Source organism: Rhyacophila brunnea, unplaced genomic scaffold (genome assembly GCF_057557595.1).
Source record: "Rhyacophila brunnea isolate RB1 unplaced genomic scaffold, BYU_Rbru_1.0 scaffold_6, whole genome shotgun sequence".
NCBI lineage: Eukaryota > Metazoa > Arthropoda > Insecta > Trichoptera > Rhyacophilidae > Rhyacophila > Rhyacophila brunnea.
The window spans coordinates 16,195,784-16,305,913 of record NW_028233276.1 but is presented as its reverse complement, the minus strand read 5'-3'; the positions used below and the strand labels follow the sequence as shown (position 1 = coordinate 16,305,913).

At 33.3% G+C, this 110,130-nt stretch overlaps 1 protein-coding gene across 1 annotated transcript; it reads right to left on the bottom strand.

Moving 5' to 3' along the window:
• Positions 1-11,818: 11,818 nt before the first annotated feature.
• Positions 11,819-73,750, bottom strand: LOC147065282 (putative fatty acyl-CoA reductase CG5065). The gene is made up of 12 exons (XM_085956410.1): positions 73,580-73,750; positions 71,298-71,434; positions 31,758-31,875; positions 29,991-30,107; positions 28,764-29,012; positions 28,169-28,314; positions 26,981-27,090; positions 25,035-25,230; positions 23,199-23,348; positions 21,230-21,319; positions 19,781-20,044; positions 11,819-13,314 (listed from the first exon to the last, which is right to left on the bottom strand). The coding sequence occupies exons 3-12, from the start codon at positions 31,866-31,868 to the stop codon at positions 13,167-13,169; spliced, it is 1,581 nt and encodes a 526-aa protein (XP_085812536.1). The 5' UTR covers positions 31,869-31,875; positions 71,298-71,434; positions 73,580-73,750; the 3' UTR covers positions 11,819-13,166.
• Between the last annotated feature and the right edge of the window lie 36,380 nt (positions 73,751-110,130).

The following is a 110,130-nucleotide window of genomic DNA, read 5'->3' as shown; positions in this document are numbered from 1 at the left end:
CTCATACGAAAATTTGTATTTAACATTTACAAAATGCTTTTATTTTAGTTTCGATTCACAGTAGAGACAGGAGCATCATATCGGCGTGCTAGGACAGTTTAACTCATTCCTTGACTGCGATCTCAGGTGAGCGGCAAGTGATGACAATATGTAATCCCCTAATTTATTGACGGCTTCCTCGCTATCTGAAGTCATCGTTGGCTGTCATCCGTGTGAGCTTTCTCAGAAATGGCTCACAAGAGACGACATTCAACTAAAAATATGTTAAAAATTTACACCTAATACGATTTGGACAGACACATAAAACACCTACTAATTAAATCTTAATGTTGTTACATAATTTAAGCAAGTGTTATTTATAAGATCACCGGAAGTGAAGAAAATCAATACAGACAATATAATATGTCACTAGGTACCCTTTTATATTTTGACTGCAACAGAATAGCTAGTTATCTACAATTAAATTGTGAGATCGGAAATGTTGTACTTATAGAAATCGTCAAATAATTGGTCATAATATGTGTTATATTATAACACAATGGATCGTTTTTCAACTGCAAAACGCATTAAAATCGTATAACCACACAAGGAAAATTGCAAATCTTCGACTGTCGTACTACGACTATTATGGTCATCACCTAACTATTCGCAAGCTGATTAACATTTTTGAAGAGACTCGTAGTGATGTGGATCGCCTGATATCCGTGTTCGTTCAGCCTATTTTCCCTGTGAAAACATTACCTCTGGACGCGAAAGAATGGCCGAAGAGCTAGAAAAGTCGATTCTATGAACATCGCAGCAACTTGGCCTCTCATACGGCTATTTACCTATCGCGAGTTTGCATAAAGACCTTTCCCTACGCCCGTATAAGATCCAGCTTCCTCAAGCACTGAAGCCAATAAGCCACGGACAACATCGCAGATCCGCTGATTGGGCCTTGGAAGAGCATGGAACCGATGATGATTTTTCAAAGAAAATCACCTTCAGTGATGAGATATATTTTCACATCAATGGCTACGTTATTAAGTTAAACTGTCATATTTGGAAAACCCACAAGTGATTCAAGTGAAGCTGTTACATGATATGAAAGTTACCGTTTGGTCCGGTTTTTTAGACTGGATGTGTCATCCGTATTTTTTGTTGGAATGAGTCACAGTATAATCACTTAAAGCCCTCTGGAGTGCGTGGCGACCTTAGTCTTGGGTATTTGCTCCTGAGATATTAGGCATAAATAAAACTGCGGATGCTTCACATCTAAACGTAGGATCTCATAATATGCTTGATTAAGACCGATTATGGTGCGGGGCTGAGATGGTTTGGAGTGGTCTATGTTTGTATTGTTTAAAATTAAAATATTCAAAAGCGATTTCTCTAATCGGTAAGTACTTAACCAATGTGTTCTTCCAGTTTCTCGAAGAACAGATCATTACTGGAAAATTCAATGGTACCCAGGAGTTATTAAAGACCTGAAAGCTTGCTGAATCGATAAGATAATCAAGTTTAGCGGAAGTACCCACACGGTAATCAAAGTCCTATGATGACTGAGCAGAGAGACGAGAGTAAGGAAAGGCCTTCGTCCACCATTCAGCAGTGGATCGAGATGATATTTGTGTGTCATTGTGTAAAGTAACTGTAGTTTATAATAAATGTACATACTATTTACATATCTTTTGATTATTTCGGAAAGTCTATTAGTTAGAACGTTGCATTTTTAAGATCTTTCGCCACGTTTTTGGCAAATAAAGACAACCTCGCGAGTTCGCTATTCCTTTAGAGCACTAAATTCAATTCTGAAAAGTGCAATGGGACAAGAAGGAAAGCCAAGTACATTTATTCAGTTCAATCCCGCAATATATCACGAAAAGTGCCACGCCATCTTGGGAACATGTCAAATGTCATTGTGCCTTGGCGGGAAATTATTTTCCCATAGACAAAGGAAGTGTCGACAAAATGAAGAGAGTTTATTTAACATTTTAACACATAAGCATTGTTCGCTGTGCTTTTGTGTCATTGACTTTGTGAGATGAAAATAAACTTCAAAGTCTTTAACTTATAAACGAGAGAATATTTGCAAATCCACCTGAATATTAGGTTGGTATATTAATGCGGAAACTCTTTTAGTGTCAAGATGTTGTTATGCAAAATGCGGTGAAATTTGTTAATGCTTAATATACGTACATAATATTAGTATGTTAAGTACATAACCTAACTAGGTAGGTAATTAATTTATCTTAGGAATTGTTCGTGATTTATTAGTATTATCCAGAATGGTGTCACCAAATAATAAGTTTAATGTACTTATTTGACTTATTAACGAGTTTCGAATTGCCACACTTATATAATTGTTTATTTAATTGCCATTCTGAAGAAATATTCAAATTCAACAACATGTTATTATTTTCTATATTAAATAACAGAATGCCACCAGTTCGACATTTTCATAATAAATATTGTCAAGGATTCTTAAATCCAAGAAGAAGTTTTATATATTTGTTTTGACTTATTTTTTTGGGATTAAGTTTCAATTATTGAATTCAGTCAAAATTCTATAAGTACCTGTCTAATAAGTTTCCAAAATATCGTAAGGAGAAACATGGGTCCTAAGTGAAAATATGCTCGAATATATTATACACATACGTACTGAATAAAAAATATCATCCAGTAAGTACATTGGTAGAATAATTGTTGATTAAAATTAAATTAAAATCGTTATATTGTATTAGTCATTCTAACCCACAGTGGAGGATTGGTCAAGTGTCCGACTTTGAAGCCGTATGTGCGGATTAGGTAAGAATCGCAAATCAAAAAAATACGTAGTATGTTGTTGGTAGATCCAGGTTAGAGACACTATAGGCTGGGTTAATATAATGATTAACTATAATTTCTCCTAAAAAGTCTGTCAACATAACCTAGTCAGCGTTGCCAACTTAGTGCCAGATCTAACATTTTTCAATAGGCATCTATCTAGCTTGCAAAAAATGCATCTAGCTTATGGCGTTTTTATTAGCACTTTTTGATGCTTTAAACAGCTTTAAATGTGCTGAAAATTCGTTAGATATTTAGTTTATTTATTCAGATATTTAATGAAAGGTCGATACTTGAGAAACAAAGTAACACAATGAAACAATATGTTGGCGTTATAGTGATACATGGTATCAGATATTTATTATACTTAATTTAATATGTGTTTAGGCATATTGTTTTTATTTTATTTTATTTATTAAGGAAAACAAACAGTTATATATTGATTACAGAAATTTAAAATATAATAATAAAAAAGTTATTGCAACCAGCAAAGTTTCCATGAAATATAATGGCATCATATTGACGATTATCGAAGATTCCAATCTCTGGTTTTACCTATGTAATACTTATGGTGTTTTATTAATTAATTATTTTTTGTCTATTTTGAAATGAGTTTCTGGGAAAATAAGATATTATGATTTTTTACCCATATACCCATTTTTTGTATTTTTTCACTTTTTTGGATACGCAAAAAAAGGTATTAAAATTTTATTTTCACAAAATCCAACATTTTTTCCAGCCATATAGCTTGTTTTGTTTTCGTACCCCGTATGGAATGTTTTTGTCAACGACAGTTGGCAACACTGAACCTAGTCCACTTAGGAGAGAAAATCGTAATTTACTTTTGTATTTTGTCTTGGAAAGTAACAATATTTAGATCCAGAACGTTTTATTGGTGGAATTTTCCAGTTATTGATTTTTTAAACTTCGCAGTAAGTTTTTATGATTATTTTAAAATATACATACATGCGAATCAAATTATAGGTCAATTGAATTATTTTTAAATCATTAAAGTATTATAAAAAAAACCAATCAACTCACGAAAAATACTACGAATCTATAATCCATTGACATGATTCAAGTAAATTTATTATTTTAGCATTTAATTATTCATTTTAGTAGTGCGATGGAACTAAAGGAAAGATATTTCTATCAAATGTTATCATAGAGATTGTAAGGTTTTTTTTTTGCCAAAAAGAGTTAACAAAACTTCTGACTTTAAAAAAATTAAATTGACTAAAAAATTCTGTCATAATGTCATAAATAAAAGTCTTCAATCGTATCGAAAATCTCGACAAATCATACGCTCAAGTTATCGCTTAAGTGATATTTGAAACCTCTGAAACGATACAATATCATCATCATCATCAGCCGGGGTCAATCCAGTGACGTCCCGAGGGGGTAGGCAGATTGAGCGTCGCTTGGGGCGGCAGTTTTCCAAAGGGCGGCAAATCGAAGAGAATCACTAGGTATATATAGAAATAGCTACCTAAACTTAGTAATGACGGAAATATATTTCCATTAAAAAAATCAGCTCACTGGTTGGAAACAAAATGTATTAATTAGGTACTATAAAAGTTTTAACAGGATTTTTTGTCGGGTTCGCGATGTCTAGTTTACTTCCGTTATTCTTAGACGTTACGTTTTTGGTGAAAAGCAATGACACGTGCATAGGTACATAATTTAAAATTTATTCAAAAATATGTTTGACAGTTTGACAGTTCGCGAGTTTTGGAAGTTGTGAAGAGTATTTTTAAATGTACTTATCAGAACCTTTATACGCGCAATATTGCCTATTGAAGCAGAGATGGCATTTAAATTAGATTTAGTGGTATATCTTGTTAGTAATGTATCCATACAACACATTACTTAGATATTGGATTCATGAAAGGATGATAAAAAGTACTGTATAAAAAAAATGTGGCGGCATTTTGGCACTGCCCTGGGGCGACATTTTGTCTAGGGGCGTTACTGGGTCGATCCGCTGCTGGATGAAGGCCTCCCTTAGCTCTGTCCACTGTTATTGGTCCCTAGTATAATGCATCCCAAAGAACTATTATGTATACAAATGACATGATTAAGTATTGTATGAACCCACACTCGACAATAATTATTCGAGATTTCGATGCTCTCCCGTTCTCATATTATGAAATTATATTTTTGATGTGAAATGTTAGTTATGTGTGATGACTGGTGATACATTAAAATTTACGCGTAGAGATGCAACATCATTCAATTTAGTCTTAGTGTCCGGGAATTTTTGATAATAGGCGAGTGAGCAGGGCATGAAATGATAACTCAAATCAGTTTATTTCTCCTACCCGTACTATAATATATCTTAACACAATCTCTACACGAGTTTTGTGCACTGCGTATCTTTAGCTACATTCTTCTTTTGCTCCAACGATTTTCACTGTTTTTTTTTATATTGACAGTATGTTGAGTGCAATTGTTTCATTTTGATGTCTAAATGTTAACCGAATATTTCTATACATAGCCTAGGTCAAATTTAAATATAGAACAAAAACGTGGTCGATTATTTGCGACGCACCGTTTTTTTTTTATTTCCAATGAAAACAAGCTGGTGCTTTCTTATTCTGTTTACATAAAATACGTCTGATGATTTGGACATTATGCGCGGCAACGAACTTGCGGACACGTTGTACCTATTTGAAAAAAGAAGAAAATTCGAAAAACAAAAACATGTCGCAACTGTAATATGGAGAATAAATCAATGCATTAAATTATACGCATATGAAAAAATAACTAGGTCTTGTAAACAAACCATAGAGTCACGACGCCAGAATGGCATGTTTCAAAAAGGTAGGTAGGTAAACAGTGTTTTGAACGTAGAATATTTTTTTTAGAAATATTCTTTGAATCGTAATTAGCTAGATTTTAGGTAGGTATGCATTTGAAAACAAATTATTATGTTAACTGTTTCCTGGTATATTATGTGAATATGCGCATCTATTCTATATAAAAGATTGCTATCGGCCGCTATCAAGAGTAGTTTTTCATATTTTTGTATCGAAGTATTAGCACTTATTGCAATAATTACAATAAGATAGTTGTAATTGTTACAATACGTGCTATGTTTTAACAGCATCTCTCTTAGATGTGCTAAATTTAAGAGAGACTTAAGATAGACAGTTTTGACTATTTAGACGGCTAACTTATTGTAATAATTATAATACTTTGATAAAAATATTTGAAAAACTACCCTCGATAGCTGCTGATAGCAGTATTACGTATATAATAGGTGCGATGGTATCATTACGATATCACTTTCTCAATCTACATTTTGATTTGATTTGAAGCGAATTTATCATATTGATTAATCGGTTTTGTTTTTAAAAGCCTACATGTTACGGTTACCATTCCAATGTGTTGTTTGTTTGTACAAAGAAAAATGTCTATGTTTAGCCGGTTTAGTATATGCAGGTACCTACTTTACACAATATTACTTACGTAGGTTCACTTTAGATTCACTTCCTAGTTCATAAATAGATTAACAGCATCGGATTCGATTTTCGATGGATTAAAATGATTATAAGAATTAAAAACAAACGTAAGTATTTATTTTATAAATATACCCCCACCCTCTATGTTTCTTTACTTGTGATGTAATTTTATTTACCCCTCGGGGTGTTATTGAAACATGTCCTTACCACAAACACGTTATTATCCAAGAAATTTGATCGGAAAAGTTATAATCACTTCATTCTTTCTGGTTCTGTTTCATGTCATACGCGGGCACCTAGAGGGCTGGGCCTGGAAGTTGTGATCATTAATAACGAGAAATAATGAGAGAAAAAAAAATTCTCGTTACTCCAGAAATTATTAAGGATAGTATTTTTTATTATTCGAAACGCAATCTCTCCGAAAAAAAACCCTAAGGAAATGGACCGTATCTCTTAAGAAATCAATAAACCAATCTAGAATTATCGATGATCAAAATATTCTTGAATTCGAAAATTCTCGTTGTTCGGGAAACGAAAATTGTCGAGAAATCACAAGCTTTAGCTGAGCCGAATCAATCCAATCGGCAAGTGAAAATGAAACATTAAAATACTAATGATTTGAAAATGGAATATAATAATATTATTATATCCCACTGATATAATATGTATTAGTTGCAGCATTTAGATATTCCAAATAAAAAAAGTAGATTCCTGCGTATTAAATACGATAATTCACATATTATAATTTCTTCCATTATTATATTTTATAATAATATGGAAATATTATAAAGAATGTGTGGGTGCGGCAGCGTCCCTATTTATACAAAATTCAGGAACGGTTTAGTATGTTTGCTTGCAAAATCTGATTATCCATCAAACTGCGAAATCTATTTATGTGCGTGCCAGAACACTTTCGGCCAAATCAGCTGACTTTTATTAATGACGCCATGTTTAAAATACATTTTATGAAATTTGTGTGGCTTATACGTAATTTAATAATGTGAAATTAACTATTTCGATAAATTGTATGTTGTCCACAAATTTGTGGTTTTTTCTACGTACTATATCAATAAAACTGTTGATACCATTACCTATGATTTAAGTACATATTATTATAATAATGTTTTTCGCACGAGATATTTAGTAAGAGATTAATAGGTATATGTACTAAAAAACTCAGACTCAGTGTTCTATCTAAAGCAGCAATTTCCAAACTGGGAGTCGCGGAGTTATTGCAAAGGGAAAAGTTTAATACAATTAATGTAGACACAGGTTTGCAGTTTGCAAATGCATAGTTTATAAAACGGCCGCTAGTTATAAATTACATAAAAAAACAGTCCTATAAAAGGTTGTTGGCAAACCTGTCTGAAAATATGGAGACTAATTTTATAAAAACTCACTTCAATACTATTGTGATGCGCGCTGGACATCTCGTGAAAAAGATGACATAAAAGGGTCAAATCATAATGTTGAAATTTGAGTCAAATTTGTCTAAACAAATAAATACGATAATTTTGTTGTTAAACTTGTCTATTTGGTTAAAATTTAAAAAAAATTGAGTAAATAAATCAATAGTCCATTCACTGATTTAAAAAGACAAAGTGAAGACATTCATAAAAAAATTGGAGCTTTGGAAATCAAAATTACAAAAAAATTAAGTTCGAAATGTTTCCACTTTTAAATGATTTCTGCGCCAGATATATTGAAGCAAACTAAAATCTATTTACTTCTTCCATGTTCTTGCTTAATTTGCTAATGCACTTTTCACATTCTTTTGTTAATAGTAAAAAAAAGTCGCCTGCGTCGCTTGTTTGTTACAGAACTTTTAAATATTTTAAATATGTGGTTGTACGTTACACTACATTAGAGCACCACACTGGCCTTAACCTCGGCGATAGGTAGGTGGGTCCGCCAAAGATCCTGGCCTGGGGGACCACTTCAGGATGTGGGTCCCATGAATCCATTTGTCAATGAACGATGATGAATTTGGATTGACTACTATTGAAATTGATTGTGCTAATAAACAAGCACATTCATCGCATGAAAAACAAATTAAATTAAAAATGAATATAATAATATAAGTAATATTATTATAAGTAATATAATATAAGATAAGATAATAATATAAGATAATAAGATAATAATAATATTATAAGTAAAACCTTGTTTATTTTTATATATTTTTTCATTCTTGTGTTAGTACTTACATTGTTAATTATTTAAAAAGGTGTCAGTATTATTTAATGAAATAAAGTGGGGAGAGGCGCCAATATTATTTTTTTAAAGTGAGGCGTAGTAACATAAAGGTTGGAAAGCACTGATCTAAAGTATCATAGTATTTTCTAGAGTCGTGTCATCTTTTGAGTCTATTCATAACAAAGACAAAAAATTTCCAACATAATAAGTCCTTATATTGCGTTTTCTTGTTCCGACACTATTAACATCTTTATCTAAAATTTTTGACACGTCAAGATACACTGCATCTCTGGTAGAGATGTAAGGGTACCTACACATAGATTAATTAATTTTATTTATAGGTATCATTAAAGTCGTATGCAAAAATTATTTAAGGACTCATTATTTCTAAAAGAATCTGCCTAAAATCAAAGTCGAGAGAATTTTTTAGGTTTTCTTTCCATTATCCCTTCCGTTCCAATTGACTTTTCCGCGCATTTTTCCCACCCAAAATCAATGGCGTAAGGTTTTTTTCAGTTACTTTCCAAAACTAATTTTAGATTTCCTTGAGATTAATATCTACATTTTTTGTGAACGAAATAATACTATAATATAATATAAATTTCACTAACATATTATATCTTACTGAGATATGGGATCCCTATTTATGCTGGGCTTAGGTGGCTTTGCCATGAGACCAGGGAACCAGGGAACACAACATTAATTGGAATTGGTTTACTCTACCGTGTGTGTGTTGTAACAGGCTTCGGATCTCGAGTGCAGAGAAATATGCGATAAACCGCACATCAGGGCTCGAAATGAATCGTAGCGCCGTTCCGGTTCATGAATTCTTATTATCGCTCCGTCCTATTGAAAAGTTAATTTAACCACCTGAGCTAGATAGGCCATAATATAACAAAAAATCGAACACACTTTTATAAAATACACATAATATTGGATAACTATGTATTTGTATATTTATCTAAATAAATATTTTTGTAAAATTATTCAGCGCTCCGGTTCGTAAAATTTTCCATTTCGAGCGCTGCAGCACATGTGAAATAATATGTTAATTTCAATTGTAACGTCTGTATTATAATATGCATTAAATCTTGTCACGTAGACAAAACGCTCATTCAATATTTGAGGAGATTCAGCGCGCTTTGTATTCTTCGGGAAAAATCATAAAATAATAAAAATAGTCAAAACCCAATCTTTGTCAAAACCATTATCTTATTAAGTACTTATTCTATTCTGTGTATGCCACTAAGTAAATTTGATGAAGCGGTGTGAAGTTACTTTTACATCTAAAATTTTTTTTTTTCTTTCTCAATGCTAACGAAGATGGAAGGTAGACACAGTTAAAAATAAAACTAGAAACATTTTAATATTTGTGTTTATTCGTATAAAAACATTTACTTACTTATATAAATTTAAAAAAATCTTAGAAATGAATAATAATTATCACTAACAATATTATTGAGCATATTATTATTTTATTTAAAATGAAATACCTATCTAGAGAATACACCAATAATTTTATTTTAATATTTTATTACGGAAATTTTCGTGGGATGAGTGGTTAATTATTATGAAAAATTACATTTTTTTTTTAAATTTTACAGTGGGACAAAATATATATCAAAACAACAATAATTTTATTTTACGTAATTTGAGAATATCTTTGAAACAATACAATTTATTTTATAAAACACCAATAAAATAAAAGATTAATTTTGTTTACTCAAATACTACATTAAAAACTGTTTTAGTAATATCCAAATTTGCTGTTAGAACAATTTTGGTATTAAATTTATCAGCAAATTCTCCACTCCACCAATAAAATGTATTCTAATAAGCCAATATATTATTTTCCAATACTTAAATTATTTTTTTTATTTTAAATAAATATTTCACATATTTCACAAATGAAAAATCATCAAAACTGTAGAAAAAACATTAATAATTGTAATAATACCTAACCCTAAAAATAGGCAAGTATGTACCTACTAACATTGACACTTGCAAGGTGGTGCTTAACTCATCCGGTGTACTTCCTTGTACCTATCTAATTCATCTACTGATATATCTCTTTTTTTTATGTAATACTGTTATATTTATATATCTTTGTTTCTAGATGTCATGTTGTGAACGTCTTAAACTTATATTTTGTAATGTCCACAATATGTTAAAAAAAAAAAAAAATTGAAATTGAAACCAGCTTATACCTACTTTTTCTGGTGATGTGTACGTACGTGAATAATAAAGTTCTGAGATAATAATAACAATCAGAGTAGGTACAAAGCTGTTATTATTATAATACCAGAAATCTCTCACTTGTGATTGGTTACTCTGCTGATAGTAAATAGCTACCTATCTACTGAATATGTATATATTTTTAATTTTTACAGTACTACAGTTGTGTAGTTAGTAATTGAGACTGAAACAAAACTACACATAACGTCACATACCTTTGAACGACGCCATAGAACATTGTTTTTTTATTTAATACTGAATACACCTAAGTTACTATGATTTAAGAATGTTAGATTCTTTATTATAGAAAATACATTTTTTTTTCTAAATAATTTTTAATCAAATAATGGTAAAATAGAAAATTTCAATTTGGTGAAAAAATGTTGTTCCAATAATAATTAAGTACTCATCTCCCGATTCGTATTGCCAATGATAACAATTAATAATTATGTCTGTATTTTATATCTATGGTCTCAAAGAATCAATTGACAAATCTTTCATATTACATTTTAAATAAATAATCAAGAGATTTATCAGCAAAGTATTCAAGATATATTATTATATTATGAAAGTTGAACAATACCTACTGCATAATATTCACATTATTCCCGTTTCCTTGACACCAGATTAAAATTATTGGGTTTATACAAAACATTTAATGAGATTATCATAAATTATTAACAAACCTTTTATACCAAAATAAAATAAGACAAGTTTGGTGATTTTTCATTTTTCTACTAAATCTTTAGTATACCTAAATGAAATCGTAATAATATTAAGTATAATTAGTTTCTATTCACCTTTTATATTTTATATTATACTTAACTAGTAGTATATTATAAAATAATAACCTTCCCATTTAATAATTTATTACTTATAACTACGGCATCTTTGTTGTTTGTTGGAAATTTAACATTACATATTGTCACTTCAGATGCACTTTTATAAATAAGGCAATTGAGAGATAAATCATAAGTCATAACTACATGCAAATCGTTTATATTATAGACTTTGAAAAGAGTAAAGGTCTTCACAACCCTTTTTTCTTTCAGTCGAGTTATCTACAGTTACCTATTGACAACAAACATAATTTGAGATAGGCATCTACTTTTTTTTTTAATAAACATATTTTAGTATTGCCATGATCAAGTAACGCGAGAACCAATTCTCTATTCAGTCCGGTTATTATAAATATGAACTTTAGGTAGGTATGAAATCCCAATAATATAAAAATCGAAAGTATAATACGTTTATAATATAGTATTGAAGTGACGAAACGAGAATTTATGATCCCGGCAGAAATACTTTGCAGTACATCAGTGTAAAGGTTAATGGCAATGAAGGTGGTAAAAATAATTAATTATAATTATTGAAGAATAATACACGACAAAAAACCATACTTATCCATTATTTTTTACCCCTGGAATGAACAGTCTTTTGATAATGACCTTAATAACTATAATATAACATTATATCTAAATGATAAAACATACGATACCTATATATTCTTATAGATATATATAGGTATCATTTGTTTTTGTCACATAAATCACAATAATTGTTCTTAATATAAATAACTGTTATTTTTATTTATAGACGAAGGTACTAATTTGAAAAGTCAGTTTAAGTATAGTTTGTAAATAATTTAAATCTTTAATTGCGTTTTAATTATATTTTATTTCATTAATTATTATCAAATCAAATGCCCATTGCAAATTCGATAACAGCCATCGCTCATTAGCCGATAATAATAACACAACATGCTTTTACATCTATTTGAATTTTAATGCTTCAGAAGGAAAAATGAGTGCGAGAAAATATGTTACGAAAAACATCGCCTGCGGCGCAATATTTTCAGTTAGATTAAATATTCTTTTATAGATTGTGCTTCTGTGCACCATCGATACATATCTATCGATTTAAGTCACTTTTCATTATAATTCAGAATTATTTAACGACAATACAATATTTGTTTTTTCAACTTTCGTCATATTTTCACTAAAATAATGTTTTTTGATGGGGGAGGGGGGGACCTTGCAAGCTTTACAAGTGGTTGATTGGAGAAGGAAAGTGGAGATAACTGACTTTGCAAAAAGCACCCTGATATTATTTTATTTTAGTCACCTTTTTGTTGTAACAACAGGAAATATGTATTTAACATTTTAAAGCAGTCAAAATTGTCCAAAAGTATCTGCTCTTAACAATATTGCAATATTTTCACTATTTTTCATGATATATAATATATGATTTTCATATACACATTCGTCATAATATTATAATGCTGTCTAGATACGACTAAAAAAACATTAATTAATTTGCAATGCATTTACAACAACAATTTTGTTTATTCCTATTCTGCAATCTGCTGATTGCATATATGACTGAAAGTATTCCAAATCGTATCTAGACTTTATAATAATACACGATAACTACAATACAGTAAGATATTTGCAGTGAATCTATGATCTACAAGTGAGTCAGTTTCTTAATTGCTAATAATGTGTTGCTGATAAGACTAAAGCTGAACCTCCTGGCCAGCTCGGAGTTGGCTGTGACGATCTTCCACATGGTGAAGGCGATCAAGACTTTCGAAAAGCAGTGGAGAATATACATCCTGAAACGAAAAATAGGACTTATTTTACTAGAGGCGATTTATTTTTTCAAAAGCGGTTGATGTCGGTAATATAATAGAATAAAGTTTACTTAAAAATCATTATACCATCGAATTGACTACTAATAATAACTAATTATTTTATTTTAATACAATATGTAATATTAAAATTATATTGCATATCGAAGAACTGTGGTAGTCGCTGATAACGTAACAGGTGGAAAGGTAAAGTAAAAGAGTAGCGGGTGTGTTTACCATTATATATTATAGTATTAGGTATATACTAATAATAGTGAGAAAAATAATCTCCTATATATTATCTCCTATATATTATTATCCTACAGCTTTGCCCGTTTTTGCGAGCGATTGTGTGCCTTATTCGTCATGTCCAATAGGTTTAAATGAAAAATCGGCTCTCGGATCGTGAAATATCGGTAAACCATAGTTGACAGCCGTTTGACGAAATTCGACCCAAAATCGGTGATTTTTATTCATTTCCCGATACATTTTCCAGCGACACGCCACTTTATTGACAACTGATTATGTCGGGAATTTATTTTTTCACAATGTTTGCAACACTCAAACCGACTAACCAAAGATGGCCGCTTTAAATTTAAAATGCGTTTTAACCGATACATACAATCGATTTTCACAAACTAATCATAATAAGATTAACAGATAAACATATTAGAACTGATTTATTTAAATTTTTATGAATTAAGTTCTTTGTTTAAGTTAAGTTTCTACACCTCTGACGGAAAGGAAGTCTTTTGACACTGCGCGTATTTATCACGCCATGTATACTAAATTACGGTATTTCAATTGACCCACAACATATTTACTTATCAGATGCATTCGAGTAACTATAATTTGAAGTGAGCACAATTTTGAAATACTTAACACAGTCACAAAAAAATCACTTTTAAAAACTAGGTACCACCCGTCATTTGTTGTTTCACAGGTCACAGGTGATATTATTTACGTCTCACAATGATTTAAAAATGCACAGCACTATATAATAACTCACATTTATAACAAGTACCCGTAGATAACTATAATTATTCAAATAAACAATAACATTTATACGAATTCACATTAAAAATGTTTATTTCATTTCACTGCGGGCGCGCACGTAATGTCATTTCAACGCAAAGAGTAAAATTTTAAAATTTTATGTCACTTTTGTTTTTTTTTCGTAAGGCTGTTGAATGATTTTTTTTTTTAAACCAATGAAACATAATATATACATTTAATTAGCTCATTATAACCCAAACATATATTTAAAAGGAATCAACCAGCGTTGCCAACTAAAATTTTTAAAGTTCAGTAGATTTTTTGATTTTTTCTTCAAAATATCAGCAGATTGACAAAAATGTATGAAATTCAACGATTGTGTTTGGTGAAAGCGTGCATATTGACATAATCTCACAAGTGTCTTCTCATAATCATAATTTCTTCTTTTCCTGACAAAAATTTCAGTAGATCGAAATTTCAGTAGACATGGCAACATTGACTATGCGATCAACCCAGTGTTGCAAGTCAAAATTCAAAAATTCAGTAGATAGACATGGCAACACTGACTATGCGATCAACCCAGTGCTGCCAAGTCAAAATTTATTTTTTCAGTAGATTTTGACAAAAAATTCAGTAGATTTTGAAAAATGTGGTTTATTAGATATGATTTAAAACTAATAAGAATAACAATAACTAATAATATTAATTTATTGTAAACAATGATGAAATTAATGGGTGAAATGGCGCTCTTGGGTAGAGTTACAATGCTTTTTATGTCATTTTAGAAGTGTATAACATCAAAAAAGGTCATGCGTAAATCATTTCAAGTTTTTTATTAAAAGAATCATCAGTTAATTTACAATCATGGAGAAACACAAATATCAGTAGATTTCTTGAATTTCGAAAAAAAATAAAAAATTCAGTAGGTATAATGGCAAAAAATATCAGTTGATCTACTGAAATTTCAGTAGACATGGCAACACTGACTATGCGATCAACCCAGTGTTGCCAAGTCAAAATTTAAAAATTCAGTAGATAGACATGGCAACACTGACTATGTGATCAATCCAGTGTTGCCAAGTCAAAAATTTTTTTTTTGTAGATTTTGACAAATAATTTAGTAGATTTCATAAAATGTCAGTAGATTTTCAAAAATGTGTTTTATTAGATATCGACTGTGGAAAGGAAAAGGGGCGTAAGCCTCAGTTTTTGCAAAGTGGGTTTTATTTGTTATTAGCAAAGTATTCAACTCAATACATGGTATGCCCAAAGGATTTAAGCTGCAAATGACGAATTATTATGAAAATTTAGCTTTTAGTTTTTAGAAATGAAGGGCGTGTGAATTTTACGTCCAGGAAAAGGGGCTCAAACCACGTCAATGACATTATAAGTCGTTTAAGCAATCTTTTGTGGTAAGGAAAAGGGCGGTAAGAAACTTAATCCGTAAATGTATGAGGATAATGGCAGTTTTACTAAACGCTGACCGCCGGCTGGCTCAGGTATGAACCATAATGAAGATTAAGCCACCTAATAGTTTTGCTCGCTCGTTTGACAGTCCAACACGTTTTTCGACACTCTCTCCATTAAAATTCATTTAAAGTATACTAATCCAGTGAAATTGGCAATAGAAAGAAGTTAAAATATTCTTAAAATGTGAGGTGTTAACATGGATGGAATAAACAACACAAAGAAAAATGGTAAGACCTTAAAATTACGCCTTGAAATTTTTATGCCGCACAAGTGAAGCGTCATCGTTAATTCTCTGTAAATTGTTATAAAACATTATGTTACAACTTATATTGTGTCTTAATCATTGGTTAATGATCTCTTGTTCATATTAGATGATAAAATTAATAAAATATTTGCTATATTTACTTCAAACACCGCCGTGCGGTTTATAGGTTATGTGACATGTCAAACACAATTTTAAACTGAACTTGGTCCTATGTACGCTTATATTTACGATTAAAATCATTTTAATGGACAAAAATTATAATTATGCACCGTATTATTTATAGTAATAACATAAATCTCGAGTAAAATGCGTTTTGTTTTAATTTGTTGTCAATAGCCACTGATCAAAGTGACAAGTGATTGTCAAGAACCAAATACATCCGCAAATATTGGTTATTTGTTATAATTATTGTAAATAACTAAGATTAGCTTGAATCAATATACTATGTCTATCTATATATAATAAAATATTTGCTATATTTACTATTATCATTATTACTATTATGTAATGATTATGTGTCATTTATGGTTTAATAAAATACTTTTTTTCTGAAAATAATAAATTATGATTGTTCTAATTTTAAACTTAATATAATTAAACCATAGGAAATGAAAAAATATTAAATAAACACCTAGTGAAACACTATAAAGAAATACATTCCCAAGAATTTAATTAAAAATAAGTGTGAAAAAAGGCTATTTGCTGCGTAAGTCCACTGTATTTTATGAATACGACATTTGAAATTGGTAAGGAAAAAGGATGTTACCATCATTTTTATCGGTTTTTCTCTAATAACTTACGTAATTAATGTCAGATTGGGAAAATAATACACCAAATTATTAATCATTATGCACTTTAAGTCTGTGTATATTTTTTATTTTGATTTTGACAGAAAATCATTGAAAAAACGTTTTTTGCTCCTCCTGTAAAATTTGCTTTGTGTGGATTACGCCCTTTTTCCTTTTTACAGTCGATATGATTCAAAATTAATAAGAATAACAATAACTAATAATATTAATTTATTCTAAACAATAATGATATAAATGGGTAAAATGGCGCTCTTGGGTAGAGTTACAATGCTTTTTATGTCAATTTAAAAGTGTATAACATCAAAAAAGGTCATGCGTAAATCATTTCAAGTTTATTATTAAAAGAACCATCAGTTAATTTACAATTATGGAGAAACACAAATTTCAATAAATTTCTTGGAATTCGAAAAAAAATCAAAAATTCAGTATATTGGCAAAAAATATCAGTTGATCTACATAAAATTTCAGTAGACATGGCAACACTGGATCAACCATAGAATATTATTTCAAAATTTGATAACGTAAAATTTTTTTTATGGCTGTTAAATGATAATTTTTTAAACCAATGAAACTTATATACATTCAATTAGCTCATATAACCCAAAAATATTTAAAAGGTATTCAACAATAATTGGTGTTATACATATTATTTAAATCATTATCAACCAGGATCAATCCACTGCTGGATAAAGGCCTCCCTAGCCTGATTCTATTCCTTTCTGTCATTTGAATTCCTGTATTTATCAAAATCGGTGATATTATATTTATCCTCATATTCATATCGTCATCATAATCATCGACCTGAACCAATTTACTGCTGGATAAAGGCCTCTCTACCCTGATTCTACTCCTTTCTGTCATTTGAATTGCTGTATTTATCCAAATCGGAGATATTATATTTATCTACATATTCGTATCGTTATCATCATCATCATCAACTAGGATCAATCCATTGCTGGATGAAGGGTTCCGCAACCTGATTTTACTACTAGCAGTTAAACGAATTTGTGATACTATACCTATTTATATCATCCTAATCGACATCAACTTGAACCAATCCACTGCTGGATTAAGGCCTCCCTAGCCTGATTCTATTCCTTTCTGCATTTTAATTGCTGTATTTATCAAAATCGATGATATTATATTTATCTACATATTCATATTGTCATTATCGTCATCGACCTGAACCAATCCACTGCTGGATAAAGGCCTCCCTAGCCTGATTCTACTCCTTTCTGTCTTTTGAATTACTGTATTTATCAAAATCGGTGAAATTATATTTATCTACATATTCATATCGTTATCATCATCATCATCAACTAGGATCAATTCACTGCTGGATGAAGAGTTCCCTAGCCTGATTCTATTCCTTTCTGTCATTTGAATTGCTGTATTTATCAAAATCGGTGATATTATATTTATCTACATATTATTAATATCATTATCGTCACCATTGACCTGATCCAATCCACTGCTGGATAAAGGCCTCCCTACCCATATTCTACTCCTATCTGTCATTTGAATTGCTGTATTTATCAAAATTGGTGATATTATATTTGTCTACATACTCATATCTTTATCATCATTATCATCAACTAGGATCAATCCACTGCTGGATGAAGGATACCGCAACTTTATTCTACTACTATCAGCGAAATGTCAAACTGTCTGACTTGAATAAAAAACCCATCCCGAAGAGAAAACTATGGCGCCATCTATGCATACTTCACAATTATATTAAAATCCAATACCGCCAAGCCATCTGCAAGACCTAGCGAGACAGACTGGCGAGAGCCAGCTGGCTCAGCTAGTGTATACATAAATATTCTTTCTAGCACTATAGTTTACAATATTTTATTAGGCCCAAAGTCAATAGTGTAGTGAAACAATCACAAACATCCAGGCTGAGAGAAAAAAATAAGTACCTATCAATAATTATAGCAATTAAAATCTATTTGAAACACTATTTTATAGCAACCTAAAGTACATACCTAACAGTTGACAGCACTTGAAATGTAGAATTTTACGAACCGAAGCGCTTGATAATTTTACGAAAATATCTAAATACTTATCTAATTTTATATGCATTTTATAAAAATAAGTGTTAGATTATTTTCTTATATGGCTTATCTAGCTCAGACGGATAAATTATTTATTTACCAGACGGAGCGATAATTTTGGGGAGTCTATGAACCGGAACGGCGCTCCGGTCCATTTCGAGCCCTGTATGTTGATTATTAAATGCATAGATCATAATATTTTATAACTTCTAATTTTGAACTGCTAACTCAAATTCAACATTTTTTGTTGAATGTACTATCGGCGTTGGAGTTGTAGAATATGTTTTCTTTTTCGAAATATTTTAATTCTATAAGTATACTTATATATTTGAGGGATTTTGTTTTATTATATTATTAAACTTTTGTTAGTTTCAGTCAATATATTTACGTTTTGGCAGCATTAATCTTATACACTAAATTAAATACTTATACAATATTATAGTAGTAGTAATGAAAAATAACATTAAATTCATTTTTGAAAAACATTTATAAACGTATGCTTTTTTAATACTGAAACTATCGGTATTTAAGATTTTTGAAACCGGTATTTCGGTATCGATAAATAATTGAATACCGATATTGCAAACCCTAATCAAGCACACATCTCGTGTACTCGTATACTCGAGATTGGAAAGAATTTTGAGGTTTTAATCCCATAAAATAAATTACGTCTAAATTAAACTTGAGAGCTTTGCAAGATGTTGTTCCTTTCACGAGACCCTTTCTTTGTTAGTCTTTCAACAACTTTTTATAATTATTTAGCGTATCCTGTTCCTATAATCCCACTTACCTCTGCAAGACATGTTAAAGAAACTTGCAAGAATCAAGAAACAAAAACAAAAACTACTTACTTTCTGATATGCTGTTTGGCTTTAGGAATATTTTTATCATCTTCTTTTAGAATATATTTCCTAATTCCTTTGACATACTGCTCTATGTAAGGCAACCATTTGATATTCCTGGCGTCAAAGTCGAAGAGTTTCTTATCTGCGTCAGTTAACTTTGAGAGGAGGTGCTGGACGTTATTGTTGGCGAATGACCACTCGTTATTCGTGAAATATTCCAAAGCTTGGACAGCTTTCTGAAGCTTCGCGTGAACTTTTACCATGCTGGGTCTGTAAAATATCAGATAATATTATATCAGAGTATACATATGTAACACGATGGTCGAGTGGCTTACGCGTCTGCTTATAATGTCGTGCAGTGTCGAAGGGTGGAGGTAGGCTGTTAAGATGCGATACATGGGGTGGCAGGTTATATGAAAGTATGGTGAAGCAGGCTAGTATGGTGAAAAAGTATGGTGAGGCGGGCTGATAATCAAGTTGCGGCAAAATTTCCACGTTAACATAATATTATATGGGTACGTTATAATGACCAAAGTAAATCCTCCGTGATGCCCTGATTTTTTTTTTATCGCGCCGCTATTTATTAGTTGTATGAGAAAGCCGATTCTTTGCCCCTCTTTTATGTAATATCTCTATGATGCGATATAAATAGTGCATATTAAACTTTGTCAGTCGTTCATATTTGTTTTTATTGAACTCAGACTACAATTTATAGATGGTGCTGGTTAGTTTTTAACAATCAATTAAACCTTGCCTAAACCAAAGCATTAATAGTTTTGGTATGTTATGGGCGTTTCGATGATATATTGTACACTTTTTCATTTATACTTATTTGTTTTCGTTGAATTAAGAATACATATTGCACAGGTTGTTGGCTAGTTTTTTTAATATTCATTAAGCCCTGCAGAACCAAACCACAGGAGATAAAAAAAATATTCTATCTATAAAATATCCAAAATTATGTAGGTATAGTTTAATGGCATAATTTTAGATATTTTATAGATAGACGATTATTTTTTGACTAGTATCTATTATAACTTGGTTTTCGTAGTGTTTAGCAGTTGACACTATGTATTTTCAATGAGAATTTTATCTATCTATGGTCTGCAGGCTGTGTTCTATTATCTATGAATGTCGTGCCGCATGTATTTTAACGTACGCACACGTAGAAACTGTTAAAATTAATTGAAATTAGCATGAATAATTAATAATACTTCAAATTACCAATAAGTACATTATAGTCGGCACTCTTCATCAGTGTCATTATTCAGTGAATTTGCGAGATGGTGCACGTTCAAAATATTCTGCAAAATGACGAAACCATAAGACATTTTCATCGCCGTCAGTTCACGTGATAGTCCGCGACATGCACCTCAATGTGGGTGGGCCTTTAGAGTTTAACTATTTAAAAACAAATTAAATTAATAACACTGATATTGGTTATTGATGCCTTACCTAGGTTTTTTACTAAAGATTTTTGTTGAAAAATCTATGATGTAAGCCGGTAACATGTGGAAAATCGATATGCATACAGAGTTCCACAATCTGAAAAAGGATAAAAGAATATTTTAATAATTATAATCAAATATCAACCTACAATATAATGAGTGATCACTCAATGGTCAGTAAAGATATAGTGCATGATGTTAACGCGCGTGTTTGAACATGTACCTAACCGTTTTTTTTTTTTTTAAATGAGTATCTTTAGAATTATCTTCAAATGTGTTAATCCTGCACATTTTTTGAATAATAAAATGCCTAATTCTTGTCAAATTTGGGATTACAGAGATTATCAATATAATTTTATATCGTAAATATATTTCACTATAATAATGTCAATATAAATTATACTGATGGTTTTATAAATGCGTTTAAAAATTAATAAATGTAAAAAATCTTAATACCACTGCACATTTATGTACTGAAATATGACTATATTCTAAAACATTAGAGCGAGAGGTTTAAAAGAATACTATTTTATATAATAAAAATACTTTATGCAGTCATCAAATGTTTAAAATAAATATAAAGGATAATAAGGCTTCAAAATTATATAAATAGATTATCTACAACGTATAAGGTATGTCCAGGATCATGCTTTTAAAATAGAAAAAAGCTCAATTTTGACCCACGCTGAGCACGTCCGCCCTTTTGAAAACAAAAAACGTACAATTTTATACAGTTAAATAAAGTTTCAAAAACCAGATGCAACGTACATCATTGAAAATGTTTATGTCTTTAGGGAGCGTATTTACTAATCTAGCACCCCTCGCTAATGGCGCCTGATAGGCTTGAAACGCGGAAACGGTTTCGATCCAGAATAAATCATGGCTGCGACCAATTAAAATTCATTGCGACACCAGGATTGGAAACCATCCCTCGCGCTAACAAGCAAAAGTGTTTCAAATTTTTAAATAAAATTTCATTCACACAAAAAAAAGAATAATGCTGGCTGTTGCTAAAAGGCAATACTATACAATTAAGGGTTAATATTTTTCGAGATGGAGCTTTCGATTTTTCTGTGCAAAGAAGATAGGAGTAGGTACTTCTCCATTTCGGAGTTTATGGTATATATGAAAAATAAAACAGTATTTCAGGTTATACAAGTCCCTTTGGCCTCATAGAAAACTGTTCAGGCTCCATCTAATACAACGCGGTTTCAATGTTTTTGGGTTAAACATATCATTCCGTATATTTCAATAAATTATAGTTCATACTCAGTAAGAAGGTATAAGAGATTGGGTATTAGAATATTTATGGTCATATCCAGCTGTGTTTATTTGCCATGTACCTAGATACAAATGAAGACCACAAGCAAATATCATTATATGTCACATCTGTATCATTTTGAGTAAATCGATTTTTAAAGTTTCAAACTCTCAATAGTTGTTACAATTAATCTTTCACTATAATTTTTAAACGATTTTTATAAATATTTAACATAACAATATGATTAAAAAACACTACCATTTATTTGAAAATGTACTCAATTGACAAAACTACAGTACATATTACCCAGTATTCATGCACATGGAATGATCTATCCCTGACCACCTTTATTAGAAACACGTTTTTATAGGACACAGATTTATTTTTCCGAAAATGTTTTGACACATAAAAATGCGTTAAGAAATATCCCACAAGATGGCATTAACAATGTTCATTTTATACAAAAAATGGACATGGAAAGATATTTGCTTGTGGTCTTTAATATAATGTTGTAACCTTTACTAAAAAATATTTTAATGGTAAAAATATGCATAAAAGAATATTACGATTATAAGGTAGATATTTAAAAAATAAAATGACAAGTTTTTTGAAAATATTCTTTTGAACACAAGACAGCTAACATAGCGAGCCTAATCGTTCGGAGCGCCAAGAGTAATTGCAATATTTTTCATAGGAATGAGTTCACCAAACCTACCTGTTAGATTTGAAGGATCCTCCGGGATACCATAGAATGTCATCGAAAGGATTGTGCACAAGGTAATGGTGCCCCCAAATTTCCATGTCTCCCCATAAGATTGGGTTTACAGCTCCAGTAGTCGCGTTGTAGACTTTCAAACCAGCGTGTCTATAAAATAATATTAAGACATGCATATTGACAAATCGTTCATTCACTAATATCAGTGACGTCCCGTGGGGGTAGGCAGACTGAGCGTCGCTTGGGGGCGGCAGTTACTCGAAGGGTGGCAAATCGAGAAGAAACTTTAGGAATATTATATAGAAATATGTACCTAAACTTAGTACCTAATAAAGAAAATATCATTCCATAGCTCACTGGTTGGAAAAAAAATGTATTAATGAACATAAAAGGTATAACATGACATTTTTTGTCGGGTTCGCGATGTCTAATTTACTTCCGTTGTCCTTGGACGCCACGTCCTTAATGACCAGCAATGACACGTGAAGATTTGCGTATTATAGGTAGGTAAATAGGTACACACCTAATCGATAATTGATCCAAATATTTTTGCCAGTCACTCGCGAATTTTGAAAGTTGTCAGGTGTATTTTTAAATGTATCTGAAACGGTGTGGACTCGCAATATTGTTTATTGAAGTAGAGATGGCATTTGAATTTGATTTAGTGGTATATAAATTTTGTTAGTAATGTATCCATAAAACACATTTCTTAAATATTGGGCTCATGAAAGGATGATAAAAATACTGTATTAAAAATGGGGCGACATTTTGTCTAGGGACGTCACTGATTCATATCCAGGGTTCCTAGACGTCCTCTTTTACCAGGACAAGTCCTCTTTTTGAAGTCAATGTCTGTGTTCAGTATCTACTGTTATTTTATCGAATAATGAATTGAATGAATGAATTATTTTATAAAATCGATTGACAAAATGATTTTTTCATTCATGTATTAGAAAGAATTGTGATAGATACTAGGTACCTACTATATTTCTTAATTGCAATATTTATTCGATACTAATTCTTATTTGTTAATAAATATGATTATTAGAATGCATAATTGTAAAATTATTACATTTCGGGGTAAATTATTGAATTGGCATAACACGGGTTCAATTAGGTACAGTAGCAAAATACATCACAGAAACACTCAGAATTGATAAAAACATACGTATGTATTGATAGATCAATGGGATCGAACACGGAGCCCCCGTACGGCATTATAATAGCATTGCAAATGTAAATATAATATTACTTAGATAAGTTATGTAATAATTTTGTACACAATATGCCAAATAGACTATAATTTTGAAGGATATAAAATGAAAAACGTTCTGTGTAGGTACCTACTATAGTTTTTTTTAATTCTATAAATTTTACACCTTCATGATATAATTAGTCTATAGAATTATGGAACCCCCCCCCCACCCATTTTGTGACCAAACATAAGTAGGTACTACATAATATAAAAATATTTAATATTATTACTTATATTTAAATTATTATATTATGATTTAATAGTGGGTGAGAATTTACATATGCACACGTAAATAATGATTTAATCGTGCATATTATGTTTAAGTTCCAAAAGAGTTTTTTTATTTTATATAAAGCCTTAAGCATGGTAATTCTCAATCCGCAATAAAAAAGTTAAGAGTAAAATGAATTAAAGCTACTAAGTAGTAGATAGAAACTGATTTAAATTACTCTTCTACGTTCTGTATACGTGTTTACGACAGTGCGGCCTCCAATTGTCCTGGCGTCCAGTTGTCCCATTCCCGTTTACGTGATATTAACCTAAGAAATATTGTCGTATAAATTTCATCGTTTTATTTTTACCTTCCTTCCTTTGCAGTATTCCAGGCAGCAGTAATGATGGTGTTAATGCAAAGGTCAACCGGTATAAGGTCAGCCTTCATGTCTCTTCTGCAGAGCAATGTCCTGAGGACTCCCTTTCCAGCCCCTGTCAGCATTCCAGTAGGTCCGTTAAGATTATCCACCCATCCTGGCAGAGGCATCTTCAGAGCTGCAGTCACTATAAAAAGAATGATAAATCTTTGTTTAGTTCATTAATTCATTCACTGGTATCGCGGTAGGTTATAAATTATAAAATAAAAGGGATACACAGTGACGTCCCGTGGGGATAACCAGATTGAGCGTCGCTAGGGGGCGGCAGTTACCCAAAGGGCGGCAAATCGAGGAGAATCATTAGGTGTATACATATAAATAGCTACCTAAACTTAGTAGTAATAATGGAAATGTCTTTCCATCAAAAAATTCAGCTTACTGGTTGGAAACAATATGTATTAATTGGGTACTATAAAAGTTTTAACAGGACAGACCGAGTTCGCGATGACTAGTTTACTTCCGTTGTCCTTGGACGCCACGATCTTGGTGAACAGCAATGACACGTGCATGCCTAATTTAAAATTTATCCAAATACGTTTTTATAAATTTTCTATAAATTTAGCCAGTCACTCGCGAGTTTAGGAAGTTGTCAGGTGTATTTTTAACTGTACCTATCTGAAACCGTAGACTCGCAATATTGTCTATTGAAGCAGAGATTTATATTATCTTGTTAGTAATGTATCCATACAATATATTGCTTAGATATCACAGTCATGAAATAATGATAAAAAGTACTGTATACAAAAAATGTGGCGGCATTTTGGCACTGCCTAGGGGCGGCATTTTGACTAAACGTCACTGGGGATACATAAAAAAAAAACTATCGCCAATTCACTTCATAGGGATACTGGCAGTGTCAATCCATGTCGAGGCATTCAAATCAGCTCGATGGGTGCCAGAAATGGTCAACATATTCAGTGGCTCAGTTTTCTCCGCTCTCACACAAAAACGGATTTAATACGGTTGGTGTCCATTATCAATTTGAGGAGGATTATCACATCTTGATTTTGCTTAATAGAACTGTCAACTTTACTTACCAATGGTAAGAATAGTAAAATTACCTTCGTAAACGATCTTGCTCATAAACATTTGAGTGTGGTCATATATTTTTGTTGTAAACAGATGAATACAGACAAATGTGGTTGAAAAATATCACTCTACATCCATTGAGATACGGATGCATATGTGAAAATTCGTGTTTATGTTTTACACAATTGCTGTCCTATTCTGTTAACATGTCCGCTTATTGCCACATTTCATGCGGTTGAAAATGGAATTCTACCTACGCTGCTATAAGCCGCAAAGCTCATACGAGTGTAGTCACGGCGTGTAATGGAAAATATTCGCGGCATGCGAAAAGGGAGTGACAGTCAAAGGTACGCGCCAGGGGTGGCTGCCGTCTGGGTGCCAGCCAAAATTGAATGATTGAAACTATAAATTAGTGTGTCATAAAAAAATTATGACATAATTATTCTACATATTTATTAAATAATATAACATTATAAATTACAGTGTAAAGTGTCTTAAATCGATAGATATATTATATATTGTATCGATGAAACACAAAAGCAAAATTTATAAAAGAATAATTTTTAATGATATGGAAGAAAATTGCGTCGCATGTGATTTTTTTCATCATAAATTCATTTTAATACTATTTTTTTCAGAGTTCTGCCGCCTTTTAAATCCTGCCGCCCAGTTGTCACGCACCCCTAAGACTCCCGCTTGGCGCGCCCCCGGACAGTCACCTATTCACTTTATTTTTTTCAATCCTCAGGACGTCAATTTATTATTGTTGAACATTTGGCTTAATTAATGTTGCCCATAGCATGGGTATTACTTTGTTCTTAAACACTTACGCAATTTATTATGCTCACCTATACTAGGCCTGACAATAGTCAAAGGTATAGTTCCAGCCTCCTTTACTAGAATATGTTCCGCCATTGCTTTGGTAAATGTGTAGGTATTCGGTCGATTTCCTATTAACCTGTAGATCAAAACAACAAAACAATATTATAATAATTAAACTTATCAATTCCAGTCCTAGAAAGAGCTTACAGTTTAAATCGAACCGTGTTAAGCGGATAACCGCACGGTTCGAAACTAACCGAAAACCGGGTAATTTTACGCAGTTAACCGGCTAAATTGTTAGAAGGAATTTGTACGAACAAAAAAATATAATTATAATTAGTTAGGATATGGTTAACGCCCGAGTGACTTCTAACAATCTGAAAATAAACAAAGTAGTCAAGCACCACAAACTGCAAATACAAGTAGGTACCTCGGAATCTGGAGAGGATGGGTTTTTATGGTAAAATAAGAAATCACGCCGAGGCTTTAGCTTCAGATGTAGGTAAATCAGTTTACAGTCGCACATAGGCGATTCGTAGTTGCATCACTAATACTTACTAGCATTGTGGCAAATGATACCAATGCAACTTTAAAAAAATAATTTACTTCCTTCGGATATATGCATACTGAAACAGTCAACGGATAAAATTTTTAATTTTAAATTGTTGAAACTGGATAAAATTCAAACTGTTCAGTGGTAGCACACTATTGGCTTCATCTGGTCATAGGTACCATATATTTGTTTAACATGCTTGTAAGGTAATTTATGAAGTCGCCATAACTTAGATGATATAGCAAATAAGCATGTAGGTATATATATAATAATACAAATATAATATAGATTACCAGCCTCGCACACGTTGGATATGGGAATGTAGCCGGAAAAATGCGGCAGTTTGCGATTGATTGACGAAAAGCTATACGTTGCAGGCGGGGTAAATACGGAAGTCAGTAGACCCTCGTAGATTTTATTAAAACCCACCCACCCCCTCTCGTCGCATTAAAAATCAATAATTTATTATGGACATTAATTTTAAAATGTACCCTCCAATACTATTTTTCTTGATGCGTACCTGTACATTATTACAAAACCTCTGCTTTCTCGAAGATTGAAACCAACTATCAAATCGCCGACTATATATTAGGAAAACAATGAAGAATACGATTAATTATTATTCTGCCATTTTATTCCGTGATAAAAAATGTGATCATACCTTGGCGTCATGGCATCCAGCATATCATCATCCATACACTCCAGACATTGAAGAATTCTGTCAATGTCTCCTGGTGGTGGATACACAATTTCTTCTATGAACGATTTGTCACAGTTGCAGTACGCGGTGCTGACGTGGACGAACGCCTAAAAGTAGAAATCATTGTCCAAAATACAATAATTGAGACGCTGAGGGTTCAAATAAAGCAACTGAATATGTAACCAAGTTGAGTAAATCGACTTTAAAGTTAAAAATTATGTGATTGTGAATTCTACATAATTCTTATCAACATGTGAACGACATTTTTTTAGGAAAAATATTGGTAAGCATTTATTTATATTTGTTAGTCTATGAAAGTGTCAAATAAAAACATTCGAAATATATAGGTACATACATAATTTGAAAACACTTCTGACAAAGACATAACCTATAGAAAAATCTTTTTTGAAAAAAATACGACACCCAGCAGGTTCGAACTACGTCTCTCGGGATTCGCGCCCACGTGCATTGACCATTATCCTATAGGAATCTAATCTTATTGCGACGAATTTTAACTAACGCATTCCTATTGATGGTCAAAAGTATGGGTACCTACCTCTAATTTTTGCATCTTCCTGCTGATATGCAGCAGTCTCCTGGCGCCAAGAATGTTCATGGTTACACTTAGTCGCAGCGCTTCGTCGAACTTAACGGTGGCTGCAGAGTGGAAGACCACAGATACTGACGAACATATTGTCTTCTGGTCCTCTTGAGAGATTCCAAGTTCCTGCTGGAGAATATCTCCTGAAATCGCCACCAGCTTTTCAAGGCGCTGGGGAAAATACTGGCGAAGGTTGTCGAATATCTATAATAATCAAAATTATTAATAACATTAATTATAGATACAATGCACTGATATTTGGCCACTGTGCGGTAGTCTCAGAGTGCATCTTGGGTGCGTGTTTACTGTTTGAATACAGCGTTAGAAAAAAAATCATAATGATTTTTTACAATTTTTGTTTTATCATAAACAAGGAATTGGCTTTCCCTACCGGGTGTGGATTTTGAGTGTGGAAAAATATGGGATAAGCTTAAACACATGTTATTTTCAATAGTCACGTCTGTCTTATCATTTGCATTAAAGTTTGTAACGCAAAGGAAACGCGTATTGAATATTGATAATTATTGCGGACATTTTTGAAGCTTTATTTTTCTTGGGTTTTATGCCCTAGCTGTCATTCAGTCAAAAACCAAATCTCGCTTAAAATGCTTGGTATGGCGACTGGCTTACTTTTAATAATTTATTATTCCGTTCTGTATAAGCGATGAATGTTCCTAGACAACTTTACAAATAAGCAATAATATGTACGTGGAAGAAAAAATGGTCAATAACGAGGTTTTATTTTTAACAGATATTTGCTTTTATTTTATATTTTTCCGCTATAAACGTTATGAATAATATTAAAAATAAAAGGAATTTATTTTTTTTGGCGTGCGATCGAAAACTTTTAGCGTGCCAAGTTGGGCACGCGTGCCACGTATTTGCCATCGCTGCTATATACCATAGAGCTGTTAATAATAACAATAACACGCATCGAATGTAATTATCATTTAATAAATACAATTGGTATCAAGTAACCACAATATAATATTATTTGTCAGCCAAGTAGGGATAATATTTATGCAATATTTCAAGAGTTTAAAAAATGTTGATAACCAGTGCTATAAACTGTAATTGCTATTGAACATCGCTCGTACATGGGTCAAGATCAATAACGTCATCAAACGTTCAATATATACCATTCAACAAATGAATTCTAAGAAAAAAAACTCTCATACTTACCGGTGTCTGTTTCAGTTGCTCCAATCTTGCTTCTGGCGAAATGTCTTTTTTTCGTCTAAGTAAGACAAACACCTGATTGATACCTGGACAGGAACTCAAGAGTTTCTCCACCAATACCTGAAAAGAAAAACTTACCTTTAATTTAAGAATAGGTATCACTTTGTAATCAATATCCTGGCGGATTTGATTTGATTTGAAACAAAGATGATTTATAAAAATTAAACCAAATTTAAAATAAATATTGTCTATTTGTACATAGGTATTGCAAACAAATCCATAATAAATTGATATTTAGACTAGGTTACGGCCTACGGGTATGCTTGAGCATGTACAATAATTTATAATGGTACATAGTAGAGGTTGTCATGATCGACAAATAATCATATAGGTAATAGTCCAGTCAATCTGTACTTTTTGGTTACAAAAGATGGGGTAGAAGATTTTTTCCCCTATTTGTATACATTATATGATAAAGAGTAAGAAAAAAACGAGTTTGCCAATTCGGATGACTTTTTTTATTTTAAAGACAAAGCGATGGAGACTAAACTAAAACAAAAGTGGTACTGATTCGTGTCGTGGCACCAGCGGTACTGGTGGGGGTATTATAATGTGGCCCTTTCTACCACTCCCACTACCCCTCCCCCACCCCCACGCACCATCCGGAACATTGGGCCCATTGACCATAAAGTCTAGTTTGTAACCCCAAGCTGTTTATTTGTAAGATCTTAAGTTTAAAATGGTATTTCTTCTCATTAAAGTTTGATTTTTACTAAAACGCGTGTTTTCGAATACATATATACTGTTTTTAACAGCAAATATCTCATAAACGGTCCGAAATACAAAAAAATTGTACTATATAAAAATTTTGGAAATTTAATAAGCTTTAAAATTGTGTATAACACACGTATTTTTGCTACGGCTGACCAGTTTTGAGATATAAGCGAAAAACCAAAAAAAAAACCCAAAATTTTGCGGTTTTTTGCCCGCCAAAAGTTGTGCCGAAGTCATCCGAATTGGCAAACTCGTTTTTTTCTTACTCATTATCATATAAACAAGTAGGAAAAAAAATCTTCTACCCCACCTTTTGCAACCATAACGTATTTTTCGGTCTAATTTGACTGGACTATAAGGCTAAACTCGAAACACAGATATTATTTTTAAAAATTTCGGGTATTATTCTCATTTGAGATATCATCAATAAGATTTTTGAGAAATCGAAAAGTTGTCACTAGGCTATGCAGCGTACCGCAACTGGAATTTAAAAAATCTAATTGTAGAAAATTTGATTTCTTAGTCAAAATAGGCCTCGAATTTCATGCTGAGTGGAATTTCTTAAATTTCTCAGTTTTTTTGATTTTTTTGAGAATTATTTTTGAATCCGAGAAATCACAAGCTCTAGTGGCATATTATATATTTGTTGTGCTTTGTCATGATAAGAATACAGCGGGACCACGCTGCGCTTAACATATTTCGTGAGACTATTATAACAATATATCGTCACTGTTCTGGCAGAAGACACTAATTCAAAAAAATGATACATTGAGTTAGTTGTACTAAAATGTTCCTTATTTCAAACTTTACCGTCTGGAAACCTTCTTAATAAATAAACAGTCTTTATTTTAAAGTCATCCTTTTTACGATTACTTAATAAACTCACATGATAGACCATTTCAAACATTTTAACAACTTCAAAGTCAAATTACTCAAAACTAGTATTCTCCAGTTAGTGTATTCTGCCAGAACAGAGACGATATTTTTTTTAAATACCTTCCCCATGAAACCTGTGGCTCCTGTGATGAAGATGGATCTATTGTCGTACCACCTGGCGATCGGTGACACTTCGTGGACCGTCCCATTTGATGCTTGGTTGGCTGCCATTTTTATTCTAAAAAATAAACATAAAACAAAATTGTTTAGATATAAGTCTGTCATCAGCTGTCCGCGGCTGGAAAATTCTGCTTTTACAGTAAATGTGATTGATAAGAGTAAAACCAGTGATGTCCAGTGCGAAAAGAAAGCACATGGCGTTCTTGGTCAATTAAAATTGACATAGAAAAAAATTGCACATTGTAAAACCTGTTACCATTTTGGTTCCCTCTTTTCACGACCTCGTAACTTAAATACCTATATAATACTATATACTCGGGTCAGAGAGATTCAACAGAGTCACATAAAACTAGTAGCAGAACTTTAAATTTTGGGAAAATGCCTACCTAATTTTTCATATTCTTAGTTTTATTTTATGAAATAATTTTGAACACCTGAAAAACTTATAATATGTGAATATAAAAGCTTATATATTTTTTACTGCACGTTCAAAAAACAAACTTATAAGAAATAATTAGAAGATAAAAAGAACTTTTTGTATAAGTACAACGTTTTTAAATTTTCTGTTGAATTATTATGCTCAATATGCTCAAACTTGTACTTGGTATGAAATAAATAAAAAACAAACAACAAACAAATATAGAATACTGAAATGTCATTTTGACATTTCATTTTGATTTCCATAGTAACGCACGTACATATTAATAATTTAGTTGCTAGGACCACCTCCTTAGCAACCAATAATAGTCTTGTACTTTTTACGGATTTTTCTGAAATAACTTTCCATACAAAACAGAATTTACTGAAAATGAATTTAATTCTGCTTAAAGATGGCCAAAAGTAAAAGTAAAAAAATGCATTCCCGTCGTGTTCTGATATATTCTAAAAGTTTCGAATGTCTAGCTAGTCGGGAAGTTAGTTACAAATGGATTGCAAGATTTGTACTGGACAAACAACCACCGGACAAACAAGAATACGAACTAATAAAAACGTTGTAAAAATGTGACTTTTATTAGAATTAGAAGATGTCAGGAAAAGGCAGTGGTCCGTTTTTTTAAGTTAATTGGTTTTGTCGATATCCGAACATGTTTACTTTGCAGCAAGGTTGCACACCATGTGTTGTGAAATATTATAATATAATAATTGTGTAAGAAATATATGTATACACAAAACAATACAAAGATCCATTCAAATTACCCTCAATTCATAATGTACGTCAAATTTATACAGTTTTATTTAAAAAGAGCCCATAGAAGTCGGCCCTTCTTTATTTGCACAATGTATGCGTAAAACCTGCATAATAATATTTAAGACAAGTGCCTCGCTTCAATATTTACGAAGTATTGTCTTCTGACAGTTATCATGACGTTTAACTGACAATCATTCAAAATCCATACCTACATATTTTATATAATGAACGTACCTATTATCAAAATAATTATTTCAAATATTTAGTATCAATAAAATTTATAGGTAAGTACATATTGGCAGTGACGTCCCGTGTGGGTAGGCAGATTGAGCGTCGCTGGGGGGCGGCAGTTACTCGAAGGGCGGCAAATCGAGGAGAATTACTTTGGTGTATATAGAAAGCTAAAATTATTTTTTTACGCATTGTAGGTACATAATAGCATATGCTGTAAAACTAATAAATCTGTGTATTGCTGAATGGTACAAACCAAATGTGTCAGAAATATCAACCAAATAAGACCTCAGCTCTGGTGATTTGGGTAAATGTCTAACTTATGTTATATTTTTGGTTAAATTACATTTTGTATGTTTTAGTGGTACCTACTTATATTTTTTTGTAAGTAATGTATCGATACAACATATTTTTTAGATATTGGAGTCATAAAAGAATGATAACTCGACACAATGATATTACAGAAGAAATCAACAAGAGAATCATGTCTGCGAATAAATGCTACTTTGGCCTGTTAAGACATTTTAAATCCCGCATACTATAACGCCGAACTAAAAGCACACTTTAAAAGACACTTGTAAAGCCAGTGCTCACCTACGCATCGGAAACCTGGACATTAACTCTGCGAAATGAACGAGCCCATAACATTTTTGAAAGAAAAATTCTCCGCCGTATATATGGACCGATCAGGGACGGCACCAATTAGAGGAGAAGAATGCTGAGCTCTCGGGCTGTACGAAGATTGCAGCGCAGTTCAATCAATTAAGATTGGAAGACTAGGTCATGTGCACCGTATGAATGACAATGAACCGGCAAAGAGAGTGATGTCCAGCAATCCAATAGTGCGTAGAAGAAGAGGCAGGCCAAAAATTCGCTGGTTGGATGGAGCTGCCAGTGACTGCCGTATTCTGGGGGTACCGAATTGGAAAGCGGCCACACTGGATAGGGACAGGTGGAGGAAGCTGTTGGAAGAGGCCAAGACCCACACCGGGTTGTCGCGCGCCTGATGATGATGAAGTACATATTACACGTTAATACGGGTAATTTTTTTGAAACAATAATATCATGCATATCACGGTCTCCGAAGGATCATTCCTTGCATTAATTTGTCGTGATCTCGCATTTTTATCAACCTGTAAAGTTCAAAAACATTTTTAGTACGTCTATTTTTAATCCGCAATGGGAAAAAACGTTCTTAAAATTCACATCACGTAGGTACGCGTAAAAAGGTCTTGAAATTTTGTCGAACAAGTTGACGTAACGTAACCATTATTTACTCGGTGTACATTTCGGTCATACTGAGTAGGTACTATATACCCATTGACATTCATAAAATAAATATGAATGGATAATGTACTTATCATAATCGGCGATTAGTTATATCGGAAAATGAAATCTCTCTGTGCCCAAAAGTAATAAAACAATTGAATGTATTGGAATAATAAATCCTCTGATTATTATAGTAGGTATACAAAATTCACAAGAGGTATTTTCCGATATATGTGTAACCGTTGCATTTGAATATCTTTGAAGCAGCTTGTTTAGCTTGCCCACTCCACAATAATATGCAATTTTGTGAGATAAAGAATAATTCTTAGATGGCAAACAATCAACAAAACTACGTTTTAAATAATTACAAGATAAAAATAACTTTTTACATACCACTTTTTAAATTTTCTGTTGAATCATATAAACTTGACAATTCTATGTATTAATAATTTAGGACAAATAAGGCAATTGTCAACAAATCATTTTTTTGCTATTTTGCAACAAACAAATAAAGAAATATAGAATACCATAGTAACGCACGTATATATTAATAATTTAGTTGCTAGGACCACCCCCTTTGCAACCAATAATAGTGGATTGGATTACGGATTTCTTCTAAAATAACTTTTCATACAAAACAGAATTAACTGTAAATGAATTCAATTCTACTTAAAGATGGCTAAAAGTATTAAAAGAATGCATTGGCATTGTGTTCTGATAATATATTCTAAAAAGTTTCAAATGTCTAGCTAGTCGGAAAGTTAGTTAAAAATCGATTGCAAGATTTGTACTGGATAAACAACCACCGGACAAACAAGAATACGAGTTTAGAAAAACGTGGTAATATAACACTTTCTGATATTAGAGAATAAGTTGTCATTTAAACATAGTTTGTATGCAAGACAGAAGATTTTTTTCTTCTGTAAAATGAGTGGAAAGTATAGTACGAAAGTGACAGTATTTGCAACCTTCTTTTGTCTTTTTATAAATCTTGTATAATATCAGTGGATATAACCGTACAACCAATTCTCGTTCAGCAAAACCTACTCTCAAACAGTTGTGATTATAGGGACGTGGATGTCTGTGACTCTGACAGGTTTGGAAGCACCCCTGTAAAAACATTATAATATGTATTACAATACGATAATCGTTATGTTGTCAAGATTTTTATGCTTCGACTATTTTTAAACTATGATTTTATAGCGAACCGACCGCGTCGTCTACTTCATGGAAAACATGCTACTGCTCTCAAAAGTTGTCATATTGGTATCCGTTTCTTCATTCACCACCCTTTATAATGTGTCAACCTATGCAACGCATGTCCCGCCTACACCAACAGGACGTCACTGGGCACAAAGCAAAATAAACACTGGAAATATTACCAGAAATGCTTTCAGGTCCGCTTTGACTTAGTAGTAATGATGTGAATGGAACTCACGATACATAAACTCATCGACAGGGGAGTTGACCCGAAAGTTTTTACCTTCAATTTTAGCAGCACGAGACGTCAGGGGGCATAAGGGGCTGTGTTTTGAGATGACTCAAATTCTTACAGGTCACGGAGTCATGCGAGCATACCTGCACCGGTTTAAAATAACATCTGATGGAAAGTGTCCATGCGACGACGGAAGCGACCAGGGCGTCCTACATTTACTCCTAGATTGTCAAATCTTTAGCAAGGAGCGGCACAACCTGAACTTTTTATTACAGATGGCAGATGCGGACATTCGAGACCTTCCGGGTACCATGGCAAACGAGGCCGGAAGAGATGCACTTTTTAATTTCTGTATTGATGTAATAAAAAATATAAAAATAATAAATGGTGACATGTAAAGATGATTCATGCCTTTCAGATCCAGTGACTGCAATCACATAAGATATGATAAGTATATGCTCAGAATATCAGTCATATCCGACATTTCTTTTACCACGGGAAAAAACTCGACTACAAATCGCAGTCCTCAGTTCCCAATGAATACGACAAAATATTCATCAGAATCACCTCCGCCTTGCGCTACTAAGAATTTTCCAGGGTTTTTGCAAGGCGGTTTCATAGGCCCTGGCCGAATTCAAATTAGCAATACCCGATGCGGATAGAAAAACAGTTTTAAATAAGGCATACTCTCTTAGCCGGCACAATTTTCATTTGACTAGCATCAAGTAGAGTAGTTTGCGTTCCAAAGTCCTTAAGAAACCTCGATAGTAAATGCGAGGTATCCATAAAGGCATCTAGAAGAAAGAAAAAAAAATGCTTCGCTTGGTATTGTGTTTTTACTGAAATGATTATAATTTATAATATAATATATTTATTGGCTAACACGTCATATTATGAAGAACATGTGTTAGATTAGATTCGGACATTAATCTTTATCTGATAGGATAATGACATCATTTATAAAACAATAGACAATAAATTACTATTAAATAACTACCTACACTCAGCGTAATAGATAATAAAATAATATTAGAGAGGTTTTTCCATAAAATGTTTAGTATTCAATAATAGTGCACTGCTTCTAAGAAAGTAAAGTCATCGATTGTATTTTCATTGTGCATTACGTATTCTAAACATTTTTTTACTATGTAAATGTATTTTTTAAAACCTATTTTTCCTTATTCTGGGTTAACAGTAGATGTTTTTTTCTATTCGACTGTGTTTAGGGAAAAAGGCGTAACCCTCGATTTTTCGAAAAGTGCTTTTATTAGATATTAACAATGTATACAACTAAATACACGTTCTATAAAAAGGAAGTAAGCCTCAAATGGCAAATTATTATCTAAAGTCAGGTTTTAATTGAGATTAATTAATTTTTAATTTATGGAAAAAAGCATTTATCCCCAACTTTAATGATTTTTCTGTAATAACTTCTTTAATTATTATTAGTTCGAAAATATATTACACCAAATCATCAATCATCATGCACCCAATGTCTGTGCCTATTTTTTAAAAATATTAAACAAAAAACTCTCAACAAACGTTTTTTGCCTCTCCTGTAAAATTTGTTCAGTGAGGGTTACGTCCTTTTTCCTAAACACGATCGTATTGCAGTAAAATAAGTAGCTTTATTATCGACGTACGGCTAAGTGATTTAATTTAACCAGTAGCTCTGTGGGGCCCAACAGGTGTATTAAGTCTTAATATTCAGAAGTTAATATTTTTCGTCTTTTATATTATTATGTCGCATACCGTGGGTTTTTCATGATATCCCAACACATCGTGGACACTGTTCAGTGATTATATCGGTGACGTCAAATTCCATTTTCACAGATTGGCCTGAGTATCTTTTTCAAGATTATAAAACCTCAACTGACATAATTAGTATCAAGCCCGGTCTTGGCGAATGGCCGATTGAGCCAAATCATCCATGGCATTCAAGGGCCCTCATGTCCTAAGTGACTTCTGTCTTGGCAAGAAAAAATATGATGAAACGACAAGAGGAAAGATTATTTAAAAAAATGTATTACTTATACCTAATGCATACGACATTTAAAACACAAGGCCATTGTGGGGTAGAATCACTTGGAAACATTCGACTCATTATTCTAGATTCTAGAACTTCATCGACGTGTTTCTATAGTATAAGTTGTCCGCTGAGTGTGGGCGCCACATGCTAATATTTGACATATCATTCAATACTTTTTATACTGTGATAAGCTTAGTTCTAAATTCGAACACCGTACGATTTATGATGGTATATTATTATAATAAAGATATTCATGAAAAACATGGTAGGTATTCAAAAATATCTCATTGACATTATGGAAAATTCAATACCTATAAAACAATATTGTTAGTGTCTTTCAATTTTTTTTTCGACCATGTTTGATCCTAATAGGATCATATATGGGCCTACACAGAGTAGAGGTTTGTATTAAGAGATTTTGTTTTTTTACGAGAAATGGATGTTAGCCACTTGCTCAACCTATTAAGTCCATACCCTGAGTCACACACAAATTGAAAAACAATATGTGTACTTTTTCAGACCCAGGATTCGAACCTGAGACCCACGGCGTGATAGTCCAACGCTTAAGCCGCGCGCCCACCGTGGGTGTTTTTTTTAGTGTAAATTAATTGTTACAGAAGAATGTCCATTTTTAAATGACCATGAGAATTTTTTTTCAAATTAAAAGCTAAAAAAATATTATCTTAATTAGGTAAGAATTTTTATTATAATTATAAAAACATAGAAAAGTTGAGCTAGATAAAGTATTCACATTGCTAAGCAAAGCACATCCCACCCATATAACTGTTTTTGGAGGGTAATATAATATTTGCGCCCCGTACGTAGGGGCTTTGCGCACATGCTCTAATTATTAGGCTTCGCATTTGCTAGGGCCGGCTCTTGTTAGTAATGAAATAAATTTCTCCTTCAGTGTTAAATACCACACCAAAATATCCTGTAATCGCTATCAAGTATTATCTACAAAATGGTCGCATTACTCAATTTATTATAGTATAGCTGAATACTATAATCACAAACACTAATCACAAACCCAATATAATATCATATTGTTGATCTATCTGTAAAAGTAATATAGTCCAGACGTTTGCATGATAATAGAACTTCATTAAGCTAGTCATAAAGGCCGACAACATAAATATATATATTATAGGATATTGTTAAACAATGTCATTGTTATTAATTGCTCAATCGAAATAGTACCAGTGCAACATTTCCTGAAAGAATGCAGAATTATTTTAATGCACAATCATCTATGTGACTGCTTGTCCTATTTGAATTAATATTTGCCAAGCAATCATTACTTCATTTGTGCCAGTTGAGATTTCGAAATTATTTTATAGGTGATTATTAATTAAGTTGTGGCTTGTGATGCATTGCAGTGACGTCCATGGGGGGTCGAAGGGTTAGAAGACCTGACAATTTTTAGATCATGGTGAGATTTTCACCTGCGGTGTAAAATGGGTTTCACACTTCTAACTGTCCGTAGAAAAATAATGTGTGATTCTTCAAAATTCTATGAAATCTTGTTTATTTATTTAAGATAGTCGAAAAGTCATTTTACGATATATTGTAAGGTAGGGCTGCCGGCTCCTTGTGTGTTGTGTAATAATCAATAATTCAATAAATGTTATTATCTACAAAAGTATGACTAGTATACGACGGCAATCTAAATATAAACAAAATTTGAATTATTAAAGTGTGCTAAATTAATACTTACATGGTTATTATTACATTTGTATACGTATAAGTAACCAGCGTTGCCAAGTTAGTGTTTTTCTTGCTAGATTGCTTGCTCTTGCTTTCTGGCATTTTTGAATCTGCATGTATGACGTTCAATCTAGGATTTTTTGACATCGAAAACAGCTTAAAACCCTTCATAATAAAGCTAGAATATTAAATCAGATTTGCTTAAAAATCAATACGCTGCTCTTTTGATAATGCTACATACAAAATCATGATAAAATTTCTTATCATATGAGTTAAACGATGAAATTCCTAGTTTTTAGACAGTTTTAGAATTTTCAGAAAATTAGCATTTTTTTCTGCCATCTAGCTTATTTTGTTACCCTATCATGCATATTTTTGTAAGTAACAGTCGGTAATAATATTGGTAATGAATGAAGGACTGCTTAGGTTTGAGATATAATCTCAGTCTATGCGGGCGTACTGGAGTAAAATGTCTGAGTGTGTAAAACCGGCTTAGGGCCAAGACGCGCGGCGCTGCAAATCGACGTAGACTGCGGGGCCATAAGGCAAGTTTTGCTTGGTTTCCAAATGGATCCAAATGATCCAATAAATTATTATAATCAAGAACGACCACAGTTTGCGCCAATTAGTTGCAAATTGAAATGCCCTGTGTCTTAGCCCTTACGTGTGTGTCGCTGGTAAATTAGCAAACTTTGTTCGTAAACTATTCTAACTTGGGATGGAATTAAATTTGAGATTAAAAATAGGTAAAAGATAGCACCTGTCTAAATCTTTAAGAGCGTACTTCAGTGAAATGGTAAATAATTTTAAACAGTAGGTGCGACGAAATTTCTCACTAGTCACCAATCGGAGACAGACAGTAGAAGTGTCCGCACGTCGATTTGTTTTGTCAAGGCGCCGGATGAAAATATTCTTAAATCGTGTAAAGATGACTAAAAAACTTTACTATGTACTTAAAAAAGAAAACAAGTCAATGAATATACTATAAACATCATTAGTAATATAACAATAAACATAACATTAAATGGACGCATGTTGGTTTTTTATGACAAATCCTATTTCGTTCGGCACGCGTCATTTGCACAATCCGCGCATTGCCCAGCCACGATCTTTTTAGACCATGCCTCATTTGAAGTATAGCCTTAAGGGCAACACTGTCTTCAGGAGCGTTAGTGATGTTTTGTACTGAATAAAGAATGAATAACATCGCTGGTGTTAACATTTGATCGTGTATTATAAATAACTATTATTGAGGAATATTTTCATCGTCTTTTGAAATCCCGCTAGTACCTACAACGTAAATTGAGCTAAACACAAAATCATAATGAGACGCGGTCATAATTCAATTTGATCAGTTTCACACGTCATGTTTCATTCATTGTCACAATTATTCTAATTGTTATATTCTTGGTTACATTATACAGCTGTATACTTAGTGCAGCCAACATATCAATGTAAAATAAAGTGCTGAGGATTGAACTAATGTAGTGTAGGTACCATTGACAAAATTATTAAACATGGGATTGTAAATTCTACATATCTAACTGTTTTTTAAGATTATGTAAATGAGGTTTTGATCTTGTCAGCAGTTATATTAAATCTATGTATGCGCTGGATAATTTTTCAAATAATATATGTGGAGTTGCTGCCAAAATTTGGTAACTCGATAATTTAGGTATTTACCAACGGGTTATGTGTGAATATTTAAATATGTATGCTAGAAAAGAAATTCAAGTTCATCCAATATAAATAGAATATGCACATAAAGCACAAATAAATTACCATTATGCCTGATTTTTAGCATGTCAAATTTTCAAATTACAATTTTTCCATACCATGATTCGAAACTTATCTTCTTTTGGCAGTAAAATTATATTAATATTTATTTATACACTTGTGGCTCACATACGTTGTCAGCGCCGCAGGCAAATTTTTTGTTTACAACGCGTCATAAAGTCCAACGAGTTTCGTATTAAAGTTAAAAAATATATATATATAACATGAAGTAGGTAAAGATGATTACTTTTTAATAATTGACCAACTGGAACCCAATATTATTTTTTGCACGATATAATCTCGAGGATTTCATAAACCGGAACTACGCTCCGATGTGCTCAGGTCAATTCTGAGCCCTGGTTCTTGTTCTCAATCGATCCATTATTACTATGATCCCCAAAATACGGTATATGGATATATGTATCTTTATGTTTATTAAAGTTTTTATTGGTATATTGATGACAGTCAGGAGAAAACATTCAAATATAATAGATTGGTTTTAAAATAAAAACAACATTATTTTATAAGTAGGTAAGTTAAACGAAGACATCCTAAGCATTTTCGTGTGCAACAGATGTAGTACCTACAGATAACCCATTCTCTTCCAAGTCATTGACGTTTGGCTGAAGGCCAAATGCGTTAAATTAAGATGGAGCCGATACATAGGTCGTAGATAAGGTAGTCGCTGGATGAACGCGATAATCCTGTGATACAACGAATTCATAAAATGACCAAAAGACCGCCCAAAGGTACGCTGGATTGACGAAATTATAACATTCGCCGAAATTACGTGACAATGGAAAAAAAACAAAGAATCGAGAAGAGTACATTGAGATTCAGGAGTCCTTCATCTAGTATTGTTTTGAAATAGACTGATGATGATACAAAGAATCAGTCAGGATTGTTTTTATTTTAGCAATACAAGTCGAAAAAATGAGAACATAGTTCAATATCAACCTAGAATATTATGTAAAATACATTTTTGAAGTTATACTTCTTTTGGAGCGTTTGGGAAATCAGATCAGAGTGTATTTTTGGCGTGTGACATGTAACACATAATTTATTTTTTCACACGAAAAAAAACGCACTCGATTGAATTCGAACCACCGATTGTTCGGTTATCAGCCGAACGCACTACCTTTACGCCACAGTATGATACTGCAATCGTGACGATTATACAGTATAATATTATATTTAAGAATTTTTCCGTTGCCTAGGCAGCGAATTTATTATTGTCGGCCATTTGCAATTACTTACGTAAACAAACGATTAAACGTCAGAGTGACAGTTGGTACTAAGTAATTTAATAAGTTAAAGTGTATAGAAATAAACCAACGGCGTTCCAAAAAGTGGTCCTTTTTTGAGTGTGTAATTTAACAAGATAATTAAGAGCTAGTTAATGAAACTAGTCTATCACAAATTTTGTTTTTGTTTTATTAGGTAAGCCAAAAAAGTATAACTTCTAACGCGCGTACATAAGTAAACACACCGATTTTTATTATATCTTATTTTACTATGTAGAATTTAGCTATCTTTATTTATTTTAATCTCGGAATAAAATTTCTGTAAACATAACATGTTACTTACATATTACCCAAAAACCGTTTTGGTCGTTATTTTATCAAATTTTATCGTATGCCCGAGCGGGCCATAGTGGCGTGACACCCGGCAGATATTTACGTGACTAGCAAGAAAAAACTGAGTACGAATCGATGAAAAAACCTTTATCCCCGACAATGCCAGGTCATGATACGTTTTTATGGGCTGGCGACCATACTAAATTCATTTAACTACTACACAAAAACACTTTTTCTGAAGCTTTTTAAAACTAATTCAGAGATAATAATGTCGAAATAGTTATACCTAATAGCAGTATTAATGGATGCCTGTTGGGCGTAGGTAAATGATTCCAACAAACGAAAAAAATACTATTGCACACTTAAAAAGTGATAAATGTATTAAATATAATATAAAAGTGATAAATATAATTAATTATATTATAATATATTTAGTAATGTCCAGGAATATGCTTCTCAATATTTTATCAACGCAAACATTATACTTAATTTAAAAAATATTTTTAGTGTATTAACTGTTCAGCATGGGGCTTTTCACCTAGTCCAGGGGTGACGAACCTGCGGCCTTTTGACTGAATCAAAATTTTACAAAATAAATCCTTTGATTTTTATATATTTTTTTATTTATTAGGTAGGTACTTAAACTTAAAAAATGTTAGATTATTTTTATATCATTTTACTGCGTTTTTATATATAAATTTATAATATAATATAATCCGGTGGAGTATCAAATGAGTAAATGGGCAAGTATCGGGATAAAGAGCGTACATTACCCATGATACCTGTCGTTTTTTTTTTACTTAAGTTCAATATGTATAGCCAGGGAACTCAGAAATTCTTTTCTGTGTGTATAACCATTGTTAGTAAATCTGGCAGCTTAAATATTATTTATGTAGGGCAATATGAGTTATTGAAAGTAAATTTCCATAAATGAATGTTGCATTTATGTTTGATATCATGTTTAATCAAAATGACTTGAATATTCCCTTGCAAGGTAATATTTAAGTCATTTTGAAAGTCTATATAATTATATGTGGAAAAAAATCCAGGCATTTCGTAAAAAGCTATCTAGCTTTAATTTTAAATGTTTATTATGTCTGTGTAAATATAGTATCTACGAAAGTATATTATAATGTAGGTATGTATACATTTTAGAGGGTAAATCCGTAAATAAATAAATTTCATTGTTTTCATTCCATTTACAAAATAATGTAGGTAGGTACATTCATCCCTCAATTTACGACGTTCACTTTTACGCGGTCGAGAAAAAACAAAAAAACGCAATTTTTTTTCTTAAAAAATTCTTTGAAACTATCTACCGCTTAAATTGAGGGATGGCTGTACATGCATTTTTGTGTATGTTTCTTAAATGGGAAGATAAATGAATTCCGCCTTCCGACAGGAAAAAGTTCGTCACCCCTGACTTAGTCATATGTTCACACAAATATTATATATGATTACAGGACCCATTAATTATTTAAAGTATTTAAATGTGTCTCTAGTTATTATAAAATATAATTACTTTCGTTTCAAATAATAAATCAATACGCGCGATTCGTAGCAATTGCCTTGTGAGTATTTATTACGTTTGTAAAATTCTCTTATTTAAACTATTTTTACGGTTCAAGGTAAACGATTATTTGACGTTTACCTTTACTTAATAAAACCACTTTAACAATCTACGCTAATTTGTTTAACATGATATATCGCAAATAGTGCAAATTAATCCGTGTAATTAAATTAAATCGTGAGAAATTCTGATTAATAGGTATACACATGGCTTTTTTGTAATGTAACGCAGTGGAACGACATTCCGGCACCTTTTTTCACGGTATTTTTAATGTTTCAAAAGCAATTATCTGAAACAATGTTCGCGTTTACATAGTACAAGTTAATTTTCCTGAACCATCTCATATGAAAAAACATATCCTGACAAACTATCTCGTTTGATATATGCATTGAATTCTATTACCATTTATTCAAGTGAATGTGAACGCAAATTTTTGCAAATGAATCGAATTATTACCCCAATAAGAGCTTCGCTGAAGACCAAAGCAGTCTCGGCACTTTTGGTCATCAAACTCGTCGGACCACCTTTGACACTTTTCGATCCTATCAAAATACGTTGATCGGTGATTACTCAGTGGAAGACATTCGGCCATAGACTCTAACACTAATAAAAGGAATCGAGACAATTGTCCAGACGAAAATTGGACTGAATTTTCGAAATCACCATTGCCACCACAAAGAGGGGGGGGGGGCTGACAGGGCTCTAGCCTGGGGGATCGACTAGATAAATGAGATAAACGCACATCACAAATTTTCTCTAATCATAAAAAAATCGCCAGCGGCGCAAATGTCCTTCAGGCGTGTTAACATTTTAAAATATGTGGTTATATAATTGCATTTTTTGCTTAATGATTGTTAATACACTGAATACCCTTAATTTTACCTCGAACAGCATTTGAAAAACGCTACTATATAGCGTCACACTGCCTTTATACTTTAGTGATAGGTATGGGGCCTGCCAAAGATCCTGGACTGGGGGACCGTTTCAGTATGTGGGGGCCATGGAAATCACTATATATTTTTATAATTTTATTTTTTACAACTTTACTTGTTTATTTGTATTAATGCTTGTTTGGTTAATTTTTCGTGCGCTTCGTGGCATAGGAAAAGTTACTTTAAATGATATTTGAACATAATTTTCTTTAGTAGTTAAGAAGTTTGGCAATAAGTGCGTTCGGCACCTTTATTTTTCAAAAAAATCCCTGGGTATACATAATACTTGGGAGTATAATGCAGTACCAATATTTAGATTCACACAAATAATATGTCAGACAGAGTAAGAAAATAAGATAGATAGCAGAAAAAATACTAGATTTTCTCAAATTTCAAAAACAGCTGTCGAGAAATTCAAAAGCAGGAGTAAAAGCGCGAGAGGGTAAGAAAACTATTAATCACCCTATAGAGGCCTATTATAACATAATCTTCTTGGGATCGGGAACTGATTAAAACAAGTGCATATTCGTTACCAGTTTGCATTTTTCATGCATGATATCCATAATCATAAGTCCGGTAAACACACATCTCGAAAGTACCTAAGTGGTAATATTTTTTATAATAAAAAAATGCAATGTCTTCATAATATTTATTGCTCACTCTAAAAATTGTCATTTGAAATCTGGTTACGTAGATATTTTATGACTATTAAGAATATCCATTGAATAATTATGAAAACAGATTGAAAAACTACAGATCGTTATAAAGGTGCACGATAAAAATTTCTCCCGAATCATGCCAAGTTCAATAACCTTACCTTGACCGTTATCCGACTGTACTAAACTCTAATATCCACCGAAAGGGTCAATAATCACTGTTTTTAGTTTGATTATAGTTCTAAAACTGGTTTTCTTCCGCCTTCGTAGAACCTACTTACTCTGGAATCCATAACAAAGTGCATTCGAAGTTTTAGCCTGCTCACTCTTCGTAATAATAGATTAAACACGTTCATCAGAAAACACCTGACATAATCCCAAGCAAGTGCTCCGTCCATTGAATCGAGTTTTATTTGTGATTTTTGTATTGCAAGTTTTATGTTATCCATAGATGTATTGTGTATGCTAGATTTGTATTACATAATATTGCAAATTCTTAGTGGATGTTCTAAATTTAATTAATTTGAAAATTTGTCTTTACTAACTCAAAGAAATAATATAAATTGTTTTATAAAACGAACACCGTAATCAGCTACTTTATATTAAAATAGTACTATCGGATGAAGTAGGTATTATTAATTATTATTCCAGATAATTTAAATAGAATATTAGAAGCCCCATTACATTATTATCGATCCATATCAGTGGCGAAGACTCCATAGTAGGCGTTTATTTAAAGCCTACCTTCTTAAGAAATATATTTTTTATTTTCATATTGACGTATGTATAATATAATCACTTATATTTGTATAAAAATAATTTAATTTGCCAACGATATCTGTCGTATATGTAGGAAAGCAGAAAAAATGTATTATAAAGAGATGCAGAAGGATTGCAATACCGGTATTTCAAAACCAGTATTCCAGTATTTATCAATACCGAAATACCGGTTTTAAAAATCCAAAATACCGAAATTTTCAGTATTAAGAAACCACACTTGTTAACGTTTTTAACGATGAATTTAATGTTATTTCTTCATTATTTTGTACTGTATTTCCTATTCAATTGAGTGTATAAGTTATGTGTTGGCGGCTCTCGTGGTGCAGTGGGTAAGGCGCTGGCCTTTCACCTGAGAGTTCTGGGTTCGATTCCCGGTCATGACAAAAACATTTATGTGTTTTTCTCAAAGCCTGGGTGTTTGTGATTGTTCAAAATTACTAACAACCACCTTGTACGAAAAAGCAAGGACATGGTTATTAATAATTCTAAAAAAAAATCCAACATAGATGAAATAACAATAAAACACAATTCATTAAATATACCGATTTATAAAATTGTCTCGATAAATTAACATTATTTCGAAATAAAAAACATCCGTGACAAATGTTTAACTCATTCCTTGCTGACTATATAATGAGATTTTAATTAGCACCTTTAAAATGCACGTTAATTACATCGATCGGCCGCCTGGTCATTACGCGCATGTGCGTCTTCAGCGTCCAAAGTATTAATTATTCTATAATAACATGATTGATTATTGTAAAAGTGTTGAACTGAAGAAGCTTTTCCTAGAACCGCAATTATTTACGTTTATTGAACTAGCCTTTTGACGGTTTTAGTTGAAATTATTAATATATTCAAATTATTTGTAAAGATCACCAATTCTACAATATTGTGATTAATACATATTTTTAAATGTCACCATAATAAATGTAGGGATGTAGTTTTTTTTTCTATAAAATGATGTTTTTAAAGAGACTGTAATACTTAGCTATATTTACCGATAAGTACTTATTTAATATTTTAACGAATACCGGTAACCAATAAGAAATACCGAAAAACCGGTAGTGATATTTTCATTCGGTATTGCAATCCCTAATTGTGATGGGTTTTTTTACGGAGTTTATGTCACGTGGCCTCAGCATGTCTATCCCAGTGTATAGAAAACGATAGGTTCTGATGAGTAAGCCTTAATTAAATCTTTGCGTATAATTAATAATTGGATAATTTAAAAAAAAAAACATTTCTATGGCATTCAATTACATATACTTAAATAAATGTGGATTGTTTATAAAAATAAACAATAATTTTGTTTAATGATTTTTGATGTGTATAAATGTTTAGGAAAATACATAATTTATCGCTTAATTTTGTGTCGTCAGTGAGTTGTTGAAATTTCAACGAATGAGTGTGTCGTTGTCATTAGCGTTTACCTATTCAACAGCAATGTTCCCTGTAAGGTGTGCGCGCGCACACCTACCAAAATGTGTCCGCACACATGTTTTCATCCCCCGCACAGTCCTCACACAAATATATTGTAAAATAAAGTTTACTTTGCCAGATTTTAGTTTTGTTCTAATGCACGAAATCATCACATATACAATTCTTTGACTCATTTCTCGGAAGGCGAAAGTCAAGTGCGTGGTTATGGCCCACCGCTCAGATACGTTGATGATCCGCACACACAACAGAAAAATTAGAGGGAACGTTGTTCATCAGTAGTAATATTAAAATTAGTGTGTTGTTTTTCTCTGATCTCTACAGCATACCCCTTTCTAAGAGTCACCTTTCGCCACTGATCTATATTATTATATTACATACAAAACATGTAAGTACAGTATGTTTCTTCCTTCCAAATTAAAATTTTTACCATAGATTAAAATAAAATATGCATACTAATAATATTATTGGATACGATTTTAAGTTAGTGTTCTTTTGTTTGACTTTAATTTACTGCTGTCAGAACCATGTTCATTTTTATATATCGAATGCCTAGATACAGTTATTTCGATATTGAAACATGTATGGCTGTTAACCATTTTCACAGGCTATTCGGTCATTCTCATTACTCTAAACGTATTTTGCTAAGCCGCGGATTGGACCATTTACGGAAATAGCTATTAACTAGAAAACTGAATTATTATTTATGAAATTGATAGTATACTATTTTAAAATTGTGTTCAACGAAATTTAATGCTTTATTAATATTAATGCACTGTGTTCTCATTTCTTTTAACTAGGTAATTATTATAATATTGTCTTTCTACCAATAAATAAGAGCATAAAAAATCGTATAATCAAATGAGCATATACTTATTAACAAGGGTAAATAATAATATATATGTTTGGGACTCGATGTCTAAAAATGAAAACATGAACACTACATTGTTTTCAGGGCATGCATATGTGGTCTAAACAGGCAGGCTGCCAAACTACCTGTCCTACAAATTTAAAAGAAATATTGCTAAGTATTAATTTTTTCATTGGTCACTGTCGTTCACAAAGTTATCCTTCAAGTCAACAATTAATTACACAAATGAACCAGCACAACACTAAATCTTTACTAATAAAATATCTGATTTAAAATATATTACAGTTTTATTGATTAGGTACTATATTTGCGTCGCCAACATATAAGTTCTAACCGATGTTCTTTTGGTTTTGTTCTTGTATGTTCATATCATTTACTTAAAAAATCGGTGCGTGTACTTATATACGCGCGTTAGAAGTTATATTTCTTTGGCGTAACAAAATAAAAACAAAACTTGTGATAACCTAGATTCTTCGACTAGCACTTAATTATCTTGTTATTTCTCGTTGTTTTTATTTTTAAAGTAACAACTGTCACTCTGACGTTTAATCGTTTGTTTACGTAAGGAACTGCAAATGGCCGACAGTAATAAATTTGTTGCCTAGGCAACGGAACAATTCTACTATCAAACTTGCGTTTGTATATTACAGCTGACTGATTCGCAGCTATTTTCATACTGTCGTTATGGTTTGCGCGCGCAGCTCTCAATTTCACTCTCGCCCCAAAAGTATAACTTCAAAATGTTGTATTTCAATTGTAATTAAAATATATAAATATAGGTATAGCAAGAAAGACGGTTTTTTTTATTTATGCGAGATGGCGATTATGTTCCTTTGGGTGGGCCTGATTGTTTCTATACTGTTACATTTCCAGAATACATTGTAACATATGAACCGCCATGGTTTATATTTTGATTTGAGTACACATGATTTTGTTAAAATAACAGAATTGACAGCATGGTCCCCGAAAGGCGGGCCCCCCTATCTATCGTTAAGGGCAGTGTCATAGTTTACAGCAGCGTCTCCTAACTGATTTTCTACAGAACCCAGTAGAATATCAGCAATATCAGATCCAGTAGGATTACGTGAAAAGATCACAAAATAACAATGAAAAAGATTACAAGGACACACAAGAAAGATTTCGCGATACACTATATGTCATCAAACCAGTTTTCACATGATATAAAGACTGTTTCACACAGAGATCCTAGAATTTTCTGTTTATATCCCACAAACCCACAATTACTATGTTTTTTCAGCAACGACACATGATAATCAAAAATTGAATAATACATAGTTGGTACCTCGTGCAAACACATTTTTTCAAATGTTAATTCATCTAAACATTCTAAACAAAGTAGCGAGTAGTAGACTTTTTTTACTATTTATAGAATAAATGTGTGGCATATGGAATGTGTACAAACGCAACCCGTATTCTGTTAATATTACTTATCTGGCTGCACCGACCCGTCATGGCGGGTCCCCATTCTACAGCCCTGTCAGCCTCGCGCTTATGGGGGGTTACATCAGTAGCGCACCCAGGGGGGGGGCCAGGGGGCCTTGGCCCCCCCCAAAATATGAAAATCATCAGAATGATTTTACATATTGAAATCGAAAGCCAATAAACTATACCTTGGGCTTAGACAAACAACACGGCAAAAAATGATTTGTAATTCTCCAGCACCCTTTTTAGTAATATTTCTTAGATTTTAATTTCTAATACAAAAAATTCGAAACACTAATGTCAGGTTTTTTTAGAAATCCTTTCCCTAATGAAATTCTCGGTGTCCACCCGAATTCCGGAGTGGTATAGGTCATGGCTGGGGAGGGTTGACAGGTCTAGCCTGGGGGCCCGGGCTGTGGGGGGCCCGGCGTGTCGGGTTGACCAGATAAGTGAGATAAACACATTTCATAAATTAGCTTTAATAGTAAAAAAAAGTCGCCTGCGGCGCTATTATACTTCATGACTATGAACATTTTAATTTATATAAATGTCCAATATATTTTCTGATTATTATGTGTCGACAGCTCCATTATTAAAGTAGATGACCTACTGAAAATCGCCAATAATTCACTGTATAACTACCCTCAATTTGAACTAAAACACAATTTGAAAAACGTTAATGTAGTGTTTCACACTGCCTTTAATCTAAGCGGTGGATAGAGGGTCCGTCAAATACCCTAGCCCAGTGGTCGGCAAACTCATTAGTCAATAGAGCCAAATATCAACAGTACAACGATTGAGATTTCTTTTGAGAGCCAAATTTCTTAAACTTAAATTATATACGTAGGTAGTTTAGTTAAAGTCCTAATTAAATTATAGGTAGGTACACTGAATAAAACTGAATATCATACGTAATAATGATCTTATTTATTAATAAAAATTAAATTGTAAGTAAGGTATCCATACAATTGAATCATGACAATGACTGACAATTTCAATGTGAATAATGGCCTTGCATCTCCTTGTAAAGTTTGGTAAGTCAGGTTCGTACGTTGTTGATTTAATTTTAAGCACGATTCCAGGTTCTCATCAATAAATCGATTTCTCAATTTACTCTTGATTTCCTCTCTTGGAAATCTTTTTACTAACCACAAAACTTGCAATATTAACATTGTTGAAAGATTTTATTCAGTACCTAATTAAATACAGAACTTTATTTTTCTTGACTCTTCTCCTCAGCTGCTTTCTTCCTTGCATCATCGACAGAATATTTAGCGCAAAATTACTAGTAGTTAGTTGTAGTATCTCTCTAAACTTGAATGCGTCAATTTTTCCCGACACATAAATACAGGTCGGGAAGCCATTTAAGTTTTGAATAAACGCGAAGTCTCGGTATACTCAACATTACATTTACGGTTATCCTCTTCCATTTTCTTTGCTTCTTCTTTGTAGCCATGTCAAATATGACAGAGAGCATCTGTGGCAGAGCCGCACTCAAAGGGCCAAAGAGCCGCAGTTTGCCGACCACTGCCCTAACCTGAGGGCCCGTTTCAGGATGTGGGGGCCATGGTGTAGGTACACCGAGTGCAATAGACAAAAGACCGATAAACGAGATATAGGGCTGTGTTGTATTGAGTAGGTTGTTTATAATTTAAAGGCAATAATACTTTTTTTGTCCATTTTCAATTAATATGTTGGAACCTAAATATGAAAATACCAAAAATTTGCAACATTCTGCGAAAAGAACGACTACACCCACTACGGTGGTGGTGTAAATCAAAAGAACATTTTTTTCGGTGGAATTCGGAATAAATATTGTATTGTTGTTTTAATTTAATAAAACGTAATTTTTTTTAGTACTTATTCCACTTTTATTAAATAGATTAGGACCGGTTTCGTCCGCCTCAGAGGGACATTTTCAACTAGTTGAAAATGTCCCTATGTATATCGCCATGTATTGTGAAAATATGTAAAAATATTTATATGAAGAAGAAAAAGAGCCTATGGGACTAATTTACATTCTCCTTCTTGGGCCCCCCCAATAATAATTCCTGGGTGCGCCACTGGGTTACATTACATAAAAAAATTCACTGTGGCACAGTTCACCGTGAGCTTTCTTATCGGAAAGAGAAACATTAATTCAAATTACATAACTGATTTTGGCAAGAATGAAAACCTAACCTAACAAATAATTCGGTATATCGGTTATTTTCAAAATTTGTTGCTGCTGGCTTCCTACCGACAAGAACCGTGTACATGAATTTTATGTCAGTACTATATGACCTAACACCCACGGTGGCCGCGCGGCTTGAGCGTTGGACTATCACGCGGTGGGTCTCAGGTTCGAATCCTGGGTCTGGCAAGTACACATATTGTTTTTCAATTTGTGTGTGAGTCAAGGTATGGACCTAATAGGTTGAGCAAGTGGCTGACATCCATTTCTCGTAAAAAACAAAATCTGTTAATACAAACCTCTATCCTGTGGAGGCCCATATGATCCTATTAGGATCGGACATGGTCGAAAAAAAAATATGACCCAAAGCGATTGGACGGTCTTTAATATACGGCCATATTATTATATTTCCGATACAACATTTCACGGTGTAGTGTGATACGGCGAACTGCATATGTACAAGTTTCCAGACACGGTTGTGGGGCTATTTAACATTATTGATGTGTATGCACTCAAAATCCTGTTCAATATGTGGTTGCATTTTTGCTATCACTTCACGTCGTATGTATGCAAAATTTTAATATAGGAGGCGCGACCGTAGGATGACCTTACTATTTTAAAAGAATTAGAGGCTAACACACTTGCCCATGAAGTGCCAAACAAGTGTTTTTCATAATGCAATCGTATGTGTCATGTCATGAGAGTAATTATTATTTTGTTATGTGATTTAGTATCATAAGATTCATAAAGTAATCTGCTAGATAGCATGAAATTTTGCGAATATTGTATTCAATATAACAGGTGGAATACCCACTCGTTTAAGGTCAAATGAAGTACGTTTAACATGTCACGAAGTATACTTTTTGACATGAAAGAGACGCACGCTATAACTACAAATTGACAATTTAATAAATGTGCTTAGATATTCAACCAAATACTAGGTATGTACCTAAGTATTTAGGTACATACGTTGACGCCGATTTCAATGTATTACTATTATATATTTGAACGTGTCCCTCGAAATATGTAAAAACTAAATTTTACAGGAGAAAGTAAAACAAAATAAACCACAAGAGTTCCAGTGATTTATAGTAAGTATCTACCTATGATTAGGGATCCCGAGCTATTTTCGATACCTATGAATCCCGGGATTGATAAACATAATCCCGGGATTTCGGGATTGATTTTTTTATCAATTTTTATGGAAAATAAAATAAAAACGAAAATATAATAGAAAAAATACTTTTAATAAAAAATAGCTACATTAGAAATAAACTGAGTTCGAATGAAGTTTGATTTGTACCCATGTGTAGGTTGCCGATTCATATTATTTTTCACATAAATTATTAAAAATTAAAAAAATTGGAAAAAAACAATGCTTCGCACTTTTAACAAAGTAATTCCACCATGATATCATACGTTTTACCGCAGTTTCATATTTGGCTGACCAATTAGATAGATTTATGAAGCGAAAAGGCCATAAGTACACCATGATTACTTGCTTTAGTATTTTAAATCTCGCTAATCCATTCATTATGTCTTTACTATCAGAAACAGCAATCTCATATTAAATTCACATTATTATTTATATTACAATATTATTTACTCCATTAAACATGTGTATTTCCAAGATTGAACGTATACAATATTAACAATAAATGTCTTAAATAGTATAAATTATACTAGATTTATTTTTGACCGATTTTATCAATGTTATTTGTAAATATAAAATTTTTATATTAACAATGGAAAAAAATGCCAATCCCGGGACCAGTCCCGGGATCCCGGGATTGTCAAATTGTAATCCCGAAATCCCGGGATCAGAATTTTGGCTCGGGATTGGATTCCCTACCTATGATTGTTAAGGCAATGGATGACAATGATTAAAAATATAACCATACATCACTGAAAATCATTTGTGTGTTTCCTGTCTCCTGTAAAATTTTGGATGTTTTGTATAGACCCATTTTCGATGAACACTTACATTTACTTATTTAAAACGTAATAATTATGTAGGAACATATAAATTAATAATTCAAAATTCACCATATGACGCTTAGAATATTAAAAAAAATTGATTAAATACGGGAAGAACAATAAAACTGCAAAGAAAAATTAAATCTAATATGTAATAAAACAGTAAAATAATATATTAAAAACAAAATAGGTACAAGGTATTTATTTAAGTATTAAAAATGACCAGGCACGTCTCTTGTGGGTGTATTCTATACTTTATCGACCGCTAAAGTGATAAAGTGATAAATATTATCAAACTTAGAGTAGATTTGTATCAAAGTATTATCACTTATTGTAACAATTAAAATAAGTTGGTTGTAATTGTTGCAATAAGTGCTATATTTTAACAGCACCTCTCTTGGCTGTGATAAAATTTAGAGCGAGATATACAGTTTTGACTGTTTAGACGGCTATGTTATTGTAACAATAATTATAATACTTCAATACAAATATGTAATAAATACTATCACTTTAGCGGTTGATAGTTGCCTTGGAAGCATATTAAGTAAATCAGTCTCACTATCGGCGTCTGGCAAAGCCTGTCACGAGGAAACTTCTATTTGGCTTCTATTAATTTGAATTAAAATAATTACAAGATAAAAAGAACTTTTTATATACTTACAACGTTTTTAAATTTTCTGTTGAATCATATAAACTTGACTTGACTAGCTTAAACGATCAAAAAAATTTGTATTTGATAGAAATAATACTGAAATGTCATTTTCACATTTCATATTGATTTCCATAGTGACGCAAGTATATATTAATAATTTAGTTGCTAGGACCCCAGACCCCCTATCAACCAATAATAGTGGATTGGATTACGGATTTCTTCCGAAATAACTTTTCATACAAAACAGAATTCACTGAAAATGAATTCTATTCTACTTAAAGATGGCTAAAAGTATTAAAAAAATCCATTGGCACCGTGTTCTGATATATTCTAAAAGTTTCAAATATCTAGCTAGTCGTGAAGTTAGTTATAAATCGATTGCAAGATTTGTACTGGATAAACAACCGACAAATAACAATACGACCTAATAAAAACGTTGTAAAATTAAATCAAGTAGAGTTTTTTTTTTATATTTTTCTGAAAAACTTGATGTAAGTATCTAAATATTAGGCAGCAGATGCTTATCATCGTCAAGTGTGTGTAATAGTTCAGATGTGATATTACACCTACATTGGTGGTGATCTAATTAAAAAAGAGACAAGTTCAGTCGGAAGTTGCTATAATTAGTATTGATATTTTAATTTTGGTGGTATATACAATAAAATATTTAATGTTTTACTAAACTATGCGGTGTAAAATAAAGACACAATTGTCACAACGAAGGTTTGAAAAGCTCGACGACGTTGATACGGTAGTCCGAAAATTTTGTTATAATCTAACCAAATTAGATCATCTATTATATTATAGAAGATAATATATGAGTATACGAATCCAAATACATATGTGAAAGTGGGGCTGAACAGAGTGTAATCGCAGCGAATACCAAGTTATAGATTTTCCAGGTGTGTCCAACCGGCGGACCGTGGGCCACATGCGACTCGCAAAATCGACGACAATAAAAAAAAAACATCACAAAATAATGTCACTGCGTTTTGGCAGTACTAGACTTGTGAACAGCTATTTTCAAGAATGAAGATAAAAAAAATCTGACGTTCACTGAGAGTTGCAATCACTTTCACGGAATCAGATATTAGTTTTAAAAATAAGGTCAAATTTAATATTCCACTAGTTTTAAGTTTCTCTTTGATCATTTAGTTATAAATAAATAAATATGTATACATAATATATTATTATATTAGGTGCCGAAGGGTAGGTACCTTCCTATTGAAGGAAGATAGGCTGTGGTAGGTAGTTGAAAAAACGTTTTAGGATGGTGTCACCACCTACCTGTAGGTAGGTGTCTTCGCCTAATAAATTGATTAGTAATAAGCCGACATGTAAACCTGATCTCTAACTATACGGCTTAGTAAAACGCCTAAAACGCTTCCTTGTCTAATCATATATAATTGTTTGTCTGTTCGCAGGTTTTGTATTACCCGTTCGGTATATAAACATATCGAACGGGGCGTCGATAGCTACGAACAAGATAATATAGTATGCAAGAATGATGCATGTTAATTGCCTTGTTCCATAAGATAAAACCTGTGATTATGTAATATAAAATGTTAGATATAAGTTTATTATGTAATTGTATATTAGTATAAATGGGCCAGAATGATTGTCAAAATAAAGAGACGAATGCAGTAGCGAGAGGTTATAATAAGATGTATAAAATGTTATGTGGAACACACCAATCGAATGATATTTCCATCTATAAACTCGTTAATAATTACACTAATAATTATAGAATCAATGTATAACATGGCAACACCAGCCAACACGCGGGTATGTGTGCGCGTCGGTGTAAGTATGTAAGAATGCTGCAAATGGCCATACTTAATGTATAACATGGCAACACCAGCCAACGCGTTGGTGTGTGTGCGTCGGTGTGTACGCAAAAATGTCTCGCGCACGAAAAGAAAAACTTATTACTTCACTAGAGTCCTTTAAATTTAATTTTTATGAAATATTATTCGATTTTTGTGTTCATAATTAGTATAGTTATCGTCTGTAATATAAAGCATGAGAAAGTTCGCATATTTAAGAACGCATAAATTCTTGATTGCAACCAGCGCGGGCTTCGCCAATTTTTGATCAAATAAATTAAAATCATGACCTTATATAGCTGCGCGGGAAAGAGACAGCGATATAAATCGGGCAAGGTGGGGGCATATCGCCGATCGATATACCCTTGGACATTGAAACCGAATTTCCTTTGCGAGAAGTAGTATTTTGCTATTTGTTGGAAATAGTAAAATATTATTTCATATTACTATATAAGACGTAGTTTTAAGAATAAATTGTTATCATTATAAATGTAAAATTGTAAAAGGTAAAGGCAACAGACAGGTTTACGTCGTAAAATCACAAATATTTATGTGAGGGTTGATGGAGGATAATTACAGGGCCTATTATTATGTCAATAGGTACCTAGTAAGTAGTTGTAAATGCATGTAATTTAAACGCTAATCAAATCGTGTGTTTACTCCTGGCATAAGACTAAAACCGCGAGTTTATGCCGGAGATAGCTATTTAAATGCTCTAAATAAATTCATATAAAATCCATAGAATTAGATAGACGATATTTTATAACGTCAATATATCCATCCACGTGCACAAAATATATTATCTCTTGATACTTGGTCCTTCTGACAATCCAGTAAATTCCTATTAAATAAACAAGAGATATTACGCAGTACGAATTAACGGACACATTAGAATCTTTGGTTACCCCCTCTTATCTCTTTGGACCAATGAGAATAAGGGAGGCTGCTATAAAAGAGGGCGCATCCGAGAGACTTTTATCAGTCTACCGGATCATCTCTCAGGAACAACATCTTCTCTACTAGCAGCCTCTCTTCAAACACTCTGGACCAGTCGCACCAGTTTCGCCGCTCATCTCTTCGCTGCTTGAACGCCTAAGTACTCCCCGGTGAGAGTTTCGCATCCTGTTTACTTACGGGTGGGAAATATCTCTCGCGTTCGCTGTAATCGGTCGTCACGTTCACTTGTCTGCCGCCTTCACCTACATTGGCCTGTAAAAATATTATCTACTGGACGATATATACTGAAAATAAACCGAGTCATTACCGACTTTTTCAAAAGGAAACATCGTTATTATTAATAACCCCTCACCGACTGAGCTAGGAAAATTCATCAACGAAGTGCGCAGTGGCGTATCGTTGAGGGGGTGTTGTTAATGGCCATATTTACAGGGCTTAAATTTCAATTTTGTTTCATCTTCACTATTTTACTCAACAAAAATATTATATTTTACTTTTTTATAAAAGATATTTCACTAAAAAAAGAAAAAATGCACTACAATATATATTTAAAAAAAAGCCCAATCGGGAATCGAACTTGCACTCACTAAAAAAATATACTGTTTCATTAGTTAGGCTTCTTATCCGGTAGGTCATCCAGAGTTTGTCCACTGTGCGCAAAATAACATAGCCAATACTCAATATGGCGTTGTTGTTGGCAGCATTGATCATTTTATATAATGAAGCTGACAGTTCTTATATCTAGACTCTAGAGTATAAAAATATTTAATATCACCAAACTACACAAAAAGAACCTTGGAATATACCAACTCTTTATTTGGTGTTAGTCGAAGATTCGATAGACTTAGTACTTACATTATATGAGCCCTCAAGGAGTGAAGTGAGCCAAGTGACAAAATGGTGAAACTTTACTATTGAAGGTTTTAGTTAAATGAACTGTTTACATTAATTTTTGTATGGAACTGTATTCACTTTTTTATATTAAATGGAAGTTTATTACATAAACAAATAGAAAAAAGTATTTACGAATAATATTGTTTGTAATAAGATAATAGTAGGGGTGAGTTTACTTCACCTTTAATTATTAATGTCACTTAACTCATTTTATCTTATAATCATAATAATAACACTATTGTACTATGTATTTAGTTATTTCACTTCCTTTTTCTGATACTTTATGACGTGTAGAATACCACAACGCACCTAACTCATTTTTTTCAAAAATGTCAGTTGGCTCACTTCACTTCTCCTTGTCTCATATTATTATCTATGTTGAATTTTATTTTTATTTGAATCCAAAATTCAATACTTAGAAAGAGATGTTGGTATATTTTACTTTTGAAATGTCTTTAGGCTATTTAAATATACATTTAGGCTTTAATTAATCGACTAGTATGGAGTTTTTGTCACTTATATTATAATATATGTTTTATATACCTACCAAGACAAGCTTACTTCCCTAATTATGACCCAGCGACGTTAAAACGTTTCACATCTGTGATATATTCATTTACCTACTGAAAAACCTGGAAGCAAAATTGGTTTCTAACTACGGAATTCGATTACAATATCAATTAACTTAGAAGAAAATTATAAGCATGACATTATGAAGAACAATCAGAGCAATAATAAACTGAACGAGTATGATTTATTCACGCTACTACTAATGGTGGGGACTTTATAGTTATAATCTAATGAGTTTTACACGATAAACAGCAAAATCAATCAACGATGTTTTGTAATTAAATCAAAATACAAATATATAGGCTTTTAATGTTTGTCCTCGCCGTAATTAAAAACTTGCTTTCAGATAGTTTCACATATTGTTATGCGCATGTTGAAATTGAAATATATTTGGTAAATTACCATGGCCAATTCTATAAACTAAAGGCCATATAAAAAAAATCGCGCGAAAACTCCGTAGGCCTATTTTGGTGTTGACAGCTACAAAATAACCAACACAAATAAATCAACCAGATTGTTTGAATTACTATTACATAGCATGCCGTGAAGCATAAATTGAGAGTAACTATCTTATAAACAATTTCATGATATTTGATGCTCACCTAATATAATATATAATAAAGCCTCACCTAACTTTTGGGCCTCATTTAAATTGAACAAAATATTATTTTATATTGACCTTTACAAATAAAAATGCTAATATAGTATTTAGAGAATGTATGGTTAGAATTGTAGAGAAAGGTTATAAAATTTAGATACGTAGGTATTAAAATATTGAATACGATAATATATAGATATTTTACATTTGTATTATATTGTAAAATATACAAACGTATAGGCCTCGAAATGACCGGAGCGCATCGGAGCGCAGTTCCGGTTCATGAAATCTTTGCGATTATCGCTCCGTCTCATGGAAAATTAAGCTTTTGAATGAGCTATGTTGGTTATATACCTAACAAAAAATCTAACACACATATATTTATAAAATATACATAAAATTAGAAAAATATGTTATTTTTTTCGGAAAATTATCGAGCGCTCCGGTTCGTAAAATATTCCATTTCAAACACTGAAAAATTAATATATCCTTATTTAGTTTTGTGAAATTATTACGCTTCCGTAATTTTCACTTACTAGACATCTTAAATAATTTCTTTCAACAGTTCCATAAAAATAATATCATGTTGTTGTTTTATAGAATTTAAATTTAATAATCTGCCTACATGTTAGATAATATGGCATGTTTTACTCGATATACGTTTTGAGCTACAATTTCCATCATATTTTTAAGATAATCTCAATTAGTGCTTCATGTCACGAGATTTGACAAAATAGTAAAAACAATATTTTCAATAAAAAATAAATAATAACATTTTGATTTGCCGCGGATGCTCTGGGATGGGACGAGGATGTCAAGAGCGATGAAAGAGTCCATCCTAATCCACGTAAATATTTGCAGGAAAGGGTGAAGTAGATCAAAGCTCCAACTGTTGCGGCATTGAAAGAAGGATACGGAAAAATATTTGTAATACAGTGCCTACTCTGAAATGGCTAGATCGTGCAAGTACATTGGACGGTACAGAAAAATTACTGAAATTCAGGAAGGCAGAGGGCAGATTAAAAGTTGATCAATCTTGTACAACATGTATAATATAGATATAACATACTATTAATTAAAGTAGGGCATAACGATTTGAAGATATTGATTTAAAGACGGAGACAAAATAATATCCAATTGATAGTAATGTAAAAACCGACGAAAGAGAATTTTGATTAGATATAAAATCCGAAAAAATTTAAAACAGTGATCGTTTTGAGTGAATTTTTGATGATATCTTTGTGTTTTTATCGTTTTTCTCAATAATTGAATACACGAAATAAAATACACTAAGTGCCCAAAAATAGAAAAAAACTGAGTATGCAGAAATTTTCTATGTACCATCGTCAATATCCTAAATACATGCTTAAGTGCAAAAAATATAGTAAAGATTCTATGGATATTCAAGCACTTAGTACCTACTATATGTAGGTACTAAGAATATTAAGAAATATATTATATATATATGTACTAATATATTAAGAAATCAATGTTGCGACTTAGTGCTTTTCTAAAATATTTTTATTTTTCTTTTATTATAAATTGTATTTTTTTCTTCAACAACGTTATGATAAGTCTATCAAAAAGCTAATAAAACAGTGCTTTTATCAAAAATAAACGAATTGTTTCTTAAAAACCTACATATATTATCTTAGATTCAGTTTCTTGGTACCTAGTGCCTATTTTATTTCGTGTAAGTACCTATAATAATTATTGATCTCGCGTGTCATTTACTTATTTTTTGTAAAGTAGTTATTTTGCACGGCTGAAACAATATACGTTTCAAAAAAACTGCAATACAATAGAATAATAATGTTTTTGTCACTATTAAATATTAAAGTGCATATTTAGCTAACTACTAGTTTCACGAATAATAAATGCACGCAATGTTTAAATATAAAAACTGCATTAAAATAATTAACCATTTATGTAATGTATTACTGAAGTATTATAGTAATTTTATAAAATAACTTAACTATATATTATATATGCTTGATATTTTTACGAAGGGTAACAGAGATAAATGTAGATTATAAGTTTTGTAAATGTTGTCCGGATCCCAGAAAGTTTTAATGGGTTTTGGTTACGGTTCCGTTTTGGTGTTTTTAAGAATAGCATAAATGGTTGTGTTCAATTTTCAATTATATAACATACATAATTTTGAAAAAACACTTCTGAGAAAATATATTATAACCAATAGAAAAAATCTTTTTGAAAAAAGTAAGCCACCCGGCTGGAATCGAACCAGCATCTCTTGGGTTTACGCCCCGCCCCGTCCGCGCATTATCCTCTATGCTACAAGGCGACGTACTAATAATTGCAACAAAGTTTAACTATTGGCCTTTTTAATACCTGCTCATCAGCGCTCTTCGAAATCAAGCTACTTTGGCAATCGGTTTTTGTTTATTAAATCAAAGTAGGTACCTACTACTTTAATTACTAACCGACGTCAGGGGTTTCACCAATATTTGTATGATGTAACTTACTTGAAATTGCTAATAATTTTATTAAAATTTAATTTAAAATTAAATTTAATTTTATTAAATTGCTAATTATTATAAAGAGATAGGCACATTATGCATTGCTAAGACATACCCTGAACTACTGAAAATAGCTTTTACCGCTCTTTTACCATTTTGTACCGCATATATTATTTGTAAACGGAGTTTTTCTACTGAAAAATAAAACAATAACACACGAGAAAACTGTTTTCATTGAAGAGGAATAAATTGAGAGACTCTATGTCGAGTAATGCAAAACCCTTAATTTCATATAACGGAACCTATTGGGTAAACGCTGAGTTAGACGCGTCACTGCGGATGATCATCCGTAATTGAATATGCAGGCGTTCATCTTTTGTTTACACGTGTCACTGAAAGTGAAATACACAATTTATTTATCCAAAATGGCAACAACTGAAATTATGCTTCCGGTTGAATTTCAAACAATTTGTGATTGTTTGTTATATTATGAATGCAGAAATTTCATCGAGAGAAAGAGGAATAGGAAAAAGAGTCGTTGGTGGATAACACCATAGACTAATATACTAATATACATGGGTAATGCGAGTAATGCGACCACAGAACAGATAATAAATAGAATACCGATATGCTATATTCAACACGCCGCATGTTGATGCAGTGTTTTGAATGTGTGAGTGTCCTACGAAAAATCAAGCACGCATTATGCACGTGCAATAGTGTGTGTAATACACCAACATTAAATGAGCGTAAATCCATAAACCGAGAGCAGTTTTCAGTATTCGATGTAAAAAGTATTCTTGACACGTGTGTAAGCTTAACCCGGGTTCTTCCTTACTCGAGTCGGATACCTGCTATCGCCTTACCCGTTATGTATTTCAGTTCCCATTATTTCTCAGTTCCCTGAATGCGACGTAATATCATGGGGAATATGATATGATGACAGTACTCAGGGGCGCATGCACATGCGCAGAACTTTTGGAATCATCCGCAGTGAACATAAAATGATCAAAAAGTAGGAACTTCATTCACTTTTGATTCCGGGTGATCATTTTCGATGATTCGTTGATGAATGTACGTTTACACGGGTCTCTGGGGATGATTCCTCTGCAATGATCGTCAAAAGTGAATCATGTAAAAGGGACAGGTAATTATTTTTTTTATGAAAGTGCATGATTTGATATACCCATTTAATAAAATAAGTATGTACATGCAAAGAAGTCAGTATGGCGAATAGAGGTCACGCATCGTAATATTTAAAAAAATATTTCAGTCCGAGCGTCGATTGCAATGTTACAATATCGCGCGACAAGGTGTATGGTATGTCACATAATTATAATATTGATTATGTCGTCAATATTCACCCTTGAATCTCGAACGTCCGTGTGGCGAATTGTAATTTTTTATCAGCCGGACATGCGTGGGGCATATTGTATTAGGCTACAGTGATAATAATTAGTGTTATAAAGAAGACGTTGAAGAAAGCCATTTCTACTGGGGCGTAGCCTAAACATGTTAAAACGTTGAGTCATGTGGATCTATTCTAACTATGTAGCACCATAACAAGTTTTTGTTATTTTTCTTGATTCGAGATAGCAACACTGTATTACGGATGTATTCTGTGTGCAAAATAGTAGTACATATTAAATAACTGGTAAAGATAAATCATTCTACAGTGGCACCGTAGGCCTTTCGCGTTTGTATTGGAATTGTTTTCTGCAATGCCTGATTTAAAGCTAACAAACAATACCACTACAACCGCAAGTCGCTTTTTCCTTGCCCATGGTGCCACTGTAGAATGATTTACCTATAGCACGGCGTTAAACGAATCGTTAAGTTGTTACTCATGTTTCACACTTTGTGCAAACTTGCGCTTGTAAATTTGTGAAAAATATTGTGTACAGAGGCAGACACCCTATGTCCTTACCTACTAGCGGAGGTCGTGACAACTGTAGATTTTTTATATCATTATAATATCATAATATTATAAATGTACAAACTCTAATCTCCCTTCAATAATTAATGTCGCCATTCTCTTTAATAATAAATATCAGGATAAACATGTATTATACTACAGTTGGCAATATTGCGTGCATGAATCAAACAAGTTTGGAAGCTTCCGAATTGTGATGATTTATTGCGCGCAAGGAAGATTATTTTCGATCTGCGCCTGCGCAGTAGAGCGTTAGAGGTGAACATGCCGGTAAAAAAACGAACTACTCATTTTAAGCTTTACCGATTTTCAATACGACCTGTCAGATAGTAGTATAAAATGACAACCTCGCGTCTCGCTTATTCTTGAAGAATGAGTTCGGAGAGACAGTGAGCACATTTACGTGTTGCCGCGTTGACACGGTCCAAGTACGATCCAAGTACACTTGGACCGAGTGCCATCCAAGCGCACTCGTATGAGTGATCTTCATACTGATTATTCCTATCCAAGCTAACTTGATGAGTATGACGCGGTCCGAGTAGCTTGGATAGGAATAATTAGTATGAAGCCGTCGCTTGGATGGCACTCGGTCCAAGTGTACTTGGATCGTACTTGAACCGTGTCAACGCGGCTTATATATAAACAGTAATTGTCATGATAGTTTAAAATAAGCACGATTGCCGACAGTAATTCCATGCACGTGTACAGGCGCTATCATGATTGAATCGAACAGTAAGAGGATATTTTCCAAATATCTAATTAAAGTGGTGGTTTTAAGTATCCATGGATTAATACAAATACCTACAACAAGAGTTTACATTAAATTATAAGATTTTTGTTTATAAATTTATTGAGTTGTTACACTCAGCTGCAAATAAAGGTTGCTCGCATCGGAGTATCAGTAGCAACCAAAGAGATTAGGAGTCAAATCTCTTTGATAATAACCGATATTATCAGGTTTATAGTTGTATCGAAATGCCACTGTGAATGTTCCTTGACATAACGTCATAATAATATGTGTTAAAGTTAAACCGTATTAAGCAATAAAAATAGGCAACACTTCTTTATATTGGTATAAACTTATTCTGTCATAATTATTATATTATTTTCTATCTTTGTTAATCAGTCGTCATTTTATGACAAGCAAACACAATTATTATTTGTTAGGCGTTTCAATATGTACTAAAGAACCTTGATTAGGTGTTGAATTTTAAATAGGTAGGTAATTAATTATTAATGTGAACTTTTCTCATAAATGATTCTATATGTATAATACCTATATGATTGACAATTATTTATCTAATCTTTGTCAGTTTGATATTACGTCATAAACTTGACCTACGACTCTATGAAAGTAGTTGACCAGTGTAGCGATTGAATTATGTGAAACTGGTCAACTAATAAAAAATCTTATAGTACCTAGTTAATTTATTGATATATTAATAATAATAATTATATACATAACGTTCATCAAATTTAATAAACGTATGTACTATTTTTTAGTGCTAAATGATACTTCTATTGATTTAATTATTTGACAAGGTAAATAATAATTGCGATGCATCTTCCGGAACAAAATTATAATGAATTCTTATTATTAAACATTCATTTTCAAATTAACAACTGCATGTCGGAAAATTATTATTTTTATTAGTTACCTAGTTGATGTTCTTGAAAAGTTAACGGACATTAATTATTTTTTGTGGATTAAGTATGTTAGTTATGCAAATTTGTAATATAAAAATATGTTCTATTTGCGAAATTATCTATGAAACGTATGTACCTACACATACTTTCAGAGGTTATTCGCTTGTTTTGAGAAATGAGTTTTGTTTGAGGACATTCATCTTTTTTAGTCCACCTTATTGGCTTTGCACATTCATACAAAAAATCTTAAATTTGAATGGTAAGGTTCTTTAAATCAGTATTTTAGCCAAAAGCCAAACTTTTTTATCCGACGGCACACTGGGGAACTGGAATCCGTTTCGAGACGCATCAAATAAAAATCGCTTCAAAAAGATACGTAGGTACCTAATTTGTTTATCAACATATTATGCAAGATAGATAAACAAATACGAAATGACGATCACAACGGCAAAAGAGATTTAATGACCGTAGCTAGTAGACCTAGTAGTAGCTAGTCGAGAATATTGGCTGCAAACCGAAATCTATAATGCTGACAATTCTAGCTCAGAAAATAAGGCGTTTTGCACATGATCGTTTTTAAAGTCTATTATTTTTTCCACTATGACCGTCGTATTTTGCGAATGGATTGCTGGCCCATATTGCTGGCTATATTTGATAATCAAATTATGGACAATTATGCAGTGAGGTTTTCTACAGTCTTCTGAAATTTTGACAAAGTTTTCACGGCACATCTAGAACCTCTCGCAACACACAGTCTGGCAGACACTGATTTACATGAAAATTGGCGTTATAACTGAGTATAATATTCATTTTGGCAAAAAGGGCAACAGTGTGGCGCCTCCGACTATCATCCATCTTCCCAGCTCATGCCATCTTTCGGTAATTCTAAAGCGAAGGCCGGCCGTAAGCCTCCTCGGAAATCACGAAGAAACGGGTTGGGCCAATGGACTGTTTCAATTTTTTTTTTAAACATATAGTGAACATTACAAAATATTAATTTAATACGTTCACAACATGACATTTAGAAACAAAGAAATATTATTAAAACACTATTAAGTATATAAAAAAGATCGTGGCTCTGCTAGAAATGACATCAGTAGTCCCCATTAGTCTCTAAAAATTTCTTGACCCGTCTTAGCTTGACATAATATTTTACGTCAGCTGGTCAGAGTCGCGAACGGCTTTAGAAGAAGGCATTCACCTGTCGCAGATTTATCAGGTGATTCAGAACTATTGAAGTTTATACACTAAAATAGTCTTTTATTAGACTGAGATGCATCAAGATTACACTTTATACGTGTGACATATTATCAAAATAGTGACAGCATAACAAAAATAAATGATATACAAAAACAAAAGAAAGCAGATTTGAAAACAGAACACAACAGCGTCGTATCCTTAAAAGCAGTGCTGCCAACTGTATAACTTAGTATCATAGACTATATAATTTTTTGTTTCACAATTTAGAGTTTCCTGTGGAAATATGCATGCACGCTGCCTTATCTACTGTTTCAATTGGTTGGTTCATAAATTACCATTTGTCTAGACACGCTGATCTCTTGACTACTTTGTTTTGGGTACGGTAGTCCGTCCAGCGGTATTAGGTTCAGTTGTTTGTTATCCATTTTGTATTTCACAACTTTTAGCTTAGCTCACTTGTTGATACGTTTTGTTAGACATCCATTTCGGCTGTTTTTTTCTTTTTCGAAGATGTCACGAGCGGATAACGTAATGGACCTCTTTATGGAGGCACCAGTCCATCAGATGGAGATCCGTTACGCTGTAAGTCTGATCTATACTTTCTCATACAGTAGGTTTGTATTTTGACCATCAGATACTCACCGGAAATATCCGATTGACACTCGGTAGTCCGGAAAGACCTCCGGTGCGTAAACGAATCGACGTCGAGAAACCGATGTTTAGGGCCGTCAGATCGAAAGAAAAAGTGGCGATACTCCTTTGGGCCTATCGATAGTTACCACTTGTGAACGTCCGATATAAATAATATGTGAAATGTAGTTTGTGCGGTGTGACAAATAATAGTGGCTGGGGTTGGTGGTCATGTTTGCGACCCGACTAAAACTTTTTAGTACCTACGTACTATCGAAAACCTATATAAGAAACGTAAAGACGCCTATGGAATATAATCGATACTAGCGGCCGGAAACTATTCCTTATATGAGCAAATATGAAGTAGTGTGAGACTTGCTATGTGCAACTATTATTATGTAACTATATAAGTATATAAGTTATTTAGGAACTATTTACCCAGCGTTAAATTAATTTGTTTTAATAATCTTAGCGAATATTTAATAATAAGAGTGATATTATTGTACTTACATAATATTTTAAAATTGGAATAATCTCTCATTCGAATTTATATTCACGTAAAAATCGTTTGACGTATAAATACTTACAATATACTCATGGTCATTAGCAAAAAAAGGGACAGTAAAAAGAAAACAGTTGTTATATTATTTGGTACTTATATATTAATATAATAATAATTTAACACGTGTGTGCATTATTGTACACTAAATTCCTGAAAAGACGCGAAAGGAAGCACAAACGATGCAAAAATTGTTCGCATTGACCGATATTTCACTTAGTTTTGTCCATAGAGGTATTAAATAAAGTTTTGTCGAATGTGCGAAATTATTGCACATTCTGTTTATTGGACGATGCGACGTGAACAGACTAACTTTTGCTTACATGCGTAAATAATTATTACACAATCCAATACAATATTATTTCTGATTCAAGTTGGTGTCTGGTACCTATATGAAAATATTATTTTATATTCTATATTATGTAGTAGGGGGCATTAATTTTTTTACATAAAATTTTGATGTATGATATGTTATTAATTACGATGTCCTCTTTGGTCGTATCTATGTTGTGATTACCTCATTTGAGTCTATGTTCGAATTAATGTAATATCTACCTACCTACTCTTATATCTGCGCATATACACGTGACCCCGAAAAGAGGGGGGGATGACAGGGCTCATGGGGGGGGGGGGGTTGTAGGCGTGGCGAGTTAGCCAGATAAGTGAGATAAACAAATATCACAATTTTTCTCTAAGTAGTAAAAAAAAAGTTATTTTATTACAAGGGTATAATCATTTAAAAAAATGTGTGATACAATTTTAACCGTGTGATACAAACGAACGTAAAGCAACATACATACTACCTCTCTACAGTGCAACTTAATCATAATAGCAGCCCTATTGTTGGATTCATTTGTTTATCTAGAGTCTTTTTCACAAAACTAATAACACACGAAACTAAATAAATCGATGGATCAACCACGCCAACATGTACTATTTTTATACAAGGAAAACCAAAACAACTGTATATAAAACTCTCGTGCACCCAGTATTAACGTCTGGATCAGAATACTGGAGACTCAGCAAACGGGATGATAGAAATATGAATATCTTTGAAAGGAGAGTATTGAAAAGAATGTTTGGGGCTGTTCAAGAAGATAGCATTTGGAGGTCAAGGTATAATGAGGAGCTTTACATATTTTATGGGGGCGAAAAGATCACGTGGCATATGAAAATGCAGAGATTGTGCTGGATAGGTCACGTGCATAGAATGCCGAAGGATATGACAGCAAGGCGGTCTATATTGTATACAACTCCCGATGGAAAGAGAAAACTGAGATGGGTCAAAGCGGAGTGTGCCAAGACCCGCCGAGGGTTGTAGTAGTGCCATAAATGATAATACAGAGTATTTTCTAAACTGCGTTATGAACACATGAAAGTTTATAAAATATTTAGAGCGGTCCGGGCCCAATGACCCTCTTCTGTGCACGCCTGTTGGAGATGGAATCATTATTTATATTATAAGCCAACTTTGTAGCAACTCTACCAGATCAAATAACACTTTGTGAAAGGGGAAAAATTCGTCAAAACTAATTACCTTAATGAACGCCTGACTTATTTTTCTGGTGCGTTTATGTTTATTAATTGTGTGCAGTGAGTTTGAACGAGAACCGGTTCTTTCAACGTAGTATGGTAAAGTGAGTTTGATTGTAAAAAATCTCATAAAAAGGGCATAGGATTTTCTGTAACATCATTGAATACCCATTGTATTAGGCAAGACATATAACATCTATATTATTTGCTTGTAGGTTCCGTGGAAAATGTATTTGATAATTCATGTACAGTATAAATATTCTAGTTATATGTATTTAAGATAAATAGTACCTTTGTATATAACTGATGTACTATAATAGGCTACGAGCACAGAACAGGCACACAAATTTCCACTACGAATTTGACAAAAACATTCATAATTTGTTTAATTATATTCTCTTAAAGCCAAGCATCGTAAAATGCTTGCGCCCTTTGATGCATATAGAAACACCGACACTGTGTTGAAGTACTGCTAACAATTGACGGCCATGGGCCACACAATGCGTATGTCGCTCCTATACATTTGCCTTGCGTGGTCCAATGTGAGAAAGTCACAATTTCTTACACTTTTTTTGTATAAATCTGATCCATATAGTAAAAACATTCAAATGCAATTTTATTTACTAGGAGTATTACATAGGTATTAAAATATCACAGTTTCCAAGATTTCAAGCAGCTATAAATAATATTATAATTGTTCAGAAAAAATACTGAGGTTTTTTATGATTATTATAAGAGTGAGATAGATTTTGAAGTTCCATTACTGACTTCAATTGTATACTCCAAGTTAACCACGAATAAATAATTAAAGTAATCAACATCAATTCGAAAGGGCGATATTTTGCGCCTGTTGAGAGTTAGGATTTTTCCGAATGACGTTACTGACAACAACAATTTAAAAAATAATGCAGTGAAATAACTTAAATAATATTATTTAACACCTTACCTTTAGCTATGTATTGATGTTGAAGGATAAAACCAGTCTCGTCAACACGTTAGTAAATTTTAAAAGTCACTTAGAATTTTTTTTATTAACACTTGTAATAATTGTCATAATATTGTTTCACCAAGTTTATTAGAACACTGTGGAATACACGTTAAAAAACTTATATTCAGGGGCCAATAACATTTGGTATTTTAATATTTAATTAAACTGCTTCAAGTAGCTATGCGGTATCTATGACTATCTTAATTATGTTTGAAATTTATTATAATACACGCCCAAACACATTGAAGAAAAATCTTGTACCTATAAATATAAGTGCTGCTAATAATGACCCCCATTTATTAAATTAGCTGGAAGTTATTTCACATTGCAGATTAAATTGTATAGATTCATGATCCGAGATTTATCATCTGATGCAGCTTTTATTGCGATAGGTAGGTACAACTAAAATAAGATATTTTAATATAATATATAAAATATAATAATATATTAAATATAATATATATTAAATATAATATAATACATTATCCTGTCGCCTGGCATAGTTTTAACATGGCCCAAGCTGGGAGGGAACATGATATTAATGTGAACTGACTTATCCCTTGGGGGATTTTGAATCAGGGTCCATTTCATTATTTTAGACCATTATTTTTTAGATGATAAACCGCATAAGGTCGCAAATAACAACACGTAAGTATGAAACCAATATAAAACCGTCAACACAAATCACCGTTTTATTTATTTAGGGTTGTCAACATAGAGAATACTAACATTTGTGTAGTTACCAAATTAACCACACTAAAACATTATATGTCAGCTATTAACAGTTTTATAGGCTCTCGATTTATTAGTCGAGATTATTTGGTAATGCATCGCACTAATATGTTAAGTATTACAACACTGATATATTAAACGTGTACCAAGGTGCTTTCAGTTCAATAATATAACGACATTGGTAATGCACCAATATTGATTTGGATTTTTCATAGAACTTTTTAAAAGTAGATTTAAAAGTTTTTAGAAAAAAAAACAGTGATCGCTGGAGATATATTATACTGAAGGGTATTTTTAATTTAACTATGATAACAGTGAGGAACGTGACAATTAATAAAGAAAAGCTTATAAAGATAGAGCTTTGGGATTGGTTGTTTTGTCTAGAATCCAATGAACTTTACTATAAAATAAATAATGTGAGGTGAATAATATGACAGTTTTGGATAAATAAAAACAAGATAATACTCATTAGGTACCACATTTTTGTGTGATTTTTTATATGTGAATTGCGTTTAAGGTCATTGTGGCCCAGTAATAAATACTGCAGGTCACGATCACAGAAATTTTATAAAAAAATCGAATGCTGTTAAAAATATATTGAAATTTCTTCAACGTAAAAGCTTCTCAATAACATTCAGCTGAATTTAATTAAGCAATTATTATTTTATTATCTAAGTAAGTAGTATAAAATAAAGCAAAATATCAGACAACTTTACTGTTAATCAGTAGAAGGTTATTCGAATGAAATAGATTAAGTTAAATTATTATTTAATATTTCTACTTTTTCTAACAAATACTTACAATGATTTATGCGTGAATAATATTAAATATTTTTTTAACAATCGTAAACAAAATTAATACGTATACTTATACTAAACAAATTTACAACGTTGTGTAAATAAAATACAATGCCAAAATACATTTTATCAAGTTTTATCATAAAATACACTTATACGATTTTCATGACAATAAATGAAGTAATAACTGAATTAATATATATATGAAAGATAATATTATAAGTTGTATTGAATTCAACAAATTGGTTTATTAATCGATAATTATTTTAATTGTAAGTCGTTTGCCTTTGCAGTTTTGATAATGGTGTCACAATCAAAATTGATATCGAGTAATAAACCAATCTGTAGCATTTATACAACACACAATTTTTATTATCCTATACATGAATTACCTAAACTTTTTGTCATAATTATTGATTCCAATAAACACTGATATTATCCTAACATTTTAATAATTTAAATAATTAAATTCAAACAATTTTATTGAAATCCTAATTTTATTATTATTTTAATGTGAAATAATATCTGTATAATACAACAATGGCTTCTTTCTGATTTAGAGACATATACTATATTTTTAATGGATTATTCGAAAATTGATCTGAGAAAAAAATAACATAATATTATGAACGCCGAATAAGTAAATTAAAATTATTAATCACTGAAATTTGTATGATATTCTAAATTCAAAATTTCAAACAAATTAAGTACCATAGACACGCGCGAAATAGAGTTGGGAAACATTGAAATAAAAATATTATCGAATGCAAACAATGGTTATTCTTTTCGACGTTCGAAATGATTTTGAAATTTAACACACTACCGCGCGCGATCACCGGACAATTTTATATGACCAGCTCATTTAGACGTCTATCGAATACTAGACAGGTACCTACCTGCGTCTCGGTGACCAGCCGCGAGTACCTTATGTACATGCTACACTTTGAGTAGCGTCTTGGAAAAATGCCTACTTATCGCTTTTGTTTGGCGTTCTCAAACTGTGGGCATTTTATTATAAATCAAAAATTTTCGTCGCTATCAAATTTCACCTAGGTACCTACTTGTTCTTCTGTTTATTTCATATATTAATATTTATATAGGACAGGTAGCATAATTATTATCTACTCCAATAAACAATTAGAAGGTGGCGATAAAATCATGAGGCATTTAGATACATACATAATTACCTATTAACATCAGCTTGTATCCATCCACCGTAGAGCTGATTCATTTTATTTCGGTCTTGTGAATTGCATTGCAACCTGCAACATGTTTCCATAAAATTTAACTATTTCATCGAACTATTATTCGAAATTACAAATTTAAACCAACCGGGCATGTTTAGGCCAAATTAACACAAATATAGGCATTGCGTTACAAAATTGATTGTCGATTGCTCGAGCGCGAATCATCGCTATCGTAGTATCAGTATTGAAGTTAATCCCTCCAAACCAAAACCCGCCACGCACCACACCCGGTCTTAATAGAGCGTATCACGTGGTCCTACATTGGCGATGTGAAGCATCTAGTTCAGTTTTAGGCCGGGAATGCCCTAAGCGAAGATACCCAGGACTAAGGTTGCTACGCTCAAAGTGAGCTCTGACTGAATTTAAAGTTACTTTCTAATGCAAAATTCCGGGGAGAGAAGAGCACAGGGAAATTATAAAAATGATTCTAGTGTATATATAACAATGAAGCTAATCATACGGACAGCAAAAGTTATGTGAAGAGATCTTCATGCCCGCAGTAGTAGCAGTAGTAAAAACCAGAGCGTTGGAGCGGAGCTCGGAGCAGGAGCACGGAGCACTGGAGCAATGGGGTTTTCCCGGACCACCTAAAATTTGTAGTGCTCCTCTGCTCCGAATGTTTTTTTTATTATTAAATTTTCGTCATAAAATTCAATGATAATAGTATATTTTGACACTTTGCAACAAAGAAATTATTTGAAATATATTAATCACTGCCGAGTGATAAATAACCTCACTTTTTTGACAGAAGAGGCAAATAATGAGAGACGATTTGCTGTCGGTTTTGTTTAATAGAAATTAATAATGAAAACGACGATTATTTTAAAACTAATTATTTTTTAATATTTGTATACATAATATAATACTTATTAAAACTTTTTACCCGGAGCGCAGCAGACCCTGGAGCGGTGCCGGAGCAAGTAATGGGTCCCGGAGCGTAGCTGGAGCGGAGCAACTCAAAAAAGGGTCCGTTCCAACGCTCTGGTAAAAACTCCATACTATGCAATAATTTAAAGCCAACCTTCTTTATACAAAAAAAGGTTTTAAATGCTTATTAAGATTTTTAATAAAAATTTCATTACCTATATTATATTCTAAAAAGAAAATTGCCAACGACATCTGTCTGTAAGTATGTACTATAAATTGATTGTCGATTTGATCAACTAGATGGCACGTAGAAAATCCACTAATACGTAATAAGCTATAACAAAAATACAACCTAACAAAAGCTTCAACTAATTTGGTACATTTCACGCATACAACACATACAAACGATTACACACGTATTGTGGAAAACTGACGAATACGATATCAAAACCCGAGGATATGAATATAAAAGCCTGACATGTTACACTGTTACAGTGATAAATTTTTAAATATAATTCATTATTTTCTTCGCGCTGGTTTCGATTTAAAATAGTCCCTTCAACAAAACTCTGAATTACCGAGACAGTAGAATTTTTTAGACCGAGTCAGAATAACCATTAGACATTCCCTTTCTATATAATTATATTTTAATGCCTGTTGTCTTTTTTTCGTGAAATATATTATATAAACAAAAGTGAAGTGAAGAAGTCCTGTAGATATGGCTGCCGTAGGACTTTCTTTATCTACCACAACCTGTCTATCTTCAAGCACCCTTTGCCACTGCGTAGTAGTACGTATATTTTTTATGATAATCATGGACCCCACAAGGGGGGGGGCTGAAAGGGCCCTAGCCTGGGGTCCGGCCTCAGGAAGGGCCCGGCGAGGCGAGTCGACCAGATAAGTTAGCTAAACACACATCACAACTTTGCTTCACTAGGAAAAAAGTTGCCTGCGGCGCTATTTTCCTGCAATAATATTATTATTAAAAATTATGTGGTTGTACGATACAATTTTTAATTGTGTATCCAATACTCGACAACACCATAATTCAAATGGATTCAAATATACAAAAAAATACTAAATATACACATTAATTTTACCGCGTACACCATTTGGAAAATGCTACTGTAGAGCATCACAATCCCCTTATCCTTAGCGATAGGTAGGGCGCCCGCCAAAGATTCTAGCCTGGGGCCCGCTTTAGGATGTAGGGGCCATGATGGTAATTATGCATGTCGTGTGTCGACAAGCTTTAATATGTTACGCAGACAGGACAAGCATTTCTTTCCTATTCGTCGTTGTCCCGTCCATAATAGTTTATTTTAGTTCATTAGGAGGATATTTTCAGTATTTATTTACTATATAACAACGCTGTTTATCACTCGATCTTAGTTTTACTTAGATCGACTTAGCTTCACCAACTTTACTGTTGAATTATTTTTAAACAGTTGCACTCTATAACAATAAACTTTGTCTACGCAGTGTATGTAATGGGATTATATTATATAACTTGTGGTCAAATCTAGTCAATCAGTGGTACCTATACATCGTTGCCAATTTAGCATTTTTCTTGTCAGATCTATCATTTTTCGATCTAGCTTGCAAAAATCACATCTACTATCATTCCCTATAATTTATTAAATGTGCTGAAAATATGCTAGATATTCAGTTTATTTATTTTCATGCGCATCAAATTTCTGACTATCAGATACCTACTTAATCCAATTAGGTCGGTACCTATTTTAGAAGCGTGAGAAATAAAACAACATAATTTAATACGTCGAGAGCATTCATAGCCTTATAGTGAAATGGTATCATATAATTTAATCTGTGTTTAGGTATGTGACATTAGTTTGACGATTATCGGAAACTTGAGAAATATATATCTGTTAAAATGTGTGGTTTTTCGGTTTCGATTTTTGCACTTTTTTCGATACGCGAAAGGAAAGACATTTATTTCGTTATTGGTAGAATTAGTAAATTTACTTGCAATTTTATTTTCACAAAATCTAGCATTTTTTCCTGTCAAACAGCTTATTTTCGTAGCCCGTCTGGTATGTTTTTGTCAACGACAGTTGGTAACACTTTACCTATACAACGTATGAAAAGCACACTAAACTTAGAGGTCGCTGAATCAACGAAATAGTTCCGCGGATGTAGGTACCTGTCAATGCAACATACTTAGCCGGGAGACCTTCATCCAGCAGTATGATGATAAAATCATGATCAGACATTATTTAATTATCGCATTACTTGCTTAAATTTGAATGTCGTGTCTAATGAGTAGGGAGCGGATTTATATGCAACAAAAAACATGATTATATGCATGCACATATGCACTTAAAATCATTAAAATATGCACTAAAACCAAAGAAATATGGAGTTAAAAATTTACATTTTTATGGAAAAAAATATTGTAAATACCCACTTCACCCAATATTACTGATAAAAATCGAATAAAAGATAAAAAATCTCAATCAATATAATACAATAACAAAAAAAACGCAAATAATCAATCACAATAAAACCGACACACTTCTAAATACTATTATTTAACTGCTGGTTTTTTTTGTCTGAAAAAAAGTTACAATATATTTTTCAATATTGTGCTTTGGCATTAAAATTTTCCGCATATCTATTTTTTTTTTTTTTTTTTCGACCATGTCCGATCCTGATAGGATCATATGGGCCTCCACAGAGTGGAGGTTTGTATTGACAGATTTTGTTTTTTTTTTACGAGAAATGGATGTCAGCCACTTGCTCAACCTATTAGGTCCATACCCTGACACACACAAATTGAAAAACAATTTTTGTACTTGCCAGACCCAGGATTCGAACCTGGGACCCACGGCTTTGTAGTCCAACGCTTATGCCGCGCGGCCACCGTGGGGGTATGGGGGCATATCTATAGCGTCAGTATTTTGTTTATATGCGGGAAACGACCTCTCAACGTCCACAGAGGTGATTGCGCAAAATTTACATAATGGTGGCCGAGTTGACTTCACTTTTTCTGATATATCCAAAGTAAGTGCATCTTAACTGTCGACCTACCTATTTTAGTAATATTTCGATAAAATAATTTAAAAAAAACTAAAATTATGAATGAAAAAGCCCTAAAATATGTATTTATTTATGAAATATGCACTAATGTCTCAAATATGCTCTAACGTCTCAAATATGCATTTATATGCACAATAAAATTTTATTTTTGGATTCTGGGTCTTTCAAGACAGATTTCTGTGCAATTCTCATAACTCTGCATACACCCTAACAAAACATGCACTAGCATATAAATCCGGCCCCTACTAATGAGACACAATAAAAAATATTGATGGAATAGAAAGAAAAAAAACAGTTAAAAAAAAAACACGAAATTTCTGACGCAGTATAAATTGATACGGTGTTTTGCAGTATATCCAAATTCCACTTTTTTTGGTGACAAGTGATTTTGGTGAAAATAATTGTATTTGTAATCATAAATAATTATACACTATTGTTAATAATTATCGACTCGCGTATTACAAAAAAAAATAGTTAAGTCAAAGATTTTGGACTATTTGAAGGTAATTATCCTACAGTGGCAGAGTATTGCAATTCGTGGGGTTGCTGCTAAAAGTTGGTAAGTCGATAATTTAGGTATTTAGAGTTAATAACAGATTATGTGCATATGTATAAATCCAACGAGGAGATGACAAACTTCAAATTCCAATTACTACATAACATGATTTCGAGACTTAACAACTTTTGGCAGTGTCATTTTGAACGAAGGTATGCTGTGGTTAGTCCTAGAACAGCCATATTTACGACACTTAATTTTGAGTTTTGTTTTATCTTCCGTATTTTACTGTTACAATTTACTGAATATAAAATACATATACTATTTTACTTTTTATAAAAGATATTTCACTAAAAAAGACAGCATACACTAAAATTCTACATCATCGTTAGTTAGACTTCTTATCCGTTAAGTCACCGGGCGATTGCTTACTGCGAGAAAAATAACATACGCCAATGCGCAAAGGTAATTAGGCGTTGTCGTGAAAGCATTACTCGTTTCATATAATTTCCGATCTCAAGGACAGACAAAGTTCATACAAAAACATGGATTATATCTAGTCTTTTTTGTATGTGCTAGTAGAAGATTAACGAAGATTATTGAAGATTATTAAGAGAGGAGCAACGAGCAGATAAGAAAACGCACAGAGCAGCCTCTCATCACGAGGAGGCGACGTTGAACCTGGCTCGGCCACGTGCTGCGTATGCCTTCAACCTGGCGTGTCTGTTCTTCAAGCTAACCGGATTTAGGCGTCCTGGAAAGCCGCTAAATAAATAAAAAAGAAATACAAGATTCGATAGACTTGGCTACATTATATCTATGTGTCTATGAATCCTAAGTGCAATACGTCTTAGAGGAGGATGGCTCTACAATATATATATCTGTTGGTATTTTTTTGCCTGAAATGTGGGTTATTTATATTCATATTTCTTAAAAAGGTACGCTTTATATAATCGCCTTGCATGGAGTATTCGCCTGCCTATTCTGTCATAAAATTTTGTGCGTTGACACGTCATTATCCGTGCACCAAATCAATTTTTGTTGCATAAAAGTTTTCAATCAATATATTATTTTTTATAATCTATAAAATATGTAGGTACCCTGTAAAGCCACCCCAACTATATATATATATATATATATATCTATATTGCCTATTAAACCAATAACTTGAATATACATATTACATAATATTATATACAAAATAAATTAAAACTATTTTACGTCGAGTTAATATTTTGTCTCGTGACATAAATTCCTCAGTATAGATATCAACGATGCGGCAAGAACTAAAACTTTCCTTATAAAAGCTTTTAAGTGTCCACAGAATGGAGGAAACTTTAGAATAGCAAATAGCGACCCATGCGTTTAGATATTATGCTACGGGACATCAACAATTCTACTGCGGTCTTCCACAAAAAATACTTCCAACATCAATCTAATCTTCTGTAGAATTATTTCACATACCTATACGTCATTTCCGAATTGTCTTATTTTCAGAAATGAAGTGAGTTTTTTGACTGTTTTGTCAGTTGATCGACTACATCGATCGATACAAAATATATTATTAAATAATAACTAATAATATATATTATCAAAATATGTTAAGACGTAGTTAAGAAACACACATATTATAATTATAAAATAAAATACTACACGTGAAGGATCATTTAATTATATCAATCGTCATGATACATGAAATTGCATCGCACATACATATTTTAAGATGTTAACATCCTTTAAGGGCCCACATGCGCCACGTAGGGCAAAATGGAGATTTTATGGTATTTTCAGAGCATAAGCCTGGACATTCCTTAAACGTTGTAGATAATCTAAATGTATAATTTTGTAGCCTTTATTTATCCTTTATATTCGTTTTAAACATTTGAAGACTGCATAAAGTATTTTTATTACATAAAACAGTATTCTTTTAAATCTATCGATTTTTTTGAAATACGCCATTTCTATTTCTATTCCAGCAAAAGAAATGGCGTATTAAAAAGAAAACTATCTTATTCTTAGGTCAATAATTATTATAAAACAATCGTTATTCGTAAGATGTTTTATCACATTTGAATGGACAAAGACATAGCTTATAATCAGTATCTTTAGAATTATCTTCAAATGTGTTAATCGTGCTCATTTTGTGAATAATAAAATTGCTAATTCTTGTCAAATGTTGTGAGATTATAAATATAATTTTTTATCGTAAATATTTATATTATTTAAATAGTAAACAATTTTACCAATGGTTTTATAAATGCGTTTAAAAATTAATAATTAATCTAAAAAATCTTAACACCACTGCACATAGATGTACTGAAATATGACTATATTCTAAAACATTAGGGGCTTGCGCAGACAGAGAGCGGTCGGAGTTCTGCGTTCAACCGACCGTTGACCGCTAACGTTCAGGGACAGCAGACAGGTGGCGGTCAACAATAAGCGTTCCATTTGTTTACAAACGTTGTACTGACACAAGCGCTGCATAATGCGAGACCGCTATATTCCGACTGCGAGTGGAAGTGAGAAAGCACCGCTGTTGCGTACTCACTCCCCCGTGTGGTTTCGCTCTATGTTGTGTGACTGCTCAAATTCCTATGACGGGACTGGACGGGAGGTACGGCGTTCTTTGTAATTCCGGGCATAGAACTCCAGAACTCTAGCGTTCCAATTGACCGGCGCAGTCTGACCGCCGGCTGTGTACCCATACAGTATGAAGTCCATACAGTACAAAGAACGCCAAACTCCGAACGCGGAACGCAGACCGCCTGACCGCGCTCTATCTGCGCAAGCCCTAGATCGAGAGGTTTAAAAGAATACTATTTTATGTAATAAACATACTTTATGCAGTCATAAATATAGGAAGATGGAAAACACAATGAAATATTGTAATAATGTATCTTTCCGTGATCACCATATTTATTGAAAATCAGACGATTCCTTGCTGGTGCGTTGATTGATCTCATGAATACTTAAAATAGTACAGTGTCACCGAGTCCATTGATACAATAAACACTGCGTAGTTGTAACACATACGTCAGACATATGAATAATGAAGAAACACTTGCAAATCAGCAATATCAATTAAATCAAGTATGCCGAATCGATACCTGACTATTTTCCTGTGCCAACAACGACTGTGCGACGGCACGTACGTCTTAATGCGACCTTGGCAGGATTCACTTTTCTTACAACAGAAGAAAGTAGGTTAGTGTAACATTTCGAATACGGACATATTGTATGCGTTTTGAATTTTAAAAAAACCGTCATAAGATTATCATAGACAACCCCTCCAGCGAGGCTGTTCTAACATAATATGATATTATCACTTAAAGCACGAATCAAATTAATTGAGGTGCATGTCGCCTACATGTTGCCTACTGTCACGATGTCACGGCGACAAATTTAGTCTATGGTTTTGTCATTTTGCAGAATATTTTTAACGATCTCTGTAAATTCACTGAAGAATGACAGACACTGTTGAAGAGTGCCAATTATAATGTAATAGTAATTTGAATTATTATTAATTATTCATGCTAATTTCAATTAATTGTAACAGTTTCTACGTGTGCGTACGTTAAAATTACTTGCAACATGATATCCATAGATAATATTTTGAACAGAACCCAACCTGCAGACCATAGATAATAGACAACATTGTTATAGAAAATACATAGTGCCAACCGCTAAAAACAAAAAAAAACGTGATTTCGACATGACAGTTGAAAAGTGTAGGCACGTAAAAGATGATAAAAACGTCCATTGAGTCATGCAGGTATCGGATGCACTGCAGTTCAACGCCAAGTGACCTCATTGTTGTTCTGGTGATTTCGGCAGATTTTACTAACACAACATGACAATGTTCATTTAAAGGTTCAAAATGTGCTACGGGATGGGAGCATCAGTCTGATAATATTTTAAATACCAAGAAAAACGAAATTACACACTTTTTCCCGTAACGGCTGCTTACTGTGGCGTCACCTGATAGTCCGCGACATGCACCTCAATTTCATTCGCGCTTAACATCCAAAAAGAGCTATATGTGATAAATATATCACATTTATCACTATGTATTGAGGCATTTAATTATTATAATAAGTTAACCGTCTGAACTGTCAAAAAGTGATATCTTTTAACAGCCCCCCTCTCTTGGCTGTGTTAACTTTTAGAAAGAAATGGAGTACGTCAATTTTACACATTGAGGATTGAAATGCAAGATACGACTGTTTTGAAAAATAGTTACATCACGGACGCAGCCTTAATTTATAGTTCACCACGAGCTGTCAAATATCGAGTGACTAGTAGTAACATAAGATTTGTTTTACTACATGTTGCAATCGAAACGACATGACTAATAAAATTATAGGTTATGTTGATATGTTGGACGTTTCATAAAAAGAAAATTGAGGTTCGGATGGATATGCCAGCACGAACATATCCGAATTTGACCGACATGTCTACCAACCTAAATTTTCGCCGTATTACGAATTGACCAATTATTGTAGATAACCGCCGATAGCCGTTGATAAGCGCCTTGTGTATGGAATACCTTCCGTGTTGCTTAGTGTATTTGAACCAAAATAACTGAAACGTGATAAAGTGCTAACTGTTAAGAATAGCTGCACAGGGACGGAAAAGTTACAAATTATTTGGAAAAATGGAATTTCTTAGTTTTCGTCAGGATCACATGACTGCGGATCGCGTCTCGGATGATTTGGCAAGCATTCTCAACTAGTTGGCCTCTATGTTGGCCTCTATAACTTAAGTAAAAATACTATCCGGTTGTCGGTTTATTTAGAAATACGAAACCGGTTAACGGGTTTAAGCTATCCAGATTAAAAATACATTATTTACCATGTTTAAATATGAGATATTTTGATTGTAATACTAACTACAATCCTCAAAAGGACAGTCGTTAAATTATTTATTACATTGTCGGAAATTTACCTACCCTGCAAAGACCAGATGCAAGACAACTGACCTAGTATATTGGCCTGCGTAATGGATAAGCACACATAAGGTATTATTTACTATATAAAGTCATTTCGCTACCAAATTTATCTGTTGCCAATGCATTGAATACTATTTAGTTTTCTTTTTCATTCAATGGGCCGGTTATCCATTTACAATTACCCGGTTTTCGGTTACTTAAAATACTTTTTTTTTTTTTAAATATTAACAACCATGCCCTTGCTTTTTCGTACAATGTGGTTGGGTGGGTTAGTTGCATTGATGTGGGGCTAATTAGGTTCCTCCATTTTTATCTTTAATTTTCTTTATAGCCAGGATTAAAAATTTTGTGTAGTGTTCTTGTGTTGTTCTATTGCTTAGTACTTCGTGAGGCTTTTGGAGGTCAATTTCATGATTATGCTGTCTACATCGAGTCCTGAGAGTCCATCGCTCCCTTTCTAGTATAGGACAGTTGTTGATGACATGCCACACAGTTTGAGATGTGTTGCCGTCACATGGACAGCAGTCATCATACCTCGGTTTAAATCCTTTTAGATAAGCTCGCACCGCTCCGTAGCCTGTTAGTATCTGTGTGGGTTCGCGTGATATTTTTATGTTCCTGGCAAGAGTGATGGCAGAGTTTATGTTTGGAATAAATTTCTGCGTTATTGATCCTGTGGCGGATGTTGTGTATCTGTGGTTCCATAGCTCTATTGTGTCTTCGTTTACTTAAAATCCGGTTAGCCGGTTTCGGTTTAACCCGGCTTAGAAGCTCTATATCTGAGCCATCCAATGTTTCTTCTGATGCCTAAAATATAAAACAGCGCAAACGACATAAACAGACACTAACGATCCTAATAATTATGACCACTAGGCCACGCGCATTCGACAACCACTTGTGGACGCGACGACTTTACCCCATATCAAGACACTCCACACTTTGAGTCTAGCTATAAACACCTGGCCTGCAGGTATAACGAAAGGTGTTCACTTATGAGTAATTATTTGAGCTATCACATCCACAAGGGCTTATCAAATGATAATTATTAAGGTGTAGTCAGCGCTGTCTTGTCTTTTAGGCACGCTGTATCAATATAAAAGCAATTTAATAAAGGTTGTAGAGTGCCCAGAGGAGTACGGCAAACTCGTGCATAGTCTGTTCGACAGGCAACTCATCCGGGAAGAAGTAAAATATTCTATTTACCTAAATAGTTTTTATTTTTTCCGTTTCTGGGAGGGGTTCCGGATCCGAAACTCCCCTCTTGTTTGACCGCCTGACTTGATATATAATAATATGTTTATAATATAAATAATAAAATTTAAAAAAAAAACATACATACCTACGTACTTGACATTGGTACATAGAACTTCAGAGCGAATAATCGATACTATACGTTCAAGGACCATCACACAATAATTGAAGGTGTTTTTTTTAAACTCAAACTATTTTATTAAGTAATCATTGTCTATTGTCGATTGCGATTGTTATTTTCACTATCGATGGTTGAAAATAAAACCTGTCAGCATTTTTTTTCAGCTCAGGTATAAAATATAATTTATTCATTACTCAATAAAAAATTACAAACATAAAATATTTACTAGATATCAATTCATTGGATACCGTACCGTGACTTGCCTAATTAAATACCGTTTAACAATTGGTTGCGCAGATCACATTTCTTCCCGTGTGCAGGAAGTAATGTGCTTATTTTTTACGGTTACCATCGCAGTATTTAGATCGAGCCTGTTGTATAAGGCCTTGCATCATGGATAGAGAATCCAATCCCAAGCCAAAATTTTGATCCCGGGATTTCGGGATTACAATTTGACGATCCCGGGGCCAGTACCGGGATAAGCGTTTTTTTTCGATAGTTATTATTTTATTTTATTTATACAAATACCATTGATAAAATCGGTCAAAAATGTCTAGTATAAATTATACTATTCATTATGGTATTCATTATTCTCACTTCAATATATTATTATTATTACCCGTTTCCATTTTAGTGTATCTATAAAAGATAAAAGTGTCAACTAATAAAAAAAATAATTAAATAAGTACATAATACAAAATAAATAATAATATATTAGTTTACCGTATAGTTATGGCGAGCCTTTCTTCTGGTGAATTTCTTCTCATAGCTGTGCTGTGTCACAACTTTTTATTTTATTTTGTAAAACTGCTTACCTACCGAATGTATTAATATTATTTACAACAGGTTTTTAGAAACACTGCAAATATTCAAATTATTCAAAATATTATGTTTTTATACCTACTTAATCCTTTACTTAGTAGGTATCTAGGTAATAAGGTTTTTACCCTTTCTTCGTGTATTAACTTATAATCTTTTTTTTATTGTATTAATAAATAATAATAGTACAAAACTTAAATCAATTAGAGTACCCTCGGTCGATAGTATTGATCAGACAAAGTTTATGATGATACATAATAGGCTCAATAATAAGTAATTTTCAAAACGCTTTCGATATAAAACAGTCCAGCTCCAAAAGAAGCAATAGTGGGAAAATAAATGTAGGTATAATGCAATATTATGTACTGATTTTATATTGATTTATTTACCCGTGTACGCCACTGTAATGAGAGATAAATACTCTCGCAGCAGGGTGCAGTTTCAAAAAAAGGCGTTTATGAATCTCCTTGAAAACTGTTTTTTCTCTGTCCACGTGTTTGGACAGCATCGTCGATATATCGACGCAAACGAAACGCAAACAAAACGCATTCGACCCGCAAACGATGTTTGGCGGATGAATCCGAAACTTCGCTTTGCCGTCTGCGCGCAGCCTTATTGGAAATACATGGGTTTAATGGAATAAATAATATTGTAATAAACATAATAATGACAAAGTAAAACAGTTTTTTTTTTTATTTATTTAAGAAAAGATGACATTCATACAATTTGGCGTAGAAAAAAGTGCCTGTCTGCACGTCCGGGGCACTGGCGGCTAGACGCCGTTTGCGTGCCAGAACATCAGTGGGCGTCTAGCTGATTAAATAAACGAATTTATTATTTTTCTGATGATTTTACGATTGCGTATGGCAACAAAAAATGGCTATTTATTATCCGTGAGCATCCACCGATTCACCTTGTGACATGTGCAGGTAAATACACTTCACTAACATAATTTTGTACAAATATTAATTGTTCATGATTAATAAAAAAATCAATCCCGAAGGTTTCGGGATTATGTTTACTAATCCCGGGATTCATATGTATCGAAAATTGTCCGGGATCCCGGGATTGGATTCCTTACTCATGGGGCATTGTGGTTGACAAAAATATACCATACGGTATGAAAACAAGCTATTTGGCAGGAAAAAACGCTAGATTTTGTGAAAATAAAATTGCAAGTAAAAGTGCTGTTATAATACTAACAATAATATTCATTGACATGTTTTATTTTTTAAGTAACTACGTAAAGTTTTTTAGTCATCTTTACATGATTTAAGAATATTTTCATCCGACGCCATGACAAAACAAATCGACGTGCAGACACCTCGACTGTCGGTCTCCGATTGGCGACTAGATAGAAATTTCGTCGCACCTACTGTAGAAAATTATTTGCCGTTTCACTGAAGTACGCTCTTAACAAAAAATACCTATATTGTGTCAACGGCGTTCACACATAAATAGTGCGTCCTCTGAATATTGTGTTGTGCGTAAACACATAAATATTGTGCCCACACCGGGTTCGAACCCAGAACTCTCGGATGGAAGGCCAGCGCCTTACGCACTACACCACGAGAGCCGCCTAATTACCTAACATTAGTTAGATATGTACAATTATTGGCATGATAATTTAGTAGCTGTCAATTAAATGAATTACACGTTTAATACCTACAAATTAAAAAACGATAATCAATGTAACATAAGTTGTGATTTGATCGAATAATAATATATTAAAATGATTTAAATGGTAAATATACAATATTATTCTTTATTTTATAACCGGTAGTTAATCAGGTGTAATTTTTACAAGACAAAATAATGGAAACATAAATTATTGCATACCAATGGTAATAAATGGTAAATTAACAGCTACCTTTGGATAGATTTATTACTCTTTTAAATAATATTTAGATCTTTAAATACGATAAACTTTAATTGTGATAGGTTACATTACATAAATTATTTAAAAGGTAGATTTTTCGCGATGATCACATCCGAATTGAATGTGTACATTCAAAATATGCAGTGACGTCCCTAGGCAAAATTCCGCCTTTAAGCAGACTTGGCACGCCGTCCCTTTCATTTTATTACAACGTTTTCTTATTTGTCCGTTGGTTCTTTGTTCGGTAAAAATCTTGCAATCAATTTTAACTAACTTCCTGACTAGCTAGACATTTAAAACTTTTAGAATATATAAGAACACGATGCCAATGCATTTTTTAAAGCCATCTTTAAGTAGAATTGAATTCATTTTCGGTTAATTCTGTTTTGTATGAAAAAATATCTCGACACCATTATTGGTTGCTAGGGGTCTGGGTCCTAGCAACTAAATTATTAATATATACATACGGTACTATGGAAATCAAAATGACATTTCAGTATTATTTCTATCAAGTACAATTTTTTTATGATTCAACTGAAAATTTAAAAACGTCGTATATAAAAAGTTCTTTCTATCATGTAATTATATTTAGTTTCAAATTGTCTGAAAATTTGTTAGGTAAGTACCGATAGCTTGTATTTACCTATAATTGACCATCTACTGAGAATTAGAGCATTTTCACGAAACCTACTTTCAAACAGTGGTGATTTGACGTACTGTTATGTCCCTCAGGGAGGAAGGCAAAGGAATCAGATAGCTTGGGTTGACATAACCTGATTTAGTTTGATGATTTCATCCTTCCTTCGTTTCCTTACCATACACTGGACTTATGTGCAACTCCTGAGTAGTATTCAGAGCTGTTCAGTGACGTCCCTAGACAAAATGCCGCCCATGGACAGCGCCATAATGCCGGCCCAATGTTGGTTACAATATTTTTTATCATCCGTATTCGTGTCGTTTCTGGTCACCAAGGACGTCGAAGGAAAACGGAAGTAAACTAGACATCACGAACCCGACAAAAAAAATACAACCCTGTTAAACCTTTTAAGTTAATTAATGCATTTTGTTTCCAACCAGTGAGCTGATTTTTTTAAAATGAAAGATATTTTCATTATTAAGTAGGTACTCAGTTTAGGTAGCTATTTTTATATATCGTTTATGAGAAAACAATACCTCGTATGCCACAAAACACGAAATGAAGAAATTCTCTCTAGTCACTATCAAGGCATAAAAATTCTTCATTTTTCGTACATCACTATTAAGATTAATAGTAGAATACGAAAAATACGAGATAAATTTGATGGAATTATATAGATAATATAGATTTTTTTTCATCTCATGCGCAAAAAGTGTCATGTGGCATACGAGGTATTGCTTTCTCATGAGCGATGTACCAAAAGATTCTCCTCGATTTGCCGCCCTTCGAGCAACTGCCGTCCTCAAGCGACGCTCAACTGCCTACCCCCACGGGACGTCACTGGAGCTGTTACGTTTAAAGACCGTCGTCTTGAAGGTGGCGAGAAGATGATCGGGGAACAATAAGTTTTCACGAAAGTTAAAACATTCAAGTTTATTCAACGGAAATGCGGGTACATATGCAGCGGACAATATACACGCGTTACAAAGAATCTTAAATAATAGATAAAGAGGTGCGTGTCCCTTTTGTACATTTTTTGTGAAATGATTTAAAATAGTTTATTGAAGTCTTGTGTGATATCCGGCGTAGGTCTATAGTAGGGATCCCGAGCTATTTTTGATACCTATGAATCCCGGGATTGATAAACATAATACCGGGATTTCGGGATTGATTTTTTTATCATTTTTTATGGAAAATAAAATAAAAGCGAAAATATAACAGAAAAAATACTTTTAATAAAAAATAACTACATCAGAAATAAACTGAGTTTGAATGAAGTTTGATTTATACCCATGTGTAGGTTGCCGATACATTTTATTTTTTCACATAAATTATTAAAAATGGAAAGATTGGAAAAAAACAATGCTTCGCACTTTTAACAAAGTAATTCCACCATGATATCATACGTTTTACGCCAGTTTCATATTTGTCTGACTAATTAGATTTATGAAGCGCCATAAGTACGCCATGATTATTTACTTTACTATTTTAAATCTCGCTAATACATTCATTAAGTCTTTACTATCAGAAACAGCAATCTCCTATTAAATTCACATTATTATTTAAATTACAATATTATTTATTCCGTTAAACTTGTGTATTTCCAAGATTGAACGTATACAATATTAACAATAAATGTCTTAAATAGTATAAATTATACTAGATTTATTTTTGACCGATTTTATCAATGTTATTTGTAAATATAAAAATTTATATTAACAATGGGAAAAATGCCAATCCCGGGACCAGTCCCGGGATCCCGGGATCAGAATTTTGGCTCGGGATTGGATTCCCTATTCTATAGTCCTATGACCGCCTGATGCCCCACTCTTGTGTTTATCAAGTTAGGGTAATTCTGTAGGTATTGAATCATAATAAATTTTTGGTGATATCATTTTAATTAGTTTAATGACGTCTTGTGTGTGATATCCTCTGTAGGTCCATAGTCCAATGAACGTGTGATGTCCCACACTTGTGTTTGTCGAGTTAGAATATTCTGTAGGTACTGCATCATATTACATGGCTATTGTTTATTAACCCTTAGGTATAAACTTTCAAAGTTTGATAAGTATAATATACTCGGATAACAGTACGTGGAAATTTGTGGCACTGACAGGTTTAGGGACACCTCTGTAGTGACGTCCCTAGACAAAATGCCGCCCCTAGGCAGCGCCAAAATGCCCCCCCCCCATTTTTATACAGTATTTTAATCATCTTATCATGATTCCAGTTTCTAATAAAATGTGTAAGATACATAACTAACAAAATATATATCACTAAATCTAATTTAAATGTCATCTCTACTTCAGACAATATTGCGAGTTTCCACGGTTTTCGATACATTAAAAAATACACATAACAACTTTGAAAACTCGCAAGTGACTGGCAAAAATATTTGGATAAATTAATTAGGTAAGTATATACCTACCTACCTATAATTCGCAAATCTACACGTGTCATTGCTGGTCATCAAGAACGTGACGTTCAAGGACAACGAAAGTAAGCTAGACATCGCGAACCCGATAAAAAAAATCTCTTCTCTTCCACCCTGTCACGTCCCAACATTGGGGTATAGGGCAAGCCCAAATTGGCGCCACTTCCCTCGGTCTTTTGCCATCCATTGCCAATTCCTGTGCCTCCCGCCATGTCAGACCTGCAGCACGTAGGTCGCTTTTGTAGCATCGCTGCAGGGTGAGGGAGGGCCGGCCACGGCGACGGAGCCCTTGAGACTGTGCCACAAGGGTACGAAGTGCCGCACTCTTTGGCGGCATCCGGAATACGTGTCCCAGCCACGTAAATCGGCTCTTCGTGATAACTTCAATTACCGAAAGCTGTTGTGTCTGCTCACGAACTCGGGTGTTTGTAACGCGGTCGTACCAATGTACCCCTAAGATTCGGCGGAGACATCGATTCTCAAAGCTCAAAAGCCGAGACTCTTGAAGCTTAGTAAGATGCCATGTCTCACAGCCACACAGGAGCACAGGTTGCACGCACGCGTTAAACAAACGACATTTGGTCCTCACAGAATACAGCCTTGACCTCCATGCGACTCCAAGTTGGTTGAACGCAGAGCCCGCCACACCCATGCGGATTCCAAGCTCACTAGAAATACCACCATCATCGGCAACCGTGGCACCCAAGTATTTGAATCTGGACACCAGCTCGACAGTCAGACCGAAAACCCGCAGAGGAGTGTCGGCGTCGACGCATGCAGCACTGCACATGTATTTGGTCTTAGCCGCATTCAGATGAAGACCCACACGCTTCGAGTTCGCGGCGAGCCTGTTCACTGTTACCTTCAACCTCTCGATCGTCGAGTCAAACATGACTGCGTCGTCTGCATACTCTAAGTTGCACAGTCTTTCTTCGCATAGATCGATTGTGTCATCATGATGTAGGCGTATCCCACTGTCGGTCGGGGCAAACCGTCTTACGCATTATGAAATCCATCATGATGATAAAAAGAAAGGGCGCAAGTACACATCATTGCTTGACTCCTGACGTGATTTCAAAGAGGTCAGAGGATGTTCCGGATGCTCTCACGCGACACTCTGTATTGGTGCAGAGAGCACTTATCACGGCGACCAGTTTCCGTGGGACACCAAAGCCTAACAGACTTTGCCACAGAGATTCACGATGAGGCCTGTCAAATGCCTTTTTATAGTCCACAAAGCAGCAGGCGACAGGTATATTCATCTCTTGGTACTGTTGCAAGAGGCATCGGAGAGTTGAAAAAATATGCTATGAGCAGGACTTCCCCGGGACAAATCCACTCTGCTGCGCACGCAAAACGTCCAGCATGGGACTTCTAATCCTGTACATGAGAATCTGCGCCAACACCTTCCCGGGAACGCTGAGGAGAGTGATTCCTCTGTAATTATTACAGTCTTGTGGGTTACCCTTTTTGTGCAGAGTAACAACGGTACCATCCCTCCAGACTTTGGGGCACTGCTCCCTTTCCCACACCTCGTGCAGAAGGTTACACAAGGACAGCGATACAGTGCTCAGTCCGCAGAGCAGAAATTCTGCATGCATTCCATCATCTCCAGGAGCTTGCCTGCGCTTCAGTCTTTTGACAGCCTCTTTAACTTCAGCAGTTGTCAGAGGATCTTCGTAGAATCTCGATGCAATAGTGATTCCGAGAGCACTGATCTCCGATGGAATATCGAAGGGATGCAATGGAGGTAGGTGATTCAGGATATCACTGAAATGTTGGCGCCATAGCTCCTGGACCTTTGCAGGTTCAGTGACTGTCACTCCGTCAGAGTTGCGAAAAGTTGTCAAAATTACAGCCCTGTTAAACCTTTTATGTTAATTAATAAATTTTGTTTCTACTCAGTAAGCAGATTTTTTTAATGGAAAAATATTTCCGTTACTAAGTTTAGGTACCGATTTCTATATATGCCTAATGATTCTCCTCAATTTGCCGCCTTTCGAGTAACTGCCGCCCCCAAGCGATGCTCAATCTACCTACCCCCACGGGACGTCACTGCACCTGTGACCGTGTGCACCTTGCGATATACTGCCATGACAATAAAACAATAGTTACCGATTATCTCAGGATTTTTTATGCTTCGACTATTTTTAAACTAAAATGTCGATACTTCCTTATGATGTGAACGCATCATCTGTTTCATGGAAAACTGCACCTGCTCTCAAAAGTTGCAAAATTAGTATTCGTTTCACCATTCGCCACCCTTTACAATGTGCCGATTTTATGCAACGCATGGCCTGCCTATCTTATAGAACGTCACTATTCAATAGTGGCGCACTCAGGATTTAATATTGGGGGGCCCAAGGAGAATATAAATTAGTCCCATAGGCTCTTTTTCCTTCATATAATTATTTTTACATGTTTTCACAATACACGGCGGTATATTTTTATAGTTTCTCCTAATTTTTTTTTTAATTGGAGGCATAGTGGCTATAACCGTTGAACGTGTCATCATCGACTGGCGGATTGGAAGTGACTAACAGCGACCATGCTGGACATGTGCGCCTAGTATGCTAAAACATTACTCAAATAATATCGGCTGTGCTACCCGCTTGGTCTAGAGAGCTACAATATGTATGCCGAATTCCACTGAAAAAAAATGTTCTTTTGATTGACACCACCACCGACAGCAGTGGCGCACCCAGGATTTAATATTAGAGGAGAATGTAAATTAGTCCCATAGGCTGTTTTTCTTCTTCACAGCCTAATTTCTCGTTGATCGGTCTTTTGTCCATTGCACTCGGTGTACCTACACCATGATACCCACATCATGAAACGGGGCCTCAGGCTATTATATTTGGCGGGCCCCCTACCTACCGCTAAGATTAAAGGCAGTGTGAAACACTACATTAACGTTTTTCAAATTGTGTTTTAGTTCAAATTAAGGGTACTTATAGGTACAGTGAATTATAGGCGATTTTTAATACATCTACTTTAGTAATGGAGCTGTCGAGTACCGACACATTATAATCAGAAAATATATTGCACAATTATATAAGAAAGTAATTGAAAATGTTCATAGTCATGAAGTATAATACGGCGCGACTTTTTTTACCATTAAAGCTAATTTATGATGTGTGTTTATCTCACTTATCTGGTCAACCCGACATGCCGGGCCCCCCACAGCCCGGGCCCTCAGGCTAGAACCCTGTCAGCCCTCCCCAGCCATGACCTACACCACTCCGGAATTCGGGTGGACACCGAGAATTTTTTGACAGTTCCATTAGGGATTGGGTTTCTAAAAAAACCTGACATTAGTGTTTCGAAATTTTTGTGTTAGAAATTTAAATCTGAAAAAAATTTCTAAAAAGGGTGCTGGAGAATTATTACAAATCATTTTTTTGCCGTGTTTTTATTTGTCTAAGCCCAAAGGTATAGTTTATTGGCTCTCTGGGTGCGCCACTGACCGACAGTTAGTAGTGGGCGTAGTCGTTCTTTTCGCCGAATGTTTATCGTCGATTTTTGGTTTTTTTATTGAGATTCCAAAATATTAATTGAAAATGGACAAAAAAAAGTATTATTGCATTAAACTTATACACAAACCTACTCAACACAACTCAGCCTAATTTCTCGTTCATCGGTCTTTTGTCTATTGCACTCGGTGTACCTACACCAGTGGTCGGCAAACCGCGGCTCGCGAGCCGCATGTGGCTCTTCCACAAATGACCACGTACGGACTAAAACAGTGAAAGATAGAACAGTCAAAATGTCTTTAGCATTCAAAATGTAAACCAGCAAGTCGATGATTTTAAATTGGTTTCAGCTATATCAATAACAGTTGAGGAGTATTGTGATATAAATGGTATAGCACAAACTTGTACGATTTATTTCATCTACAGGTTGTAAAGATTTTTTTTAGGATTATTGCCACTCAAAGGTCAAACACGTGTAGAGTTTTTTTTTTACTATTAAAGCTAATTTATGATGGGTGTTTATCACACTTATCTGGTCAACCCGACACGCCGGGCCCCCCACAGCCCGACTCGCTAGGCTAGAGCCCTGTCCGCTCTTCCCAGCCATGACCTACACTACTCCGGAATTCGGGTGGACACCGAGAATATGTTGACAGTTCCATTACGGATTGGGTTTCTAAAAAAACCCGACATTAGTGTTTGGAAATTTTAATTCTGATTAATTCATTCAAAACATTCTGATTATTTTCATGTTTGGGGGGTGCCAGGGCCCCTTCCCTTGGGCCGTCTGACCTGGTCGCCACAATGGCCAATTATCTTGATTTTAGAAAACTAGCGGTGTCTTACCGCGGGCGTGAAAATCTCTCCACATAATTTTTGCTGTCCGAATATTTAGTTTCGTTTTTTTATATTTTTAATTCTTTTTGTTAATTCTCTTGGGTAACTGTTCCTGAGATTTTCCCAGTCATGAAAAAAATGATGCTTCACATCCATACGTAGGGTCCGTGATACGCCCAATTCATACCGGTTGTGGTGCGGCGCAATGTGATTTGGTGGGGCCATTAACTTCAATGCCGTCAACGTTAATGACTAAATTAGAGTAGCATTAACAAAAATGACCATAATGGAGTTATCACGTAAACGCCAGTTCAAATTCATAGCATAAGAATACCAATGTAGATCGCTATATCTCTATATATATAAAAATCTCGTGTCACGATGTTTGTGGTCGCACTCCTCCGAAATGGCTTGACTGATTTTTATGAATTTTTTTATGTATATTTGTTAGGTATGAGAATATGTCAACAAGTATATTTCATACCGCTATGTGATTAGGGTATCTCTATCCAGAAAAATTTTTCTTTTATTTTTTTGACAATTTTTTTTGTATTTTTTTTATTATTTGGCATCAAAAAATACCTATAACCCCAAATTTTCACCTTCCTACCACCACCCTCCCTTTTTTAATCTCGGTTTCATTATTTTTGTATGAACAAATTTAACCGTCGTTCGTATTTCAAACAGAATGAAATTATTTATGTTGCTGAATGACAGATGGCGCTAGGTCCGAGAAGAATTCAAGAGAAGCGTCGCGTCATTTTGACATTTCATTCGGCATATCACAATGCAGTGCGTGCACAATTTGGTACGATTTATTTTAATTTATCTATTTTTGTGTGCGTGTATTAGAGTGCACAATGCCAGCAAGACGCAAGGGGGGCCATTTGGGCCGTCGAACGAATAAAACAACAAACATGTGAAATAGTAGAGCAGAAAGAACAGACGAACAAATCCAACAAGATAACAAAAGCGTGCGTGTGAGCATGTCGCAATTGCGTGTATCTCAATCACAAGAGGCACGAGCTGAACGAAATCAACAACGACAATTTGAACGGAGCCAAGCGCGCCGGTTCGTAGTTAACACACGCAGAGCAAATGACCGACAACGCCAACAAGTACATCGAGCATTTACATCCACTTCGTTCCTTCGTCTCGCATTCGAGTACGAGCCAGATATTGAATATTCCGCTCATCCGAAAATGCTGATTGGTGCTATGGACAAAGAATGTCTCCATTGTCATGCGCTCAAATTCAAACATGAGTCAGCCGGGATGTGTTGCGCATCAGGAAAAGTGCAACTACCAAAAATTGAGATACCACCAGAACCATTGAACGGCTTGCTCATCGGCACGGTTCCAGATTCAAACCTGTTCCTGAAGTCCATTCGCACATTCAATTCATGCTTCCAAATGACTTCGTTCGGAGCAACAGAAATAGTTCACAATACTGCGGAAAATGGTCAACAATTCCATTCTACGTTCAAAATCAAAGGCCAAGTATACCACAAAGTAGGCTCATTGCTGCCAATGCCAAACGAACAACATAATTTTTTACAAATCTACTTCATGGGCGGTGAGGACATCAATCGTGTGGATGCACGTTGCGGCTACAATAACCTCAATTCGCCTAATGCCAGGCGCATCGTCAGCGAACTGGACGCCCTGCCCTATTGAATGAGCACAATGAATTATTGAAATTCTTCAAAGCACACATGCACGAATTGCAAAGTGACAATCACGCTATTGTCATGAAATCCTGATAAAACACCAACTGGAGAGCACGTGCGTCGATTCAATGCGCCTGTTGTTGACGACATTGCTGGAATCATGGTTGGCGACCGCACACCGACGCGAGAAATCGTGATTCGAAGAAGAAACAATAATCTGGAGTTCATCGCTGACACACACCGTTCATACGACGCTCTCCAATATCCGCTAATTTTCTGGAAGGAACAAGACGGATACTGCATAAACATTAAACAACGAGATCCTGTCACAGGTAATTCATTCAATATGAATATCATTACTCATTTTGAATTGAGAAAATGAATGGTTGGTGTTTCTTTGTTTTTATCGGCGGTCATCGTCTACAGCGCTCCATTCCTCTTTCTGTAATAGATCCCATCCCCACACACTTACGATACATTCGGTATTTTTTATTTAACAACCAAAATATTCACTAGAAATAATTTATATGGCAGAACAACGTTTGCCGGGTCAGCTAGTATATTATATTATTTTGATAAAGCCGGTGTATTTTATAGAAGTGAATGAGTTAAGAAGCATGTGAGCTAGCGCTCTAAATGGAAAATTATACGAACCAGAGCGCTCAATAATTTTCCGAAAATATGAACATAGTTTTCTATTTTTTTTCTATATTTTATAAAAATAAATCTGTTAGATATTTTGTTATATATGGCCTATCAAACTTATTTCATGAATTTCATGAACCGGAACGACGCTCCAATGTGCTCCGGTCCATTTTGAGCCCTGGTGTGAGAGAAATGCATATATGTACAATCATGGCCCCCACAAGGGGGGGGGGGGCTGTCAGGGCTCTAGCCTGGGGGCCCGGGATCAGGAGGGCCCCGGCTTGGCGAGTCGACCAGATAAGTGAGATAAACACACATCACAAATTTCCTCGAATAGTAAAAAAGTCAAAAAAAGTAAATTAAATTATATGGGTGTATGGTGCAATTTTTAATTGTGTATCGATACTTGATAACTCCATAATTCAAATGGATGTGTATAAAATATACAAAAAACACTAAATACCTATATGTACACATAAATTTTACCGCGTACACCATTTGGAAAACGCTACTATAGAACGTCACACAGCCTTTATCCCTCACGATAGGTAGGGGGGGCGCCAAAGATACTTGCATGGGGGCCCGCTTCAGGATGTGGGGGGCATGGGTACAATATACGTAGATAATTAAGAGCAACTCTCATGAGAGGGATGCAAAGTGGGTGTTATACTTGTGCGATGGTAGATACTATTGGTTCACCGATTCAAGGGGCGGGCGATTCAGTGTATTATCGTGTAATGAAATAGCTTTACCAGTGCCTCCATAGTGCTGTTGATAATGTGATAACTGTGGTTATACTGTTATTAATATAATATATATCGATGCCGAAACGCAATCTTCCAATAATTATTGTCTGTCAAAAAGATTTTGTAATACAGAAAAATATGTAAATGCCTTATACCGGTTATAACATGTTATCATTATTTTTAAATTTTATTAAACAAAAGCAAAACTTATATACACACCGGTTATTTATAGTGTGCATCGTAGTGCATCATAGTAGACATATAAAAATGGTATATAAAAAATAATATTTATAGATTGCATATTATATAATGTATATTAAATAAAATGCAATAATAAATTCACGTCTTGGTATTTGCATTGATAAATAATTAGAAAAAGGAACGTATAAATCACATAATATAAATTTAAAACTATGAATAAAAAAATACACGACAAAAAGGTTGGTAATTAAATTCATAATGCAATCTATAAAAATGTTTTCATGATATTGTATAGATAGATTTTGATTGTTATTGATACATAGGTACTACAATGAAAATTATAAAATCAATCATATACATCTGTAAGTTTTTTTTTTATTTGAAAGTAGGTATACAAAAACCAGACTACGTATTGCCAAAACCTTCTTATTTACCAGTGAGGCAGTCGAAGCTACAAGTTTTGATCGAGATTTCTTGTCTCGAGAATAATTATCAAGTTGGAATCTGGAGAAATGATTTTTGTCAACAATCTTTTTTTTTAATTGATTCTGAAATAAATGAGCGGTATTTTACAACGTTTTTCTTAGCTCGTATTCTTATTTGTCCGGTGGTTCTTTGTCCGGTACAAATCTTGCAATATATTTTTAACTAAGTTCCCGACTAGCTAGACATTTGAAACTTTTAGAATATATCAGAACACGAGGCCAATGCATTTTTTTATACTTTTAGCCATCTTTACGTAGAATTGAATTCATTTTCAGTTAATTTTGTTTTGTATGAAAAGTTATTTCGACACCATTATTGGTTGCTAAGCGGATGATCCTAGCAACTAAATTATTTATAATATATACGTGCGTTACTATGGAAATCAAAATGAAATGTCAATATGACATTTGTTTTCATCTAGTAAGCTAGTCAAGTCAAGTTTATAAGATTCAACAGAAAATTTAAAAACGTTCTATATAAAAATTCTTTGGCGGCATCCGGAATACTATTCCGGATGCCGCCAAAGAGTGCGGCACTTCGTACCCTTGTGGCACAGCCTCAAGGGTTCCGTCGCCGTGGCCGCCCCTCCCTCACCCTGCAGCGATGCTACAAAAGCGACCTACATGCTCCAGGTCTGACATGGCGGGAGGCGCAGGAGTTGGCGATGGACCGAGGGAAGTGGCGCCAACTTGTGCTTGCCCTATGCCCCAATGTTGGGACATGACAGGGTGAAAGAAGAAGAAGATATAAAAATTTCTTTTTATCTTGTAATTATTTCTTGACAGGATATTATAATGCTTAGCCTTAGCATTTCTGAGTAATTTGCCGATGAGCAATTTGGCTGGAAGAGATTTTTTATTATTACGCTTTTTGATTTTGAGCGTAATTCGTTAAATAATCCGAGGATAAAAAATTTTCATCGAAGATATAAAAAGATCTTGAATTAAGTTTGAAACAGAATTTGTGAAATTTGTAGGGGAAAAAACACATTTAATAATTCCACTGAATACGTTTTAAAATTACAATTAAATTCTTGAGATTCTAAATTTCACCATGTTTTTAGCCGAAAGCATATCTTTTATTCTTTGAATATTTTTTCCCTTGTTTAAAAATTTTCAAAAAGATCGTGGGAGCATTTTAACCATGTTTCTTTCATATATTTTCCATCACTGACAACAAACAGCTATTATATTATTTTAATAACTGCCGATAAACTTCATTGAATTTGTTGATTGATTGATGGCAATGTTATTATTTAAAATTATATGGTTGTACGATATAAATTTTAATTCTGTATCGATACTCTATAACTCCATAATTATTCAAAAAATGTATTTAAATATACAAAAAAAAAACACTAAATATACACATTAATTTTACCGCGTACCCCATTTGGAAAACGCTACTGTAGAGCGTCACACAGCCCTTATCCTTAGCTATAGGTATAGGGGCCCGCCAAAGATCCTAGCCTGGGGCCCGCTTCAGGATGTGGGGTCATGATGGACCTAATAGGTTGAACAAGTGGCTGACATCCATTTCTCGTAAAAATATTTTTTTTAAATATAAACCTTCACTTCGTGGAGGCCCATAATAGGATCGTACATGGTCGGAAGAAGGTATTATTGCTACATATTGATGGGTATGGGTTTACGTAGGTTGTTGATTTACACTTTTCCACTTATTAAAAACACTGATTCAGGGACATTAAGTAAGTATATTTCGCTTGACAAGTAACAATTTATTATTAGCAATATTTGTAAACGCACGCTTTGGCGTAAAAAGGTGGCAAATCGTATTTAGAGGCGACGTACAAGGCTCAAGGGTAGGTTACCGACTGACCGTACCTACACTCGATCCTTCGTCTGCCCAGACTCATTTACAGTTACAATAATATTATCATTATATTCCCAAATCTGTCGATTGGAGGATTTTTGATGGGGGATTTAGGCATTATGATATTTGGTATCAATAGATACAGCTATGATCACAGAACAGATAAGTATTCCTTGATTATGATTATATAGAGAAAATACTAATATTACACGTGTTAAGTACTGTTTATTTAGCTAATATGGCCTTCCAGGATAAATTTATTAACACAAAAGAAAATTAATTAGGTACAGGAAATCAATATTTTATTAACACTTTTAGTACGTTTTCAAGGTTTTTAAAGTGTTTTTGTTGTTGAAATGAATATTAATGACGTTTTAAAAAATGTATTAATTTAAAATAATCATCCTCTAGGAAATAAAGCCGGGAGCTTTTTACTAATTAGCTTCAAACAGTAATTAGAAAAAAAACAATCTTAATTTTTTTATAAATAAATTATTGTTTTCAAAGTGCTAAAATATATCAATGGCATTTTCTGGTAAACACCGTGCCTGGCCACGCAAACAATGTGCAATGCGGAACGCAATTAAGCCTCATTCGCTTCCGATTGACAACCGCACGTCTGACACCTCCTACACTATTTTCCTTTTCCGACTGGCCAAACTTTTCCAACCCGAGCAGACTCATTCATTCGGACCGGTTTTCCGCTCCTTCTCCAGTAGATTACTCCTAGCGCCAGTGACACCCCGTGGAGGTTATGTGTTGCATAGGGGCGGCACACTATGAAGGGCGGCGAATGAAGTATCGAATACAAATAGTGATGTCCCGTGGGGGTAGGCAGATTGAACGTCGCTTGGGGGCGGCAGTTACTCAAAGGGCGGAAAATCGAGGAGAATCATTAGGTATATATAGAAAGCTATCTAAACTTAGTAATAACGGAAATATATTTCTATTAAAAATCAGCTCGCTGGTTGGAAACAAAATATATATATTAATTAGATAAATACTATACAATTTTCAACAGGACTTGTTGGGTACGCGATGTCTAGTTTACTTCCGTTATCCTAAGACGTCATGTTCTTCACTGTCACTTGCGAGTTATGGTGTCAGGTGTATTTTTAAATGTACCTATCTAAAGTTTATTTAAGTTCATTTAAGTTAGATTTAGTGGTATATGTACATATATCTTGTTCGTAATGTATCCATACAACACAATTCTTAGATATTGGAGTCATGAAAGGATGATAAAAAGGACTGTATAAAAAAAATGTGGCGGCATTTTAGCACTGCCTAGCGGCGGCATTTTGTCTAGGGACGTCACTGAATACAAATATTACAACTATTGAGAGCAGTATCTGTTTTCTATGAAGCAGACAATGTGATCGCATTGTTAGAAAGAATCGACTTAATTGTTTAAAAAAATAATCGAAACATAAAAAATCCCTACAGGATAGTTTTGTGGTACTAATAAAATTATCAGTAGATGATGTTTAAGTCAATTCAAAGATTTTTGTAGTATTAATAGGTTATTATGTTTAAGGCGGTAGAAAACAAAAATAATTAAATAATTGAATTGGCAGACAATTTGTAACTAAACATGAAACATGAAATATTCGAATAGATAGGTACTACTTAGCGCAGTGATATTATTCGCTTTCAATATTACCATACGATATGTCTAAAACGCGGTAAAGCGCGGCGCAGGTGACACAAACGGACACGAGCGGTTCTAATAATAAGGAGCCATCACGATAATCACATGTGGATGCGACAGATCACAGCGACTCGTAGGCGTGCATCTCACTAGTGGTAATATCTGTAGACCAAGTGTCCATAGATAGAATGGAAGTGTCTGAGAATGGAGAATGTGCCCGGTAAGGTACGGGGATCCGCGGCGCAAGCGACAAGGCCCGATGAATAATAGGATATATTGTTTCCTGATCGTATTATTTCTCAATTTTGACGACATTAACTGGCCTACGAGATCGTTTGATTTAACACCGTTGGGCCTTAACCATTGGAGTTTTCTTAAAGTCATCGCTTATAAGCCAGAAATCATTGAAGAAATAGAGCTAGATTTATACGCAAAAATCATAAAAAAAATAGAGCCTAAACAACAATCATCTGTCAGAGGACCAAAGCGGCTATTTGTACTGTACATACTTTCTACGTAACCGGTGGTAGAATAAATATAAAAAAATCTCAAATATTCCCGATAGTATATTTTTACCCAAAAAACAAAACCCTTTTTTGAAACCCTTATTAAAACACCTTAAGGAATAAGACTACCCAAAAAGAGGTAAGTACGTAATAGATACATTTTTTGCTCCATTAATCATTTTGTTGCCGACATTTTTTAATAGCTAACGCCATTATACTAATTTTAGTGATCCCATTTTTTGTATCTCAGTAAATTATGGAACATGGATGCATCGGTCCTGTTCACGAAGTAAGAATAAACATGAAAAAATAGGTCGTCTGTGGGCAACTTGTATATATTAAAACAGATATCGGAAACTTTTAACTTATGTGGCAAATTTTACTTTTAGTTTTAAGAGCGTACTTCAGTGAAACGGCCAATAATTTTCATCAGTAGGTGCGACGAAATTTCTCACTAGTCGCCAATCGGAGACCGACAGTCGAGGTGTCCGCACGTCGATTTGTTTTGTCATGGCGTCGGATGAAAATATTCTTTATACAATAAAATAGGTAAAAACTCCATTACCTACCTGTTTATTGTATTATTTTTTTGACCTCTGACTAGATAGGTAGGTAATGGAGTTTTTACCTACTTTATTGTATTGATTTACTATATAAGGTAGAGTTAAGAGTGTTCGTTGTCAGTGTGTGTTTACCTTTGGTGAGTGTACACGACGCCTGAAGATGCCGAAAGGCGAAACCCGGGTCGCAAAAAACGACTTAAATGGAATAGTACAGAGCTTGAATCCATTAGAATTTATTTGAAATAAAAAAGTGTTTTATAATGGTCAGCTTTTATTGATACATTATATAGGTACGTACTTGTTAATAATCGTAATGCTATTGACAAATCAATGAAATATCATTCATTATCGTACGACGTTAAACAAGGCTGCGGTTTAAAAAACGGATAACAATAAATATTATTTTAATTGACATCCTTTCAAAAATATACTCTTAAAATTTAAATATTTTTTTACTGACGGCCACTACCTAACTACCAGATGACCATGAAATGAAAATTTATTCCAAGGAATATAAAAATATTTTCAGAATACATTAATATTGTTGAGTTGCTGAGGATTGAAGATTCTCGACTAAATCGATTAAAGTGATTTTTAATTTAAATATACGATTGTAAATTCTACATTACTGTTATTCGTTTACAAATCACCATTTATTACAATATTTTCTACGAAAAAGTATTGATATATCTGTATCCCTTAATATTGTATTTTATACACTTTAATAATATAATCATGTACTTAATAATTACAAGATAAAAAGAACTTTTTATATACAACGTTTTTAAATTGTCTGTTGAATTATTATTCTCAATATGCTCAAACTTGTTCTTAATATGAAGTAAATAAAAAACAAACAAACAAATAATATAGAATACTGAAATGTCATTTTGATTTCCATAGTAACGCACGTATATATTAATAATTTAGTTAGCAACCAATAATGGTCTTTTACTTTTTATGGATTTTTCTGAAATAACTTTCCATACAAAACAAAATTAACTGAAAATGAATTGAATTCTGTTTAAAGGTGTCTAAAAGTATTAAAAGAATGCATTGGCATCGTGTTCTGATACATTCTAAAAGTTTCAAATGTCTAGCTAGTCGGGAAGTTAGTTAAAAATCGATTGCAAGATTTGTACCGGATAACCAACCACCGGAGAAATAAGAATACGACCTAAAAAAACGTTGTAAAATATAATCAATCCAATCAGAAAAAATACAAAACATGATTTTTTGACCACCATCTTGGTATTTCACGGTTTTCCAATAATACATTACCAACTTTAACTTAAAATTAGTATTTAATACCATAAAATACAGATCTTAACTGAAAATCAATCAAATCAGATGGTAATAATTATTACTACCATTGTATTAAATGCTTTAATTTCAATATATCAAGTTTGAATTAAGACCTATTCATTATCATAATGGAAAAAAAAACAATTAAATAGTAATTATTAACAAATGATTTTCTTCCCCGCCAATTTCGAATTAAAGGGCTCCTGTGTAAATTTTGAAGCGGCTCCAATATCTTAAAATAAACCATACCACCCATTTGCCATCACGGTGCACAAATTTGGGGAATTAATCAGTTTCGCGATTCTTATGGTCGCCTTTGGAATAACATACTTTGGTGAACAATTTTTTTTCTCTTCGTTCTTAAGGGGGGACATGCTCGTCGAAGGTCAAAATTGAGTTTTTATTGTATTTTCAAACCATGATCCTGGACACTCCTTAAACGTTGTAGATAATCTATTTATATAATTTTAAAGCCTTATTATCCTTTATAGTTATTTTAAACATTTGATGACTGCATGAAGTATTTTTGTTACATAAAATAGTATTCTTTTAAACCTCTCGCTCTAATGTTTTAGAATATAGTCATATTTCGGTACAGAACTGTGCAGTGGTGTTAAAATTTTTTACATTTATTAATTTTTAAACGCATTTATAAAACCATTAGTATAATTTATTACGAGATAATTTTTGTAAAATATTCACGATAAAAAATTATTTTGATAATCTCTGTGATCCCAAATTTGACAAGAATTAGGCATTTTATTATTCAAAAAATCGGCAAGATTAACACATTTGGAGATGGTTCTAAAGATATTTATTATAAGCTATGTCTTTGACCATTCAAGTGTGATAAACATCTTATGAATAATGATTGCTTTATAATAATTATTGACCTAAGAATAAGGTAGTGTTTTTTTGAAATACGCCATTTCTTTTGTCATTCCCTAGTGGTTAAGCTACAACATACGGCCGTAGCCATAAAATGACAAACTATAATTAAAGTAGGGAGTAAAATTATGTTAACGCGCGTGTTTGAACATGTACCTAACTGATTTTTTTTAAATTTTTTTTTTAACGGTACATGTTCAAACACGCGCGTCAATATCATTTTACTCCCTACTTCAATTATAGTTTGTTAATTTATGGCTACGGCCGTATGTTGTAGCTTAACCACTGGGGAATGACAAAAGAAATGGCGTATTTCAAAAAAACACTACCTTATTCTTAGGTCAATAATTATTATAAAGCAATCATTATTCATAAGATGTTTATCACACTTGAATGGTCAAAGACATAGCTTATAATAATTATCTTTAGAATCATCTTGAAATGTGTTAATATTGCCGATTTTTTGAATAATAAAATGCCTAATTCTTGTCAAATTTGGGATCACAGAGATTATCAATATAATTTTTTATCGTGAATATTTTACAAAAATTATCTCGTAATAAATTATGCTAATGGTTTTATAAATACGTTTAAAAATTAATACATGTAAAAAATCTTAACACCACTGCACAGTTATGTACCGAAATATGACTATATTCTAAAACATTAGAGCGAGAGGTTTAAAAGAATACTATTTTATGTAGCAAAAATACTTCATGCAGTCATCAAATGTTTAAAATAACTATAAAGGATAATAAGGCTTCAAAATTATATAAATAGATCATCTACAACGTTTAAGGAGTGTCCAGGATCATGGTTTGAATATACAATAAAAACTCAATTTTGACCTTCGACGAGCATGTCCCCCCTTAAGCTAATAAGGAAAAACAGACACGAAAGTCACATTTAGCAGGGAGACATTATTACAGTGGTGAGTAGGCAATGTTAATAATGTATAAACTTTTGATTATTTGATCTATTATTTTTAATCTCAATAATATTTTCTTATTCGAATTCGTTTTTATCAATAATGTATTTTTATTGATTGAAATATTCAATACAAATTGATCGGTAGGTACCTAAATAATTATTTTTATATTCTCCAACTTTTCTTTTCGACTCCCTATCGGCCTTATTATTAACATTAAAAATTGAATGTGTCCCTTAAATATGAAAAGGTAACCGATCCCTTTTATAGATGACTATTTATGTGATGTATTGCCATTAGAAAACTTGTCAACGTTTTTAGGGGGATTCTAGAAATATTTTCTGAAATCTGGGAGAACGTATACGTGCTTGACATATTGTCAGGGCTCGAAATGGACCGAAACGCATCGTAAAATTATCGAGCGCCCCGGTTCGTTAAATTTTCCATTTCGAACGTTGCATTTATTGTATATTTTACAGGTTAATATTGTTAGTAGTAGATTGGATGATTGTGGTTCCAACGAGTATGACATGCGCATGTACGTGATTCCATTAGCGGAAACTGGATAGTTCTGTAATAGAAAACAATCCGAAAACAACACACAAAAAATACAGGCTATGGTTGGATAACATTTTGATATAATTGCTTCCAATTTTTAAATGAATACTACAATAATAAATTATTGGTCACAACAATTACATCGTATTAAGCACTTATTCAATGTTATCTCTCTAGCCAATCTTTGATAATAGATTATATTAATAATTTATTGATATTTATATTTTATACTTCACTTGAAGTGATTCCCAATCATGATTTCGAAAATTAAATATTATGTAGGTAGGTAACGTTTTTTGTGAACAAAGCAATGAAATATTCGAAATAGACCGGATCCAAAGTTTCAGATTTAAATTATTCAGGTTTATAAAATATTATAACGAACATGCCATTAAAAATTCAATTCTTTCACAACATGGCATAAAAAACAAAAAGTCTATGTACAAAATACAAGACACGTTAATATGAATAAACGAGTACGTTCACCTAAACTCCCTCTCACGTAAATGGAATATATCAATATTCGAAGTGATTTGATTGAACATAATTTTTGCAGTTGGAATTACTAATGACAGGTTGGGTTAGGTTAGGTTAGGTCAGCTGATGCTCTCGATTGCAACGATTGTCTAAGATGTTGAAGAAACTATTCTTCTAGAGATGGAGCCTAAATTTATGAAAGTGATTGCAAAAAGGGATCGCTAGGACCAATAATTAGGTTAGCTAATGTGAATCTCGCAAATTTACGCCCGTAACTTCTCAAAGTTTTACATGCCCAACTGATGTCCGACGAAAACTATCCTTATCTAAAAAAATTCACTATTGAAACACCAATGCTGAAAATACCAAAATTCCATCATGAAAAATAAAAATGTATGCATTGAAATAATAATATGTAAAATACATTTAATTACAACGTCAAAAAATACATAGGTGTTCGCGCGTAAAAAAAACTCAATGAAATATTATGTATTACATTTCTAATGGATTAAAGATTATCTACGTATTGTATATAATTTTTATACATAGTTTTGGATACCGAGATAAGTACAATATATTAGAGACATGCTAACAATATATTATATTATTTTCATAGAAACTATTATATTTTTTCTGATTTATTTACTTAAGGTTTATATTTTATTTTTGAATGATCTTACTTAACTCGGTGACCACCATCCTTAATATTGAGGCAAATGGGAAGAGATAGTTGGATAAGTAACTAATATAATCATTGTTAAGTTTCCAAAAATTATAAAAATGGAATTTAGGACATTCGGCATTTCGGTATTCGACGTAATTCGGTACCTTACATTAATAAAAATCATTAAAATGTTTTTAAAAAATAAATTTAGAAATTTAGTTGATTTTTTTTCAGTTGGTAGACCTGTTTTTTCCTGACCATTTCCGAGTTGGTAGACCTATCGTATGACGTCAATTGGTTTTTTTATTAAGTTTAAATTACTATCTTTAAAATAGTAGCAGTGCTAGTTAAAAATCAAGGTATACGTACATATTGATCGATTGCTGTAACAGTTTTAACACTGATAAAATATACATGTGCGCCGCCAGGATTTTGTGTAAGGTGGTGCATGTAAGAAAATTCATATTCTTATTCCACCAAATGTTGGATATTTCGCAAGGCGTCGCAGTTTATAATCTGCAGCCACCCATAGTTCCCTTTATGACCCCCACATGCTGAAGCAGCCCCCCAGGCCAGGATATATAACGCCCCCTACCTATATCTTAGGTTAAGGGCGTAGTGCTTTTCTACAGTAATGTTCCCCAAATGGCTTCCGCGAAACACATTCTTAAGGGTATTCCGTGTAATTTTAGCGATTTTTAAATAAATCCAGTTGGTTTATTGAGTTGTCGGTAGTCAGCACTAGGGATTCCAATCCCGGGATCCCGAGCTATTTTCGATACTTATGAATCCCGGGATTAATAAATATAATCCCGGGATTGATTTTTTATCAATTTTTATGGAACATAAAATAAAAGCGAAAATATAACAGAAAAAAAACTTATAATAAAAAATAACTACATTAGAAATAAACTAAGTTTGAATGAAGTTTCATTTATATTTATACCCATGTGTAAGTTGCCGATTTATTTTATTTTTTCACATAAATTATTAATAATGAGAAAGATTGGAAAAAAACAATGCTTCGCACTTTTAACAAAGTAATTCCACCATGATCTCATACGTTTTAGGGCAGTTTCATATTTGGCTGACTTGGCTGATTTGGAGATTTATGAAGCGGAAAGGCCATAAGTAGGTACGCCATGATTATTTGCTTTACTATTTTAAATCTCGCTAATCCATTCATTAAATCTTTACTATCAGAAACAGCAATCTCGTATTAATTCACATTATTATTTATATAAATATATATTTAATATTATTTACTCCATTAAACTTATGTATTTCCAAGATTGAACGTAGATATACAATATTAACAATAAATGTCTTAAATATTATAAATTATACTAGATTTATTTTTCATCGATTTTATCAATTTTATGTGTAAATATAAAAAAATTATATTAATAATGGAAAAAAATACCAATCCCGGGACCAGTCCCGGGATCCCGGGATTGTAAAATTGTAATCACGAAATCCCGGGATCAGAATTTTGGCTCGGGATTGGATTCCCTAGTCAGCACCATATCATAGCACTAATATAAGTCATATTGGATAAATAAAATAGCCACTTTATAAGTAAGTAAACATATTAAAGATAAGGAAGTAACAATAAAATAAAATTCTACACGTGAATCATCATTTAATAGCATTAGTCATCATTAAGGAAAGAAGGCGCCCTTTTTTACTATTGGAGCAAAATTGTGGTGTGTGTTTTTCTCATTTAACTGGTTGATTCGCCATGCTGGGCCCCCCTAAATCCAGGACCCTAGGCTAGAGCACTGCCAGCCTCCCCCTTGAAGGGGCCATGGTTACCTGTCCCGTCGACATTCACTTATAATTCATTCCTAAACTACGAGGGTCGTCCAAGATTTAAAGACCTTTATTAATTTAATAAGTCAGGTTAATTTTATTTTCACAAAAAAAGCATACGAAATTTTAGGTACATATCCCCACTATTTTTCAACGTAGTCCCCGTTACGATCGATGCTCTTGGTGAGCTGTGGCACTAGGTCCTTGATTCCCTTGTCGTAGAACTCCGCCGCAAAAATGTTCTCGCCTCTTCCTCTA

What these genes read in the sequence shown, in the direction of transcription:
- LOC147065282 (XM_085956410.1), bottom strand. Translation starts at nt 31,868, where the DNA reads ATGGCAGCCAACCAAGCATCAAATGGGACGGTCCACGAAGTGTCACCG. An exon ending in GGAAGATGCAAAAATTAGAG is followed by an intron (nt 28,315 to 28,763) that starts GTAGGTACCCAT and finishes TTCTACTTTTAG; the next exon opens with GCGTTCGTCCACGTCAGCAC. An exon ending in AATACTGCAAAGGAAGGAAG is followed by an intron (nt 23,349 to 25,034) that starts GTAAAAATAAAA and finishes ATTATTTTATAG; the next exon opens with ACACGCTGGTTTGAAAGTCT.